The sequence below is a fragment of the Thamnophis elegans genome, chromosome 12, assembly GCF_009769535.1.
Source record: "Thamnophis elegans isolate rThaEle1 chromosome 12, rThaEle1.pri, whole genome shotgun sequence".
Taxonomy (NCBI): domain Eukaryota; kingdom Metazoa; phylum Chordata; class Lepidosauria; order Squamata; family Colubridae; genus Thamnophis; species Thamnophis elegans.
The window spans coordinates 15,866,054-16,010,232 of record NC_045552.1 but is presented as its reverse complement, the minus strand read 5'-3'; the positions used below and the strand labels follow the sequence as shown (position 1 = coordinate 16,010,232).

The 144,179-nt window shown below is 45.3% G+C and overlaps 1 protein-coding gene across 4 annotated transcripts; it reads right to left on the bottom strand.

Moving 5' to 3' along the window:
- Positions 1 to 43,501: 43,501 nt before the first annotated feature.
- On the bottom strand, positions 43,502 to 97,460 carry LOC116515657 (mitochondrial peptide methionine sulfoxide reductase-like). Of its 4 annotated transcripts, XM_032227799.1 has the most exons (8): positions 97,269 to 97,456; positions 86,740 to 86,924; positions 86,353 to 86,617; positions 80,658 to 80,726; positions 78,829 to 78,948; positions 71,128 to 71,232; positions 65,467 to 65,573; positions 43,502 to 43,943 (listed from the first exon to the last, which is right to left on the bottom strand). In XM_032227799.1, the coding sequence occupies exons 4-8, from the start codon at positions 80,674 to 80,676 to the stop codon at positions 43,785 to 43,787; spliced, it is 510 nt and encodes a 169-aa protein (XP_032083690.1). In that variant the 5' UTR covers positions 80,677 to 80,726; positions 86,353 to 86,617; positions 86,740 to 86,924; positions 97,269 to 97,456; the 3' UTR covers positions 43,502 to 43,784. The 4 variants fall into 4 exon arrangements, with proteins under 4 accessions (XP_032083690.1, XP_032083687.1, XP_032083688.1 ...); XM_032227796.1 differs by lacking the exon at positions 86,353 to 86,617 and having other exon boundaries at positions 97,269 to 97,460; XM_032227797.1 differs by lacking the exons at positions 86,353 to 86,617; positions 86,740 to 86,924 and having other exon boundaries at positions 97,269 to 97,457.
- Between the last annotated feature and the right edge of the window lie 46,719 nt (positions 97,461 to 144,179).

Genomic DNA, 144,179 nt, shown 5'->3' with positions numbered 1-144,179 from the left:
TTCCTATTGTAGGAAATTATCACCCAGCCCTCTCCCAGAAAAATGAAATATCCTAGGAAATATTGAAAAGGCAGAATATTACATTTCCCTGGATGTGAAAAGGAAGAAACATGTTTTAAAGAAAGAGTAGCTCTCTGCAGCTTCCTGCCCCCCTACTTGTCAATGGGCCATTAAGATGCCCAAGCCAGTCCCTTTACATAATAAAGAGTTCTCCCCTTCAGCTCCGGGGGATGGAATTAAGGCATGATTAGCCTTTACCCACTCCCAACATGGCATCTGAGAACTCAACCAAACCTGGATTCAAAACACAGCCTAGAGAGTTGTCCCTGCAAGGCCCCATGGAAGTCTGACAACCAATCAGAATACAAGCTCAAGATCAAAGGCCAGAGAGGGCATAAAACCAGGGACTTTCAGCATCTCAGCCCTTCCTTCTCTTCCTTCTCTTCTTCTCCACTAACATTGAAGCATGTGATCACCTTTTCTGTTCTGGACTCAAGCCATGTGGTCCTGTCCACCATTAAAACCATCTTTCCAAGCAGCCTCTATGTCTCCAGTATCTTTTTCCCCACTTGGAGTTGAACCCAGAAGGACATTTCTTTCAACACTATAATCCCCCGAGCTGCCATTCTTTGATGAAAAAGTTCATCCTTGTGCAGAACTAAAATGTTTGTATTGTGTGCCATACAGAAGTGCAATTTAATGGGAAATCTCAGTAGCACAAAATGTGAACCACAGTCAACTCTTGATCTGGGTCATCCATAACTCCTTGTCCAAATCAAGGAGAAGACCCTCAATCCCAATCAAATTAGATCCGTCCAGTGGACGGGTAGCACCGTGGAGGAGCAGCATAATAATATGTGCCTTTGACTTCTCTAACCTGCATCCCTGGGGCCACCCTTGACTGCATCACACCTGCAGTCTTCTACAGCAGAGGAAAAGGAAGATGGAGCCAAAAAAAGAATTGCAGAAGTATCTTAATCAAACCTTAAATGAGAGGCTCCCTGCTGCATAAGCCTTCAGCCAGATGTGAGCTGCTGGACAAGCTGTTGAGAAATGGTTATTATCTGCAGTGGATACTTTCAATCCTAAACCTTTTATGCCATTTTGGAGTAAAATCATTTAGAATTGTGATGAATCGTTTTAATCATTTGAGGCTGTCGATGGGGGAATTGCATGGTCCTCCCATATTTTTCTTTTACAAAGATGCCCCCACATGTAAACATCTAGCGCAGTGTTTCCCAACCTTGGCGAATGCTGGCTGGAGAATTCTGGGAGTTGAAGTCCGGACATCTTCAAGTTGCCAAGGTTGGGAAACCCTGATCTAGCGCATCAGAGAGGAAGAACCTCGTTCTTATTTGTACTCCTTTTCTAGTTGCAAGGTGTTTATATTCAAAGAACTACGGCTCGCAAACTGCATGTAACAGTGTCCAGAATCATTTCTGCAAGATAAGCAGCTATGTAAATTAGATTAATAAAGCAAAATAATAAAATAAATATGAGACGAATGAATGAAATTAATTTAACAGATTAAGAGAGTCAGAAGGGATCTTATAGGTCATCTAGTCCAACCCACCGCTCAAGCAGGAGACCCTAAGCCATTTCTGACAAATGGCAGTCCAATCTCTTCTTGAAAGTCTCCAGTGATGAAGCTCCCGCAACTTCCGAAGGCCACTTTTGTTCCATGGGTTGATTGTTCTCACTGTCAGAAAATTTCTCCTTTATTTCCAGGTTGAATCTCTCCTTGGTCAGTTTCCATCCATTATGCCTTGTTTGGCCTTCATGTGCTTTGGAAAATAGCTTGAGCCCCCCTCCCTCTCTGTGGCAGCCCCTCAAATATTGGAAGACTGCTATCAAGTCTCCCCTGGTCCTTCTCGTCTCTTTAGATTAAGAAAGACCCAATATTAAAAAAATGTGATCTGACATGAATATCTCAAAACATTTTTCATTATATAAAAAGTATAAGGAGCTGAATTTATTTTATTTCTAAGCAATTTGTATGCCGCCCTGAGTCTCTCGGGAATAGGGCGGCATACAAATTGAATAAATCCAATCTAAATCCAAATCCAAAATAATAGTTTCTATTGCTAAGCAAAACAATTAAGTCTTGCCCCATTTTACGACCCTTCTTGCCATAGTTGTTAAGTGAATGACTGCAGGTATCACAGTAGCAACACAGTTAAGTGGCTTCCCCATTGATTTTGCTTGCCAGAAGGTCCTGTTGAAAGAAATGTGCTTCTGGGTTCGGCTCCAAGTGGTGAAAAAGACACTGGAGACATGGAGGCTGCTTGGTTTTAATGGTGGACAGGACCACATGGCTTGAGTCTTGAACAGAAAAGGTGATTACATGCTTCAATGTTGGTGGAGAAGAGAAGAGAAGGGAAGGCAAGGGAGGAAGAGAAGCTGAGTCCCTGGTTTTATCCCCCTCTGGCCTTTGATCTTGATCTTGTATTCTGATTGGTTGTCAGACTCCCATGGGCCCATGCAGGGGCAACTCTCTAGGCTGCGTTTTGAATCCAGGTTTGGTTGAGTTCTCAGATGCCATGTAGTGAGTTGGGTAAAGGGCCAATATTACAATGCCTTAATCCCATCACTCTGGAGCTGAAGGGGAGAACTCTTTATTATGTAAAGTGGAGTAGCTCAAGTTTTAATGGCTCATTGACAAAGGGGGATGGGCAGGAAGCTGCAGGCAGATATTCTGTTTTTTAAAACATGTTTCTTTCTTTTCACATCCAGAGAAATATTCTGCCTTTTCAATATTTCCTAGGATATTTCATTTTTTTCTGGGAGAGGGCTGGGTGATAACTTCCTACAGTCCCATCAGAGGATCCCATGACCACTGCAACCATCAGTAACTACATGCCATTTGCCAAGCATCTTGATCATGAGGATGGTACAACCGTCATAAAGCTGAAAAATAGCCATGTCACTTTTTTCAATGCAATTATAACTTCAAATGGTCACTAAACAAATGGTTGTAAGTCAAGGATTGCCTGCATTGATATTATCATTTATTTCTTCAACTGCAAGGCCATCCAAACATATACTATTCAGGTGAAGCTTTGCATTTCCTCCAGGTAAACCTGGGGGAATTCAGAGTGGGGGGAATGAGGAGGACCGATTGTCAAGGAAGAAACTTGCTCTGCCTCTCCTCCCCCATGGGATTAGCCTCAGATGGCTAATAGACACGGAAGCAGAATGATGGGACTATGAAAAAAAACTCAATTGCTATTCTCCTTCAGTTAAGCCCAGGTGAGTTTGAAGATAAAGGAATGGCATAAGAACCTGGGATGTCAACAAAGCTGAATGAATGACATTCAACGAAGTTGGATTCCTGGCTCTGATCCCTGGGTGCCAGTTGTTGAGTGAAGCTTGAGATCAAATAGACAAAATGCAACCCAAATTGTCCATTATCAGCATTTCCTTTCCCTGCAAAAAGCACACAACACCATCCTCCTTATCTGCAAAGGATGAGGATCATCCTTAGGTGAGACTGGGATTTTTTAATGAGCTGATAAGGAGTTGAGTGCCAGCCATTTATCTTGAAGTCTAGAGGAGAGATGTTAACAAATCTTTTTCGCCATCTGGGATGGTCAGGGCTGGAGGGTTAAGGTAGACAATTGCCCATCAGTGGCCAATTTGCTCAGCCCCCAGCCTTGTTTTCCTCTTCAGCCTCAGATGCCCAGCAGGAGATGTTATAGGCCATTTAAAAACAGTTGCCCTGGTGCAAAAGATGCAGATGGAATCACAACAGGAAGGAGACATGAAACTGCTAAATGCCTTAAAGATGCAAAGCAGTGCCTTGCCCTCCCCCTTTAGTATTTTGGACATGGCCAATTGTTTTAAGACTTGCCTTTTCTCAGAGGCCGAAATGATCTTGGACAAAACAATCAGGAGTTGAGTGGGACCCCCATTGGAAATTCATCCAGCACAAATGTCCTTTTGACTCTTCCCCTTCAGTTCTTTATCAGGCCAGATGTTTAAATGGAAAGGGGAGAATTGCCCTGAACCATCCTTTTGTTCCCATCCACCTGGATACATCCTTGAGCAGGTGGAGAGACTTCAAACAAAGCAATGGTCTCCATCTGCCCACCAGTTTTATGTTCTAAGGATGCCTATCAGGCCAAGGAGGGCCCCAGAGGCATCTTGTAAATAAAGATGAGGCCAACAACTGATGCTTTCCTTTGCAACACATCCATTTCCAATTAAAACATGCTTAAAAGAATCTGAAAGTCAGATGTAGCAGGTGGCCTGGAAGGCTGCAATTTACTTCTTCATCAGCACATTTATCCTTTTCTTATTGCCGATTCTCTGGATCAGACTAAGCTAGGTGGACCAATTCCCTGGCTCGTTTTAGAATCCTATACTTCTGAAACAGGACAGTGGGAGGGAGCTACTCTGCTTTCTCCTCTCTTGGTCAGTATGGAATTGGAAAAAAAATAAAACTGGGATTCTCCCAGATGGAGGTGTGGGAAGTTATCATTGTGGGAAGTTATCATCCAGCCCTCTCCCAGAAAAATGAAATATCCTAGGAAATATTGAAAAGGCAAAATATTTCTCTGGATGTGAAAAGAAACATGTTTCAAAAGACAGAATAGTTGCCTATAGCTTTCTGCCCATCCCCAGCTAATGGGCCATTAAAATGGCCAGCCCAGCCCACTTTACATAATAAAGACTTCTCCTCACTGCAGCTGTAGGGGAAAGGGATATTACTCAACTGACCACAAGGCAACTGAGAACTCATCACAGCCTAGAGAGTAGCCCCCTGCATGGCACCATGGGAGTCTGACAACCAGTCAGAATACATTTCTTACACAGGAACAGGAAACAGAGAGGTGGGACTAAACAGGGTATAAAAAGCCTAGCAAGCCCCTTCCTCAGCCTTCTCTCTTCTTCTCCATCAACATTGAAACATGTGATCACCTTTTCTGGTCAGGGCTCAAGCCATGTGGCCCTGTCCAACAATAAACCATCTTTCCAAGCAGCCTCCATGTCTCCAGTGTCTTCTTCCCCACTTGGAGCTGAACTCAGAAGGACATTTCTTTCAACAGAGGAATGGGAGAAATCCACCCAAAAACTCTTTAACTTTGAAGAGTAAGAGATAATTCTGTAATTGTAGGGGACATGGTGACTCAGTGGTTTAGACGCTGAGCTTGCCGATCAGAAATGTCAGCAATTTGGCAGTTCGAATACCCAGCGCCGCGTAATATTCCTTGTCCCGCCTTCTTCCAACCTAGCAGTTCGAAAGCATGCAAGTAGAAAAATAGGAACCACTTTTGGTGGGAAGGTAACAGCGCTCTGTGTGCCTTCGGCATTTAGTCATGCCGGCCACATGACCACGGAGACATCTTCAGACAGCGCTGGCTCTTCCGCTTTGAAACAGAGATGAGCACTGCCCCCTAGAGTCAGGAACAACTAGCACATATATGCGAGGGGAACCTTTACCTTTTACATATATTTGCTGCAAAGAAACCAGAAGCTCCTATTTTTTTTTTTTCATTCTTTCCTTCTGTACTTTTCCCCCGCTACTTGCTTTCTTTGCTGCTTTGACTATTCGCTTGCAATCATTTTTATGTTCTTGGTAAAACTTTTCATTAAAAAAATACTTTCAAACGTTTTAACTTTGGAATTGACAATAACATTAGCAGGATTCCTCCTATCAAACAGTCAGGAAGTGGGGAAATTGGGATGCACGCTTTCCTTGCTGTCTGTGGAGATTCTGGATCATCCAGGTCATGGTTATTCCAAAGATGCTTTTTCCCCCCAAAAAGGCAACTGGATTTTCTTGGCTTTTTTATCTTTGAAAACATTTTGCTTTTCATCCAAGAAGCTTCTTCAGTTCAGTTCATGTTTTCCTTGCGGATGGAGGGGGAAAAAAGAAGAAGAATCAGATGTTAGCCAGGGCTCTCCTTGATCCTGGTACCTAAACAATTAACCCAGGCTAACACTAAGGGAAAGGAATGATAGTCTTTGTTTGACAACACTTCAAAATGATAACTTGCATTTTTGTAAAGCAGCCCAAGAAAGGTTTATTTAAGGGCAAAGGGAGTTTGAGAATGTCCACCTGGAAAAGAACAGCTTGGCTGACTCTAATGCTCTGGCATCTGCCTGACTCCAAGAAGTCTGTTCTTCCATCTGGAACCCATATTCAAGACAGCCAAAGCTACAAGGAGACCAGAGGAATGTCACTCCTCCAAGGGGGCTCTATGCAGTAGAGCAGCGGATGGACAGACGGACTGGTAGGTAGATGGAGAGAGAGAAAACTAATGGTAAAGGCTTAGGTAAGTACAGATGGATTGGATTGGATTTATTACATTTATATGCTGCCCTTTTCCCCGAAGGGGACTCAGGGTGGCTCACAATTCAGTCAGGGAAGGGGGTACAGACAGAGGGATAAAAAGACAAACATAACAATACAAAATTTAAAAACACACAACAGCCATACCATTCGAGAAGGGGGGCAAAGCTCTTTAGCCCCAGGCCTGTCGGAACAGCCAGGTTTTAAGGGCTTTGCGGAAGGCCTGGAGGGTGGTGAGGGTTTGAATCTCCACGGGGAGCTCGTTCCAGAGGGCCGGAGCGGCCACAGAGAAGGCTCTCCTCCGGGTAGTCGCCAGTCGGCATTGGCCGGCGGATGGAATTCGGAGGAGGCCTAATCTGTGGGATCTAATCGGTCTATTGGAGGTAATTGGCAGCAGGCGGTCTCTCAAGAAGATTCCGCCCCCCCCCCACTTTTGGCAATCAGCAATTTCAAATCATTAGACCTTCGTTGAATGGGTCATAATTTCAAATCGAGGCCAAAATTCTAAATGTTATTTACCTACTTTGGATGTGCAATCACCTTTTTAGCGCACCAAAACACAACATTACCATGTTTCCTTAGATCTGGCAGGGGACTTAATTTTATTTATTCATTATGTATTAAAGTTTTATCCTGTGTTTATGATTTTATAAGTAACTCAAGGCAGCGAGCGTACCTCACGCTCCTTCCTCCTTTCCTGTTTTCCCCACAACAACAACAATAACAACAACAGGCCTGTGAGATGGGTTGGGCTGAAAGAGAAGGACTGGCAGAGGCTTCATGCATATGGTGGGACTAGAACTCACAGTTTCCTGGTTTTTAGGCCAGCACTATAAGCACTGCACCAAAACCGACTCTCCCAATTCTCTGTATTTAACTATTTAATAAATTTATAGGCCGCCCAATCCCAAAGGACTCCTCTGCTAGGCAGGATATAGGCAAAAAGAAAGTGCAAGAAGCATTGGGCAAATTCAACCGATATAGCAACTTAGTAAGATGGGAAGGATAAGAAGAACTGCCCATTTTGAAACAAAAATGGGTTCAATCAAAACTTTTGGAAAACTTAAAAGCTTGATCCCTTAATTTGATTCCCTATAAATTCCCAGGTAGTGACAGATTTTATTTTCCTGGGCTCCAAGATCACCGCAGATGGGGACTGCAGCCAAGAAATTGAAAGACGTTTGCTCCTGGGAAGGAAAGCTATTGCAAATCTAGACAGCCTACTAAAAAGCAGAGACATCCCCCTGCCAACAAAAGTGCGTATAGTCAAGGCTATGGTTTCCCCAGTTGCAATGGATGGCTGTGAAGGTTGGACCATAAGAAAGACTGAGTGCCAAAGAATTGAGGCCTTTGAACTATGGTGCTGGAGAAGACTCCTACAAGGACTGGAGAAGACTCCTACAAGGACTGATCACCTTGGACTGCAAGGTGATCCAACCGGTCAGTCCCAGAGGAGATCAACCCTGACTGCTCTTTAGAAGGCCAGATCCTGAAGGGGAGACTCAAATACTTTGGCCACCTCATGAGAAGGAAAGACTCACTGGAGAATCGCCTGATGCTGGGAAAGATTGAGGGCAAAAGAAAAGGGGATGACAAGAGAATGAGGAGGTTGGATGGAGTCACTGAAGCAGCAGGCGTGAGGTTAAAAGGACTCCAGTGTATGGTAGAGTAGTGGTCTCCAACCTTGGCAACTTTAAGACTTGTCGACTTCAACTCCCAGAGTTCATTCTCTGGGAGTTGACGTCCGCAGGTCTTAAAGTTGCCAAGGTTGGAGACCACTGTGGTAGAGGACAGGAAGGCCTGGAGGAATGTTGTCCATGGGTTTGCGATGGGTGGGACACAACTTTACAACTAACAACAAAAACTTGTTTGAAAGAATATTGGAAAAACAAGAAAGTCCAGTTGCCTTTTGGGAAAGCACCTTTGGGGACAACCATGATCTGGATAATTGAGACTCTCCAGATAGACACTTAACCGTATTGGTTTCTCACTCAGAAAGCCACAGAAGAGCGAGCTTTCCAAATTCCCAATGCTTTTAATAGGGAGGCCTCTAGTGGAAAGTGGAGGATACAGGCAGGTATTGGAAGAAACGGGAAGACGCTGCAGAGGGACCTTTCCCGAAAAAGGTCATGCGGTGTCTTGAAGAGGAAGAACAAAGCTGTATTCTTCAGAAAGCACCAGCCCAAACCTGTACTGCCTGTGTGTCAGAGTCAGGCTGCAGGAAGGCTAACACAGAATTGGAAGCTGGAGGGGTGAGAGGAGAACCAGTGGGGCCTCTGCAGCAGGAGGAGCAGAGATAAGCTGTTGCTCTACAGCCTGGAATGACTTCAATTCAATGCTCTTAAAGAAATAGCAATAGCAGTTTGACTTATATACCGCTTCATAGGGCTTTCAGCCCTCTCTAAGCGGTTTACAGAGTCAGCATATTGCCCCCAATGGATGGAAGGCTAAGTCAACCCTGAGCCAGTGAGATTTGAACAGCCGAACTACAGATCTGCAGTCAGCTGAAGTAGCCTGCAGTGCTGCATTTAACCACTGCGCCACCTCGGCTCTTAAACAGCAACCCACCACCACCCACCTGCCAATTGAATTCAATTCCAACTGATCTTATGGACTAGCCATGATTGTTTCAGGGCAACCATATGAAATTAGTTTACCACTGGCTTCTTCTAGAGCAGGGAGGTTAAACTCGATTTTATTGAGGTCCGAATCAGGGTTGTGTTTGACGTAGGGGGGGGGCAAGGGAGACATGGCCAGCATGATGTCACTAATGTCAGGGGGCGCCTATGCTGGCCCAAATGCTCTGCCAGTAAAAAAACAGGCTTCCGAGATCCATTTTCAGCTGGGATGGTCTCCTGCAACCCTCTGCCAGTGAAAATGGAGCTCAGGAGGGCCGCACACGGCCCTCCCGAGCTCCATTTTCATTGGCAGAAGCAACATGGACCACTCCATTGCTATTTCCAGGGTGGCCCCAGATCTAACCACCCTGTGGTCCGGATCCGGCCCTTGGCCTTGAGTTTGACACCCCTGCTCTAGAGTATTTCTCGACCTCAGTCCCTTTTAAGACATGTGGACTTCAACTCCCAGAATTCCCCAGCCAGCCATGAAGATCTGAGCACTAGCCAACAAAAAATCTCCAATTTTTCCTTCCATAACAACATGCGGAAAGGTGTGTGTATGTGTGTACGTGTGTTTGTGTGTGTCTGTGTGTGTGTCTGAGCCATTCCTGAAATTTTATTCAGACAATGGAACCAAGTCAATCAGTTCAAAGACCTCCTTGCTGTGTTTGCATCCCAGGCTGACACCCTGATAAGACGGTCAATTATTATTATTTTTTGTGGGGCTTAGTACGTTTTTTTTCCGTTCCAAGCAACTTTATAGTTATCATCTTTCCGACTGAAGGTACTGGTTGTTTTTGACTCACGACAACTCACTTAGTTATCATTCAAACTCAACAGCACTGAAAAAGCTCTGACGTATGACCATTTTTCACACTTACAACCGTTGCAGTATCCCCATGGTCATGTGACCAGAATTCGGATGCTTGGCGAGTAACTCGTACTTATGACGGTTGCAATGTCTCGGGGGTATGGGATCACCTTTTGTGACCGTGACGAGCAAGGTCTATGGGGAATCTAGATTCACTTATCAACTACGTTACTGATCCTAACCCTAAAATATACAAGTTGATTGACTGTAATAATTATGATTAACTTCGTTAGTTTTATTTGTATTAGAATGTATGACACCCAGGTGTCACACTGTTAACACATTGATTTGATACATTTATAAAAAAAAAAAAAAAAAACTTGGGACATTGACATTGAGTCTTTATTGTTTAGCCCCTAGGCCAGTGTTTTTCAACCACTGTGCCGCGGCACACTAAGGTGTGCCATGGGAAAAACACCTTATATATAGTCAATATAGGCACAGAGTTAAATTTTTTTAACATTTTCTAATGGTGGTGTGCCTCGTGATTTTTTTCATGAAAAAAGTGTGCCTTTGCACAAAAAAGGTTGAAAAACACTGCCCTAGGCCATATCAAAGGGCAAAGTTCCAGAAACAAATTATTACTAAAATCTGATAAAAATCAATATAAAATGGAATTGGAATAAAATACAATTTAAAATGGAATTGGAATAAAATAGAGTCTAAAACAAAATTGGAATAGAATACAACAATTTAAGATATAGATAAAATATGATAAAATTATATTTCGGTGTCACTCCGGCAATCTACCCCAATCAGTCCCACGTATGCTGGTCTCAACCCAAACCATTTTGTTTAAGGACTGTGCTGTGTTCAATGTTATTTTCCGTTTCTGGTCACAAATAAGGTGTTTTGATATGGGGATCCCAATGGGTCCTTCGTTTGGTATATAAACCGAGTCTCTCACCCCTTTATACAAGCAACAATTAAACTTGGGGGGAAAAAACTATATTACTAACTTAACCACTGCAGTGATTCATTCAACCACAGCGGCAAGAAAGGTCGTAACATGGGTCAAATTTCACTTAACAACTGTCTCACTTAGCAACAGATATTTTGGGCTCAATGGTGGTCTTCAGTGGGGAACTGCCTCCAGTCTTTGCCCACTGGGAGACTCTCTGCTGCCCACAGAGGTTAACAGTCTCGGAGGCTCATCGCGGGAAGCAGGTGTGCCCAAGGAGTGTAGGTTCCTACTTCTAGCCTCAGCAGCTCTTGGCACAGCTTGTGATGCAAAATATGCCGCTCTTCCACCCACCCACTGCACCTGGTCGACTTCCTCTGCCTGTAGTGTGGAAGCTGTTGCTTCAGAGCAGGGGTGGGGTGAGGGGAGACAACCGGTTTCCTGTTGAGGTTTGTAAGAGTGGAAATCTATCCGGGTTTATAATTTCAGCAGTGGGCATGGCTAAGGTCAAAAGTGGGCGGGGTCAAAGCAGGGAAGAACTCTAGGTATGATTCAGCATGCTCTTCCTGGGGAGGGGGAGGAGAGAGGGATGACAATCCAAAGATTTCCTCCCTGCCCTGCCCTAGGAGGACAGAGGAGTTCCGGTTGATCGTACAGTAGATGTTGACGCAGGAAGGAGAACATCTGAAGGATCCTGCCTGTGGTGTCATTATTTACCTTGCTGGTTTCAGTTCCTTGCTTTGGCTTCAGGCACGTGAAGTTGACAAAGCCCCCCATGAGATGGATCTCACTACCCCCAAACTGGTTTCCTGCTGCTTCCCATCCACAGGACCAGTGGTGGGTTGCAAGCGGTACACCTTGGTACAGGCATACTGGTGCCTGCCGGGAGCACCGGGTTCCGGTACGGTCCTCTGGAGGGCCTGCTCACCTGCTCTCCTTACCTGTATTTGAGCTCTTTGGCGCTTCTGCGCATGGCGTGTACAGTGCTTGTGCGATGCTCCACCGAGCAGCTGGAGCATCGCAGGAGGTAAGGACACATGTGGGCGCGTGCTGCACGCATTCATGTGGTGGACGCCGGGCCCTGTTGCACCGGGATCCGGAACCCACCACTGCACAGGACACATGAAGACCTCTCCCCCACCTACTTCAACTCAAGAGCAGAGAGAGCATCTTTTATCAACGTCACTGAGATGTCCAGCCACTCAAGCTGATGGAGAGAAGAGCTTGGCTTCTTCGGGCATTGGGCCTTTGCTTTCTGGGTGGGTTTATTTTAGATTCAGATTATAGCAAGTTTTCTCCCCCTAGTTCAGGGGTGTCAAACACAGTTTCATCAGCGTTGTGTTTGACCTTGGGGTGTGTGGCCAGCTTTCACGTCATTCATCAAGGCTCCATTTCCGGCCATGATGGCCTCCTGAAGCCCTCTACCAGTAAAAATGGAGACCGGAAGGGCCTCCTGTGGCCCTCCCAAGCTCCATTTTCACTAGCAGAGGGTTGCAGGAGGTTGCCATCGTGGCTGGAAACGGAGGTCAGGAGATATGCGTGTGGCCCTCTCAAGCTCCATTTTTGCAGGCAGAGGCTGTTCCCAGGGCAGGCCCGCAGGCCAAATATAAACACCCTCCAGGCTGGATCCGCCCCTTGGGCCTTGAGTTTGACACCCCTTGCTCCAGTTCAGGGCTCGGCAACCTTAAAGACTCCAAGAGCCACAAAGGTCCTAACCAGAAGCCCCCTGTTCAGTTCTGGAACCAACCATTAGTCTGATTTCCCACACCACAGAGTTTCCTCCTAGCGTGACATCCTTTTTCCTGTCCTAACCGAAAGCCCTATCAATTGTGGAGCTGACCAGAAAATCCACTCCTTGCCATAGAGTCTCCTCCTGTGCTTTCCCCCCACTCTCCCAACCGGAAGCTTCTCTCAAAACTGAGCAGTGACAGGGAGCCACAGCAGAGGGATGAAAGAGCCACATGTGGCTCCAGAGCTGCAGGTTGCCGACCCCTGCTCTGCTCAATACAGCTGAAGAAATAAGACTGTACCTATGACCATTGGGAGTGATGAGACATCCCAGAAGTCCACATGTTTACCAGGATTGCCCCAAAAGAGTTTTTCCTTCCTTGAAAGCCTTTCGCTTGTCATCCAAGAAACTTCTTTTGTTCTGTTCACTTCAGTTCCAAACTGAAGAAGCTTCTTGGGTGAGAAATGAAATATTTTCGAGGGAAAAAACAACAAAGAAAGACCGATTGCTTTTTAAAAAGCACTTTTGGGACAACCATGACCTGGATTATTGAGAATCTCCATAGACATTTACCAAGCTTTTCTCTCTTCAGAAGGAAATCATGGCCAGGTTCCTGAGCTATCATACGATGTCAGGTTTATTCACATGTAGTCACATCCTACGCTCGGCTGTGATGTGGTTTGTTTGTGTTTATTCTATTTATATTCTTCTTTTCCTACACCTAACATCAAACAAGTCATCAAAAAAGCACAATGAAGAATGTTCTTTCTGCACCAACTCAGAAAGCTCAAACTGCCCAAGGAGCTGCTGATTCAGTTCTACAGAGGAATTATGGAGAATGTCATCTGCACCTCCATAACTGTCTGTTTTGGCTCTGCAACCCAACAAGACAGATACGGACTTCAACGGATAATTAGAATTGCAGAAAAAACAATGGCAACCAACCTGCCTTCCACTGAGGACCTGTACACTGCATGAGTCAAAAAGAGGGCTGTGAAAATATCTACAGACCCCTCACATCCTGGATATAAATTGTTTCAACTCCTACCCTCAAAACGATGCTATAGAACACTGCACATCAAGACAACTAGACACAAGAACATTTTTCCTCGAACACCATTGCTCTGCTAAACAAATAATTCCCTCATCACTGTCAAACTATTTATTAATTCTGCATTGCTATTAGTCTTCTCATTTTTCCTATCACCCATCTCCTCCCACTTATGATTGTATGACTGTAACTTTGTTGCTTGTATCCTTACGATTTATATTGATTGTTTCATAGTATGATTTGATTGCTTATTTGTACTCTATAACTATCATTAAGTGTTGTACCTTATGATTCTTGACGAATGTATCTTTTCTTTTATGTACATTGAGAGCATCTGCACCAAAGACAAATTCCTTGTGTGTCCAATGACACTCGGCCAAGAAAGAATTCTATTCTATTCTATTCTATTCTATTCTATTCTATTCTATTCTTTCTTTCAAGGCAACACATGGCGAAGGAGGCCTTCCCCTTCTTTTGACTCACAGCAACAAAACTTTGTTGCCATCTAATGAGCATCAATCCAGGGTGGACTTGAACGTCCCTTCACCATTGTACCACTTTTGAGCCACTAATATTGGCTTGGCCATTGGATCCTCCTGCCCTTGTGATTATGATGATGAGCCATCAGTTATGATCACTTGAATGTTCACATTCAGAAAAGTATGGTTGTCTCCATAAAATGTGGAGACTAAAACTTACGGTGAATGGTTGCAGGAACTGGCATGACTAGTCTAGCGAAGAGAAGGACCAGGGGAGACATGGTAGCAGTGTTCCAATATTTGAGGGGCTGCCACAGAGAGGGGGGGGGGTCAACCTATTTTCTAAGGCACCTGAAGGCCAGACAAGGAATAATGGATGGAAACTGAACAAGGAGAGATTCAACCTGGAAATAAGGAGGAATTTTCTGACAGTGAGAACAATCAATCAATGGAACAGAAGTTGCCTTTAGAAGTTGTGGGAGCTTCATTACTGGAAGCTTCCAAAGAAGAGACTGGACTGCCATCTGTCAGACCCTACTGGTGTAGGGTCTCCTGCTTGAGTGGGGGGTGGGTGGATTAGATGACCTAACAATGTCCCTTCCAACGCTTTTAATCTGTATATTTCATTTCTGTATACTGTAGTCTCTAGCTGGGTTTTCCCAACATGCCAAGATGTGTCCTCACTTGTTCAGTTTCGGTGATCGTAAAACATGTCCACATGCACCCAATTCCCATGTATTGATTACAGCATCGATCCCAGTCTGGCTCGGAGACAAAGCTCTGCTCCCAGGAGTAGCAATCACTTGCCCATCCCTACTTGGGATACTACAGGATGGAGTTCCCCAAAATGCCAAAGCAGCTGCTACAGTATGTGATGGAGGAGAGAAAAGGAGAAAGAGAAAACTTCCAGGTTCTGTTTCAAAATACAGGCAGCCCCCAACTTACGACAGCTCGCTTAATGACCATTTGAAGTTACAGCAGCACTGGGAAAAAAAAGAAAATTAGGGCTGTTTTTCACGCTTATTGCCGTTGTAGCATCTCCATGGTCACATGATCAAAATTTCAGATATTTGGCAACTGATTCATATTAATGATGGTTGCATGTTTGGGGATCAAGGGATCATCTTTGCAACATTCTGATGAGCAAAGGGAATAGAGAAGCCAGATTCCCTTAAGAACTGTGTTACTAATTTAGCAACTGCAGTGATTCACTTACCAGCTGTGGCAAGAAAGGTCATAAAATTGGAGCAAAACTCACTGAACAACGGCCTCACTTAGCAACAGCAACAATATTGGGCTCAACTGGTGGTCGTACGTTGAGGACTGCCCGTTCTGCCTTTCTTGGGGGCTCATGCAAAGTTTGCAAAAGATCCTGCAAGCTTTTTATGTTTTTAAGAAGACTTCACCGGACAAGATACAGGCCGTCCTTGGCTTACGGCCACAATTGAGTCCAAAACTTTGAACGTTTGCTAACTGAGTTTTGCCCCATTTTATGGCTTTTCTTGTCACATTTGTTAACTGAATCCCTGCAGCTGTTAAGTTAGTAACACGGCTGTTTAAGTGAGACTGGCTTCCCCATTGACTTTGCGTGTCAGGAGGTTGCAAAATGGGATCACATGACCCCGGGGACATTGCAACCGTCATAAATATGAACCAGTTGACAAGCATCTGAATTTTGCGCAGGTGATTCTGGGGATGCTGCGAAGGTCAGAACTGCAAAAATGGTCGTAAGCCACATTCTTCAGTGCTGTTGTAGCTTCGAGTGGTCACTAAACAAACTGTTGCAAGCCGAGGATTACCTGTGGCTAAAAAGCCAGAGCAGGATGAAGGAGGGCTCAAACTGGGTCTATGACTTGGGACGGTACAACTCACTCCATGCTGTTGTTCGCCTCTTTTGATATTTTTCCTGGCAGACGGAGCGCTTCCCCGGGGGGTATACAAGCCCAAAGGAGGAAGTGCTGTTGTGCCCGATCACACATGAAAAGCCTGGTGCAAAAGCAGGGCTGTGTTCTGCGTGCGCCCAGCGCATGTGTGCAAGGAAGAGGAAGGGGGCGTTAGATGTAATCAGCCCATTTGATTGACCTTTTTTTTCCCTCTTGCTCGGATCAGGCAAGGCGCCCGCTTCCCCTATACTTGTGAGGACAAGGCCTGGGCACAGAGTGAGCAATCCTTTCTTTGCACCTGGGCAAGTGCCTGGAAGGTGTGTCATTAAGGGAAGTATTAATTACCCTGAGAACCTTGAAAGGGAGAGTGCAGGCACAGGAAGGGAATGTGGGCTGGCTGGCTTCTCCCCCTGGGAAAGTGCTGACTTAACCATTTGCAGGTTTCAGTTCTTAGCGCTGACTTCACTGCAAACTGTGCTTTGGGTTCGGCTGCCCCCACCAGCCAGAATGAGAACCAGAATAACAGAGTTGGAAGGGACCTTGGAGGTCTTCTAGTCCAACCCCCTGCTCAAGGAGAAGACCCTACACCATTTCAGACGAATGGTGGTCCAATCTCTTCTTAAAATCCTCCAGTGTTTGGAGCGCCCAGAACGTCAGGAGAAAAATTCTCCCACTGATTAATTGTTCCAACTGTCAGGAAGTTTCTCCTTAGTTCTAGGTTGATTCTCTGGAGGAAAGGCCATGGGGCTAGGGGTGGATGGACAAGATAGCGTGCTGGGATCTCCACACCTTTCTGCTCTGGATGTTTTCATGTTTTATTCTATTTTACATATTTATGTATTAAATTATATGGTATCTTATCCTATAACTATTGTTTTTTCACTCTATTCTTACTTTAAAGAGTTTGCATAGGATTGTATTGATGATACGTGTTTGAACCTTGTGCATTAATATGGCCTATAGCAGTGATGGCAAACCTTTTTCTTACGGCATGCAAAATTGCACACATGCGTGCCCACTCAATCCCCCCGCCCACCTGTGTATGCATGTGTGACCTCCCCGCCCCATGCATGCATGTGCGACCCCTCCCCATGCTTTGGAAGCTTTCTTGAAGCCTGGGGAGGGCGGAAACAGCCTTCCCTGGCCCCCTAAGACCCTCCAGAAGCCGGAAATGAATTGTTCCTGAACTTCTGGTTTGGCAGTTGGGGCCATTTCCTCCCCCCCCCCGAAAACCATACACTTTCCTGAAGCCTGGGGAGGTGAAAAATCAGCTGGCCAGCACACGCATGCACGCCAGAGCTGATAGCTGGCGTGTCACCAAATACGGTTCCATGTGCCACAGGTTCGCCATCATAGGCCTATAGGCTAATCAATAAAGCTAATAAGAATAATAATGTTTTCTAGTTAAATCAATCAATCAATCAGAATAGAGCTGGAAGTCTATTCATGGAAGTCTTCTAGTCTAACCCCCTGCTTAGAAGCAGGAAACCCTATACTACTTCAGACAAATGTTTATCCAATCTCTTCTTAAAACTTGGAGCATTCACAACTTCTGGAGGCAAGTTGTTCCACTGATGAATTGTTCCAACTGTCAGGAAATTTCTCCTTAGTTCTACGTTGCTTCTCTCCTTGATTAGTTTCCACCCATTGCTTCTTGTCCTGCCCTCAGGGGCTTTGGAGAAGAGCTTGACTCCCTCTTCTTTGTGGCAGCCCCTCAACTACTGCTATCATCCCACCCCTACTCCCTAAATTTGCCATTCGCTAATCCTTTCATTTGCAATTTGGAAAATGACTTTGCTTGTCCACTAGTCATCCGGATGCCAAAATCAAAGTAAGGCTTTAATTTAAGGATGCCATGGGGAAAGAAGCAGATCCTTTGAAATGTCCATCCTGAAAGTGGAGAACTTTGTCCCCGACTACAATTCAGTCTCTCAATCGTCTGGAAACCCCAAGAAGTTATTGATTAGGGTGCTGAGACTCTTGGGAGGAGAGAGATCAAATTTTGCTTTCCTCTTTGGGAGGATGGGGAGTGAACAGCCCCCCCCCCCCCCCCGAGATAAAGGCAGCACCCTCTCTGCTAGAATTCTGGAATGCTTTTAAAACATGGCTTTGTCCCAAGCCCGAGGCTAATATATTATTGTATTAGCTTGTGTGTGTTTCATTTGTATTGCTTTTAAGATCATTTTAGCCTGGATGTCTATATGATTTTAGGTTTGATCTGTTTTTATGAAATATTTTCCTTTTTTACATCGCCTAGAGAAGTGTTGCTCAACTTTGACCACTTTAAGATGGGTGGACTTCAACTCCCAGAATCCAGCAAGCCTTGTTGAGAAACACTGGCCTGGGAAACCATCAAATTGGGAAGTGAGTGAATGAATGAAAATGAATTTAAAGGAGGGTGTTGTGGTTCACCAGTGGCCAGCAGAGCTGGCAGCAGATTCGGACAGTGAGGAGGTTGGGGAGGAACATGGGCCAGTTTTGGGGTCTGGGGAAGGTTCTGATGAAGGCTCTGTGTCGGGGGCCAGAGCCTTATGCCAGTTATCAGTTGCCTTCAAAGTCAAACATCAGTGAAGCAGAAGAACAGCTGGAGCCTGTTCCCAGCGTGCGCATGCACAGAGTTGCTAGATGAAGGGAACAGCTAAAGAACAGGGGACGAGTTGGGAGTAAGGCCACAGGTGGGCAATGAATGGCCCCTCCCGGAGGAAATAAAAGAGGAGCAAAAGGGAAGTGGAGTTTGCAGGAGACAATTAGTTTGCTTAATTGGTTCGTGACTCTCAGAGACTCCTTGCCAAGTTTTGCAGGTATCGGCCTGTCAGCTGTCCAAGCCAGATAAGGTCTGTGACTGTAAATCCTCCCTTGAAAGACTTTGCTGGATGTGAATGAGCAGAATTCACAGTCAATTAATAAAAGGGGTTTTTGTCGGGACAAGGAGTTTGCTTCATGCTCTTGGGAAGCCTAAGTCAGAAGAGAGGGGGATTGGACCTAGAAATGTACGCACAAACTTTCCAAATATCCTTCTGTGATCATTATCTTCACACCTGGGGGGGATGTATTGCGGTTCTGAAATACAACAATGTGTGGCTATTATTTCTACATTGTTCTCCGCTGCACATTCCTGTTGAATTTAGCAGGGCAGGAAGTTGTTCAGCTGGAGATTCCACTCGGATGGCTCATGCGTAAAGGTAGCACTTCTTAGAGTCCAATGTGCTCCCTTTTATCTCTACTTCATCCTTGAAGCCACAAGGACTAGAAACCTGACTTGGCCATTCCCAAGCTATGGAATGTACCCTCTTGCCATTTGTTTTTGGCTCCGGCTCATCTGTTTTTAAGATCTTCATCAGCAACTTTGTCCAGGACTTTTCAGTGGCATTTCTATTACATGGAATGGTTGTGCCGATATGGAATGGCTGATGTTTTATTGCAGGTGACTTGGGCTGCATTACGAAAGGCAGGTCACAGAGTGAAGCTACAAGCCTGTGCAAAAATGCGTGCAAATCGGTGACCTCTTCTGGGGCAGAACCTGAGTGACCACTGAGTATCTTTCCATAAGGCTTGAGGAGATCCACATCTGGATAGCTGCAGACAGGCACGGTCCAGCTGCTGCTGCTGCTGTTGCTGACCTTGTGTGGAAGGTCAAGAGTGGTCCATGAGAAATTTTTGGTGGTCCGCAGAAAAATTATTTGCATTTTTTATATTGCACTAAATCATGGGTCCTCAAACCCTAACCCTAAACCTGGGATGGATACGTGCAATGAACATCTGTGCTGCTGCAGAGAGTCTCCCCCTTTGGGGTCTTTTTGTGCAGGTTGGAGGGGGGGCAGAAATTCCGACTTGGGGTCTCCTTCAGCCTCCTGGTGCAGAGCTTTGGGCGAAGGCTGGAAGGAAGTGCTGCTGGTGGCGAAGAGCCGGAGGTCCTCGTTCCAGTGGGACTGCATCATGGCTTGGAACTGGCTGACCATCTTAGCCCACTGAGCCTCCAAGCGCCGGTATCTGGCCTTGCACTCCCACAGGTCTTCCCTCTGCTTGGAAAGCCTATGCTCATAGTCCTCAGTGAGATGCTTCTGTTGAGCCTCCTTCTCGGTCAGATCCAATTTGAACTGATCTGTTTTGCCAACTCTTTCTCCTGGTGGCTGCTTAGCTCCTGCAACTGCTTCCTGTTGGGGCCCTAAGGAGCCTGGGGGGGAGGCAGGCGAGGAGTGGCTAGAAGGGGAGGGGCAAGTTGAGGCTGGCAAGGCGCCCCACGATTTGAGTGACATCGTTGGCCACACCCACCCAATCACATGATCACCTGGCCACGCCCACCCACCCAGTTATTAGGCAGATCATATGAGTGGTCCGCGGGATTTAAATGATGAATTTAGGGGTGCCTGAGATCTGAAAGGTTGGAGACCCCTGTTCTAGAAAGCAAGCAGAAGATTGTAAGAAAACACTCAAGGAGGAAGTAAAACAAACCAGCAAACCCCCCTTTGGCTGTTGAATCATCAAGAGGGGCCACTTCCTATGAGTCAGTAGGCCTACCCAAGAACATCACCTCTTTGCCTGGGCCTGGTTTTGCCCACTAGCCTTTCCCAGGGATGGTGGGGGGAGGCCCAGCTCCTTCTCATCTGCATATGCTGACTTCCAAATTCCAGCTCGCAAAACGGGGACTCGAAGTAGGAGAAACTGAAACAATAAGAACATATGAAAGAGGAACAAGGAACCGAAGTTCAACGAAGTTCAGTGCCTGGGAATGGGACTGGAGGATGGATTTCAGGGCAGGCTCACAATACGTGGGTCGTGGCAGGCTGGTGGTTGCAGCATAGGGAGTCCTCGATGTAATTGAGCCCTAAATTCTGTGGCTAAGTGAGAGAGTTGTTAAGTGAGCGTTGCCGCGTGTTATGACCTTGCTTGTCCACAGTGGTTCAGTGAATCACTGCAGGTGTGACGTTAGTAACACGGTTGTTAAGTGGATCTGGCTTTGACGCTGCTTGTCAGAAGGTTGCAAAAGGTGATCACATGACCTGATAACAGTCGTTAAATGAATCATTGCAGTTGTTAACTGAATCATGGGGTCATTAAGTGAATCTGGCTTCCTCCATTGACTTTGCTTGTCAGAAGCCAGCCGGGAAGGTTACAATCCTGGGACAGTGCAAATAGGACAGTAAAGGGGTGGGTGGGTGTATAAGCGCACCAGCGGGCCTTCCGTCCCTGTCTTAATGTCCCCATTTATTTGTACTCATTTCCCCTGTTCTTGTCCATGTTTATACTTATACCGGTTATCTTGCCCATGTTTGACAAACGGAATAAATAAAAATTGTCATAAATACATGCCAGTTGCCAGGTATCTGAATTTTGATCACATGACCTGGGCAACGGTTGTAAGTATGAAAACTGGTCTTAAGTCATTTTTTTTCCAGTGCCGTTGCAACTTCGAATGGTCACTTTTGGACTGGTTGTAAGTTGAGACTATCTCTATATGCAGGCGACATGATGATGGCTCCAGGTATTGTTCTCACCTATCAGATCATCCCAAAGGTGCTTTTGCAAGAGGCAACTGGACTTCCTTAAAGTAACAGAGTTGGAAGGGACCTTGGAGATCTTCTAATCCAACCCCCTGTTTAGGCAGGAAACCCTACACCACTTCAGACAAATGGCGATCCAACATCCCCTTAAAAACTTCCAGTGTTGGAGCATTCACAACTTCTGGAGGCAAGTTGTTCCACTGATTAATGGTTCTAACTATCAGGAAATTTGTTTTTCTTTGAAGACATTTTGCTTCTCATCCAAGAAGCTTCTTCAGCTCACTTGTCAGGTCTCTTTCAGACCATGGACTGGCCCATTTGTTGCCACCTTAAAATTCTCCATAAGACAAAAAGAAAAACTTATTTGGGTCATTTTAAGGATGCACTTGGCGGTGATATTAGTCATAAGTCCTATTCAGCGATGATTTACAATGACGATACCTTTACCATTATGATACCAATTACAATAGACATGGATCTCCAGATGTTATAGATACATCCACAACTCTATGTCTGGGGAAGCAGGTTTACCTTGGAGGTTGATGCTTTCAATCAGTGGCTAGATCCGCACCAGGCACTCAGCCCCATCAGTTGCAAGGCTGGCTATGCCATTTGCATAACATGCTCAGCCTGGTTAGCATGAAATTTTCAATGGTTTCATGGCATCTGCATGTACATATCTCAGTGAGACACTAATTTTGATTGCCTTTATCTGTGACTGCACTCCAGGTAGTCCTCAACTCGCAACCACAAATGGGCCCTGGAATTTCCATTGCTAAACAAAGCGGATATTTAACTGGGCCATGCCCAATTATACAACCTTTCTGCCATGGTTGTTAAGCGAATCACAGCAGTTGCTAAGAAAACCACATGGCCGTTCAGCAAATCTTCGCTTCCCCCATTGACCTGGCTTGTCAGAAGCCAGCTGGGAAGGTGAGGGGCCACTGTCCTTATTTGTTAAATTCATATGCCGCTCTTCTCACTCTGCAAAGTGACTCCGGGAAGCTTACAATTGAAATCATAAATATTAAATATTAAAAACTCTCGAGGCAAAGAGAACGGGGGGGCGAAGCAAAACTACTGCAATGCGCTCTACATGGGGCAGCCCTTGAAGAGTATTAGGAGACTTCAACTCGTCCAGAATGCAGCCGCGCGAGCAATTGTGGGTGCACCTTGGTACACCCACGTTACACTTATCCTCCGCGAGCTACACTGGCTACCGATCGGTCTCCGGATACGCTTCAAAGTGCTAGTATTGGACCTGGGTACTTGAGAGACCGCCTGCTGCCAATTACCTCCCAAAGACCCGTTAGATCACACAGGGGCAGCCTCCTCCGGGTTCCGTCCACCAGCCAATGCCACCTGGCTACTACCCAGGGGAGGGCCTTCTCTGTGGCAGCTCCGGCCCTTTGGAACGAGCTCCCCGCGGAGATTCGGACCCTCACCTCTCTCCAGGCCTCCCGGAAAGCCATCAAAACCTGGCTGTGCCGGCAGGCCTGGGGTTGATGAGTTCCCCTCCCCTCTCGACTTGTATGGTTGTATGATTCTTGTTTATTTTAATCACATGTATTGTGTTTTATGTTCCCTTTTTCCCCCTTTGAGTTGTTCGCCGCCCTGAGTCCCTCCCGGAGAAGGGCGGCATACAAATAAACTAAATCTTAAATCTTAATCTTAACCAACGATCGGTGCAGCGATAGCATCTTCCCTGTTAGCCCACCAGCCATCTCCAGTACAGACTGCCCCCATCAGGATTCGGAGGCAACCAGCCGAGTTAGATTTTCCTACCCTTCCAGAGAGATTCTCAGTCATTCCAGCTCATGGTTGTCCCAAAGATCCCTTTTCAGGAGGCAACTGGACCAGTCAGAGCTGAAGAAGCTTCGTGGATGAGAAGTGAAACGTCTTCAAAAGATCAAACAAAAAAGGCCAGTTTCCTCTTGGAAAAAAAAGCACCTTTGGGACCAGAGGTGGGTTGCTCCCAGTTCGACCCGGATCGGGCGAACCGGCAGTGGCGGGGGCGGGAGGCTCCGCCCACCCGCCTGGATGCTTCTGCACATGCGCAGAAGCGACACGCAAGTGCACGCGCGCATGAGCCAACCAGTAATAAGTTATGGGGCTGTCCACGATAGGTGAGAATTATACCTGGAGACATCATGTCACCTGCATATACAGGTAGTCTGAACTGACAGCGAAGTTGCAAAGGCACGGGGAAAAAAGTGACTCATGTCCAGTTTTCACACTTAGGACCATTACAGCATCCCCATGGCCATGTGATCATGTACAGGCAGATGGTGTAGGGCAGTGTTTCTCAACCTTGGTGACTTTAAGTCCTGTGAACTTCAACTCCCAGAATCCCCCAGCCAGCATAGCTGGCTGGGGGATTCTGGGAGTTGAAGTTCACAGGACTTAAAGTCACCAAGGTTGAGAAACACTGGTGTAGGGTTTCCTGCTTGGGGGGAGTGGGGGTTGGACTAGATGACCTACAGTACAAGGTCCCTTCCAACTCTGTTAATCTGTTATCTGTTAACTCCAGGGAGCAAGGGCAATGGCCTCCGTCGCTGCTGGTGCTCAGCTGGGTTCAGCTGCTTTCCCTGGTGAGCTCAAAGCGGCAAAGCAGAGGGCCCGTGGGCGGGAGGAAGAGCAGCCTGGGTGTGGGTGTCAACGACGCCAGGCTGAGTGGCAGGCTGGTCCGGCACCAGGTGAGCCGAGATGGGGTGCAAGCGCAGCAAACAGGACACCGCAGAGATGCAGAGATGAGATTAGTCACCTACAGCTGTGAGGCAGCGCACAGCAGCTAATAAAAGACCCAAATGTTTCCGGTTGTTTTTTTGCATCGACACCCGCCCACCTGACCTCACGCCCCAGTTGCAGGAGGGAGAGAGAGAGACAGAGAGAGACAGAGGGAGAGAGGGAGGGAGAGAGACAGACAGACAGACAGAGAGGGAGAGACAGAGACAGCAAGAGACAGAGAGAGAGGGAGAGGGGGGGGAGAGACAGAGAGAGAGGGAGAGACAGGGAGGGAGAGAGGGAGAGAGAGAGACAGAGAGAGGGAGAGAGGGGGAAGAGAGGGAGAGGGATAGAGGGGGGAGAGACAGAGAGAGAGAGAGAGACAGACAGAGACAGAGAGAGAGGGAGAGACAGAAAGGGAGAGAGAGGGAGAGACAGAAAGGGAGGGAGAGAGAGACAGAGAGGGAGAGAGGGGGAGAGACAGAGAGAGAGAGACAGACAGACAGAGAGGGGGAGAGAGAGAGAGGGAGAGACAGAGAGAGAGGGAGAGAGGGGGGAGAGACAGAGAGAGAGACAGACAGACAGAGAGAGAGAGGGAGAGACAGAGAGAGAGGGAGAGACAGAGAGGGAGGGAGAGACAGACAGACAGAGAGAGACAGACAGAGAGGGAGAGAGGGAGAGAGAAAGAAAGATATGCGGTACCCAAAGAAGAAGATACAAGATTCTCCCTTGGCAGAGCACGCTTTCCCTGTTTATCAAATTAAGCCACGTTTCTCAGTTCGCATAGTGAGTCCTTGACTTACAACCATTTGCTTAGTGACTGTGTGAAGTTACAGCAGCTCTGAAAAAAATGGGCCGGTGACCATTTTTCACACATAACGACTGTTGCAACATCCCCTTGGTCACATGATCAAAATTCGGACACTTGGCAACTGACTCATAGGTACTGTAGGACGGTTGCAATATCTCGGGGGTCATGGGATCCCCTTTTGTGACCTTCTGACAAGCAAATTGAGTGGGGAAGCCAAGTTCAGTGAACACTGGCTAAACAGCTGCGATGTTTCACTGAACAACCTGCGGCAAGAATGCTCGTACCATGGAGCAAAACTCACGGAACAACGGTCTCTCTCAACAACAGAAATGTTGGGTATAAGGAAGATGTGCTTGATCTAATTACACATGTGTTAACTGTGGCACGTATAATTTCTGTGCAGTGTTGGGAAAAAAGAAAATGCACCATCAGAGTTAGACATATTTAGGAAGATTTTGGCCTGTGCTGAAGCAGACAGGCTCACCCTTGAACTAAAAAAATAAAGGGGATATTATGAAGTTTGGAACAGATTTTATTATTGGTATAAGACAAGGTGACAAGACTGGAACACACAGTAAATAATGTGATTGGATAGAAGGATAGATAATGTATTACGTAGGCTAATAGTTATTGGAAGAGATTATATCTGTATATAATGTGATTGTATGGTCACTACGACTTTGCGGTCCTGTTTATTGTTTTAAATGTAAAAACAATAAAAATATATTTTTAAAAAGAAACAAAGGTTCACCTGAATTGTGGTTGTAGGTGGTAGGTTACCCCTCATCTTCCATGAAAAGTGGGGTAGATGGGCTGGTTCTGCAGCAGTGGCTAAGAGGCAGGGAGATCCAGGTGAAAATGAACCTGGGCTCCCTTCTTGTGCCAAGCCAGTCCTTCTTCTTCTTTTAAATAAAGTTTTTTATTTATTTTTCAATTTAAAAAATACAAACATTCCATCTTTCCTTAAGCACTGTGTCGTCTGGGTCCAGATATCTCTGTGCAACATCCTTCCATAGAGTATAGTACATGGGACAGTTAAATATTATAAAGCTCTTCATTGCCTGCTTAGCATATCGTCTAATAAAAATACAATAATAATATTAAACACAATTATTTTCATCCTACTAATACTTACAATTGTCATTTTATTCTTATCTCTATCTTGATATATTTTCTATTCTTCTTTTTGCCTTCTTTTATTTCAAGATTCTTTTTTTTATTCTCTAGCCATTGGTATCAGTGGGAACGCGGTGGCTCAGTGGCTAAGATGCTGAGCTTGTCGATCAGAAGGTCAACAGTTCAGCGGTTCAAATCCCTAGCGCCGCAGAACAGAGTGAGCCCCCGTTACTTGTCCCAGCTTCTGCCAACCTAGCAGTTTGAAAGCATGTAAAAAATGCAAGTAGAAAAATAGGAACCACCTTTGGTGGGAAGGGAACAGCGTTCTATGCACCTTCGGCATTTAGTCATGCCGGCCACATGACCACGGAGACATCTTCAGACAGCGGCTTAGAAATGGAGATGAGCACCACGCCCTAGAGTCAGGAACGAGTAGCACATATGTACAACGGGGGCCTTAACTTTACCTTTAACCATTGGTAAAACACTTCCCACATCATATTGATGAAAGAAATGTCCTTCTGGGTTCGGCTCCAAGTGGGGAAGAAGACACTGGAGACATGGAGGCTGCTTGGAAAGATGGTTTATTGGTGGACAGGACCGCATGGCTTGAGCCCTGAACAGAAAAGGTGATCACATGCTTCAATGTTGGTGGAGAAGAAGAGAAGGGCTGAGGGAGGGGCTTGCTAGGCTTTTTATAACCTGTTCAGTCCCACCTCTCTGTTTCCTGTTCCTGTGTAAGAAATGTATTCTGATTGGTTGTCAGACTCCCATAGGGCCATGCAGGGGCAACTCTCTGGGCTGTGTTTTGAATCCAGGTTTGGTTGAGTTCTCAGATGCCATGTGGTCAGTTGAGTAAAGGGCCAATATTATCATGCCTTTACTCCCATCCCCCCTGGGGCTGCAGTGGAGAAGTCTTTATTATGTAAAAGGGACTAGCTTGGCCTTCTTAACAGCCCATTGACAAAGCAGGAAGCTACAGGCAGCTATTCTGTCTTTTAAAACATGTTTCTTTCTTTTCACCTCCAGAGAAATATTCTGCCTTTTCAATATTTCCTAGGATATTTCATTTTTCTGGGAGAGGGCTGGATGATAACTTCCCACAATATAATAATCAGTTTACCCAGGGAGGTCCAGGTGAAAAGGAACCCGGGGTATCTTCTTGTGCCAAGCCAGCCCTTCTGTTCGGTCAACACAGCCCAGAAAATAAGCACACAAGCATGATAATTGGACAACAATGGGGTGACTCCAAATCCCCAAACCTCATCCTGTGATGGAGTTGGGGCCATCATCAAAAGACTCATCTGTAAGCAGCCAAATACTCACTGTTTGTCCTAGGTAAGCCCCAGATGTTGCTGGCAGCATTTCAATAGGATTGAATGAAGTAATAATAGGATCATCTCTGATCTCCTTGAACTTTTCAAGGGCTGGGTTTTGACTCAGCCAGTTGCACAACTGAACTCCCCCCCCCCCCCGCACTCCCTTCTGATACTGTTGTTCAGGAAATCTCAACCAACAGCCATCTGATAACAGGTGAGATAAAACTGATTAGAAGAAGGGAAAAAATAATCTAAGCAGGCAATAAATATGTAAGTTTTCAAAGCAGCTGATTATTCCACACAGAGAGGAAACTGTGTGCGTGCGTGCTTTAAAAAAAATCAGATAATATAGCCGCACTGGGAATGTCCCACAATGCATAGAAACACAGAGAAAGGAGTAATTTAAAAGATGAGTTGCCAAGGTTGGAGACCCCTCCACTATATACCATCCCTGATAGGTGATTATCCAATTATCCATCACAATTAAAAATACTTCTTTGCAGAAATGAGGCTGGAAACTTCGTAAGTCCCCCTCCACCCCCACCCCTTTCCAGTGTTCTCTTTTATTCTCAACGTCCTTGAAAAATATCTGTGATAGTGTTTTGACTTGATTGGCAGAGGAAGTGCTGCAACTGATCTTGTTTTCTGTTTGTGGGGGTGTGATATTCGACTTTTGATCCAATTTGGGTAATTGACACTACTTGAACCATTGATCCAATCTGAATCGAATGGGAGAAAATCAAATCAGTTCAAAGATCGGGCTGAATTACTCTTCAAACATATTCGGCTTGAGAGAGTCACCCCTAATTTGATTTGTTGTGTGAAGAGGGATGCTTGTCAGGCCAAACAAGGTTGCTAGATCACCAAAATAGGCATTCATCAACTCATAGACTCAACAAGCTTTGCAGACCCAGTCAAAAACTCCCCTTCAAAAGTAGCTAGGACACAAAATCCGGTTTTGTGAGCCCAGGGAAGCCCAGGGAGGGGCAGATAATAAGAAATGAAAAGAGCATGTTAAACCCCTGCAAAATACATGCAGCATTTTAAATTTTTTTATTTATTCAATTTCTTTGGCTGCCCCTCTCAATCCAATCAAACTCAATTGGATCCAGTTTGACTCAGTTGAACTCAGTTGGGCCCAATTTGATTCAACTGAACTCAAATGAACAGTTTACCAATTCTAATGCCTCCCCAAAAGTTCATTGGAAAATGGGAACTGAAAAACTAATTGTGATGAAACTCTTATGGCTCCAGATTGTATATTTTGCATTAAACCAAGTTTTATGTATGAGATACCTTAAGACCACAAAAAAATCTGTTAAAAAAAGAATGTCAGCCTAAATGTACCAGCTATGATAGCTGGAGAATTCTGGGAGTTGACGTCTACCCAACTTATAGTTGCCAAAGTTGAAGAACACTGAACCAGACAAACTTTGATACCCCTTTCCAATTCTGTGATTCTTTGATTTAATGACTCATCGTTCACATATTTTCCATTCAAAGAGGTTTTGTTCCATTGATGAAGCTTGCACAGCAGCCAGAGACAGAGACCAAAATGCTTGGCTTTGAAAAAAAAATATTTCTAATTTGTTAGCCACATGGCACACGCTCATAATTCACACTTTTCTAAATATTTGCAACTGTATTTTGCACTGAACAATATAACCAGGTGCAGGGGAAACTGCAGGGTGGATGTGGTATTAAACATTTCCATGCCAAGAGGTGGAATTTGCACTGTTGGTGATCAGCAAAAGAACTAAAACAAATTGTTAGTTTAAAAGAGTCTGGGATGTGGCAAAATTATACAAGAACTTAATCCATTCTGATCAGTGGTTGGTTTCAAAAAATTTTAGAACCTCTTTTGTAGATTTGGCCTGCTTTGTGGGAGTGGCTTGCCGGCCATGTGACCAGGTGGGAGGGGCTTGCCAGCCATGTGAATGAGTGGGAGTGGCTTGGCAGTCATGTGACTGGGTGGGTGTGGCCAACTTGTAAAATGTGGTGAAACTCACTTAACAACGCTCTTGGTTAGCAACCAAAATGTTGGCTCAGAAACTCTGGCATTTGAAGCACGCAAGTCTTAAAGCTGTCAAGTTACAAGACCCTTGCACCCCTAACCCTTTAGAAAAAAAACCCCAGGGGTGTTCAAACTTGACAGCTTTAAGACTTGTGGACTTCAACTCGAGAATTCCTCCTCCAGTCATGTTGGTTCAGGAACTCTGGCATTGAAGTGTGCAAGTCTTAAAGCTTTCAAGTTACAAGACCCTTGCACCCCTAACCCTTTAGAAAAAACCCCAGGGGTGTTTAAACTTGACAGCTTTAAGACTAAGGTTTAGATAAGACTCTTAGAGGTGGGTGGGGCGATTGGTGAGACAGCCAATCAGTAAGCGGTGGGTGGGGCAAGCGTGGTGCGGACAGGTGGGGGGAGGGAGCTGGAACCGGTTCTAAATGGCAGGGTAGTTTTGTGGAACCTCTTCTATAGAAGAGCTTAGAACTGGCAGGAACCCACCCCTGATTCTGATACATAAAAAGATTGCAGATTGTAGATAGTTTAGGCCAGTGGTCTCCAACCTTGGCAACTTTAAGACTTGTGGACTTCAACTCCCAGAGTTCCTCAAGCTGGCTGAGGAACTCTGGGAGTTGAAGTCCACAGGTCTTAAAGTTGCCAAGGTTGGAGACCACTGGTTTAGGCATTGGTAAACAGGGCAAAGATACATCCAAGCCAGGATCTTACAATTGTTTAGAAAAGGAAAAGATTTCATTTCAATATTTGAACAAGTGTTCCACTTAGACACCCCCTGGGACTAAGAAGACACCTCAGACAAACAAATGGAATTTATTACAGAGGGTCTATCTCATTCCCTTAATCTACATACAATTACCATATTTCTAAGGAGATTCTCAGTCATCGAGGTCAGGGTTGTCCCCAAACTGCTTTTTTTCAAAAGGCAAGTGGACTTTGTTTCTCTTCGAAGACGTTTCACTTCTCATCCAAGAATTGAACTGAAGAAGCTTCTTGGATGAAAAGCGAAACGCCTTCAAGGGAAATCAAAGCCCCGTTGCCTTTTGAAAAAGCACCTTTGGTACAACTGCCCTATTTCACTTAGAATACATTAAATCTTTACTTTTCCTTTCTTGAGTGACCATCTTGAGTTAAGGGCTTCAACAGTGGTGGGATCCTGGCGATTTAACAACCGGCTGCGTGATCACATGCTTCGCGCGTGCACAAACTTAACTTCCACGTTGCTTCTGGGGAGTAACGCAGCTGAGGCATGGCAATCAGCTTTGCTGTCAGAATCAGCTGAGAGGATATAGGTAAGTAAGGTGCAGGGTGGGTGGGCCAACCTGGTTGTTGGAGCGAACCGGTTTGCTCCCTAGCTGATCGTCGGAGCCACAGGTTCTCCTGAACCGGTCCAAAACGGTTGAATCCCACCTCTGGGCTTCAAGCTAGTTTTAAGCTACTTCACTCTAAGCAGGTAACAAAACCCCTACAGGCACCAAGGTGGCTGCAAATATCCCACCTGGCAGCTGCGAGATTCCCTAGCCTACCTAATTTTTAAGGGCTGAACAGGGGGAATGCACCTTTTATGATTCTGTTAGATTTCTCAATACAGTGGTGGGTTTCAAATTTTTTTTGAACCTACTCTGTGGGTGTGGCCTCCTTTGTGGGAGTGGCTTGACGGCCATGTGATCTGGTGGGAGTGGCTTGCCGGCCATGTGTTTTCTTTCTTTCTTTCTCTTTCTTTCTTTCTTTCTTTCTTTCTTTCTTTCTTTCTTCTTTCTTCTTTCTTTCTTTCTTTCTTTCTTCTTTCTTTCTTTCTCTCTTTCCTTCCTTTGTCTCTCTGTCCCTTTTTCCTTTTTTTCTTTCATCTCTCTCTCACTTTTATTTTTTTTCTTTATTTCTTTCTTCCTTTCTCTCTCTCTCTCTCTCTCTCCTTCCTTTTGTCTCTCTGTCCCTTTTTCCTTTTTCCTTTCATCTCTCTCTCACTTTTATTTTTTTCTTTATTTCTTCTTTTCTTTCTCTCTCTCTCTCTCTCTCTCTGTGTGTGTGTGTGTGTGTGTGTCAGTGGTTTCAAAAAAATTTGGAACCACTTCTGTAGGTGTGGCCTGCTTTCTGGTGGAATCTCTTCTAACCGGTTCGGTAGATTTTACGAACCGGTTCTACCGAACTGGTGAGAACTGGTAGGAACCCACCTCTGTCTCAATAGCTTTTGATATCATCAAATGTGGCATTCTTTAAACCATCTGAGACTGTTGAGAATGGCAGACCCCCATCTTGCACCATCCTTAGCAGATGGTTCCATTCGTGACGGTGGAGAAGAGATCAGACTCGTATTTGCCCACTCGGAGGGGAGTCCAGATGTCAATGCTCTCTCTAAAGAGCCGAGGTGGTCCAGTGGTTAGAGTTGCAGTACTGCAGGCTACTTCAGCTGACTGCTAGCTGCAGTTCGGCAGTTCAAATCTCACCAGGCTCAAGGTTGACTCAACCTTCCATCCTTCCGAGGTGGGTAAAATGAGGACTCAGATTGTTGGGGGCAAGAGGCTGACTCTCTAAACCGCTTAGAGAAGGCTGGAAAAGCACTATGAAGCGGTATATAAGCCTAAGTGCTATTGCTATTTAAAGCTACATGAAGCTACTGGGAAAGAGGTTATCAAGTGATTTGCAGCTTGATATGATATATTGTTGTCAATACTGTCCAGACTCATCTCCATGAGTGAGATGGGTGGTCTCCAAATTGGATAAATGCATAGATGCTGATGAGATTCCGTTTTGGATTTTAATCTCAGGCTCAGCTGGTGATACCTTTGCTGTCTTGATCTGGTGCTTGGAGACTATGAGGGTCTGGATGGGACAGGCTGAAATTATAACCTAGCAAGGCAGGATTGCTGTTCATCCATCAAGGTCCTCTTACCACCCTTCTGGATGGGGAAGCATTGGTCTTAAAAAATTAGGTCCCTCCCTCCTGGACTTGTGACTCATGCTGGAACAACAGGTGGAAGCTGTCACCATGAAATCCTTCTTTGACTTCAGCTGGTGCTCCAGACGCAGTTTTCCCTTAGGTGAAAGGGCTTAGCAATAGTGACTCATGCCATTGTCACCACCTGCTTGGACAATTGCAACCTGATTTACAGTTGCAAAGTTGTGTCCAACCCATCGCGACCCCATGGACAACATTAATTCCAGGCCTTCCTGTCCTCTACCATCCTCTGGTGTCGATTTAAGCTCACACTAACTTCTTTGGATGACTCCATCCAGCCACCTCTCTCTCTGTCATCTCCTTCTTCTCTTTTGCCCTCAATCTTTCCCAGCATGAGGCTCTTCTCCAGTGAGTCCTTCCTTCTCATTAGGTGGTCAAAGTATTTGAGTTTCCTCTTCAGGATCTGGCCTTCTAAAGAGCAGTCAGGGTTGATCTCCTCTAGGGATGACTGGTTTGATCGCCTTGCAGTCCAATGGACTCGCAGGAGTCTTCTCCAGCACCATAGTTCAAAGGCCTCCATTCTTTGGGGCTCAGCCCTTCTTATGGTCTTTCACAGCCATACATTGCAACTAGGAAAACCATAGCCTGGACTATACTCACTTTTGTTGTCAGGGTGAACTATGTAGAACTATCTTTAAGACTCCTAGGAATCTACAGGTGGTTGAAAGTATGGCAGACACTCTCTTGCCATCTAGAATTCCCTTCGAGATCTGAACAATGGAGCAAATGTTTTGGATCGCTTACTCCTCAGGCGTCCTTTGTCCACGAAAGGAATCTTGGCAAGCTGTATTTTTTTTTTTTTTTTGCATCTCTAATTCTAACCTATCTTGATGGCTTCCTTCCTGTTGAGTCTCACAATTCACAGCCGGAATAATGCGTAAGTTCTCATTACTGGTGGTTTGTAAGGCTTGGGGTCTGCATGGAATTTTGATGTTGTTGTCTAAGCCTATTTTGAAAATTGTAAGGCAGACAAGGAGGGAGGAGCCACGGCTGTGTCAAAAACCACACAATCAAGACCTAAAGATGGCTTCCAGATGCTTAGGGCAGTAGTTATTGCATTGAAAGGCTACCGCATTTTCTAGGAAAAGAAGAAGGGAAATGGCACTGTGTCACTGGGGAGATTTTCCCCAAAGATCCCAGAATAAAAGGTCACCCAGAATCCTCACCCAAGAGAAGAAGCTTCTTGGATGAGAAGCGAAACGTCTTCAAAAGAAAAAGCAAGAAAGTCCAGTTGCCTCCTGAAAAAGCACCTTTGGGACAACCATGACTTGGATCGTGGCACGACGAAACCGCGGTCCACTAAAGCACGCCCGATTAAAGCGCGTACCTGATGTCATCAGCAGCGCGACAAATACGACCGCGGAGAAAAAAGGGCGCTTTAAAAAGCGCTTTTAAAGCAAGCCGATTCACGTAAAGGTAAGGGTTAGGTTTAGGGTTAGGGTTAGGTTAAGGGTTAGGGTTAGGTTAAGGGTTAGGGTTAGGTTTAGGGTTACGGTAAGCGTTAGGGTTAGGTTTAGGGTTAGGTTAAGGGTTAGCGTTAGGTTTAGCATTAGGTTAAGGGTTAGGTTTAGGGTTAGGTTAAGGGTTAGGTTTAGGGTTAGGTTTAGGGTTAGGTTTGGGGGGGTTAGGGTAAGGTTTTCGCATTAATTTTAACTTTACCGCTCACAGCGTGATGTTTTCGTCGCGCTGTGATGACGTCAGGTATGCGCTTTCGTCGACCGCGCTTTAGTCTACCGCGGTTTTGTGGTGGAACCGACTTGGATGACTGAGAATCTCTACAGACTTTTAGCTATGCAATTTGGGATGAAGACCCTTGGGATGGTGTGGGAGCAGGAATGGATTTCCAGAGAGGAAAATTGCAGATTACAGGAACCAGGAGCCCCGCTCAGGTGACTCTGGGGACACAGATAAACCTCCAAGGGCTTCAAGGACCCTCTAAAAGGATGCAAATGACCAGCTGTCTGCAAGGAGTATAAATCCTTCCATTCCCCACCATCCAATCAGAGCTGAAGAAGCTTCCTGGATGAGAAGCAAAACGTCTTCAAAAGAAAAACCCAAAATGTCCAGTTAACTTGGGAAGCCAAAAGCTGTTCGTCCCCCCCCCCCCACACACACACAATGCCTTCTTGATTCATGCCATTCCTGTGTTAGGATCTACTCTCATGTCTGCTTCCAACATATTTCCTGTTGTGAATCACCTGAAGTTATAAAGCAGGTAGTAGTTTGCTCATCCCAGTTGGACTTTGAAAGAAAGGCCATGGCTTTTGTCCAATAATGGTTGCTAGATCTGGAATGTGGGAGATTTATAATGTGATGGCCTTGATCCACCGCAATAAGCTGTTTCATACCATGGCAGCTGGAGTGGCGATGATTAATGACAGAGAAATGTTTTCCTGCATCAGCACAGAATCTGTTCTGCTTCTAAAGTTAAGCTGCTGTCAAATTACCTTAATTCCTTTTTTTTTCCCCAAATGTTTCCAGTGCAAAAAGAGGAATCCTGAATGATTTGCAGCATTCTTTATGCATCCAGAAACGGCACGTTTTGCACCCACAGATAAAAAGGAACTGGAGACTGATACAGCAGCCTCGGTTGTTACGCAGCTGCTTTCCAGTTTAGAGGGAATAAAAAGAAGCAATTTCGGAAACAGCAATTTCAGAAGCCAAAAAAGATAAGTCGAGATAATAGAAAGTCAATATTCAGGCTTTCTAACATGCTTCTTTAAAACTGGGAAGGTCGTGGCAGGCTCAAGGCTTCCAGCAACTTCCTGGATTGCTGTTGACATGATGATTCAGAGGTTTCTTAAGAATCAGGGAGGCTACAATCTTTATATCCTGTTTAAAAGAAATAATAATAATAGAAGAACTCGAGGTCCCTAATTGTTTTTCCCCCTGCCTTTCTTCCGTCACCAGCAATTTTCCCAATGGGGTGAATGAAAGTCTTCACTAGTGTTCATTCAGCTCCTTTCCATTCATAGGAACTCCAACTATTCAAGCATTGCTGGAGAAGTGGGGGTGGGTGGGTGAGGGAGAAAGAATCTTTAAACCTTCATGCTTTGGGCAAGAATTTACCCAGGTTGGCCACTTTTAAGACTTATGGACTTTTCAACTCTGGCTGGGGAATTCTGGAAGTGGAAGTCCTTATGACTTAAAGTTTAGCCAAGTTGGGAAAGCCTGCTCCAAGTCATTTTATCTTTTGCATCAGGCCTTGGCGAGATGTGTCTCTCCCTCTCTCCGTTTTTGATGGATCTTCTGCTTGCTTGTTTTCCTCTGTTCGTTCTCGTTCTCTCTCTCTCTCTTGCAAGTTGGGAAAAGCTATGATCAGGCTAGGTTTACTTTTTGTAACTTGGGCAAACAGCTCCCTCAACTGGCAGTCTATGGAATATACGCATGTCAGAAGGGACATATATCGCCTTCATCAGTGAAGACCAGTGAAATGTCTATCTTTAAAATCGTTTCGGTGTACCATTCTTCCCACTTAAAGATACTTCCCTCCCACTTAAAGATACTGTAGACAGGACAGGAAGGTAATTTATAGCAGGTCAGACTTGCTATCAAACCATGGAGTTTTACATGTTTTTCGAAGGCCTACTGGAGTGTGGTTGATATGCCAAATCTTATAAGATTGCCCTACGTCATATTCTCTTTGTACTTGCACAGGAAGCTGCATAACCATATGATTCCCTTATGATTTAGGACATCTAATATTTTTTGGGGGGGGTTGGAAAGGAGCACACATGGTGGGTCACATAACCAGCCCTTGATGAACCCTGATGAACCGAAGTTGGCCCACTCAGAAGTCCAGATAATGATGTTTGCCTGCTTGGAAAGCTGGCTGGCCAATCAGTGAGCCAAGTCAGAATACCAAGTGTTGGAAGGGACCTTGGAGGTCTTCTAATCCAACCCCTGCTCAAGCAGGAGACCCTATACCAGTGCTGGCAAACCTTTTCGGCACTGAGTGCCAAAATGGGAGCGCGCGGGCGCGTGGGGCGGGGAGCACCGGAAACTGAAAGAGCAGTTCTGAGCTTCCGGATTCCGGTGTGCACATGCGTGTCGGTCACCTGGTCTTCTGACATGCATGTACATGCGAAGACCAGCTGGGTGGCGCACATGGATGTGCTGGAAACTGGAAGCTCAGTTTCCAGGCATGCGCATGCACACCAGGGAGCTGCTCTTCCCGTTTCCGGCAGAGCAACGGGTGACGGCTGCGGTGCCCAGAGAGATAGCTGTTACATTAGGTTAGGTTTATTGGATTTATATGCTGCCCTTTTCCCAAGGACTCAGGGCGGCGTACAACATAAAAAAAACACGTATTACAAAAATTAAGTATGTAAAAAACCCCCAATTGATATTTACAATATAAATTTAAAAATTAAATTAACAACCAAATTAATCCTATATTTTATTCTATTCAGGCCAGGCTGGCTTGCTGGAAAAGCCAACATTTTAGGGCACGTCGGAAGGACCGGAGGTTGGGGATTATGCGGGGCAGCTCATTCCAGAGGGAAGGCGCTCCCACAGAGAAGGCTCTCCCCCTGGGGGTCACTAGCCGACACTGTCTGGCCGACGGCACACCCTCAGCTGTGCATGACACTTCCAGCATGCATGCCATAGGCTCACCATCATGGCCCTATACCATTGCAGACAAATGGCTGTCCAATCTCTTCTTCAAAACCTCCATTGATGGAAGCACCCACAACTTCCGAACATTGCACTGATTAATTGTTGTATCAGTCAGGAAATTTCTTCTTAGTTCTAGTTGCTTCTCTCCTTGATTAGTTTCCATCCATTGCTTCTTGTCCTGCCTAACGTGTTCTAACCTGGGACATTCTCTTCCTATTCTCTTCCTTCTACCAATAGGCACTCTAGGGTCACAATCACGCCTGTGGCCTAAACATCCTCAGGGCCCTTCCATGTAGAAGGACGATGTACAGATAGCCCTCGATTTAACAACCATTCATTTAGTGACTGCTCAAAGTTACATTGAAAAGAGCAGCTTATGACTGATCCTCAATCTTACAATCAAACAGCATACCCAGAGTCAAAATTTGGGCATCAACCCGGAAGCTGACCTGACTTAAGCCATTTTTTTTAACCACTTCAGTTTGCTACACTGGAGCGGAGGGATAGCGGGGATTTGAGATAGAAGGGACTCTGTAGCCAAAGCAAAGTATTTTCTCTTGGGAAGCAAGGACATTCTGACGCCTGGGCAGAAGGTGGTGGAGTGATGCTACCCACATAACACTCCGCACCATGATTGGACCATGTGACTGATTGTTTTGAGAAAGTAGAAAAACTTTTACTTTTAATTAGGTGGAAACTGCGGGAGACTTCGGAGTCGGTTTTCACCAGATATGTGCCAATATCTCATTCCTAAGAGGTCCGTAAAAGAGGGCGTGCATAAGCGCATCAGCATGCCTACCATCCCTGTCCTACTGTCCCCATTTATTTGTATTCATTTCTTTCGTCCATGTCCATGTTTATATTTATACCTGCTATCTTATACATGTTTGACAAACTAATAAATACAAATACAAATGTGATATATCCAATAAAGCAATTCTTTGAGGAATCTACTTGCCTTGGAGTTTTTGCTTGCTGTGGATCTATTACTTGGAAACCTGATATTGGGTGCTTGGCAACCAGTGTGCGTTTACGACAATTGAAGCATCCCGGAGTCAGGTGGCCACTGTTTGTGACCTTCTCAGCCAGCTTCTGCCAAGCAAAGTCAATAGGGAACTCCAGATTCACTTAAGGATCCTGTGATTCACTTAACAAATGCAGTGATTCACTTAACCACTATGGCAAACATGGCAGGTGCGACTCACTGAAAAACCACCTTGCTTTTAGCCACAGAAATTCTGGTCCCCGTTTGGTCATAAGGCGAGGGCTATGTGTGGCTCTTGAGGTTGATTTGCTTTGCTTTGCACAGCCCCATGAAGCTGTGCAGTTTCCGGTGAGCTTCAGGAGTTGACGCAACTCTTATGCCAGGGGAAAAGTTGAACCCAAACTTTTGCTGCATTTTTGGGGGGTGTTGTAGCAGAGTCTGTTTCCATGAGGATTCTCCTGCGATTGCCCCTCTCTTCCTGATATGCAAAGGGACTATGGTTATGGTTGCAAATCTTTCATTAGATGGCTATGCTGCATACAACGCTCCCCTCCTTCCAAGGATGCCCATAGGGGCCTCCTTTCCACCCCACATGAACCAAGAGAAGAACAACGAAGGGCCAAGGGTGCCAGCTAGGTGCCAGTTTTGGTGCTCTGCCTTGGCCAGCTGGCTGGTTCAAGGGCAGGAAGCTAAGCTGACTTGCCCGCCCATCAGACTGTACAAAAATGTGGTTTATCGTGTAAGCAGTGAGGCGAAGCCACCAGCTGTGTAGTAAAGTCCTTCCTACTCCAACATACTTTATACCTTTGCAAATATTTGTGTTTCCCCAAAGTGGATGATCCTGTCTCTTGTGGCACCGTTTTCTTTTCTGATTAAGGATTCAACTTTATTTTTTTAAAGACATCAGATTCCAGCCAACCTGGCTGCAGAAAACAGTATATTGCTACTTACGTAGATAAATAAATAAAAACAAAGATCTGAATTGGCCTTGCAAGTAATTTGATCTCTCTCTCTCCCTCCCTCCCTCCCTCCCCCCCTCTCTCTCGTAAGGGGTAAAATCCAACATTAGAAATTACATTTGGTCTCACAAAAGAAATAAAAGATAAGGAGGATAGAGGATAGGTGTAAAGCTTAAGGAAAGACTAAATGAAGAGGATACAGGAGTTAGAAATTAGCAATGGATAGGTAGAGATAAATAAGCATGTATAAATGGAAATGATACATAATGAAGGATTGTTATTTAAGGAATGTATATAAGTATCAAAGGTAAGAAATTCCAGTTAGCCTATGCTTAAGATCAGAAATGATTTAAACTGTTAAAAGTTAGTTCAGTAAGAAGAAGCTAAGTTCAATCTAGAATGTCATTAATTTCTTTATTTCTTTTTTCTCAATAGATTTTAGACTGTGTTAGTTAAAAATCCATACCGTGTACGGGTTCTGGGAAGTCGGGGGGGGGGAGGAGGAGGGGGGATGGGGGGGTGGAGGGAGGGAGGGGTACACACAACAAAAAAAATTGTATTTCAATGTCTTAATGATTGACAAATGATGACATATTTGTGTTTGTTTTTTTTCAAAGAAAAATAAAAAAGTTCTCTTAAAAAAAAAAAAAAAAAAAAAAAGTATCAAAGGTATAGATAGAGGTATTGAAATAAGGGGGAAGAAATGCATGTACAATGGATGATACCGATGTGGAAATGTTGTACAGAAGGAAATTGTAAAAAAATAATTCTTTTTAAAAAACTGTTTAATAAAAATATTTTTAAAAAAGAAAAAGAAATTACGTTTGGTCTGGACATTTTCAATAAGGTTTTGATTATTTTGAGGACAAATGTATGGCCATTATCAATAAGCTGGTATCACCTTCCTTGATGCTTCTGGGGGCACAGGGAAAACATTTGTAATTAATTTAATCGTTGCCAAAATCAGGGCTTTTCCTGTCTAATACAGGATTAGGATAAATAAATACCTGGGCAACACCAGGTTATCATCTACTAGTCATGTATACATTTTAAATTATGTGTTGAGTGTTAATATCAGAGAGATTGTGTTACAATCGTGAAATTCAGGCTTGGGAACAAGGCAATTTTAATGTTCTAACATGAAGTACAGGAATTGGATAAAACAGAGAGAGTAATTGACGGGTGTTAGGATCCCAAAACCAAAAAAACAACAACATGTTGAGGTCCTTCTAAGCATTTTCCTTTATGGTTCTTCATTTATTGGCAGAAATCTTGCCAAATTGAAGGAGCTACTTGCACCATTAAACATACTCTGAGAACACCTACAAAGGAGCTGTTTTACTCTCTTTCTCCCACACAAACTATCTAAATTTTGCTGCTCTGGAGTGCAGCCCCTCCCTCCTGGGAATTCAGGCCATGTTCCACCACACCAAGGCTCTGCATCTCTTCAAAGCAGGGGTGGACAATTAATTTTCCCATGAGGCCACATGAAAAACTGGGACTCTGTGAAGGGCTGAACTGATCAGGCTGTGAAGGTGTGTAGACATGCGTGCCCCTATGTACCAGGGATGAAATCCAGCAGGTTCTGCCAAGTTCTGAAGAATTGGTAGCGGAAATTTTGAGTAATTTGGAGAACTGGCAAATGCCACTTCTGGCTGGCCCCAGAGTGGGGTGGGAATGGATATTTTGCAGTATCCTTCCTCTGGAATGGGGAGGGAATGGAGATTTTGCAATATCCTTCCCCTGTCACACCCACGAAGCCACAGCCACAGAACCGGTAGTAAAAAAAAAATGAATTTCACCACTGCTACGTACATGACATTTGTTTTGAAGGCAATTGCTTTCAAAATAAAAGAAATCCACACAGGCTGGGTAGGGGAGAGCCAGAGGGCTGGAGGTGGCCTGAGGGCTATCAAATGACCAGGTCTGCTTTAAAAGGATGCTTCACTTCCAAATTCAACTTCCCCAGAATGGCACTGTTTCGAAGCGGTTTTGTGAAAGGATGTGGTTTCCTGCACTGAAAGGAAGGAAAGGACTTTGTGCAAAAGATGTTTCTGCCCAACAGAAGAAGTAGAACAGGTGCTTTGCATGGAGAGCATCATCTCTCTACTAGATGGTGTCCAGCTCTGGCATGATGTGAAGAGGCAAACGGCATGTTCTTTCCACCACAGTAATAATTTTGGGACACAACCTGGTATTCACACTGAAATACGCCTATTTTTTTTTTCATTTATTGGTAGCCCAACTCCAGTGGGTTCCTGTAGACATAGTTGCATCCACAGCCAATTTATTTGTTTATTTATTATTTATTATTTATTGGTCAAGTGTGATTAGACACACAAGGAATTTGTCTTTGGTGCATAAGCTCTCAGTGTACATAAAAAAATACATTCATTAAGAACAAGAACTTTGCTAATCAGAACTTCTTAGGTGTGGAATAGGTTGTATGGCTTGGTCTGCTGGCTAGAGAGAATGAGTATTCTCCAGAAATGTGGGCCAACACCCAGAATTCTTAGCATTGGCATGGTTGACTGGGAAATTCCAGACAGTTGGAGGGTACCCCAACTTTCTAAGGCACTTTAGAAGAGACATGGCATTCTGTGTAGTGGATAGGAGTGAATAGATCTTTGTCCAAAGGTTCTGCAGCTTCAATAAAACATCAGAATAAGGCTCCAAAATTTGGCGGGGGGGGGCAGTTAGTAACTTTGTGGAAATTTTGGCCAAGTGGCTCCTCATTTTACCCACCTTGAAGGATGGAAGGCTGAGTCAACCTGGAGCCTGGTGAGATTTGAACTGCTGGCAATGGGCAGAGTTAGCTTGCAATACTGCATTCTAACCACTGGGAAGGAAGGAAGGAAGGAAGGAAGGAAGGAAGGAAGGAAGGAAGGCAGCAATAGCACTTAGACTTATATACCGCTTCATAGTTCTTTACAGCCCTCTCTAAATGGTTTACAGAGTCAGCCTCTTGCTCCAAACAATCTGGGTCCTCATTTTACTGATCTCGGAAGGATGGAAGGCTGAGTTAACCTTGAGCCGGTCAGGATCGAACTCCTGGCAGTGAGTTGAATTAGCCTGCAATACTGCATTCTAACCACTGCGCCACCACAGCTCCACCGAAGGAGGGCTTTCCCTCCAGAGAATGGGCAATCCTTTACAACTGCTCGTTGTCCAAATTGCCCCTTGCAGGACACAGAACCGTCTCATTTCCTGAAAAGCAAGTGAACGCAACTAAAAAGAGAAATGACATTTGAATGCATTTGGTTGAAAAAGAAATGAAGAGAGATGGGGAAATTGTTCCATGCCAAAAGGGGTGCCTGCAGATCTCTTCAGCTCATAAACACCGTATGGAGGAATTTAGTATGAAAAGATCCATTGGGTCGAGGTAGATTCAGACTAGTGTGAAAGCTGGATTTTCATTGCAAGCACCAGACATAAAATCCTTCACAAGATCAAAAAAGCGAAATTCTTGTCAGCAGAGGTTTTTTTTCTCTAAGCCCCAAAGAGAAGGCAGGATAGGAAAGTGGGTTTGGACCCATACAGCAGTCCTTGACTTACAACCATTTGTTTAGTGACCAGTTAAAATTACAAAGGCATTGAAAAGATAACTTATAATTAATATTTACATTTAGATAATTTTTGCAGCATCCCTATGGTCACGAGATCAAAACTTGTGTGCTTGGCAACCAGCATGGATATAATAAGATGGTTGCAGTGTCCCAAGGTTGTGTGATGGGAGGCTTCATGGGAGCCTTCACTTGCGACCTTCCCATCTAGTTTTGTTGTGGCCTGCCAGCGGCCAGTGAGCAAGCAGCAGTTTCGGACAGTGAGGAGGTTGGGGAGGAACATGGGCCAGTCCTGGAGTCTGGGGAAGGCTCTGATGGGGGCTCTGGGTCAGAGGCAGAGAAGGGGCCAGAGCCATATGCCAGTTATCAGCTACCTTCAGAGTCAGACATGAGCGAGGCAGATGAACAGCTGGAGCCTGTTCCCAGTGTGCGCATGCGCAGAGTTGCCAGATAAAGGGAACAGCTAAAGAACAGGGGTCGACTTGGGAGTAAGGCCATAGGTGGATGATGAAGGGCCCCTCCCAGAGGAAATAAAAGAGGAGCGAAAGGGGAGTGGAGTTTGCAGGAGACAATTAGTTCGCTTAATCGGTTCGTGACTCTCCGAAACTCCTTGCCAGGTTTTGCAGATATTGTCCTGGCATCTCTCCAAGCCAGATAAGGTCTGTGACTGTAAATCCTCCCTTGAAAGACTTTGCTGGATGTGAATGAGCAGAAATCACAGTAAATTAATAAAAAGGGGTTTTGTTGGGACAAGGAGTTTGCTTCATGCTCTTGGGAAACCTAGGTCAAAACAAGTTTCCAACAAACTAATTTAATGGCAGAAGCTGGATTCTCTTAATGACTGCGTGATTCAGTTAATTGCAGTGATTCGCTTAACAACCATGGAAAAATTTTGTAAAACCAGGCACGATTCACTTAGTAACTGTCTTACTTAAGCAATGGATATTCTGCTCCCAAGTGCGGTTGTAAGTTGGGGACTACTCATGCTCGATAACCAAATTCACTGCAAAGATGGAGGAATCAGAATTGGCTCCATCAGCTTCCTTGGGGATGGTAGAGAAATGGGGGAAGGGACAAAGTCATAATGGGTATTTATCAGCATCTTGTTAGGCGATCCCAAACATCTGCGGTGGGATGGAAATGATATCTATCACTCTCATGCAAAGAATTTAACATTTGCAGCAAATTCGTCCAGCAGGCTGCCCATTTTTGCCCTGACCCCTAAACCTTACCGGGTACTACAAGACACAAAAGAAAGGAACAAAGGCCCCCGTTGCTAAATCACAGCTGAATCACGAAAATGCTAGGCCGCCGGTTGCCATGGTAACCGTTCAAGGGTTATGATTACCGTGGCTCCCAAGGATGCTCCCATTGGGGAATTTCTCATTTGCCTACGGGGCAGGACACACCAGTACCTTGCAGGCCGCAAAAGCCATCTGGGTTTTTGTGCAGATATTGCTGGTGGTAATCTTCGGCGTAGTAGAATTCGTCGCCCGCCCGGATCTCCGTCGTGATGGGTCCCAGTTGCTTCTTAGCCAACTCCTGCCAAAGAGGAGACAAAAATGCGTTTCAAGGAAAGAACAGTTTGAAATCTTGTCTCCCTGCAGGGTCCTGAAAGGAACAGTCGACTATGCTTAAGTTTTGTTATTTCTAGGTTGCAAATACAAGAAAATATTTGTCGCTCAGGATTGAAAGGAAGGATCCTTAGTCCTCGCTGAACTTGAGTGTTTTCTTGCAGATGTTTCATTACCGAAGTAGGTAACATCATCAGCGCTACCACGGGTGATGTGACATATTTTGGATAATGAAACATCTGCAAGAAAACAACCAAGCTCAGAGAGCCACTAAGGACCCTTGTAGCTTATCTTCACTCACCATCCCCATTCTTTGCCAAATGGGACTCCTAGATAAGAGCCTCCGTATGCTAGACACCAAGATCATTTCATTTACGTTTTATTTGAAATATTTCTATTTAAAAGGATTCTTTTATTGATCTCACAAGTGAGAGAACCTGGTAAAAATGGCTTATGTTTAGTTTTAAGAATTAGCACAACAAAGAACTTCCAAGTTTTATTATTTTATTCATAAATATTTTGAATACAGTGCATTGTCAGGGTATATCATTTACAGAAGCAATCTCTCTCTCTCTTTCTCTTTCTCTCTCTCTCTCTCTCTCTCTCTCACACACACACACACACACACACACAAAGAGAGAGAGAGGGAGGGAGGGAGAGAGAGAGAGAGTGTGTTAGCAAAATTTATCTTTGTATTGGCTTATTTATACTTCTATACTTATACAACTATGCTGGTTGATTGTATTGGCGTATTTATAATTATTAATCATCTTTATAATTAATTCATACATAGCAATGATCATCTAATTTCTACCTCTTGTCTCTAAGCACTCGTAAAATCTATTCCATATCAAGTAAATACTCTGTGTCCCCTTTATCTTTTATTTTTAAAGTCAGTCTGTCCATTTCAGCACAATTTAAGAATTTGTGAATTATATCCTCTTCTGCTGGGGTGTCCTCATTTTTCCAATATTTTGCAAATATTGGATCCTTGCTGCTGTCGGTACATGCAAAACTAGATACGTGGTCCCTTTGTCATAACACTCCCCCCTTCCAAGTTCTTCCTCCTCTTTCCCAAACCAAATTCATGTTGGCATTTCAGTGTTGGGAAAGAGAACTAATGTTTTTAAGAAGAGCCGGCACTCCTAAAGAGAAAACAAGTTTCTGGTCCTTGTGGCACTGAATATTGGCTAGGAAAATTGTGTAAGCTGCAATCAATGGTATTGTAGGGCAGGAAGGATTATTCAGTGCTGGCTCCAGAATTCTGGGAGTTGAAGTCCACAAGTCATAAAATGGCCATCGTTCCCCACCTCTGTCCTAAGGTTTTGGTATGTTTTCATAATTTTTAAGGAATCTTTTTGACTTGAAACATGGCAAAATGGCTGCCCAGAAGGATTAATACAATTGAGCAAGTCCAGAGGTATTTCACGAGAAGAGTACACCACTCCTCTGCTTACAATAGAATCCCTTATGCCACCAGGCTTGAAATTCTGGGCCTGGACAACCTGGAACTACGCCTCCTATGTCTGACCTAAGCATAGTACACAAAATTGTCTGCTACAACATCCTACATGTCAACGACTACTTCAGCTTCAACCTCAATAATACACAGGCAAACAATAGATACAAACTCATGGTAAACTGCTTCAAACTCGATTGCAGATCATAAGACTTCAGCAACAGAGTGGTCAACGCCTGGAATGCTCTACCTGACTCCGTTGTTACATCTTCTAACCCCCCCACAGCTTCAACTGTCTACTGTGGACTTCACCTCATTCCCAAGAAATCTGTAAAGGGGGCGTGCATAAGCGCACCAGGCTACTTACCATCCCTCTCCTACTGTCCCAATTTATTTGTACCCATTTCACGTGCTCATGTCCATGTTTATACTTATACCTGTTATCTCGTACATGTTCGACAAACTAAATAATTAAATAAATTTATAGGATCGCCACAACTTACAGTATGTGGCCACATGAGGGCCCCCAAGATCCCTGTCTATTTACAGAGTCCCTTCACCCAAAGCTTTCAGGTTGTTTCAGTAAGATGTATTCATTCAGAGTTCAGAAGGATAGAGAATTTTTAAAAAAAGACAAGAATGGTGTGGGTAGCATAATGGAACACTATTAATTGTTGCCGATATGATTCTGACTTCTACCAACAATGCCAACCCTTCAAAAGTCTGCAGTCCACGCATCTAGAGGTTGACATCATCTCCTTTTAATGTGACCTACCATACTCTACACTTAGTCCTTGGGTTATGACCCCAATTGAGCCCAAAGTTTCTGTTGCTAAGCGAGACAGTGGTTAAGTGAGCTTTGCCCCAAGATACGACCTTTCTTGCCCCAATTGCAGTGGTGGGTTGCAGGCTGTATGCCCCGGTATGAGTGTACCGGAGCCTGCCTGGAGCACCAGATACCCTTCCAGTATGGTGCTCCGGAGGGCCCGCCTGCCCACGCTCCTTATCTGTCTTTAAATCCTTTGGCGCTTCTGCACAAGTGCATGGTGAGTACAGCGCCTGTGCAATGCTCCGCCGAGCAGCTGGAGCGTTGCGGTGGCATCGCTAGATGGTAAGATGCATGCACGGGCTGCATGCATTCATGTGGAGGATCCGTAACCCACCCCTGTCCAGTTGTTAAGCGAATCACTGCTCTTGTTAAATCAGTAACACAGTTGTTAAGGGAATCCAGCTTCCCAATTGACTTTCTGGGTCAGAAAGTGGCAAAACTGTCATAAATGTGAACCAACGGCCAAGCAGCCAAAGTTTGATCACATGACCATGGGGAAATGCTGCGATGGTTGTAAACAGGGGTGGGTTCTGGCAGGCACGACTGCCGGTTCGCTTGTGTGCATGCTCTGTGCGCACACGCAGCCCAATAAAAATTGTTCTGTGCATGCGCAGAAGCAAAAAAAAACCAAGATGGTGGCACCTATGGTGCCACCCGGAAAACCAATTCGGGGATGTGGCAGGCCTGGGTCGCTGCCAGTTCCAGCAACTGAGGCCGCCAAGTCACTACCGGTTCAGCCGAACCAGTCCAAACTGGTAGGAACCCACCATGGTTATAAATATGAAAATGGATCATAATTCACATTCTTCAGTGCTGTTGTAACCTGTATCTAAGACAGATACTTACCAACAAGGAAGTTTATCTTGCAATTTCCAAGAATCACCTTGCAATCCCCAAGGATTTTAAGAAGGGCAGATATAACTTTCTACTGACGTGATTGCAGTATTCCAATATCTTAGGGGCTGCCACAAAGAAGAGGGAGTCAAGCTATTCTCAAAGGCACCTGAGGGTAGAACAAGAAGCAATGGGTGGAAACTAATCAAGGAGAGAAGCAACCTAGGACTAAAGGGGAATTTCCTGACAGTGAGGACAATTGATCAGTGGAACGACTTGCCTCCAGAATCTGAGGGTGCGCCAATATTGGACATTTTTAAGAAGAGATTAGACAGCCATTTGTCTGCAACGGTACAGGGTCTCCTGCCTGAGTAGAGGGGGTTAGACTAGAAGACCTCCAAGCTCCCTCTGACTCTGTTATTCTGCTTAAGGAGTTCCACACTGCTTCTTCCACCGTTTCTCTAAAGTTTCACCACCATGGCAATCTGAAGATGTATGGACTTCAATTCTCAGCATTCCCCAGCCATTTTCAGGAGAGAAATATACCAAAAACTGTCATGTAAAATAGACTTTACATCTGCTCCTTTGGGCTCTTCATACTATTCTGTATTGATGTCTTCCCATCTTCACTTGAGAACAGTTGTGTGGGGGAAGAGCCCATTACTTGGGCAACGGCAAACTATTTTTTTCATTACAGCCCATGAGCAAAATGCTAGGAGACTTAGATGAACATTGGCAGCTGGTCCCCTGTTAGCCCTTCAAGGCGGTCTTGTATGAGAAGCACAACTGGGACTGTTGGCTCTTTATTGCAAGGTAACATAAACAGACTCTTGCAAGACTGAACCTACTTCTCCCCTCCTTTCCTTGTACTCTCCAGGAAAGTAAGGAAATGTTTTCCCCAGCCTCCCTCCTTCTGTGAGTGGAGATAATCTTTTTCACACCTGTTGTCCAGTCTCTCCTGTCTCCCAAGGCCATTTCCACAGACCATTAAATCCCCCATCTTTAAAATCAGGGGTCGACAACCTTAAATACTCAAAGAGCCACAAAGATCCTAACCGGAAGCCCCCTGTTCAATTCTGGAGCCGACTGGAAGTCCGGTTTCCCCACAATAGAGTCTCCTCCTAACGCAGCGTCCTTTCACCGACTGGAAGTCCGGTTTCCCCACCATAGAGTCACTTCCTACTGCAGCGTCCTTTTATCGACTGGAAGTCCGGTTTCCCCATCATAGAGTCTCTTCCTAGCGCAGCGTCCTTTTATTGACTGGAAGTCTGGTTTCCCCACCATAGAGTCTTCTCCTAGTGCAGCATCCTTTTATCGACTGGAAGTCCAGTTTCCCCACCATAGAGTCTCCTCCTAGCGCAGCGTCCTTTTATCGACTGGAAGTCCGGTTTCCCCACCATAGAGTCACTTCCTAGCGCAGTGCCCTTTTATCGACTAGAAGTCCGGTTTCCCCACCACAGAGTCACTTCCTAGTGCAGCATCCTTTTATCGACTGGAAGTCCGGTTTCCCCACCATAGAGTCTCTTCCTAGCGCAGCGTCCTTTTATTGACTGGAAGTCTGGTTTCCCCACCATAGAGTCTTCTCCTAGTGCAGCATCCTTTTATCGACTGGAAGTCCAGTTTCCCCACCATAGAGTCTCCTCCTAGCGCAGCGTCCTTTTATCGACTGGAAGTCCGGTTTCCCCACCATAGAGTCACTTCCTAGCGCAGTGCCCTTTTATCGACTAGAAGTCCGGTTTCCCCACCACAGAGTCACTTCCTAGCGCAGCATCCTTTTATCGACTGGAAGTCCGGTTTCCCCACCATAGAGTCACTTCCTAGCGCAGCGTCCTTTTATCGACTGGAAGTCTGGTTTCCCCACCGTAGAGTCACTTCCTAGTGCAGCGTCCTTTTATCGACTGGAAGTCCAGTTTCCCCACCATAGAGTCACTTCCTAGCGCAGCGTCCTTTTATCGACTGGAAGTCCAGTTTCCCCACCATAGAGTCACTTCCTAGCGCAGCGTCCTTTTATCGACTGGAAGTCCAGTTTCCCCACCACAGAGTCACTTCCTAGTGCAGCATCCTTTTATCGACTGGAAATCCGGTTTCCCCATCGTAGAGTCACTTCCTAGCGTGGCGTCCTTTTTTCTCTACCTGTCCTAACCAAAAGCCCTATCAAATGTGGAGCTGACCAGAAAACCTGCCCCTTGCCATAGAGCCGTGATGGCGAATCTATGGCACGTGTGCTACAAATGGCATGCGGAGCCATTTGTCAGGGGCACGCAAGGCGTTACCCTGTCAGCTCCAGCATGCATGTGCACACTGGCCAGCTGACCAGCCTTCTTTTTTGGCCATTTTTCAACTTCCTGAGGCTTCGCTGAAGCCTCCAGAGGGTGAAAAACAAACCAACGTGCAAACCGGAAGTTTGGGAATGGACTTCCAGTTTGCCCATAGGGCCATTCCCTGAAACTTCTGGAGGGCGAAAAATGGACTTGCGGGCAAACCGGTCAGGGAAACCTCTGGAGGGCCTCCAGGGGGGAAGGGGAGGCTGTTTTTGCCTTCCCCAGGCTCCAATAAAGCCTCTGGAGCCTGGGGAGGGTGAAAAACGGGTCCATTGCGAGCCAAAAGCAAGGGGGAGGGCGGGGGTCATGCACGCATGCACGCAGGGTGTTGTATACATAGCATTATGGGTGTGGGCACACCCTGTGCTCCCCCCCTCCCCGTTTTTGGCATGTGATGGGAAAAAAGTTAGCCATCAGTGCCATAGAGTCTACTCCTGGCGCACCCTGCTTCTCCCCCCAACTGGACGATTCTCTCAAAATTGTGGTGCTGACTGTCAACAGGGAGCTGCAGCAGAGGGATGAAAGAGCCACATGCGGCTCCAGAGCCACGGGTTGCTAACCCTGGTCTTAAATGCATGGCTTCCCTGGTTACCCCCTGGCCTGGGACAGAAGGCTAAATATCAATTCTCTCCATCCATCCAAAGGTCTAGAACAGGGGTCCGCAACCCCTGGTCCATGTCATGCCAGAAACTGGGCCGCACAAACAAGTGAAGCCCCATCCATGGGATGCAGGCAACAAGTGAAAACAAGCCACCTCCGGTATGCAGAAAAACCTTTCTCCGTGGAACAGGTTCGCTTGGTGCACCAGTTGCGGCCCTATCTGGACCGGGAGGCACTCCAAATGGTCACTCATGCCCTCGTCACCTCAAGACTCGACTACTGTAACACGCTTTACATGGGGCTGCCCTTGAAAAGTGTTCGGAGACTACAATTGGTCCAGAATGCAGCCGCAAGAGCGATACTGGGTGTACCTAGATACACCCATGTCACACCTATCCTCCGCGAGCTGCACTGGCTCCCTATCGGTCTCCGAACGCGCTTCAAGGTGCTGGTTATCACCTTTAAAGCCCTACATGGCCTAGGACCTGGATATCTCCGTGATCGCCTCCTGCAACATACCTCCCAGTGTCCAATAAGATCGCACAGGGTGGGCCTTCTCCGGGTGCCGTCGACTACACAATGTCGTCTGGCGGCTCCTCGGGGGAGAGCCTTCTCTGCAGCTGCCCCGGCCCTATGGAACAATCTACCTCCTGAGATCCGGACCCTCCCTACTCTCTCGGCCTTCCAAAAGTCTGTTAAGACCTGGCTGTTCTGGCAGGCCTGGGGCTGCTGATCTCTGATTGAACTTCAGCCCCATTAACATTGAGTGTATGTTGTGTTCTTTTTAATCTGTTGTTCTGTATTTTTAACTTTTTTGTATTTGTTTTTAAACTTTTTTTATGTAAGCCGCCCATAGTCCTCCGGGATTGGGCGGCATACAAATCTATTTAAACTTAAACTTAAACTGATGCCCCAAAGATTGGGGGCCGCTGGTCTAGAAATGCAACCCAGTGTCTCTGCTCCCATAGGATGGGTTTAGCAGTGTCTGGTGGGGTCCTCCCACCTCCTTCTCCCTTTGTCATCTACACAAGGCCTGGAGCTGAGGGGTGTGTGTGTGTGTAGAGATAGCTGGGGTTTTGTAGCCAAAACAAAATAGTTCTCTTAGGAGCCAAGGACATCCCAACTGCTGGCTAGCCAAAGGAGGAGGAGGAGGAAAAAAGTTACCAGGCAACCAGCCAGCACTCAGATTGGACAATGTGATTTATTGTTTGGGAGAACAGGGAAGTTTCACTTTTTAATGAGATGGAAAACGCAGGGAACTCTCAGAGTTGGTTTTCCACCAGTCTGTGCCAAAATGGTAACTCCAAATAAAACTCTTCTTTGGGGGAATCAGCCTGCCCCCAGGGATCTATTTGCAAGGGGTGTACTACTTGGAATGATGACACATCCATTTAGCAGCCATTCCAAGTTAGAACAGCACTGGAAAAAAGTGATTTACGACCAGCACTTACACTTAAAACCATTGCAGCATCCCCACAGTCCATGTGATCAAAACTGGGGTGCTTGGCAACCGGCATACATTTACGACAATTGCCGCATCTCAGGGTCATGGGATCGCCATGGGCAACCTTCTCAACTGGCTTCCAACAAGCCAAGTGTCGGGGTTCCAAGCAACAGACCCAACACAGTAAAACCTCTGAAGCCTAAGTGCTCCTCAAAGTACAGATTTATTAGGCATGTCATATTGGCACATCTGGTGAAAATCCAACTCTGAAGGTCCCGCGGTTTTCCCCATCCAAATTAAAAGTCAACGTTCTCCCCGCCCCCCAATTCCCATGTCTATCACATGATCCAATCCGGCCACAGACCCAACTCCAGTTGGATTCAATCCACGCCTCCCCAACATCCTGGTGAGAACATCCTTGGTTCCCAGGAGAAAGAATTTCATTTTGGCTACAAGTCCCCAGCTATCTCTATCTCCCTCCTGCCATTCCCACAGCTCCAACCAGTGTAGCTGTGGCAGCCCTGAAGGTAGCAACAGCACTTGGACTTATATGCTGCTTCACATTGCTTTTACAGCCCTCTCTAAGCGGTTTACAGAGTCAGCCTCTTGCCCCCAACAATCTGGGTCCTCATTTTACCCACCTCGGAAGGATGAAAGGCTGAGTCAACCTTGAGCCTGGTGAGATTTGAACTGCCAAATTGCAGGCAGCCAGCAGCCAGGAGAAGTAGCCTGCAGTACTGCACTCTAACCACTGCGCCACCAGGATGCTCCAGAAGTGACTTCAGGGTTAACACAAATTCAGTGAGGAATGCTGGATTCACTGAACAATCACTGCAGTGGTTCGCTTAACCACTGCAGTGGCAAAAAAAAGGGTGAAAAAATTGGACACAACTCACTAAATGACTGCCTTGCTTAGCCGTGGAAATCCTGGTACCAACTGTGGTTAATTTGAGGACTACCTTTCAACCGTTTGGGGAAGAGGGCGGCCTTGGGAAACAGTAGAGTGGGGAGAGAGTGGAAACACAGCTCAATTTTTCAACCATGCAATTAATGGACCTGCCCACTTCAAAGGAATCGTGGATCCTTCAGGAGGCTTTTTGGCTGAGGGAAGCTGGATTGTTTATGTCAGGGGAAAGGAAGTCTGAGAAGGAAGCGTGTGGCTCTCCAGGGCTAAGTACAATGAGGCTTATCGCAGGCAGAGTTAATTCGCATGCAGGCTGGATGATGTGTGCAAGAGAGCCGATAAGACAACATGGTTAATTAACTGGAACCCAGCTGAGCCTGGCGTCAGCAGAGACGCTGCGGCAGGAAAAGAGCAGTGGAAGTCAGCTTTGCATTGGAAGAGAGGGAGAGAAAGAAGAAAGAAAGAGAAAGAAAGAACAGAAGGAAAGGATGGAAGGAAAGGAAGGAAGGAAAGGAAGAAAGATGGAAGGAAAGAAAGGAAGGAAAGAAAGAAGAGAAGAAAGAAAGGATGGAAGGAAGGAAGAAAGGAAAGAAGAGAAGGGAGGAAGTATGAAAGGAAAGAAAAGAAGGAAGGAAAGAAAGAAGGGAAGAAAGAAAGGATGGAAGGAAAGAAAGGAAGGGAAGGAAGGATGAAAGGATGAAAGGAAAGGAAGGAAGGAAGGAAGAAAGGAAAGAAAAAAAGGAAGAAAAAAAGGATGGAAGGAAAGGAAGGGGAGGAAGGAAGAAAGAATGAAAGGAAAGAAAGGAAGGAAAGAAAGAAAGGAAAGGATGGAAGGAAAGGAGGGAAAGGAGGGAAAGGAAGGAAGGATGAAAGGAAAGAAAAGAAGGAAGGAAAGAAAGAAGGGAAGAAAGAAAGGATGGAAAGAAAGGAAGGGAAGGAAGGGAAGGAAGGATGAAAGGATGAAAGGAAAGGAAGGAAGGAAGGAAGGAAGAAAGGAAAGAAAAAAAGGAAGAAAAAAAGGATGGAAGGAAAGGAAGGGGAGGAAGGAAGAAAGAATGAAAGGAAAGAAAGGAAGGAAAGAAAGAAAGGAAGGAAAGGATGGAAGGAAAGGAAGGAAAGGAGGGAAAGGAGGGAAAGGAAGGAAGGATGGAAGGAAAGAAAGGAAGGAGGAAAGGAAGAAAAGAAAAAGGAAGGAGGGAAAGAAGGACAGAAAGAGAGGGAGGATGGGAGGGAGTGATGGGTTTCTACTGGTTTTACCACCAGTTTGCTTGTGTGCATGCGCTCTTGCCCGTGCATGCACAGAAGCTTCTGGACATGCGCAGAAGCATCCAGGTGGGTGGGTGGAGCCTGCCACCACTACCACTACTGGTTTGGACGAACTGGGCCAAACCGGGAGCAACCAACCTCTGGAGGGAAGGGACTTGCTGGGGCTTCTAATGGAGAGTGAACGCCTGCATTCACACAACATCCTTCTCCTGCTTCTTAAAAACTCTGAGAAATTTTGCAATGATCGAAGCGGCACTCCTGGGAATGTTCACTGATTCTAAGAGGAACGGCCAATACCTAAATCATGGTCAGAAGGTATCAGGGTTGGGTCTCACAAACATTTTCTCCAAATTAAGTCAAGCAAGAGATCTGACACTTTCATATCTTCAGGTCAACTGAGTGTTTTTAGGTGGCTCTGAGTTAGCCTTTCTTGTGTTTTAATCAAGGTTTTGTTACTCAATTCCTATTCCCTTTCTTGCTTTTGAAAATATAGGATTCCAAGCGTGTTTGAAGGAAAATACTGTATTTCTCCTTATTTAAGTAAGCACACACCTTAATTTCAAATACTGGATATTGGACATTAATAGTATATACATGATCCCCCCCCCAAAAAAAATAACAAATAAACAAGTGATATTATAATTAGCCAATTTTGGCAGATTATGTGAAGGCACTTTCTAGTTTTGTAAGTGACTTTGTTTGGCTTGTTACGAGAACATCACGAGAATACACACATTCTTTATACAGTGATACTTCCAGTACTCAACATTGATTGGTTCTGGGAGATGTGATGACTACTAAAAACGATGAGTACCAAACAACTTTTTCCCATAAGGAATAATGCAGTGAGTCACAAGGCAGTCAACATCGACACATCCTAGCTTGTGCGTTGAGGACCAAACAAATAATGAGTACCAGCACAAAATTTTCAGGTCAAAATGCACTGAGGACTAAATCTGATGAGTTTCAAAGCAGCTGAGAACCAAGGTACCACTGCATTGATAAAGTGGCTCTAAAGGTTGCTTTCTAATAGAGCTCTCTAGGGTTAGAGCTCTCAACATCTCTTCTCAGCCCACTCAAGCTGAGAAGGAGGTGGGAGGGCTCAGCCAGTCTCAGCGAAGTCCATCCTAAGGAAGAAAAGTGGCAGGGGATGATGGGTGAGGAAAGGCATCCCAAGCAAGTCTTTCCTTGACTTACTTCCAGGCTATAGAGTTTGCCTACTCAGCACTGATGCTCAAAAACCATCCAAGTTCTCCTCAAATGTTCTCCAGTAGCAGGAAAGAATTGGGTAAGGCTGAGGTGGCGCAGTGGTTAGAGTGCAGTACTGCAGGCCACTTCAGCTGACTGCTAGCTGCAGTTCAGCAGTTCAAATCTCACCGGCTCAAGGTTGACTCAGCTTCCCATCCTTCCGAGGTGGGTAAAATGAGGACCCAGATTGTTGGGGGCAACAGGCTGACTCTCTGAACCGCTTAGAGAGGACTGTAAAAGCACTATGAAGCGGTATATAAGTCTAAGGGCTAAATACTAAGTGCTAAGGCTCAGAGAGAAAGCAAATGTCTCCACCACCTTGAACCCTTCAACCTGAAGCTCTAAGGAATCTTCTCTCCATTGTCCCTGCTCGAAAGATATAGCTCAGTAGATCAATGGAGCATATACACAATTCCAATTTGCCACTTTTGGAATGGGATGGGTGGATGGATGGATGAATCCCATAGTAAAGCATCCACCACTAAATTCATCCCCTGACATTTTTTATAGAAGATGAACTCAAACTGCAGGACCAGGAAAGATCCTTGACCGGAGAGCATGGACAGAAGGAGCAAGAAACCACTATACCTCCTCCTGTTGAAGAGCCTGAATAAACAGGTTAGGCAAACATGAGCACAGCTGTCCTTCGGATATCTAGCTGATTCTGCAGGGGCCAGGAAGAAGAAAGAGACAGAATTGGAAACCTACTTTCCTAACAGATTCAGAATTTCAACTCAAAGGTGGCTTCAAACTTCAGATCCCAGGAATGCAAACTGGAAATAACGTGGCACGACAAAACCACGCTCCACTAAAGCGCGCCCGATTAAACCGCGTTGCTGACGTCATCAGCAGGGCGACAACAGCGACCGCGGAGAAAAAAGGGCGCTTTAAATAGCGCTTTGAAAGCAAGCCGATTCAACTTAAGGTAAGGGTTAGGTTTAGGGTTAGGTTAAGGGTTAGGGTTAGGTTTAGGGTTAGGTTAAGGGTTAGGATTAGGTTTAGCGTTAGGTTAAGGGTTAGGTTTAGGGTTAGGTTTAGGGTTAGGTTAAGGGTTAGGTTAAGGGTTAGGTTTAGGGTTAGGTTAAGGGTTAGGTTAAGGGTTAGGTTTAGGATTAGGTTTAGGGGGGTTAGGTTTAGGTTTAGGGGTTAATTTTAGCTTTAGCATTTACAGCGTGCTTTTTTGTCACGCTGTGATGATGTCAGCTACGCGGTTTCATTGAGCACGCTTTAGTCGAACGCAGTTTTGTGGTGGAACCGGAAATAAAGGCCCCTGGCTTAACAGTTGAATGCCAAATGCAATGGTTTGAAAATAATGCTTTGTTTTTAGTCTTCTTCCAATCCAGTCTTGCAAAATTCCCAGCAAGTAAGAGAGGGAAACACCTCCTTGGAGGAAAACCTCCCTATTTCTGAACTTCAGAAACAGGATCCCAGATGGATCTGGACAAACAGGAGGTCTGACTCCCTTGGAGTGATCAATAACTGCTAAGATATTTCTTTCTGCCGCATCCCGAAGATGGGATGAGCAAAGCTCTAGGGGTCTCTGCAGGGAGCAAGGAGCAGAGACCAAGTGCTTGGTATTTAAGCCATATCGAGGAACAGAATATATAAATAACAGATTGCTCCTAGAGGCAGCATGCTGTCTTCCTGTCCTTTGGGATGTGGAGGGGAGCTATCGATTTTCCCCCTCCCTGGTGGGGAATATCTTAGCATGTTTAATGGCCACTAGAAGGAGACCTGTCAGAGAAGAATGATGTGATCTGTCTGTCAAAGTCTCCCAAACAGCCAGAGTTTGATCTCAGTTATGATGCTGCACAATGAAAACCCCTTCTCTTTCTCTTTCCCCCTCCCCTAATGGACAGCAATATTCTGGGTCGCAGGTACATTCCTCCCATGCAGTTCATCTACCATTCAGATGATTAATTTCATTGGCAGAAGCAACAGGGGAACTCTGCATGAACAGCTACGATTCTTGCGAGGCTTATAGCAATAGCAATAGCACTTAGACTTATATACCGCTTTACAGTGCTTTACAGCCCTCTCTAAGCCGTTTTACAGAGTCAGCCTATTGTTCCCAATGATTTGGGTCCTCATTTTACCCAACTTGGAATGATGGAAGGCTGAGTCAACCTGGAGCCTGGTAAGATTTGAACTGCCAAATTGCAAGCAGCTGGCAGCCAGCAGAAGTAGCCTGCAGTACTGCACTCTGACTATTGTGCCACAGTGGCTTATTATAACTTATTTTCATTGAGGGCTGATAACCCACCTAGGATCTTGAGAGCATTTTGTTAGAAATGGCTACTATGCTGAAGGACTTGAATATCTATCTATCTATCTATCTATCTATCTATCTATCTATCTATCTATCTATCTATCTATCATCTATCTATCTATCATCTATCTGTCTCTGTCTGTCTGTCTGCCTATCTATCTGTATATCTATCTGTCTGTCTATCTATCTATCATCTATCTGTCTGTCTGTCTGTCTGTCTGTCATCTAGCTATCTAGCTAGCTATCTGTCTATCTATCATCTGTCTGTCTGTCTGTCTATCTATCTATCTATCTATCCATCTATCCATCTATCTATATCTATCATCTATCTATCTATCATCTATCTATCATCTATCTATCTATCTATCTATCTATCTATCTATCTATCTATCTATCTATCTATCTATCTATCTATCTATCTATCTATCATCTATCTAAGCCGATTAAGTGGTTCCGCCCCAGGTGCCTGATGGACCCATTGGGATTTCAGACGGAGCTTGGGGAGATACCAGACTCCCTTGCCCACAATCCGACTGAGTCCTTGGTCGCTGCCTGGAATACAGCAGTGGCTAGGGCATTAGATCGGATTGCGCCTTTGCGGCCTCTCCACGGCAGTGGATCCAGGAGGGCACCTTGGTTTACCGAGGAATTCTGGGAGATGAAGTGCCAAAAGAGATGCCTAGAGTGACGCTGGAGGGCTAGTAACTCCAAATCCAACCGAACACTACTAAGATCCTCTATTAGGACTTATCTAGTGGCGATACGGCGGCAAAATGTGCTCATTTTTCCGCCCTTATTGTGTCCACAGAATCTCGCCCGGCCGCCCTGTTTAGGATAACCCACTCCCTCCTGAAAGGGAGGGATGCGAATGAACCCTTACAAGGAAGAGCTGAGGAATTTATTCAGTTTCTGTCGGACAAAGTCACTCCGATTCGGATGGACCTAGACTCCACTTGGACAGTGCCAGCAGAAATGCCGAGGGAGAGCCTTGATCAAACTTTATGGAATGAGTTCCAGCTTGCCACTCCTGAGGAGTGGACAAGGCCATAGGAGCGATGAGTGCCGCCAACTGCCTACTGGACCCGTGCCCCTCCTGGTTGGTTTCAACCAGCATGGGGGTGACACGTGGCTGGATCCAGAGGATTATAAACACCTCTCTTCGGGAGGGGTCTTTCCCGCAACCTTTGAAGGAAGCGGTGGTGAGACCCCTCCTCAAGAAGCCTGCTCTGGACCCAGCTGTCCTTAAAAACTACCATCCAGTTTCCAACCTCCCATTTTTAGGGAAGGTTGTTGAGAAGGTGGTGGCCTGCCAACTCCAGCGGACCTTGGATGAAGCGGATTATCTAGATCCCTTTCAGTCTGGTTTCAGGCCTGGTTACTGCACCGAAACCGCTTTGGTCGCACTGACCAATGATCTCTGGCGAGCCAGGGATAGAGGTCATTCCTCTATCCTGGTGCTTCTTGACCTCTCAGCGGCCTTCGATACCATCGACCAGGGTATCCTTCTGCGACGGCTGGAAGAGGTAGGAGTGGGAGGCACCGTTCTATGATGGTTCTCCTCTTACCTCTCTGGCAGATCGCAGTTGGTGTTGGTCGGAGGACAGAGGTCGACCCCTAGGCCCCTTGAATTCTGGGTGCTGCAGGGCTCGGTCCTGTCCCCCCTCCTATTTAACATCTACATGAAGTTGCTGGGTGAGATCATTCGTCAGTACGGGATTAAATACCATCAGTATGCGGATGATTTGTCCGCCCCGTGCCAACTCAGTGAAGCGGTGGAAGTAATGTGCCAGTGCCTGGAAGCTGTTAGGGTCTGGATGGGAATGAACAAGCTTGTGCTCAACCCTGCAAGACTGAGTGGCTTTGGATGTTGCCCCCCAAAGATAGTCCAGATATTCCACCTTTAAACCTGGGGGTGAAATCTTACACCCCTCAGAGAGGGCTCGCAACTTGGGTGTTCTCCTGGATTCGCAGCTGACTCTAGAACACCATCTGTCAGCTGTGACCAGGGGAGCTTTTGCCCAGGTTCGCCTGGTGCACCAGTTGCATCCCTATCTGGACCGGGAGGCACTCCAAATGGTCACTCAGGCCCTCGTCACCTCAAGGCTTGACTACTGTAACACGCTCTACATGGGGCTGCCCTTGAAAAGTGTTTGGAGACTACAATTGGTCCAGAATGCAGCCGCGCGAGCGATACTGGGTGTACCTAGATACACCCATGTCACACCTATCCTCTGCGAGCTGCACTGGCTCCCTATTGGTCTCCGAACGCGCTTCAAGGTGCTGGTTATCACCTTTAAAGCCCTACATGGCCTAGGACCTGGATATCTGCGAGACCGCCTCCTGCCACATACCTCCCAACGGCCGATAAGATCTCATAGGATGGGCCTTCTCTGGGTGCCATCGACTGCACAATGTTGTCTGGCAGCTCCTCAGAGGAGAGCCTTCTCTGTAGCTGCCCCGGCCCTCTGGAATGACCTACCCCCTGAAATCCGGACCCTCCCCACTCTCTCGGCCTTCCGAAAGTCTGTTAAGACCTGTCTGTTCCGGCAGGCCTGGGGCTGCTGATCTTGATTGACCTTCAGCCCCACTAAGATCGAGTGCTTGTTGTGTCCTTTTTTAATTTGTTCTGTCTTATATTTTAAATTTTTAGTATCTTCTTTTTAAAACTGTTTTTATGTAAGCTGCCCGGAGTCCCCCGGGATTGGGCGGCATACAAATCCATTAAAATTGAAATTGAATTGAATATCTGTCTCTGTCTGCCTATCTATCTGTATCTATCTCTATCATTTTTCTGTTTGTCTATCTATCTATTATCTATCTATCTATCTATCTATCTATCTATCTATCTATCTATCTATCTATCTATCTATCTATCTATCCTATAATCCATCCATCCATCCATCTATCTAATATATCATCTATCATCTTTCTATCATCTATCTAATCTATCATCTATGACTTATCCTCTGTGTCTATCCATCTAATCTGTCTGATTTATATGCTCACCCATCTCACAATTCAAGGCAACTATGATCAGTTTACAGTGTGAATATTAATAAGAATAGTTGAATGGTTGAAGAATAATAAGATGGTTGCCATATTGGGTTAAGGTTCACTGCCAACACTATTTTTTCAAAAGACAAACTGGTACCCTACATAAAGAGATGGGCCAAAGCATTCAACATCCATAATCTTCAGTTGATTGGGCTACACAACCCATCATTCACTATCATCAAGGAATTTGGCTGTGGAGTCACTCTCAAGGATATTAGCTTAGGAAAGGCTGCTGAGGGACAGGAAATGGGGGAGGTGAGAGAGAGGGTGTTAATTTGGTACTTAGCTAGACAATACAACCAATGTACAAATCAAATAATAAGATAGCCCAAAGCAGTGCAAGCAGGAGCATTGCTGAACACCTGGTGAATCTCACATTCTGACATTGCAAAATAAAAAAATTGATTTGTGCATTACCTGATTTTCCAAACAGATATTAAAATCTCAGGCTTATGTGATGCAGCTGAAGAAATGGGGCCCTACTCCACAACTTCAGAAATACACAAAAACATTCTCTCTCTTCCTCCAAAGGCAAACTCTGTACCCCCCAAAAGCATCCTAAAGGAACAGGGCACTAAAGTGGGACTAAAATTGGAGGTGTTGCCATCAAATGAGGAGCATTCACCAAAAGTTAGCCTAGCTATACAAATTTGATTTAGCTTAGATCTGTGTCCGGAATGAAACTAAGTTTTTTATCCTCCTAGAAATAACTCTGCCACATCTCTACTTTAATAAGCCTTATTCTGGTTTTAATTCTGCCCTAGCTTGGCTTGATTGAGAACTTCAAGAAAACTTGCTTAAGGACAAATGCTATGAGAGACAAAGCTGGGCTGTTCACAGCTACAGTGCTGTAAGCATTTTCAGGACCATGGATAGCTCAGGGCAGATAATCAAGATTGGACTGATTCTAAGAATTGTTGTACCAGTACCTGTCCAAGCTCAACCAGTATCATCATCATCTTTTAATGACCCCATAATCCCTTGCAGGGTGCAGTCTGGGCAATTGAATGGAGCTGAGTGTTTACTGGCCAGATGCCCTTCCTGTCCCCACTCCGGAGCTATATTCAACAGATATAATCTCATTGTGTCCAGAAAGAGAAATATCTGCCTCTACCTAGGGTTGAACTCACAGCCTCCTGATTGTGAGGCAAGAGCTACACTTCCAGGCCACCGCACCACTCAAGCTCAACCAGTTATGTTAAGACTAAAAAGCCAGCAGTTATTCAATACCATCACATCTTGCTAGTGTGTTGATTTAAATATCTTTTAGGAGCCGAGGTGTTGCAGTGGTTAGAGTGCAGTACTGCAGGCTACTTCAGCTGACTGCTAACTGCAGTTTGGCAGATCGAATCTCACTGGCTCAAGGTTCACTCAGCCTTCCATCCTTCCAAGGTGGGTAAAATGAGGACCCAGATTGTTGGGGGCAACAGGCTGACTCTATAAACCGCTTAGAGAGGGTTACCAACCAAATAGCAATTTTCAGCTGCCTGTTTTACTTAGCTCTAGTTAAAAACCACAACAAGCAACCCAATCAGAGTGGTAAAAGCCTCTGGCAGTCTAAAGGTGCCCCCAACTTTGGAATTGTTGAGAAAACTCTCCAAAGGTGTTTCAACCCTGCTCCTTATGAAAATCCCTGCTCCAAGAAACAATAAAGGAAACCCCAACCCCTAGCTGGGGGAAAAAGGCTGTTCTGCTAGCCCTCCCCAACCCCACCCTACCCCCATCATAAAAACTCAGCAATGTTGGCATCTTTGGAATGACTCTGCCCTAGCAATAGCAATAGCAGTTAGACTTATATACCATTTCATAGAGCTTTCAGCCTCTCTAAGCGGTTTGCAGAGTCAGCATATTGCCCCCAACAACAATACGGGTCCTCATTTTACTCACCTCGGAAGGATGGAAGGCTGAGTCAACCCTGAGCCGGTGAGATTTGAACAGCCAAACTGCAGAACTGCAGTCAGCTGAAGTAGCCTGCAGTGCTGCATTTAACCACTGCGCCACCTCGGCCCTTACCTGAGGCACTTCCAAAACTGCCCCAGTTCCCTTGATCTCAGCCTCATTAAAGGTAAAGTTTCCCCTCACAAATAGGTGCTAGTCGATCCTGACTCTGGGGGGGCGGTGCTCATCTCCATTTCAAAGCTGAAGAGCCAGCGCTGTACGAAGATGTCTTTGTGGTCATGTGGCCGGCGTGACTAAATGCCGAAGGCACATGGAATGCTGTTACCTTCCCACCAAAGGTGGTTCCTATTTTTCTACTTGCATTTTTTACGTGCTTTCGAACTGCTAGGTTGGCAGAAGCTGGGACAAGTAACAGGAGCTCACTTGATTACGCGGCGCTAGGGATTTGAACCGCCAAACTGCCGACCTTTCTGATCGACAAGCTCAGCGTCTTAGCCACTGAGCTTGGAAATACACAACACACACTCCCCACCCACAGATTGCCAGCTCCCAAGAAATAGCCTCCTCCCCTCCCACCTCCCCCCCCACTGATGTCCAGCCAGCACGTGCCAATTTTAAGCTGGGGTTGCCCTTAATTGTCCTACTTGGGGGGAGGGGCAACTGCTTATGGCAATGAATCATTTCCAAATGGGCCCAGGCGGAGGGGAGATATTGCACCTGCCTCTCCCGTGACCTTTGCTCTCTAGCTGCCAATCAACCTCATGGCAAGTTGCCAGGGAAACTGAGACATCTCTCCCTCCCCCCTCCTGTTTTTTTCTTCTTCTCTCCATCCAGAGTGCATGAATGGCCTTGGCGGAGCAATTATCTATACTCTCGCTTCTCTGTCTTTGTTATGGGGCAAGGCGTTGGGGGCAGGTTCTATTCACTGGAGAGGACCGAAACAAAAAACAGCCACTTCAGAGTCCCTGAGGGTGTGTGTGTGTGTGTGTGTGTGTGTGAGAGAGAGAGAGAGAGAGAGAGAGAGAGAGAGAAGTGTGTCTGTGGGTGGGTGGGAAGGACAGAGTACAGAGTATGTGCGCATGAGGGAGAAAGAAAAACAGATTCCCTACCAGCTCCACCATGAACCCGTTGCTGGAAAGGCCCAGCGTCCTCCTGATGATGGCTTATTTAAGTGATACCTCAAGGGTCTCTCTAAACATGTTTCCAAAACAGACTGTACCCATAAAAGAACCACATTGTGGAAAAAAAGAACACAGTGTGAAGCCACAAGATGGTGGAGGGGGCACAGTTTTTCAGGAAGCTGCTGAAAGGGGCCGAGCTGCCACGGCTGGGGACCAGCAGACATCTTGACAGAGGACATTCTGTATACAATTGTGGAAAAACAGCTGTACTGGATCCATCCAGACATCTGTCAGCATAACATAGAAAATTGTGGATCCATATACGTAACTCCCAGCTGGAAGGCTTTAGAAATTGTCACCAATATTATATGGGTGTCAAACTCAAGACCTGGGAGCTAGATCTGGCCCACGAGGTGCTTAGATCTGTCCTACAGGACCACCCTGGAAACAGTGAAGGAGCGGCCCGCGGTGCCTCTGCCGGTGAAAACAGAGCTCCATTTTTGCTGGAAGAGGTTTGCAAGAGGCCTTTGCAGCCGGAAACGGAGCTCAGGAGCACATATTCAATGGTAGCGCACTCGGGCCACCACAGGCACCCCTGACATGAGTGACCTCAAGCTGGCCACGCCCACCCTAGCCACACATACCAGCCCCTGATGCGGCCCTCAATGAAATCGAGTTTGACACCCCTGCTCTAAACGAATAATTGTAAAACAAGAACTGTGTGTGTGTGTGTGTGTGTGTGTGTATACACACACACACACACACACTATTGCTGAACCAGCATCTGCGTATTAGGAGAATTACAGTCCTAGACAGCTTGGCAGACAAGATTGGCCGAGAGTCCAGAGCACTTTAGGGCATTAGAGATTAAGAGCTATACTATTTTCTTTAAGCATAAGTAGCAGCTTCTATAAAAATGGAGCTTGTCTGAAAACATGGCGTGCAAAGAACAATACCTTCCTGGCATAATTAGATTGTCACTTCAAACCTCTGTTGGTTAATGAGCCTCTAACAAGAAAAAGCTGAAGGCATTAAGATATGTTTAGCCTTAAAAAGAGATTATTAAGAGGCAACATGTTAGTGAAAATATCTGAAGTATTGTCCTCCTCTAACAAGACTCCAGAGCATTGAATTCAAATCCCATGGGAAATGAAGAGGAAAGGGGTTTCGACTTAGCTCTTACAAAATCTTCTTCACATCCAAACAATTCAGCAGTGAACCAGTTTGGTGCCTTGGTTAAAGGCACTTGGCTAGAAACTGGGAGACCGTGAATTCTAGTTCTCCCTTAGGCACCCAAACTGGCTGGATGGCTTTGAACCAGTCCCTCTTCTCACAGTGGTGGGATTCAAATAATTTAACAAACGGTTCTCTGCCTAATGATTTCTTCCAACAACCAGTTCACCAAACTGCTCAGAAAGTTAACAACCGGTTCTCCCGAAGTGGTGCCAACTGGCTGAATCCCACCACTGCCTAGGGCCATGATGGGAAACTATGGCACACATGCCACAGGTGGCACGTGGATCCATTTGTCAAGGCGTTGCCCTATCAGCTGGATTTTGGCCTTCTTTTGAGGCCATTTTTCGCCCTCTGGGGGCTTCCTTGAATCCTCCGGAGCATGAAAAACCGGCCCTATGGGCAAACCAGAACTTCAGGAACGTACTTCTGGTACCAATGTGAGTAGATAAATAGGTACCACTTTGGTGGGAAGGTAACAGTGTGCTGTGCAACTTGGTGTATAGTTGTGCTGGCCACATGACCACAGAAGTGCCTTTGGACAACCCTGGCTCCCTCGGCTAAGAAATGGTGATGAGCACCACTCTCTAAAGTCGGACACGACTGGACATGGGAAACCTTTATCTTTACCTTTAGATAGCAATAGCATTTGCACTTATATATCACTTCATAGTGCCTTTAATGCCCTCTCCAAGAGGTTTTACAGTGTCAGCCTATTGTCCCCAACAATTAGAGTCCTCGTTTTACCCATCTTGGAAGCATGGAAGGCTGAGCCAACCTTGAGCTGGTGAGATGTGAACGGCCAAACTGCAGCTAGCAGTCAGCTGAAGTAGCCTGTAGTACCGCACTCTAACCACTGCGCCACCTCGGCTATTCATGGGAATCCATAGCTAGGAACCTAAACATTAGCAAGCTAATGCCAACAAGAGTCAACCTTAATAATATAAATAGCAGCACCATAGGCCAAGACCTCAATCTCCTGTCCCCATCTGTCCATAATTCTCCTATACCTGTTCATACATTGCCTTGGATCTTAAAGCAGATTCCAGTTGTTCTGCTCCGATAGTGTAGATGGCCGAGCGATACTGGGTGCCAATGTCTTCGTACTGCTTCATTCCTGGGAAGGGAAACCAAGACCACAACAGTGCATGTTATCAGACAGAAGATGACCGTACTGATTCATATCATTGAGCCTTCTTCATCCCACTTCAACCTTAGTAATAAACAGTTGCGGGGTGGGGGAAGTGTTATCCTTGGGTATTTCCATTTTATCCATTTCTTTAATGGAAACAGACAGAAAATGTATTGCTAGAAGACAGATCTATGACTTCATAGAAAGTAACTTTTTTTTCACCCCCCCCCCAAATTTAGAGACTAGGATTTCAAAGATCATCTAATTTTGATTTTTGGTATCCATAGTCAATTATTTCTTTCCCGGGAAAATATCTGTGGTCACTAAACTCAGAATGGCAATTTCCAAAGTGGCAACATACCTAGTTCATATATCTGCTAGATAAGTATGACTTCAGCAAAAAATCCCACATTTTGTCCAAGAATTAAATATGAAAGGCAAAAGATATCCTATGACATTTATAGATGAAACCCTTCTGGATCAATAAACGCCTGAATTTGCTGAACCCTGATCCAGAAAATGTTCCCTGATAATAAGATACCGCAGGACTTCACTGCTTTGTTCCCCTGCAAAAGGTGAACATTGCACAAGGAATCTGTACCTTACAACAACATGCAAAAGCTTTTCCTTCAAGGGGAAAGTGGGATGGTGTAAAGTTCCTGTCTTGAGCAAGGGGTTGGACTAGAAGACCTCTGAGGTCCCTTGCAGCCTTATGATTCTATATTCTATAGAGGTCCTTTGAAATGAACTCAATTGCTCCACTTATGAGTCTATGAGTTAAGGCTGCGTAACTTTGGACCTTAAAAAGCTACACAAGGTTGAATATGAATGAGAGAGCATTGTAACTGGGAGAACAATACGAAGTCCCAGAATTGTATTCTAGAATGGTCCCTAATCCCTGGTCCATGGACAGGCACTCGCCCGCGGTATGCCAACATCCGGTCCCCGCAAACAAGTGAAGCTTGATCCATGGGATGCAGGCAGAACACAAAACCACACCCCTTCTAGTGTGGGGAACAACAACCTTTCTCCATGGGACCAATCCCAGTGCCCAAAAAGTTGGGTGCCACTGGACCACAGAGTCCAAATGCAAAACACAGAGCTCAGGGAGAAGGCAGTGGTGACCCATATCCTTGTTATTACAAGAAAAAGGTTGCACAGATGTGGCCGTGTAAGTCACCAGGGGTCAAGCTTGACTTCAAGGAAATGTGATCGCATTGTTTTGTGCCTGACCATGTCACTAGGAGAGAGCAGTCAGCAATGTACCTTAGCTATAAGGCATATCTCCAGAGGTGGGTTCCTACCAGTTCGGATCGGTTCGGCTGAGTAGGTAGTAACTTGGCTGGCCACGCCCCTGAACCTGTTCTATCAACAGCGCCATAGGCGCCAGCATCTGGGTTTTTTTTTAGCAGATTGTTTTTATTATTTTTTCCCTTCTACAACACCTTACAGTCATTACATCAACACTGTTATGTCATCATACCTGTACATGTATATAATATTTCACTTCTATATTTACACACTTAATACACAGTTCTATATATATTTATATATATTGGTTTTTGGCTTAATTAATTTTATTCTTGTTTTGCAGCCATTTGTACCAATTGTTCCAAATTTCATAATATTCTGACTCTTCTTTATCTTTTAATTTCAGTGTTAATTTGTCCATCTCTGCACAATCCAAAGTTTTTTTAATCACTAATTCGTCTGAGGGGGTATTATTTGTTTCCAGCATTGGGCAAATGCTATTCTAGCTATAGTTAGCAGATGTGTTAATATGTACTTAATTTTCTTCGTATATTTCCCTTTGATTATTCCCAGTAGAAAGATTTCGGGTTTGTATTTTATCTGTTCTCCTGTAATTTCTTGCACCCATTTCCAAATTTTTGTCCAATATTTTTGTGTTTCCGGGCAGGTCCACCATATGTGATAATAAGTCCCGTGTACTTTTTTACACTTCCAGCTGGTCAGCTTCATGTTTGGGTACATTTTAGCCAATCTTGTTGGTGATAAATGCCAACAATAAAACATTTTGTATATATTTTCTTTAAGTGCTGCTGATCGTGTTAGTTTATAATTTGTGTTCCAAATTCTTTCCCAATCCACTAGATCTATGTTGTAACCAAAGTTTTTGGCCCACGCTATCATGCAACCTTTAACTGTTTCTTCTTCTAATGTTACTTCTAATAAATATTTGTAAATTTTCATTATGCTGGCGCCTATGGCCATATTTTTACTACTGTGCAAGTGTGCGTAGCGCACATCAAACGCTTCCCTGAGCGAACCGGCAGCAACAGAAGCCAAACCCCACCTCTGCATTTCTCCTTTTGAAATCTAGCACACAATGACTGTGGAGAGGCCGACTTCTTCTCTCCCCACGTGCTCACTCCCTAATACGCCATCTACACTGGCGACGTTACTCATTAAAACACAAACACACCATTACACACCCAGAGGAGGGCCCAGCCGGCAACACACAGAGCATGCTAATTTCCTCATTAAAATTACACTTCATTACAAAAATGCTCGGCCTTCCTAAGGCCTTCGACCCTCCCCCCGCTGTTGCTCAGTGTTGACGTGAGGTGGGTTACAAACAGCCCCTCCACTTCCTCTGGTTATTAAAAAAAAAGGGGGGGAGAGAAACATTAGAAATCCCCAGTCCGCCCCCCTGCTTCTTTACAACTGAATCTCTCCTGCCTCAGCAGAGATTCCACTAAGAGCTTCCTCAGCTTTTGTGGCCTTGGTGGGCAGGTGGGAGAAGCCACGGAAAGGAGTTACTAAAAGAGAGACAGGAGCCTGAACAAAAATGAGGTTGGCTTATAAAATCGAGAGGAGGGTGTGATTCCTGAGGGGGAAAACCTCTGCCTCAGCAGTCGGGAGTGAGTCAGGCTGGAGAAATTAGGTATTCTTTGGCTGGAACCATCAAATGACTCAGCAAATAAACCGGGGGGTGGGGGGGAATGGTACGAAGAAGAAGGTTAACGCAACTCAATAAGCTGCACAGGGAGTCCTCGGCTTTGAATCATCCGTTTAGTGGCATAATACTGTAATGGCGTTGAGAAAAAGTGACTTATGACCATTTTTCACACTTAACAACCAGGCGGGCACTCCCATGGTCACGTGATTTGGCTGCTTGGGGAAGTGGCATGTGTTTTTTTGACGGTTGCAGTATCCCAGGGTCATGCAATACAATACAATACAATAGGAGAGTTGGAAGGGACCTTGGAGGTCTTCTAGTCCAACCCCCTGCCTAGGCAGGAAACCCTATACCGTTTCAGACAAATGGTTATCCAACATCTTCTTAAAGACTTCCAGTGTTGGAGCATTCACAGCTTCTGGAGGCAAGTCCTTCCACTGATGAATTGTTCTCACTGTCGGGAAATTTCTCCTCAGTTCGAAGTTGCTTCTCTCCTTGATTAGTTTCCAAAACAATGCCAATTATATTGAGTGGCCGGACAGGAAACTAACACAGAGAGTAAAGTGCCTGGAAGAGTTTGTGTTCATGAATCACTTTGCCTGAATATGATCTTTTTTCCCCTCTGAGGAGAAAGGTGAAAACGCTAATAGGAAAACTTTATAACAGAATATTTGTTTATAACGATAGTTGTGATGTATATAGAATAACAGAGTTGAAAGGGTCATGCAATCACCTTTTGCACAAGGTGAGGGTGTGATTCCTGAGGAGAAAAACCTCTGCCTCAGGAGTCAGGAGTGAGTCAGGCTGGAGAAATTAGGTATTAGATTCCTAACCTGTTTACTACCGATTCCCTGAGAGAGGGCGTTTTGTGCACGGACAAAAATCTTGCACGCACGCTGCTTGCTTGACTCGCACCCACACTGGCCACATGTTGCTGCGCAATCGCAGTTTACTGAAAACTGTTCTGCGCATGCACAGAAACATGCCGGTGACGGGAGAAGAGACCGGGAACCGGTTCGGGACCGTGGCAGGCCTGGGTGGCTGCCGCTTCCAGCGACCCAGGCTAGAAAACCACTACCGCTTCGTCTGAACCGGTCTGACTGGTAGGAACCCACCTCTGCCCCCCCCCCAACAAGCAAAGTCAACGGGGAAGCTGGATTCATTTAACAACCATGTTACTAACTTAACAACCGCAGTGATTGACTTAACATCTGGGGCAATAAAAGTTCGTAAAGGGGGGCAAAACTCACTTAAAATGTTGGGCTGAATTGCAGTCGTAAGCCGAGGATTACCTGTATTCAAAATACCCCAAGCAGCTTTGGATTCAGGTATGGCATCTCTGTAGAACTGTGTCTCTGCTGAATTACAGATGTTCAGGCTAACCAGAGGCAAGCAATCTTTAATCTCTAAAACAGGGGTGTCAAACACAAGGCCTGCGGGCTGGATGAGGCCCACAATGTGGTTGGATCCGGCCTGCAGGGCCATCCTAGAAAGTGTAAGGGGCCAGCCAACATTGCTTTGGCCCAGCCTACCCAATGCGAAAAGGAAACATGCCTGCAGTTTGGAGAGTGGCGTCAAGCTGGCCACGCCCACCCAGCTGGCCACACCCAGTGAGTGGCATCAACCTGGCCATACCCACCCCATCGGCCATACCTCCCCCTCCCAAGGTCAACCACAGCTATGATGCAGCCCTCTATGTAATTGAGTTGGACACCCCTGCTCTAAAGCTTCCCATTCTTAGCCCGTCTAGCTCAATTTAGCATACTCTGCATGGAAGTGGAACAAGAAATCTCTTTTTATCAGGAGCACAGTCTTGATTATTAGGATTGAATCTGGTTTTTACAACGGCAGTTCGATGCTTTGGGGTGTATGGTACAGATTCACATGTCTACCTTTTCAAAACGTTGGGAAGTCATTACACTGATTTTCAGCAACTGAAATCTTACTGGTGAAATTGGAGGGAACTTCACCACAAGAGAATTCTTTTCAGAATGCGAATATAGACCCATAAATTGCCCAAGCTTAAATTAAACAAACCTTTGATCGGTCCGGGTATAAGAATGTTTATCACTCCTTAAGCATCGAAAAATATAATATTAGGATCCTATTAATATAAAATCAGAACTAAGAAGGGCAAAACTCCATCAGTAGGTTCAAAAAACACAAGAAGGTTGAGAGTCAAATATGAAAAGACAGCAAGCAAGAATGTACTATTGTGCGCAAAGAGATGCATAGGGTCATCACATACTAAATTATGTTCTTCCTTCTTCAGTGCATTGTTATAGTAACGATTGATGACTTAGATTCTTATAAAATCAGCCCAGTCTTGTTTCCTATAAACTACAATTCTCTTTCTTCTCAACCACCATGGTTGTTGATAATCCAAGCTTCTATAAATTGCAGTCTTCCATAATTGCCAATGGTGGTTGAAGAATGATGGGGGCTGTAGTCCAAGATGCTGCAGGGTACCTAAAGCAGCAAAGCTGCTTTAGGATCACTTGCAAACATAATTCCTCTTGATTTTCTAGAGTATTGCTTATACTGCTTATAATAAATCCACGTAAACAGTTGCAAAAGATTGGCTTCCCACACGGCACTTTTCCTGACCCTAGATTTTACCTTGGGTTGGATCGTGGTTCTCCCAGAAGAATTGGAGGAGCTTTTCATAGCTGATCTTCTGTGGGTCAAATACTACACGGACCACCTCTGCATGTCCTGTCATCCCTGGAAACAGAATGGAGAGAATCACCCAATTAGAGGTGGGTTTTTTTTTTTAGCTTTGCGGTTGTTACAACCAATGGAAATTCACCCTGTTGTGGGGCCAAATTGGTACTGCTGAGCCTTCTGTCAAATTGCAAATTATATTCTATGCTACAAAAGCAGAGATAATTCTTGACCTATGAACATTCATTTACCAACCATCCGAATTTACAGCAACACTGGAAAAAGTGACTTATAGTCAGTTCTTGCACTCATAACCAGGAGTGGTATCCTATCGGTTCGGACCGGTTCAGGCGAACCAGTAGCTGTCACTTGAAAGCCTAAATGAACCCCAAGTCTTAATAGAGTTGGAAGGGACCTTGGAGGTCTTTTAGCCCAACAGAGTCCAGAAAAGAGTCTAGAGATATTCCACGAGAAGAGTCCTCCACTCTTTTGTTCCAAACAGAATACCTGCTGCCACCAGGCTTGAAATTTTGGGCTTAATCAACTTACAACTATGCTGCCTTTGATCTGACCTAAGCTTAGTACACAAAATTGTCTGCTACAATGTCCTACCTGTGAATGACTACTTCGGCTTCAACCGCAACAACACACAAAGCACACAATAGATACAAACTTACGGTAAACTGCTCCAAACTCAATTGCAGCAAATACGACTTCAGCAACAGAGTGGTCAACGCCTGGAATACACTACCTGACTCTGATTTCTTCCTCAACCCCCCCAAAGCTTCAATCTTAGACTGTCTACTGTTGACCTCGCCCCATTCCTAAGAGGTCCGTAAGGGGCGTGCATAAGTGCACCAAAGTTCCTACCGTCCCTGTCTTAATATTCCCTTATATTTGTATTCATTTCATGTATTCATAATCATGTTTATACTTATATCTATTATCTTATACATGCTTGACAATTAAACAAACAAACAAAGAGTTGGAAGGGACCTTGGAGGTCTCCCTGCTCAAGCAGGAGATCCTTTACCATTTCAGACAAATGACTGCTCAGTCCCTTCTTAAAAGCCTTCAGTGGTGGAATAACATCCATAACTTCTGAAGGCAAGACGTTCCATTGCTTAATTGTTCTCACTGTCGGGAAATTTCTCATCAGTTCTAGGTTGGATTTGTCCTTGATGAGTTTCCATCTACTCTATTGCTTCTTGTTCTGCCTTCAGGTGCTTTGGAGAATAGAATAACAGGATAACAAATTTGGAAGGGACAAATTTGGAGGTCCTCTAATTCAACTCCCCACTCAGGCAGGAAAAACTATACCATTTCAGGCAAATGATTATCCAATCCCTTCTTTAAAACCTCCAGTGATGGAGCACTTACAACCTCTGAATTGGTTGTTCTCACTGTCAGGAAATTTCTCCTTTAGTTCTAGGTTGCTTCTCTCCTTTGATTAGTTTCCATCCATTCCTTCTGGTGCCTTGGAAAATAGGTTGACACCCCGCCCTCCCTCTTCTTTGAGGCAGCCCCTCAACTATTGGAACACTGCTATCATGTCATCAAGTAGGCCACAAGCTACCTCTTGGCATGCTTCCTGAAGCAGATAATATTCATACTGCAATTTAAGAGCAGCACTGCAGGGGTTAATCCAGAGCCTTCATCCCACTTGGAAACACTTGACACATTCCCATTAGATTAATATCTCCTGTCTAAAGGAGGAATTTCTCCTTTCACTGCTGTACCCTCATTCCCCCGTGGAGTTTGAAATTCTCATCAGAGATGCATTTCCCTGGAGCGGTTTCTAGTTAATTTTGCTCAAGCAAGCCTGCTGACCCTCCTATGGTAATTAGGAAGGGGGAAAAGGGAGGTGGGGAGGGAGGGGAGATGTTCAATTCCACCAGCAACCAGGTAAGAAGCTGGTGAGCATGCCATGCCTACTGTGCTGGGCCCTGCTGCAGTCAAATGAGAATAGGGCAGAGAGGGGGGGGGGGGTGAACAGACAATATAAAGAAGAGACTGGCAAGTTTGTACTCACTGGCTTTCCTGCTTACGACAAGCAAAGGGAACAGGTTTTTTTAACAGATTAACAGAATTGGAAGGGACCTTATAGGTCATCTAGTCCAACCCCCCCAAGCAGGAGACCCTACACCAGTGGTTCTCAACCTGTGGGTTGGGAGCCCTTTGGGGGTCGAACGACTCTTTCACAAGGGTTGCCTAAGACCATCAGAAAACACAATTTTTTTCGATGGTCTTAGGAACCGAGACAACGCTCCTCTATGGTTGGGGGTCACCACAGCAAGAGGAACTGTATTAAAGGGTTGCGGCATTGGGAAGGTTGAGAACCAGTGCCCTACACCATTTCTGACAAATGGCAGTCCGGTCTCTTCTTGAAAGCCTCCAGTGATGAACCTCCCACAACTTCCAAAGGAACTTCTGTTCCATGAGTTGATTGTTTTCACAGTCAAAAAGTTCCTCCTTATTTATAGGTTGATTCTCTCCTTGATCAGCTTCCATCCATTTTTCCTTGTCTGGCTGGCGTTCAGGTGCATTGGAAAATAGCTTGACCCCCTCCTCTCTGTGGCAGCCCCTCAAATATTGAAAGACTGCTATCGTGTCTCCCCTGGTCCTTCTCACTAGACTAGCCATGTCCAGTTTCCGCAACCGTTCTTCATATGCTTTAGTCTCCAGTCCCCTAATCATCCTGGTTGCTCTTCTCTGCACTTTATCTAGAGTCTCGACATCTTTTTTATAGTGTGGTGATCAAAACTGGATGCAGTACTTTAGGTGTGGTCTTAGTAGGGCTTTATAGAGTGGTATTAGTACCTCACTTGATCTTGATTGTATCCTCTGTTAATGCAATTTAGGATTGCATTGGCTTTTTTGGCTGCTGCTGCACACTGCTGGCTCATATTTAGTGGGTTGTCCACTAAGACTCCAAGATCCCTCTCACAGTCACTACTATTAAGCCTGGTTTCACCCAGTTTAAAAACACTTAGGTTTTTCTTATCTAAGTGTAGGACTTTACTTTTCTCTACATTGAATTTCATTTTGTTAGATAGGTGACCTGGAACTATTTGATTCTCCCAACCACAACGTAGAGAAAGCAAGTAAGGTAACGTAGCTCTTGTCTCCCCACCCCACCTCAAATTCTATTGGGGATGTCTTCCCAGGTAGTTCTTTCCAAATGGGCTTGAGTACCAAGCCCATAACACTCAGAACTTGGTAGTTGGATATGACCTTGGCCTGATAGTCCAGGCACCTCCTGTAGTCCAGAAAAGCTGAAGAACATTCAGAATAAATAACAGAATAACGGAGTTGGAAGGGACCTTGGAGGTCTTCTAATTCAACCTTCTGCTCAAGCAGGGAAGTCTATGTCAATTGTGGACAAATGGTTGTTCTTAAAAATCTCCAGTGATCTTCAGGACGGCATAGGAAAACAAACCCATGCGGACTGGATTCAGCAGTCCATCTGCATTTAAAAAACTCAGGCCACTCTTTGGAAGACAGCAAAGTCCATATTTTGGACCAAGAGGATCGCTGGTATGAAAGTGGGTTTAAAGAGGCCGTCTATGTCAAAATCTCAACAGAAGGGGGAGGGGTACGACATCATCTATCTCCAATCTACAACACAATCCTTTCAACAGTTCCAAGAAGGCTCCACACCCATTTGCACCACTCCAGGTGACCTTAATGACTCTCTAAAAGAATGCAAATGACCAGCTGTCTGCAAGGAGTATAAATCCTTCCGTTCCCCACCATCCAGTCAGAGCTGAAGAAGCTTCTTGGATGAGAAGCAAAACGTCTTCAAAGAAAAACCAGAAAATCCAGTTGCCTTTTGATAAAAAGCACCTTGGGGACAACTATGACCTGGAGGCTGAAAATCTCCATAGACCTCCGGTGTTGGAGCACCCACAACTTCCGGAAGCAAGCTGTTCCACTGGCTACTTGTTTTTATTGTCGGTCAATTTGTCCTTAGTTCTAGGTTGATTCTCTCCTTGATTAATTTCCATTTATCCTCTACTAGGGCAGACATTTGCCACAATACCAGTAGAGGGGAATATCTGTAGCTCAGGATTGAACTGTAGAGTTTTTGGTGCTCTCTGAGCTTGGCTGCTCTCTCAGCTCAGTTCTCCAAGTAAGAAATCAACCAACCTCTGGCAGCACCAAGGACTCCACATCTGCAACAATAGCAGTCCCCAAGGCAGCCTGCTACAATCAGGTTCAACCGTCCTAACCTGCGCAGCTACATTATCTCTGCCCTCTGCTGCACCCAAGAGGGAATTGCATACCTGCGTAACAACTATCCTGTTACACTACTTCGAAAAGTAACTCCCAAGTGGCAGAAGAATCTGAAAGCAGGATGGATGAGGGTCAAAAGGTAAGTAGGTCCCAAATTGAGTATCTGCATCCCAAAACTGTTTGAACTAGATCGCCTCCAGGTCCATTCATGCAGAAAATGAGAGGGCCTGACAGTTAAATTTCCATGGTATGATGCCAACCAAGATAGGAGACATACCGATTGCTTTTTCAAGAGGCAACTGGACTTTCTGGTTTTTCTTTGAAGACATTTTGCTTCTCATCCAAGAATCCCGCCAATTTGGCAAGTATTCCATCGCTCAGGCTGGGGGGTCAAACATTACGGCTGGGGGGAGCCAAGGTGGCGCAGTGGTTAAATGCAGCACTGCAGGCTACTGCTAGATCAGCAGTTCAGCGGTTCAAATCTCACCGGCTCAGGGTTGACTCAGCCTTCCATCCTTCCGAGGTGGGTAAAATGAGGACCCAGATTGTTGGGGGCAATATGCTGACTCTCTGTAAACCGCTTAGAGAGGGCTGAAAGCCCTATGAAGCGGTATATAAGTCTACTGCTATTGCTATTGCTATTGCTATTACACCCCTCAGACAGGGTCCGCAACTTGGGAGTGCTCCTGGACCCACAGCTGACTTTCGAACACCATTTGTCAGCTGTGACCAGGGGGGCATTTGCCCAGGTTCGCCTGGTGCACCAGTTGCGCCCCTACCTGAACCGGGAGGCTCTCACAACAGTCACTCGTGCCCTTGTGACCTCTAGGCTGGAGTACTGCAACGTGCTCTACATGGGGCTGCCCTTGAGGAGTATTCGGCGACTTCAGCTAGTCCAGAATGCAGCCGCGCGAGCGATTGTGGGTGCACCTCGCTTCACCCACGTAACACCTATCCTCCGCGAGCTGCACTGGCTACCTGTCGATCTCCGGATATGCTTCAAGGTGCTACTTGCCACCCATAAAGCCCTCCATGGTAGTGGATCTGGGTACTTGAAAGTCCGCCTACTGCCAATCACCTCCACACGACCTATTAGATCTCATCGATTAGGCCTCCTCCGAGTTCCATCCGCTGGTCAATGCCGACTGGCAACCACGCGGAGGAGAGCCTTCTCGGTGGTAGCTCCGACCCAATGGAACAATCTCCCCATGGAAATTCGTACCCTCACCACCCTCCAGACCTTCCGCACAGCCCTCAGAATCTGGCTATCCCGTCAGGCCTGGGGCTAAAGATTGTAACCCGCCCGAATGGTATGAATGTTGTGTTTTAATCATGTATTGTCTTATATGTAAAAGTCTGTTTACCCCCCTTCCTTTGGATTGTGAGCCGCCCTGAGTCCCCCCAGGGAAAAGGGCGGCATATAAATAAACCTTCTAATCTAATCTAATTCTAAGCTTCTTCAGTTCTACACTGGATGGTGGGGAATGGAAGGATTTATATTCCTTGCAGACAGCTGGTCATTTGCACCTTTTAGAGGGTGATTAACATCACCTGGAGGTCATCTCAAGGTGAACTTAACAACCCGCTAAAAGAATGAAAATCTACTTTGATAGAGGGGTAGGAAGAGCAGGGGTGGGTTTCAACCGGTTCGCGGCGGTCCCCGCGAACCGGTTGGTTGGCGAACCCGGAAGTAAGTAACTTCCGGGAACAGCAAAGGTCCCACCCGCCCGCCCGCGCTCCTTACCGGTCTTTGAAGGCTTTTGCGCTTCCACGCAGGCGCATGGCACATACAGCGCCTGTGCGATTCTCCGTGAGCAGCTGGATGGCACATACAGCGCCTGCGCGAGTCTCCGCGAGCAGCTGGAGAATTGCGCAGGCGCTAAGACGCATGCGTGAACTGCGCGCGTGCACGAGGATGCCGCTGGCCCCGTTCCAACCGAACCAGTTGGAACGGGATTAGCAACCCACCCCTGGGGAAGAGGCAATTTAACAACCGGTTTGCCTGAACCAGTGCTAACCGGCTGAATACTACCACTGCTTGGGGACACCTGGTTTATAAGATTGAGTGTGAAAATATCTGGCTCCCTGCTCTGTTACTTCCAGCACCCCAATCAGTTGTATCCCTGATTTATCTCAAAATGAGACAAAGATTGGGAGATATAAATGCAATTTGCAGATTTGTCAGATTGTTTTGGAGAGGTGTGTGTGTGTGTGTGTGTGTGTGTATTTGTGTGTCAGCAAACAAAGAGATTGTTTCCCCCCCCCCCCCCCCCGCCTTCCTTAATATTGTCTTAATACCCAGAATGTAGATGACAGATGTGGACAACGTTTCTTTCAGACAGATAATCTTCCACACCCACATTTAAAATGCTTTTGCAGTTAAGCTGCAAACTGTTTGCTCCGATTTCTGCGGGATCCAGACTGGGGAGGGAGGATTAACTCTGCCAATAGACGCATTCATCTGAGGAAGGCCAGAGAAGACACAAGTGTTCCTCTCTGAGGTTCATAAAAGGCAACGCTGCCTCTAAGGAGGTACAAAACTCGCTGATCCAGGAACTGCACCGTCCATTATGGTCCAAAGGGGAAGGGAACATTCTAACATTTTCCAGATCATTCTGGAATTCCCCAGAATAAAGATCTGACCTTAAATGTTGAATGAACCTATAGTACCGAAGGTTAAACTATATACAAACATAAAACCCGACCAGAATTAAAACTAACCATGCTTAGCATAACACACTAAGAATGGTTAGTGTTGTGTGGACGAACTCAATATGAGGTAATCAAACGATGCAGCTGCTTTAAGAAGTAGCAATAGCAATAGCAGTTAGACTTATATACCGCTTCATAGGGTTTTCAGCCCTCTCTAAGTGGTTTACAGAGTCAGCATATTGCCCCCAACAATCCAGGTCCTCATTTTACCCACCTCGGAAGGATGGAAGGCTGAGTCAACCCTGAGCCAATGAGATTTGAACAGCCGAACTGCAGAACTGCAGTCAGCTGAAGTAGCCTGCAGTGCTGCATTTAACCACTGCGCCACCTCGGCTCTTTTTAGACTTATATACCGCTTCACAGTGCTTTACTGCTGTCGCTAAGCAGTTTACAGAGTCAGCATATTGCCCCCCAACAACCTGGGTAGTAGGTGATGCCCTCCTACAAGCTCAGCAGCATATTTTTTTTGCAACTGAATCCAAGGTTCTGCGCGAGCCTGGTTTGAAACTGACTGGGTGAAGCATGCAGCGTCACACAACCACACCAGCGTAAAGATGACAACCAGAAAATCAAGGCAAGTGAGTGTCAACTTATTGTCTTTGTTTCAGTTGGGGAGAAAGTAAAGACCATGAGTCTCGTATGTACAAGCCCCTCTGATCTCTTTCATGGAGAAAAGAGATTCCAATCAGAATTCTGCTCAAGACTTACCGCTGCAGATTTCTTTGTAGGTAGGATTGGGGGTGAAGCCTCCTGAGAATCCCACCTGTGTGGAGAAGACCCCCGATAGTTTCCAAAACATTCTTTCTGCTCCCCAGAAACATCCCATGCCTGGGAAGGAAGCAAAGAAAAAGAAAAGCCATCTTAATAAGTGAATCGTGAAGACATTCTATGTTCAGAGGTGTCTAACCTCAGCAACTTTAAAACTTGTGGGCTTCAACTCCCAGAATTCCCCAGCCAGCTAGCCAGCCAGCCATACAAGTAACAGCAAAGCATCCATTACATTATTTCTCTGTTACTGGTTCCAGAAATGTTACTTCTCTTTTAAAATTAGAAGCCAGGTTATTGAGATTGAATTTGGAAAATGAACATGTAAAAACATTGTACGATTCAGTGGGCAAGGAATTTTGGATACAATGTGATGCTTGAACTATGGGAAAAGAGGCGGACGAAGGGTTTAAAATTTGCATTAAATTATAACCTAAAAGGAAATTTCTATACGATGATGTATCGTTGGTATTTAACACCAGATAAGTAATCTAAGATGTATAAAGGTGTGTCAAATGAATGTTGGAAGTGTAAAAGTAAAGAAGGGATTTTAAAAAAAAAATCTACGGTGCACTTCCGATAAAGCAAAAAAATTTTTTTTGAGTATGGTTTATATTTTAATACAGACTATTTTGAAAATGGAGATAAAAATGAAACCATTTTCCCCCCCTTTTGGGCCTAATGGAAAAAGAACTGGAGAAAAAAAATTGGAACTGTGTTACTGCATATCCATGATATACCTATGCCACGTGTGCCCAAAGGGGTACATGAAATATGTCGCCCGGCACACGCGGCCTTGCCTGTTTGTCTTCTGGGTTTCTGGCACGCATGCGTGCACAACTATCAACTGTCCTTTGTGCATGTGGCAGTGGTAAAAACCAGCCTGCGCATAGATTATGGCCAGCTGATTGTGAGGTGCGCATGCGTGCCAGAACCCAAAAGTTCAACTTTTCCACTTCTGGACTTCGTGTTTGAAGTGGAAAAAAATGAAACTTTGATTTAGGGCAGTGTTTCTCAACCTTGGCGATTTTAAGTCCTGTGGACTTCAACTCCCAGAATCCCCCAGCCAGCTATGCTATGCAGGCTGGGGGATTCTGGGAGTTGAAGTCCACAGGACTTAAAGTCGCCAAGGTTGAGAAACACTGATTTAGGGTTTTAACGAGTAGATTGATAAATCTTTATAGAAATGGCTTGTTCATATTATTATGAAAAAAAGAAGTGATTTGATGTTAATGCCTCATTTTACTGCAACAGAGAGAGTGGGCAGTCAATGCTTCCCCCCCCCCCCCTTATCCTTCCTCACTTCTCTTCCCCTTCTTCCTCCCCACTGCTTTCCTATTTACTTTTGTATTTTGTATCTTATAGGAATAAGGAATAGGAATAAGTTTATTTATAGGCCGCCCTTTTCCCCGAGGGGACTCAGGGCGGCTAACAACTTATATGGGAAGGGGATACATACAGTAACATATAACATAACACGTAATTAAAAGAATAAACAACATTCATTCAGCATTCGGGTGGGGGCGAATCAAATCTTTACCCCCCGGCCTGACGGGATAGCCAGTTCTTGAGGGCTGCGCGGAAGGTCTGAAGGGTGGTGAGGGTACGAATCTCCACGGGGAGATCGTTCCAAGGGTCGGAGCTGCTACAGAAAATATTTTATAACTCAATAAAAATGTTAAACTATAAAAAAAATAGAACCTAGGATTAGAGCCCCAAGTGGTGGGGGAAGCGGTGTAATTAAATCTGGTCATGGGAAAATCATCACTTACCAAATATTGCCATTTGCATTCCTTCGGGAAATGGGGGATATGTTGGATTGTTATTGACGGCATGGACAGCTGCAAAAAAAAGGGGGAGGGAAGAGAAGTCATCAGAGGTACTCTCAGTTAATGACCATTCATTCAGTGACGGTAGAAACGGCATTGAACAAGAAGCGTACGCCCATCCTCCAAACTGCATCCTTTACAAGGTCCCTGCAGTCTTGTGACTGCGATTTGGGTGCCTAGCAACCAGCTCATCATTCTGACACTTGCAGCATCCCGTAGTCACATGACATGATCTTGATTGCCCGTTTCCCACAAGCAAAGTCAATGGGGAAGCGGGCAGGAAGTCACAAGTTGTAATCATGTGAGGTCCTCACTTAATGATAGCAACCAAGTAAACCACGGGGACCTGCCCAGACAGTCACCAGAAGTCCACACAGATAGGAAAGCATCAAAAACAAAGCAGTCGCCTCAATAAATTAGCATTCCTGGAATTCTTATGGTATCTGTTTCCTGATTTGGCCTAGTTAAGAGAGTTGACATCAATCTTGAAAGACTGCCCCCTTTAAAGTCAAGGTTGGGTCACTACGAATGTCTCTTTACGTTTCCCAAGCCTGAATTCTCCTTCTTCTTCTTGACAGCTCACTCATCTTTTCACCAAGGTTATTTCCTCATTCTCTTACAGCATCCCATCCAACATCTGGAGAGCCCTCTAACTAAACTGTTTAAGTAGTGCAATATAGATTATCCATGCATCTATCTGTCTGTCTGTGCCTCACACAAACACTGCATTATCAGCGTGTGAGAGGATCTATTGATTGCAATAGTAAAGGTGATTTTGTATCAAACGTTGCAAGAATATCCATCTGTATCAGTGGTGGGTTTCAAAAAATTTTCGAACCTACTCTGTGGGTGTGGCCTCCTTTGTGGGAGTGGCTTGCTGGCCATGTGACCTGGTGGGAGTGGCTTGCCAGCCATGTGTCCCCCCCTCTCCTTTCTTTTGTCTCTCTGTGCCTTTTTCCTTTTTTCTTTCAACTCTCTCACTTTTTCTTTCTTTTTTCTTTTTTCTTTTTTTCTTTCTTCCTTTCTTTCTCTTTCTTTCTCTGTGTGAGTCTCTCTCTCTCTCTCTCTCTCTCTCTCTCTCTCTCTCTCTCTCTCTGTGTGTGTGTGTGTGTGTGTGTGTCAGTGGTGGGTTTCAAAAATTTTTGGAACCTCTTCTGTAGGTGTGGCCTGCTTTCCGGGTCCACTGGTGGAACCTCTTCTAACCGGTTCGGTAGATTTGACGAACCGGTTCTACCGAACTGGTGCAAACTGGTAGGAACCCACCTCTGATCTGTATTTACCAGAAATGTATTTTATTCCTGTATTTTCTTGTATTGTTGAAACTGAAACTCCAAATCAAACTTCACATTATCCCAGTGCAGTGTTTCTCAACCTTCAGCCATTTTAAGATGGGTGGACTTCAGCTCCCAGAATTCCTCTGCCACCTGGGGTCAGAGAATGACAGTTAGAAGGATCAATCATTGATGAATTGAACCAGAGGGAAAACATACCAAGAGAGTGGGAAGATATGTTTGAAATAGAGTCAGGGGCCTCAGTAATAATTTTAGAAAATAGGCAGTGGGAGAGGATAGAGGTGGAATGCTTAGATGGGACATCCAAGAAATAGATATAGATGAGAGGAATGGGGGAGACAAGTAAAAAAAAAAGCATAGCAATTGAAGTATTGAAGCGGGCAAGAGACAATGGGTAGATGAGCCCTTTTTTATTGTTGTTTTGACTTGCTTTTTCTTCTTCTCCTCTCTATTTAAAGTATAGCAATTAAAGTATAAACCAGGCAAGAGACTATGGATGGATGGTTCCTGTTCTCGGTTGCTGTTTTGAATTGTATTTTTCTATCTCTCCCTCTTTATTCTTTTTCTCTCTTTCTCTTTGTAGGCAGGTGACATGACTAGAAGTTAGACAGGAAAGAAAGAAAAAAGTTTTTTTTAAAAAGTAGGACGATATGATTAAAAGCTAGAGTAAGAGGTAGAAATAAAGAGGATATTAATGTGTTACATTTTCATTTGATAAAAGGAAAGTAATGATGAGAAATAGGTGGGATAATTGATTAATGATAGATTGTAAACTAATATAGATGTCTATTGTTATGGGAATTTCATGTTGATTGAATGTAACAGTAATGTTTAATCTGATCAGTTTTGTTTGCAATGGGATGTAGGGAGCCTGTTCTGACCCCCCCCTTCTCCATCCAGGAATGAAAGCCAAAAGCCACGTAACTAAAAAGGTTTCTTTTCATCAGTCCAAGCTCTTGTTGGCTGCAAGCCCAAATAAACAAAGATAATTAGCTCTGGCAGAAAGTCCTATAACTCACACCAAAATGCAAACCCGGCTTCTCTTATCAAGCCACTTATCCAAATTGGCTTCTCTCGGTTTGTAAACGTGAACAAGAACAATCACTAGAAGGGGAACGGAACGTTGACTTCTGCCACCAGGGCGTGGCACCAGCAGTCTCTTTATACTCAGGAGAGGATCCCAATGAGCAACAGCTGCTCGCAATCATCTCCTGTAAGTACTCAGTTGTTCCTTCCGTCGAGTAACCCTTCGACGGGATGCATCCTGCAACAACTCCCAAGTGTTTCCCTGAACACTCCCTCTGATCCAATGCTCTGCTGCCACCTGGTGGCCAATGGCTCCTGCCGGGCCACAACAGGCACCCATGTACCACACTGTTCACGCATCGATTTGATATTTTTATAAGAAATAAAAAACTTTTTTTAAAAAAAGAAAGATCAATCAAGTCTACCAGCTAACCTACTTGGGCATAAAATTGGTTCTAGAAGGAAAACAATTAAATTATTTTAACGCCACAATTTTCTCCTCAATAAACCTTGCTCAAAAGAACTCTGTGAGAATACCGTGTTTCCCCAAAAACAAGACAACTTCAAAATGGAGTGTGCCGGCTACAGTGTCAAATGTTGCTTCCTGCATCCTGAAACATTTTCTCATTTCTATTCTGATTTTTTTTAAAAGCAAAAAACCTTCACTTCACCCAATGAATTAATTTTCAGATATATTTGAATATATATATTCTTGTCTTACAATTATTCATTTAGAGCAGGGGGGGTGTCAAACTCGATTTCACTGAGGGCCGCATCAGGGGCCCTGGTTTGTGTGGACAGGGTGGGCGTGGCCAGCTTGAGGTTACTCATGTCAGGGGTCCTTGTGGTGGCCCGAGTGCTCTACCATTAAATATGTGCTCCACCGTTTCCAGCTGCAATGGCCTCTTGCAAACCTCTTCCAGCAAAAATGGAGCTCTGTTTTCACCGGCAGAGGCACCGCGGGCCGCTCCTTCACTGTTTCCAGGGTGGTCCTGTGGGATAGATCTAAGCCCCTTGTGGGCCAGATCTGGCTCCCAGGTCTTGAGTTTGACACCCCTGGTTTAGAGACTGTTCAAAATCACAATAGCATTGAAAAAAGTGACTTTCGACTAGTACACACACACCCACACCCACATACACACACACACACACACACACAATATAGTAGAATATTCTACTATGACCAAAACATCAGAGACATCAACTGGGGGCACCCCAGGAAAGAAAGCAGCACCCAAGCATAAGCCTGGCTCATTTTCTTCCAATCCTTATTTAAGTTCAACGAGACTGTAATTTCTTTGTCTCCCTGGATGTCTCACACCTACAAAGGCAGCTGAGCACACCAGCAGCTCTATGGAAGAGGCTTCGAAGTGAGCAGCGTGGCAAAAATCCTAGCAGGAATTCCTTCTTTCCCCAGGTCCATCTTAGAGCATTCTCTCCAAGCTTCCTTCATGCAGGAGCTCCTTGCCAGCTATAACCCGTCTTCCGCGCCACACCCACCAAAGGCAGTTAGAAAAGCTGGCAATCCTGAACCAGCAATTGCTTCAGTTCTGCCTCACCTCCTGAAAGCCTCTGAATGCCAGGACCAAAGACCCAGATGCCGAAGGATGTCTGCAAGGTAGAGGCATCCCTACGGTGGGCCAAAGAGCCATCTCAAGAGGATAGAAAGACGCACGGCTACATCCAACATGCCATACGCCGATTTGAGAAAGGAGACACAACAAAGCAGGCATCGACTCTTGACTATTTTCCCCCCAAACCGAGGCTAACCTACCCCGAAAAACACCCATGCCCACCCGACACCCCGTGCCAGCCCCATTCTCATGGGCTTCGGATGCAAAAGTTTCCAGCTTTGGCATCCTTTTAAAAAAACTAAACCAGACAAAGGAGGCACAGCTGGCCTGGAGGTTTTCCTTACCTGTTCTGGGCTACCTGCCTCGGAGGGTGGAAGGGTCCCTGTGAAAAAGTCACATGGGGAATCCAGGACCCCCCCCCCCAAACCAATATTGAAGAGAAGTCCAAAGGCGCCACCGGAGGCCCGTATGGATCCAGTCGGCAATTCCCTGCCAAGGTGGCGAGGCAGCTTGGCAGCTGGCAGCCAATTCCTGCTACCCCTCTCCCTCCTTCCCCCCTTCTTCCAGGCAAGATAGCAGTCCACATTATTTCCTTGGCCCAGATTCAAATCAATCAGCACAGGAACTGCTGCGCTCCCTCAATGCAACTCTCTGCATTGGGTATCCATGTGCTAACATAATGAACATCCAATAACCGTAAGAAAAGGAGAAGTGGGGGGGGGGGAAATCAAAGGAAAAGATGGAAGCAATTTGCCATATTAAAATAAAAAACAAACAGGTGCCCAGATCAAGGATCTGCGATTCATTTTGTTCCCCTAAACATCCGTCCCCCATCCCCGCTTTTCAGCATTTCTCTTCCGAAATATACATTACCATGTGCGTGTTCGCCCAGCTTTCTATGGCATCTCTGCCAAGCAGCCTTGGCAAACCTCCAGCCTGTGCCAGTTTTATTCGCTTCCCTCCCTCTCTCCCTCTGTCTCACGGCTTCCCTGCCAACCTTCATCCCAACCGCCGTGTTCCTCTCTCTCTCTCTCTCTCTCTCTCTCGCCTTTTCCCTTTGCTGCTTGTTGGAAAGCCAAAAACGAGAGAGAAAATGTTGAACAATATAAACGTTTATAGACATTACTATACTTTTACTTTTCTCCCCCCACAAAAAAGGATGAATAAGGGGGAAGAGGGAAGAAGAGGAGAAAGAACAGAGCCCGAATAAAAGCTTACCCCCTTGGGTAGGCGGTTCTTGGTTCCCTTCGGTATTAGGACCCGCTCGAGTTTTTTTGGATGCCCGCCTTGTGCCCTCTGACTGCAGGAGGCTCAGGGATACCAGGAAGGGGTTGGAGTAGGTCAGACAATACATGCCCAGGAGGCTACTGTCAGCAGGCTGGAGTTTTTCCTCTCCAAATGGTGCCAGGTTCTTCCCACCCTTCTGCCATCAAAAGAATGGGCAGCATAACAACCTGTTTTTTTTTATATGGCATCAGCTTGCCGAGGTACAATGCATCATGGGACAGGGAGGAAGAAGGGAGGAGGGAGAAGGAGGCAGAAGGGAACAAATTTACCTTGAGAGATGCCAATTTCCTTCCATTGTGTTTTTTTTCTTAAACCAACACTGGTGTTCAAAATTAGAAAATGAGCAGGAGAAACCTTATTCTCCAAATAGCTCAGAGAGAAAATGGAGCTCTTCAAATCTTTGCATGCTATTTCTCAATCATTTCCCCCCAAGGTGAGAGAACTTGAGCCCTTGGTTACCGTTGTTCAGCAAATCACCAGGAGTCACTAAGCGAGGATCTCACATGGTCACAACTCCTTGACTTTGCTTGTCGGAGGCCAGCAGAGAAGGTCACAAATGGTGATCATGTGATATGGCAATGGTCAGTTACTGAGCACCTGGATGGCGATCACATGACCATGGGGGCTGCGATGGCCAGAATTCTGAGGACTGGTTGTAAGTGCCACTTATTCAGAATGGTTGCAGGCTCAGTCGCTCAAAATGGGGCCATTATCTGAGGACCATCTGTAATGTAAAACCTGAAATAAGCGTGGGTGTTTCAAAAACCCCAAAGGTCAAAATTTTCGCCAACTACAGTTGAATGCAGACTTTTTCTCCCCCCAAAAAACATTTAAGTCTTGGCTTACAGTCCGGAGTGGGATTCAGCCGGTTCGCACTGGTCCAGGAGAACTGGACGTGAATTTTGCATCCGGTTCGCCGAATCGGTTGTTGTAAGGACTGGCTGGCCATGCCCCTTCCACTCTGCCCCTCCCAGGAGTCTCCACACAACCTGTTCACCATGCCAGGTAAGTGCAGGGCCTGCACAGAGGCTCTGGGAGGGAGAAAAACAGGCCTATCAGAAGTACTGGAAGTCCAAAAATGAGCCTGTTTCTGGCCTCCGGAGCCCAGGGGAGCTGTTTTCACCCTCCTGGAGGCTCAGGGAAAGCCTCCGGAACATGGGGAGGGTGAAAACGCCCTCCCCCAGGTGCAGGAGGCCACATCGGTCACACCCACCACGTCCACGCCCACTCAGCAACTGGGCAGAGAACCTGTTGCCAACATTTTTCAATCCCACCGTTGCTTACAGCCAACAATTTGTACTCTCCTGCACAAAAACATTGTCGCATTATGCATTCCAGAGAGTAGCTGCTCGCCAATTACATTGTAGAATAAAAAAAAAACATTCCTTCTAATAAAACGTATATTTCAAGATGTCCACTCCTCTGAAAGATTAAAAAGTGAACCTCCATTCATAAACTAGGAGTGAGCCTCTGCTCATGCTTGCAGCTTTTGGGGTTTTTTTCTTTCATATGAACTAGGAAATTTTCTATTAACTTTCATATTCCAATGCATTCAAGCCAGGACATTATATCCAAGGAACGGTCTTGGTTTATTAACCCAACATTAAACTCGCTTTAAAAGTCCAAATCACTCAGGAAATATTGTGATTTCTTGGCTCAGATGAAATTGAAATTCATTGCTATTACTGCTAATGACATTATCCCCAATTCTCGGTGAAGTTCCTTCCAACACTGTACTGAAAGGAGTAAACTACAAGTAAACAGGAATAAACTAGGAACGAGTTTTACAAAATGGAAGACCGCCAGGCTGAACAGAATCAACCAAGGATGCTCATCTGCGAAGGACTTGATAAATTGCCTATTTCACTGCATGCACAGGGACTACATTTCCCACACAAATATTAAATGCCTAGCAGACAATAACACACCACAAATAGAAAGTAGTATGTTTGGAATGTTTGGAATGTTTATTATAATTTATAGGCCGCCCTTTTCCCTGAGGGGACTCAGGGCGGCTTACAAAACACGGGGAAGGGGGTACAAAGACAAAAGACATAAGACAATACATAATATTAAAAATAGAGCACAACATTCATTCATCATTCGGGAGGGGACAAACTCAGATTTTTCATCCCCAGGCCTGACGGGATAGCCAGATCTTAAGGGCCGTGCGGAAGGCCTGGGCGGTGGCGAGGGTGCGAATCTCCACGGGGAGATTGTTCCATAGCGTCGGAGCTGCAACTGAGAAGGCTCTCCTCCGCGTAGTCGCCAGTCGGCACTGACTGGCGGATGGGATTCGGAGGAGGCCTACCCTGTGCGATCTGATGGGACGCAGGGAGGTAATTGGCAGAAGGCGGTCTCTCAAATAGCCAGATCCACTACCATGGAGCGCTTTGTGAGTGGTAAGTAGGACCTTGAAGTGCACCCGGAGATCAACAGGTAGCCAGCGCAGCTCACGGAGGATCGGTGTTATGTGGGCGAACCGTGGTGCGCCCACGATCACTCGCGCGGCCGCATTCTGGACTAGCTGAAGTCTCCGGGTGCTCTTCAAGGGCAGCCCCATGTAGAGCACGTTGCAGTATTCCAGCCTAGAGGTCACAAGGGCTCGAGTGACTGTTGTGAGAGCCTCCCGGTTCAGGTAGGGCCGCAACTGGCGCATCAGGCGAACCTGAGCAAATGCCCCCCTGGTCACAGCTGACAAATGATGGTCGAAACTCAGCTGTGGGTCCAGGAGGACTCCCAAGTTGCGGACCCTGTCTGAGGGGTATAAATTTTGTCCCCCCAGCCTGATTGATGGAACATTAACCAAATTTTTGGGAGGAAAACACAACAGCCACTCGGTCTTTTCCGGGTTGAGCACCAGTTTGTTAGCTCTCATCCAGTCTTTAACAGCCTCAAGGCCCCGGTTCATCACTTCCACCGCTTCATTGAGTTGGCACGGGGCGGACAGATACAACTGTGTATCGTCCGCATATTGGTGGTATTTTATCCCGTGCCTCCGAATGATCTCGCCCAGCGGTTTCATGTATATGTTAAATAGTAGGGGGGATAAGACCGAACCCTGCGGCACCCCACAAGTAAGGGGCCTCGGGGACGATCTCTGCCCCCCCACCAACACCGACTGCGACCTGTCCGAGAGGTAGGAGGAGAACCACTGCAGAACAGTGCCTCCCACTCCCACCTCCCGCAGTCGTTGCAGAAGGATACCATGGTCGATGGTATCGAAAGCCGCTGAGAGGTCAAGGAGAACCAGGATGGACGCATGGCCTCCATCTCTGGCTCTCCAGAGATCATCGGTCAATGCGACCAAAGCGGTTTCTGTGCTGTAACCGGGCCTGAAGCCAGACTGGAAGGGGTCAAGATAGTTAGCTTCCTCCAAGGTACGCTGAAGCTGGAAGGCCACCACCTTCTCAACAACCTTCCCCACAAAGGGGAGGTTGGAGACTGGACGGTAGTTGTTAAGAATTGCTGGATCCAAGGACGGTTTCTTCAGGAGGGGTCTCACCACCGCCGCCTTCAGCGCGGTGGGGAGGTGTCCCTCCCGAAGAGAGGTGGTAACAACCGCCTGGATCCAGTATGTGGAAAAAAAACAGTATGTGTTTTTGTCTGCTGACAGCTAGATCAACTAATCAGTGGAACGACTTGCCTCCGGAAGTTGTGGGTGCTGCAACACTCACCCTTTTTAGAATGAGATTGGACAATCATTTGTCTGAAATGGTATAGGGCAGGGGTGTCAAACTCAAAGCCCAGGGGCCAGATCTGGCCCACAGGGCCGCCCTGGATTCAGCAAAGGACTGGCCCACGGTGCCTCTGCCAGTTAAAAATGGAACTTGGGAAGTCTGGTGCAGCTTTCTCAAGCTCCATTTTTGCTGGTAGAGAGTTGCAGGAGGCCATTGCAGCCAAAAAGGGAGCGCGGGCACCCATTTTGGCTGCCAGAGCACTCGGGCCACCACAGGCACCCGTGACACGAGTGACTTCAAGCTGGCCATGCCCACCCTGGCGACGTCCACCCCGGCTCCCTGAGGTCAAACACAACCCTGATGCGGCCCTTGATTAAATTGGATTTGACACCCCTGGTATAGGGTTTCCTGCCTGAGTAGGGGGTTGGACTAGAAGACCTCCAAGGTCCCTTCCAACTCTGTTATTCTGTAACTGCCTAAAACGAATTGCATTGAAGTAATCCTCGACTTAACAACCCTTTCATTTAGTTACCATTCTAAGTTAGAATGGCTTTGAAAAAAGTGACTTCTGTTTTTCACACTTATGAGGCATTGAAGCATTCCCCATGATCAAAATTCGGACTCTTGCCAACTGACTCATGTTTATGACGATCGCAGACTGTCCCAGCGACATGTAATCACCTCTTGCGACCTGACAAGCAAAGTCAATGGGGAAGCCAGATTCACTTAACAGCCGCGTGACTAACTTAACAACTGCAGCGATTCACTCAACCCCTGGAGAAAGAAAGGTCATAAAACGGGGCAAAACTCACTGAACAAGTGTCTTGCTTGGCAACAGAAATGCGAGGCTCCATTGGGGTCGTAAGTCAAGGATTCAATTGCCTACCGACCACAGGACCTGCCTCTGCAGACCTCTGAGGATCCGGTGGCAGGACAAAGCACCAGACACAGAAGTCTTCTCCAGAGCAGCCCTGCCATCCGTTCACACCCTGCTGATGAAAGCCCGGAGACGCTGGGCAGGCCATGTTGCAAGGATGCCAGACCATCGCAGCCCCAAACTGCTCCTGTATGGTGAGCTGTCTCAAGGAAAGCCATCGCACGGGGGACAAAGAAAATGAAGCAAAGACACGTTGAAAGCCTCCTTTGAGTCCCCGGATATCGACACCACCTCCTGGGAAAACTGGCACAAGACTGATCGAGATGGACAGGGAAATGATAAGAGTAATATGTTTGGAAACTCATAATTTACTTGATTTAAAAATCCACCAGGCCTCCAAACCATGAATGAAAGGTGGCGATTCTTCCAGGCGAAGCCCCTTGTTGTTTCTCACCTATGGAAAGAATCTTGCCAGACTAAACACTCCACCTTCTGCATCTACCAAATATCGGGGGAACTATTAGGGAGGGACTGTTCCAGTGGTGGGATTCAGCCGGCTTGCACCTATCCGGGAGAACCGGTTGTTAACTTTCTAAGCAGTTTGGAGAACCGGTTGTTGGAAGAAATCTCATTTTGTGTTTTTTCCACATCACAGGGCTAATCCTGTAAGGAAGGCAGGAAGGAAACATTCTGGCGTTGTTTCTAGCCTAATCTTTATTGCTCTGATTACAGAAACTGCCTCTCCGGTTAACCCTTATTACATTGTCACAGCTAAGGCGCAATACCCATTGACCTGAGTGATATTGAGTTGGCCATGCCCACCCAGATACATGACCACCGGGCCACACCTACCCAGCTGGTCATTAGGGCAGAGAACTGGTTGTTAAATTATTTGAATCCCACCAATGGACTGTCCTCACTCTCTTCTGATCTGATCCAGCAAGATTCTTATTTTTAGAGTCCATTATGGCCATATCCATGCCTAGCATCTTCCTTTAGATTAAAACCACGACCAAGATACCATCCCCTCCAATTGATGAGCGTGTGCCATTGCTTCAAATAAACTCCGCATAAAACAGTTGGTCCCTCACACAGCCAAGAAATGCCCCCCCCCAATGCCCAGCCTCCCATTGTCCCCAACTCCTCCATGTCCTGGTTCTCCTGCCTCGTGGTCATAACTGTGCTTGCCATGTTTCAGGAATCATCTTGTTCCAAATGGGGAGACAGCAGAAGACAAGGAGGAGGAGGGGGGGAGGAAGGCTGCCAGGCATCCCTCCAAGTCTTTTATTCCTCCGTCTCCTAGCAACAGTATCCGTTGCCATGGAAAGCACCGTGTGCCCCCATCCCAATCAGCACATGGGGAGCAGCTAGGGTATCATTCCAGAGCATTGGCTCTTGGCACATGCTCAGAATGTAAACAGAGATGACTCGGGGTCAGGAAGAACAGCTGGGAAATCAGCAAACCACAGACATTCACACACACCATATTGTACACCCAGCTTTCATTCCTAAGCAGGGGACTGCCAACTGCAGAGGGAATGCAGAGGCAGGAACAGCCCTGTCCAAGATTCAGTGGCTGCAAAACGCAGGCTGTACTCTCTGAGGGTCAATCTCTAACCTTTCAGATGGGGCGGGAGGAGGAGGAGGAGAGCAAATAACTCAATTTGGCTTCCAAAGTCCAGGGGTGAGACAGCCTTTTCCAGAGTCAGCATCTTCACTTCTCCCAGGCATACCTGCATGCACTTAAGGCCAGAAGTAATGGCATTTTATTTTTATTTATGTCACCATATTTATACAGGTTCTCAGTCCCTGGCTTAGGATCACAACTGAACCCGGGATTTCTGCTGTTAAGTGAGGCAGTTGTTAATGCCACCCGCCAGGGAAATCAAGAGATTCAGGCAGTTCATATGAGTGTACAGATTTATTGCAAGCTTAAGCTCTCTGCAACTGGGGTTCCCAACTCCTGGTCCATGGACCGGCAGAAACTGGGCTGCGGAAACAAATGACGCTCCATCCATGGGATGCAGGCAGCACATGAAACCATGTCCCCACTGGCCCATCGAAAAACCTCTCTCCGAAGAACACGTCCCTAGTGCCCAAAAGGTTGGGGAATGCTGCTCTACAAGAATCTGAACTACTAATAGGCAAGGGACATTAGTGGGAGATAAGAGTAGAAGGAATTTGAGGTGGACTGGACTGAAGATCTCTTGTGGGCACAAAGGGACTCAGGATTGATGGTGCTTTCGACCCCTCCCTTGGGCTCAGCTTGGCCATCTCCTACAGTTAAGTAGGTCACATCCAATCTTATGACCCGTTTTCCCATGGTTGTTAAGTGAACCATGAAGTCTTTAAATGAATCCAGTTTTCCCCATTGACATGGCTTGCTGGAAGCCAGCTTGGATGGTTATAAGTGGTGACCTGCTGACCTACACCCTGGTACACAGATGCCTTACTCTCTGGAAAAAATACTGTGGGGGTAAGACACCCCTAAAACCCCTCAGTGTGTGTGTGCATGCATCCATGTGTGTACAGAATGTTCCAGCATAACTCCAGAACGCCTGGTCCTCTGAAATGAAAAGGACTGAATTATATCTATAGTGTTACGTCACAGTACTTTAGACAGTGATAGGGTGCATTTTGGATGCAAATTCTGTTAAGATACAGCCTGTTGTGCCTTACAATGGCTTCTACTGTACAGCACAGTGGAGTTACCATGATAATGGCTTCTCAGTACTCCACAAGGGTATTCCCTATAATACAGGGTTGGAATAAATACAATTACCCAGGCTATTCCGGGTTATCAGCTAGTATGCAATAAAAATCACAGTTTGGACCAGCAAGGATAAATCTTATTTTTCTGGTTAAGTATCACGTTAAGTATGTTTTTGGGGGGGTTTGGGGGTGAGCTCTTTGCAGCTCTCTTCATTCTCCTTAATCCACTGAGAGCTTCTCTTGCAAAGTTTTGATTTTATGAGTATATTTGGCAGTGTTATTCAGTTTTTCCTGGAGACTGAGAGAGGGGGATCTCAGAGCCACTTAAAAAAAAGATTACCATATTTTTCAGAGTATAAGATGCACCTTCCCCACCCCTAAAAGAGGGTGAAAATTTGGGTGCATCTTATACACTGAACGTAGTCCCACCCATCCACCGGCCCCCACTCTTTGGCCCCTGCCTCCCAGCAATTTACCTCCCTGTAGCAAACAGGGAAAATGGGGCTTGCGGAGGCTACAACAGGCTATAGCAATCCCTGCAGCCTAAAACAGCTGATGATCCGGAGGCCAGCTGAAATTGAAAGTGAAACTTGCTGTTTGCTCCAGGCAAATTGCTGGGAGGCAGAGGCGGATTTTTTTTTTCTTGTGCTAATCAGGCTGTTTGCTGCAAGGAGATAAGTCAATAACAATAAATGCCTATAGGCGAACCTATGGCACGCATGCCACAGGTGGCACGTGAAGCCATTTGTCAGGGCATGCAAGGCGTTGCCCTGTCAGCTGGCCAGAGTGCATGTGCGCACTGGCCAGCTGGCTTAAGCCTTTTTTTTTAGGCCATTTTTCTCCCTCCCCAGGCTCCAGAGGCTTTGTAGGAGCCTGGGGAAGGTGAAAACAGCTTCCCCCGCCTGCCCCCCAGAGGCTTCAGGAGCTTCCCTGAAGCCTCTGGAGCGCAAAAAAAACAGCCCTATGGGCAAACCTGAAGAACAGACTTCCGGTTTGCTCGTAGATCCGGTTTAAGCTCTCCAGAGCCTTCAGGAAAGCTTCCTGAAGGTCCCTGAAGACTCCAGAGGATAAAAACATTCCCGAACTTCCGGTTTGCCCAAAGTGCTGGTTTTTGCACTCCAGAGGCTTCAGGGAAGCTCCTGAAGCCTCCAAAGGGCCTCCGGGGGGACAGGGAGGCTGTTTTCGCCCTCCCCAAGCTCCTATAAAGCCTCTGGAGCCTGGAGAGGGTGAAAAAAGCATGCAAAAAATGGGGGGGGGGAGCACCTGTCATGCGCATTGCATTATGGGTGTAGCACACCTACGCATGCCCCCCCTGCGCTCCTCCCGCTTTGGGCATGCGAGCCAAAAAAGGTTTGCCATCGCTGGCCTATAGAATGGTCAAATTATTAGACTTATTTTTTAAAGACTGTTTTATTATTGTTGTTAACAAAATGAAGAAGCTTTTTAAAACAAACGCTTGATCTGAAGAGGCCCAGTGCTATTGTATTTTCTTTTAAATAGCAGAGAATAACGTATACTTCCAGAAAGCCACATCAATTTTAACAGCATCTGCACAAGTATAGCCTGAAATGTAACACTACAAACAGTGTGTATTGTCTGTACTGTTTGCTGTTTGTTGCGAGGAGGCAAATTGCTGGGAGGCAGATATTTTTCCCTTGTTTTCCGCCCCAAAAGTTAGGTGTGTCTTATACTTTGGAGCGTCTTATACTCCGAAAAATGTCTGGACCAGGAGTGGGATTCAGCCTATTCGGTCTAGTTTGGGCAAGCTGGTTGCTCCGATGATCAGCTGAGAGCGAACCGGTTTGCTCCAACTCTCACCTGGGCCCACCCCTGTACTGTAACTACCTATATTTCGTTAGTTTGAAGCCCAGCTGAGCGGCCGAGCGGTTTGCTGCGCCTCAGCTGTTTCACTCACCAAGGCTAGTGGAAGGTAACTCTTAAAGGTGTTTTGGAACAGACTGTGTGTGCAGTGTGCAGAAAGCAAACCAGTTGTTGCACCGCTTGAATCCCACCACTGGTCTGGACCCACGCCTGAGGTTGTGTATTGTTGAGCCCTGTCTTGTAGGCTTGGCTGAGCAAGGTAGAGCTACCACTAAAATGGGGTAACTTCTCCAACCTGCACAGAACAAGATAAATTTCCCAGACTTACAAAAGTATAAAATCTTTGCCTTAGTACATATAGTCCTCGACTTATGACCGTTTGTTTAGTGACAGTTCAAAATTACAATGGCCCTGAAAGAGGTGACCTTTGACTATTTATCCCATGGACGACGACTGCAGCATCCCCATGGTCACATGATCAAAATTTGGATGCTTGGCAACTGGTTCCTATTGATCACCTTTGGGGGGGTCCCCGTACAAGAGATCAGCTTTTGTAACCCTTTGACAAGCAAAGTCGATGGGAAAGGCCGATTCACTTAACGGCAAGTGTTGGTAACTTTGCTACAGTGATTCACTTAACCACTGTGACAAGAAAGATGGCAAAACGGGGCAAAATTCACTTAACAAGTGTCTCACTTAGCAACAGAAATGTTGGGCTCGGTTGTGGTTGTAAGTTGAGGACTAGCTGAATGTCACAACTTACGACCAACCTATGACCAAAATTGAGCCCAATCACTGTAGTTAAATTAGCAGCACGGTCCTTAAGTACATCTCACTTCCCCATTGACTTTGCTTGTCGAAGGGTTACAAAATATGCTATGGGTATAATAAAATAGGGACCCAGTGGCTCAGGGGCTAAGACACTGAGCTTGTGGATCAGAAAGGTCGACAGTTTGGCGGTTTGAATCCCTAGCGCCGTATAATAGAGTGAGCTCCCATTACTTGTCCCAGCTTCTGCCAACCTAGCAATTCGAAAGCACGTACAAAATGCAAGTAGAAAAATAGAGACCACCTTTGGTGGGAAGGGAACAGCGTTCCGTGTGCCTTCGGCGTTGAGTCATGCCGGCCACATGACCACGGAGATGTCTCCGGACAGTGCTGGCTCTTCGGCTTTGAAACGAAGATAAGCCCCGCCCCCTAGATTCAGGAACAACTTGCACATATGTGCAAGGAGAACCTTTACCTTTACCTATAATAAAATGCAGTTTGTAAAGGAATGAATGGATTTTAGTGGGGCTAAAGCTGTTCTTTGGGAAGAGGAAGGAGAATTCCCCCCCCCCCCTACTTAGCACCTCCTACTAGGTCTTTCAAAGTCATCCTTGTTCTCTGGAACATACAAGAGAGCTCTGCTTGGCAGGCATGAGCCGAAAAAATCATGCCTGCCAATGGAGAGGTCAAAGTACCAAGATCGGGTGGTCAACATGTTTTGCATAATCGTGTAAAGGTCTTAGGATCGTGAACCCTGAAGCTATCGACACTCTTGAAGTCAACTGGGAGCTGCCCGTTGCTTTTTCAAGACGGGCAACACATGGAAGTGAAAGTTAGACACTCCGCCAACGTCCGTTTTGAGGGCGTGTGTATTTATTGGGGTTGGTGGTGGGTGGCTTCCCCGTTCCGTTCATTATGAGAGGAGGGAGTTTTCCAGGAAACCAGGGAAGGTTAAAAAAAAGAGGCTGACGATCACAGCTACCATTTGGCGGAGCAAAACAAAAACGGGGAACAACAACCCCCCCACCGGAAATCGCTTCGCCTTTGCTGCCAAGTGCTGGGTCCTCCGCGTTGGTGGGAGTTTGTAAGTTTCGGTTCCTTCTACGCCAAGCTTGGAAAAGCAACGGACGGTTCCAAGTTGACTTCAGGCTTGACGATCGTTAAGACCTTTACACGCTTATGCAAAACACCTTGACGGTCCGATCTTGGGGACTTCGATCTCTCGGTTCGCAGTTACGACCGGGGGCTGCTCAAAGGGCGGCAGGCGAGGCAAACTGCGCGTCTTTGCAGGCTCCCTAAGTCCCGCGCACCGCTCTAAGTGCCCGCATTTTACTCTACGTATCCCCAGCTCCGCCTCGGTTTTGCAACTCTGCCGAAGTTCAGTTCCCATCCTTCCCTGTCTCAGCAAAGGACGATGGGAGTTGAAGTCCAACAGAGCTCTCAAGCACCAGCCCGGGAGGCGCCAAACTCCTCCACGCGCGGACCCTGCCACGCGTAGCCCATCTCCGCGGGGGTACCTTGCACTACGATGGCTTCCGATCTGCCCGGCGGAGCTTCGCCCCGGTTCGGCATCTCCATTTTCCCCGGCATCGCGGCGCGACCCCTGAAGAAGCCGCCCACCGTCCACGGGTGACCCTTTCGCCACTTTGCAAAGCCAGGGTGCTGCGCGGGGCAGCTGGGGGTGGGCGGGGACGAGGGGAGGGCGTGACGTAGCTCTTGGGGGGGCGGGGCTGTTGGCAAGGCGGGAGGTGGGTGGGGGGATGCCAGGAATAGGGAAGCTTGCGCAGTGTTGGCATCCAGGTGGCGTTCCGACGCACGGAGTTCGCTTCCCCCCACGCAGCTCCTTGTAAACCTGCGTAAGACTGGGGGGGGGGGTGCGCCTAGTAACTTGGCTACGGGCAAAGCTCAGTGGCGCCGCTTGAGGCAAGGAGAGGCTTCCTGTTGCAAACTTATCTAGGTCACCTCAGTATGAAGTCCCAGTTAATTCAGAGGAGTTTTTGCAGGATCCAATCTGAGTTGGTCTCTGGGACCAGAGGTTTAGTCTTCTGAGCTTTCAGACGGAGCCCACCCTCGAGGAACGTTTTTTAACAGATTAACAAAGTTGGAAGGGATCTTGTAGGCCATCTAGTCCAACCCACCACCCCTCTCAAGCAGGAGACTTTACATCATTTCTGACAAATGGCAGTCCAGTCTCTTCTTGAAAGCCTCCAGTGATGAAGCTCCCACAACTTCTGAAGGCAACTCCTGTTCCATGGGTTGATAGTTCTCACTGTCAGAAAACGTCTCCTCATTTCCAGGTTGAATCTCTCCTTGGTCAGTTTCCATCCATTATTCCTTGTCTGGCCTTCAGGGACTTTGGAGAATAGCTTGGCTCCCCTTCTCTCTGTGGCAGCCCTTCTCTCTTAACAGAATGTGCCATTCACACATTCTGGTGAGAAAAAGAGAGATGTTTCCTGAGGATGGGCTCCAGCATGAGTCTGAAAGCTGGGAAGACCTGGGGAGGGACCCAGATTGGATCCTGCAATATTATCCCTGGATACCTACTGTATGTTTTACCTTCTTCATTCATGCTGTCAGAGCGGTTTTTCTCCCAAGTGAAAGCAAAGAATGTGTCCTTTTGTCGGGGATGAAATAGTAAGGATGGGAAGAAGCTTATTCTATTCCTCTGTATTGAAACTTCTTGTGTCTTAAGTCCAGTTAGATTAGTCCCAAAGGTGCTTTTTCAAGAGGCTACTGGACTTTCAGGTTTTTTCTTTAAAGACTGGCTTTAACAACTCAATATAAAATGCAAATGACCAGCAGTCTGCAAGGAGTATAAATCCTTCCATTCCTCACCACCTAGTCAAGAGCTGAAGAAGCTTCTTGGATGAGGTGCAATGTCTTCAAAGAAAAACCAGAAAGTCCAGTTGCCTCTTGAAAAAAGCACCTTTGGGACAACATTATTATTATTATTATTATTATTATTATTATTATTATTATTATTATTATTTATTTGTCTTGTATGCCGCCCACTCCCAGAGGATTCCGGGCGGCTCACAAAAGACAAGGGACAAGGGAAACCTTGACCTGGATGACTGAGAATCTCCACGGACAGAGGAGTGTTTCTCAACTTTAGCCATTTTAAGAGGTTCTGGACTTCAACTCCCAGAATTCCCCAGCCACCTCAGCTCAACTGGTTAGGGAACTGGTCAGCTAGTCCAGAATGCGGCCGCGCGAGCGATTGTGGGTGCACCTCGCTTCACCCACGTAACACCTATCCTCCGCGAGCTGCACTGGCTACCTGTTGATCTCCGGGTGCGCTTCAAGGTGCTACTTATCACCTATAAAGCCCTTCATGGTAGTGGGCCTGGGTACTTGAGAGACTGCCTACTGCCAATTACCTCCACTAGACCGATACGATTGCATCGATTAGGCCTCCTCCGAATTCCATCTTCTAGCCAGTGCAGACTGGCAACTACCCAGAGGAGAGCCTTCTCGGTGGCTGCTCCGACCCTTTGGAACGAACTCCCCGTGGAGATTCGGACCCTCACCACCCTCCAGTCCTTCCGCGCCGCTTTAAAGATCTGGCTATCCTGGCTGGCCTGGGGTTAAGATTGTAGCCCCACCCGAACTGTGTGACTGTTGTGCTCTTTTTTTTAACATGTTGTATTGTCTACTGTTTGTCTCCCCTCCCCTTTTTGAATTGTGAGCCGCCCTGAGTCCCCCCAGGGAAAAGGGCGGCATACAAATAAAGGAAACAAAAACAAAAAAAAACAAAAATTCTGGGTATTGAAGTCCAGGCATGTTAAAGTTGCCGAATTTTAAACAATATTGCTGTACACCCATCTGCTCTCCACACTCTAGTCAACTGAAGGTCATTAGTTGGAGGCCAGCTCTTCAACCAGAAGATTCCCTTTTCAGAGTTCTTTAGATCCAATAAGTCCTAGTGAAGAACAGATGTCTTCTTAAAAGATCTAAGACTGAGATCTTTGAAGAAGAAATCTGTTCTTCACTAGGACTTAAATTTCCATCCTGGCTGCAGGAGGGATGGGATGGGGTAAAGGAAGTGGACTAATCTAACCAGGAACCAGAAAAGGTACCTAATGTTCTGACCCAGGTTTCCTTAAAAAGCAAGAAACAGAGTCTTGATCCTGGCAAAACCCCTTTTAATTACACAACTGTGAATTCCTTTCATTCACAGTCAGCAAGGCTTAGCAAACAGTCTTTCTCAGGAATATGTATCAACACGAACCTTATCTCATTTGGAGAGCTGCCAAATAACTAGTTTCCAAGCGCAGGGCAAGGCAAAACTTGGCACAGAGTCTCTCATAGTCACAAACAGAACTTTCCACTCTTGAAATGACTGAATGAATGAATTGTTCCCTGCAAAAGCCCCCTTCCCATTCGCTCCTCTTTTGTTTCCTATGGGAAGGGCCAATCACCTCCAAGGTGTGTGACTTTATTCCTAAGTTGATCCTGCTTTCTTAGTTCTTCTTGTCTTCTGGCAGTTCTGCACATGCACACACTGGGAACAGGCTCCAGCTGTTCCTCTGCCTCACTGCTGTCTAGTTCCCTCTCTGCCTCCGAATGCAGAGCCCTCGTCTGAGCTTTCCTCAGCCCCCAGGACTGGCCCATGTTCCTCTCCAACCTCCTCACTGTCCGACTCTGCTGTCAGCTTTGCTGGCCACCAGCGGGCCACAACATCTAAGAGGAAACCCTTGCCCCAGGAGGATAGGTCTCAAATTTTGCACATCACATGATTCAGTAAGGAATCAACCATTTTTAATTATTTTTAGGTTTTGTATAAGCTTGATACTAGTTTTGTGTTTTCCCTTTCTCGTTTGTTTGCATTTTCTCAAGGATCCTTGATATCCCATAGTTCACAGATGGAACTCCTGGAATCAATTTGTTTTCCAACGTTTCTCAAATTCAACAGAATAAAATCAACAAAAGCTGGTGCAGAACCCCTAAAACAACTACTGTCCCAATTCTCTCTCCAGTCAGCCCTCTTTCCTGGTTAGCTGGGCTGGTTGAATTTGTCCAACACAGTACATAAAACTGAATGAAAGTCTTCCAATATTTGGGGGGGCTGCAATAGAGAGGAAGGGGTCAAGCTATTTTCCAGAGCACCCGAAGGCCAGACAAGGAATAATGGATGGAAACTGAACAAGGAGAGATTCAACCTGGAAATAAGGAGAAATTTTCTGACAGTGAGAGCAATCAACCGTTTGAACAGAAGTTGCATTCGGAAGTTATGAGAGCTTCATCACTGGAGGCTTTCAAGAAGAGACTGGACTGCCATCTCTCAGAACTGGTGTAGGGTCTCCTGCTTGGTGGTGTGGGGGTTGGACTAGATGACCTAGAAATATGGCTGTTAAACTCCCTGCCCTCAGGCCGGATGCATCACGTGCTGGCCATGCTGATGCCCAGTTTAGCAGAAGGGTGGGGAAAGTTCCAATAAGTCATGTGATGCCACCGTGACAAAATGAGTTTGACACCTCCTGACTTACAAGGTCCCTTCCAACTCTGTTAATCTGTATCTGGTTTTAGTTGTTGATGGTTCAGTGGGTTATGGAGACCAAGCCAGAGTCTGATCATGTGGTGTGAAACCAGGCCATGAGACTTCAATCCCTAATTATTATTATTTTTTATAACGTGGAGACCAGAACTGGAGGCGGAATTTTTTTTCTTTTTCTTTTTTTTTATTGAAAATTTTAAAAGCTTTTACAAATATTTACCTCCCCGCCCCCACCCTCCCCCCCCAAACCCATCTCCCACCCAGGCCCTCCTCACCCCCGACTTCCCAGAGCAAATACAGGGTATACATCTTTAACAATCATATTCTAAGGTAAACTAAAAAGACTTTAGCATCATCCTTCACTTGTACTTTAACTCTTCTTTTGTTTAGCTAACTCTAAACAAATTATATCATTCCTTTCTTTTTCAATCATAGGCTATCTGGAATTTCTTAGTCCCATATTTATTTTGAATATAATCGATCCATCTTCTCCACTCCAGTTTATATTTCTCGTCTGAATGGTCCTTGGGTTATGGAGACCAAGCCAGGGTCTGATCATGTGGTGTGAAACCAGGCAATGAGACTTCAATCCTTAATGTGGTTGCTTCATCCAAGTGTGTTAAGCAACGGCAGCAGTTGTGCTCTGTTAATCCAGATTTAGGGTTTTGAATGCCCTGGGATACACTGTGGAGGATATATGTCAGGTGAACTAATTGGAGGTTCTCAATCTAATCTTGAATGACATTCATCCTCATTTCTCGACCACTTGACAGACTTTCCAAAGCCCACTGCAAGGGGATTGCTTCCCATTTCCCACAAAGGATTTGTTCCTTTGCCAACAGATCCCTGGGCAGAAAACCTTGACCTGCCCTGACCTTTCCCAAGATCGTTTGAGCAATGCACCACCAGCCATAGAAGTAATCCTGAAGAAAATGCAATGTGAGGCCTGCAGTCATCTTTTCTTTTGGGTCTTTGGCCTGCCACACTTTCTATTATTCTGCTATGCATTTTCTATTGTGGGAAAATGGGAGGGGGGATTGTACGTAGTTAGATGCTATGTAGCCATAACAACATTCTTTCTAGAAAGCCAAGGTCATCCTTTGTCTCTGCACCTCTGCACCTGACTGGAACTGGATGTGTGGAACTGCCAGCATGACAGTGGAAGATTGGACCATGTGATGGACTGGTGGGTGTGGGACAAGATCTTGAACTTTCAACTTGGTGGGGAAAACTGGGAAGCTTTCAGATTCGGGTTTTCCCAAATGTGCCAACGTGGCTCTCTTAATAAATTGGAACTTCGAGCAATACTTTGCCTTGGACTCTGATTTACTTTTGGATGCTATTTGGAACCCTGACATTCAATCTTTGTCAGGAAGAAAAATGTCCAGTCCGAGTTTTACAAACAAAATTAAGAGGTTGGAGGCTGACTCTTGGAACACAAGATAAAAACTCCCTCCTCGCCTATGATTTAAACACAAGAATGACATTTGCAAATCATCATAAGTCAACGTCTTAACCATGGCTTGTGGAACAAGCCACAGTGGGGTTATTAGAATGAAGTAGATCATGATTTTTGAACTTCAACTCCCAGAATTTCTCAGCCAGCTCATCCTAAAGTTGACTGAGGAATTCTGGGAGTTGAAGTCCACCCAACTTAAAGTTGTCAGCTGGAAAAACATTGCATTACATAAGTCCTAAATCAATCAAACTGTTCTACGCATAGAGTAAGCATGGGAATCCAGAATGCTAAGAAAGTCTCTGAGTCAAGGGAGCCCTGAAATGAGTGTGACTTGCCAAAATACAAGAATGAGTCGTACCATTACTCATTTGGTTGCAATGCTTTATGGCAAGAGCCACCTGCACTGGATTGTACCCAGGATCAAAGCTTAGGTCTGTAGGAATGGAGTGATAGGTTTTTCCATTGTAATAGGGCAGCGGTCTCCAGACATGACAACTTTAAGACGTGTGGACTACAACGCCCAGAATTCCCCAGCCAACATTTGAACCCCTATTGCAAGAGTCTCCGAATGTGGCAACTTTAAGACTTGTGGACTTCAACATCCAGAATTCCCCAAGCGATTTTGGCTGGGGAATTCTGGGAGTTGAAGTCCACAAGTGTTAATGTTGCCACGTTTTGAGACTCCTGCAATAGGGGTTCAAATTCATAGTGTTGCCTGATGGGGAAAAATAATTGGCAATGCTTTGAATTTAGAACACTCACTTTGCATGGACTCTTCCACCAGGTCATGGGAATACAGACACCATGGTCCCAGCTGTGGTATGGACTGATTTTTGTATCTGCAGTGTATTGCTGGAGGCCAATATATCCAACTTATTAAGGTTGATCCAACTTGGCAATGATTCGAATCCTTAGGTGTTACTTGCATTAATATTGTGCAAAACGACAGGTATGTTGTGGCCCTCTAGCAGTAGATTCGGACAGTGAAGAGGTTGGGGAGGAACATGGGCCAGACCTGGAGTCTGGGGAAGGCTCTGATGAGGACTCTGCGTTGGAGGCAGAGTGGAGGCCAGGGCCGTCTGACAGTTATCAGCTGCCTTCGGACTCGGAGTCAGACATCAGTGAGGCAGATGAACAGCTGGAGCCTGTTCCCAGTGTGCACATGTGCAGAGTGTCCAGACGAAGGGAAGAGCTAAAGAACAGTGGTTGACTTGGAAGTAAGGCCACAGGTGGACAATAAATGCCCCCTCTCAGAGGAAATAAAAGAGGAGCTAAAGGGGAGTGGAGTTTGCAGGAGACAATTAGTTCGCTTAATTGGTTCGTGACTCTCTGAGACTCCTTGCCAAGTTTTGCAGATATCAGCCTCTCAGTTCTCCAAGCCAGATAAGGTCGGTGACTGCAAATCCTCCCTTGAAAGACTTTACCGGATGTGAATGAGCAGAATTCACAGTAAATTAATAAAAAGGGGTTTTGTCAGGACAAAGAGTTTGCTTCACGCTCTTGGGAAGTCTAGCTCAGAACAAGGTGATCCACTGTTGGGTTGAACATAAATTAGTCTGTCCAGGAAGATTGTGAGAAAAGATCCACTGCTGAATAAAAATGTTTAGCATTCTCCTCCCCCCCTCCCCCAAAAAGGAAAGTGACATGGAATCAGCTCTGCTTTGTGGCCCATACAGCAGTCAGCTAAAGCTAGAGGGCTCCCCGTTTATAATATTTGACACATCATTGAAATGTATAAAGAAAACTCCATGGGGGTGGAAGAGCAGCTTTGTAGCAGGAACAACTGTGTCATTAAAAGGATCCCTCAGTAGGGAAATGACTTTGTAGATTAAATTGCCAGGGAAACTATACGTGTGGGAGGGGAGTAGAAGAGAAGCTTAAATTCAAATGATTACGGCTGCTGAGAATGAATTAAAATCCCAGTGCAAGCAATTTAGGTCACAAGCAACATGTCCTCAAAATGATAATAGGAACTTGGGGGGGGGGGGGGGACCAAGTGGAAGAAAGAATGCACCAAACTCAAAGCAGATATATTGTCCCTTGGTAGGTGGAAAATTGGGGTAGCAAAGTTGATTTAAACTGTTCATTGAGATGCCTCCTTTGCTCCTTCAGTGTCCGTATTTCTCCTTCCACATCTTCAGTTCTCAAAGCATGAGATTTGTCTTTGCACAAAATGGTCCACAGGGTTGACCGAAATTAGTTTGGATGGAGGGATGCAGTGGTGGGATTCAATTTTTTTTACTACTGGTTCTGTGGGCGTGGCTTGGTAGCAGTGATGGGATTCAAATAATTTAACAACCGGTTCTCTGCCCTAATGACCAGCTGGGTAGGTGGGGCTCGGTGGGCATGGACCGTGTGGGCGTGGCCAACTCAAGGTCATTCAGGTTGATGGGCGCTTCTCCTTAGCTGTTACAATGTAATAAGGGTTAACCAGAGAGGCAGTTTCTGTAAGCAGGGCAATAAAGATTAGGCTAGAAACAACACCAGAATGTTTCCTTCCTGCCTTCCTTACAGGATTAGCCCTGTAAAGTGGGGAAAAAAGGAGATTTCTTACAACAGTCGGTTCTCTGAACTACTTAGAAAGTTACCAACCGGTTCTCCCAAATAGGTACGAACTGGCTGAATCCCACCACTGCTTGGTGGGTATGGTGGGGCTTGGTGGGCATGACAGGGGAAGGTTACTGCAAAATTCCCATTCCCTCCCTACCCCACTAACCTGCTTTCCAGCTCTGGTGCAGGGCAACAAAAGAAGACCCAGCCAATCAACTGGGACTTGGGAGGCAGCGAAAAGATGGGGGCGGGGCTAGCCAGAGGTGGTATTTGCTGTTCTTCGCACTACTCAAAATTTCTGCTCCGATTTTTCCAGAACTGGTCAGAACCTCTGGAGAGATGGTTAGAAAGCCCCTGTAACAGAAATTTCCTGACAGTAAGAACAATTCATCAGTGGAACGACTTGCCTCCAGAAGTTGTGGCTTGCTCCAACACTACAGTTTTTTTTAAAAAACAAGATATTAGACAAGCATTTGTCTGATACGAGACAGGGTTTCCTGCTTGAGCAGGGCAGGTTGGACTAGAAGACCTCCAAGGTCCCTCCCAACTCTGTTATTCATTGCTTTTGTCAGAAGGAAATGGACTCAAACCAGCTTCAAGGTTTGCGTGATTGGATCTTCTCTTTAAGTTGGACCTCTGTCTCCACCCTTGGAAGACTCGAAATATCTAGTCCAGAGGTCTTCAAACCTGGCAACTTTAAGACTTGTGGACTTCAACTCCCAGCTATGCTGGCTGGAGAATTCTGGGACTGGAAGTCCACAAGTTTTAAAGTTGCCAAGTTTGGGGAGCCTTGATCTAGTCACTTCCAAGATGCTTTTTTCAAAAACTCTACGAGTGTGGTCTAAACTGATCTATTTTTTTTAAAAAAAGGATGTTTTGTATTTATTACACCAAAATCATCCATCGGTCCAGAAGAAGGTATGACTCAGGCCTGATTGTTTTTAGAAGCAGAGTTAACTTCCCCACAGATTTCCCCCCCCCCCCAATATCCAACGTTGTTACATAAATTTAACACACACACCCCTTCAACAGTTTGGGTCCTAAACTAATGGCTCAAACCGATACATTTTAAGAAGACGGTGTCTTCTCTTTCACCGTTCATTCTGTCTTGTTCTCTCTCACACATACCAGCCTACACAGAGACCCACACATCTGAAAAAGGGTGGCTTAAAAATAGGAGATATTTTTTTTACATTGAAAACATCTTGAATGTCAGCCCATCTTCTCATACCACCTTCTTCCCAAACCTGATCTGGGTGCCAATTTCAATCCCTAATCCGTTAAAAACAAATGTTTTTTTTTTAAATGCCCTGCTTTTTAAATCCATCTTCCTATTGTCTTTTTCTTTCAGCGCTGTATGGAACTGGGTAGATGATTGGACATCGGTGAAGGCCTTGACTTGTTTACCTGTAGCAGAGCTAGGACAAAAAGAACCCACAACGCTGACAACAGTCCTTGAAGGATACTGATAATATTGCGAGAGTCGGTTAAGAAAAGCAGGATTCACAATAGCTAGGTCATAAGGTAAAGGAAGGCAATGCAGATGACTTCTCCATATCCGTGCACCGCCTCTCCCTAAGCCCAGAGATACCTTGGAGAGGAACCCCATTCCCCAAAGCCAACCTGGGACAAGCGGAGACCCTTCCTTGCTTACAAGGTGGGGAGAGCTGGATTTGAATCCCAGGCGTATCTTGAGGGGTGGTCCTTGACTCCATCTTTGGTTGCCACTCTGAAATCTCAGGTCTATTTTCTGCTCCATCCTGTCTTGGTATGAGCCGGCCGAAGACACTTTCCATGTCTATATCACAAAGGGGTTAAATTTACACACAGGCAGACCTCATGAGTTGGTATGGGGGGGGCACACCTTACAGGAGCAATGGCCTCATTCCGGTTGGAAAGGCGACATTGACACCTTGGGTGTCACCCATCAGCTCACTTCACTGCTAAGATCATCTCTCACTTGGGTTTTATTTGTCTGTGCGCCAGCCTCCTCCCTCCCTCCCTTCCTCTCTCTCTCTCTCTCTCTTTCTCTCTTTCTCTCTCTGTATCTTTCTCCCCTCTCCACCAAGAAGGAACAGCTTGGAATTTTCTGCAGTTCAAACATTAAGGTAATTATGATTCAGCGGGTGTTGGGGGGGTGGAAGAAGGGGGAGAGGGAGTCCAGAGATATGGGGTGAAGGGAAGGCAGGAGAGAGAGGGAGGGAGAGAAATGGCTAAACACTGTCCTGTAATGAATACACTATTGTTTCATCTCTTAAATAGGGAATTTGGAAAGGGGAATTGGGAGAGGGATGAGCAAGCCTTCTTGATAGCCCTAGAAGCGAGGGAGTGTACCTGTGCATGTGTGACTGCGTGTGTGTGTGTGTGTGTGTCTGTCTGTCTGTCTGTGTGTGTGTGTGTGTGAGAGAGAGAGAGAGAGAGAGAGAAACTGTGAGTGCACACATGCATATGCTGCAGGCTCAGCACTAGCTGTGTTCCTTGCTATGTTCCAACCCAGCCTGGCCATAGATGGTGTTCGGTGTGTCACCCAGGAATAACTGCATGCCTCTGGAAAGCTTTGGCATCCCCCAAATAGATCAGTAATGAAAGCAATTGTTTTATCCCCATGACGGATACCCAACCCCCTCAAACCCTGCATGTATTGTCATACAGCTAAGCTCCCCCCCCTCTCCCCTCGCCATCTATACTGAGATCAGTTTCCATCTAGCTAGAATTAACCAGTCAGCTTGCAAAAGGCACAAGGAAGCCAGTTCTGGCTCCCATACAGCTTTTCTTCCTAGGGCTCCTCCTCTGAATCTTGCTGTCCTATTGCATCCTTTCTCTTCCCAGGTCCCTCTGCTTTCTTATCTGTGTGAACACCCTGCCTCCTCTTTCCCCCCCTCCCCCACCCGCAGTTTTGTGTATGCCTTCTGCACTCTAGCATTAGCACACCCCTGGGATGCCAGGATAAATTTTTCCATTGTCCTTCCTGTCCTTATAAGCAAAGCGCAGAATCTCTGCGCCACCGGCAAGCAAGGGCAGCGTTCCGTACCCCCTTGGCGCATTGTGCCGGCAATGCCACTCGCCCTCCAACCTCATCCCAGCAGCCGCCCCATTGTTCCCTAGAAGGGCGGGCAGGCTTCAGGATGGGACTTTGTGCTGGACTCTGAAATTGTACCAAAGTCAAGGGCAGACGGACGTTGCAAATAGGAAAGGAGGAATAAGGGAGCATGGATGCTCAGCCGAGGAAACGGTTTATAAGTCTCCAAATTCAAACTCGAACCCCGGTTACGACCAGCATTTGATTGTTTGACTCAATCAGAGAGAAAAAAAAAACACATCCACTTTGGTGTGGCTAATAAATGATGGGGAGGCAGGAAACCCCAGCTGCTCTTAAGCATTAATTAACGGATTCCTATTTGTGCTCTTTCATGTAGACGTTCAATGTATGTCCCATCTTTTTACTCCAGATGCGGGCAACAACTGACATAACTACCTTGGATTGGATTGTCCTATTTTTCCAAAGGCTGCCTTTAAAACAATCTCTTAAGAGGGACAAAAGAGCCATTTCCCCATCTCATCACCCACTTCTGAATCATGCCTCCTCTTTCAGGTGCCACCCTACTTCAAAAATAAATAAAATAAAAATGACCTTGAAAGAAAATGATGAACAAAACCTGGGTGGGGTGGAATTTCTATAGAAGAAGCACGCACTCACTCGGTCACCAAGGAAGTTGAGCGCGGCTGCAACCAAACCCCCCGAAACGTGGACGCTTTTCTCTCTCTCTCTGCAAATGAGAGTCAGATGCAACCCACATCTTTTTCCTTTCCTTTGTTGGGCTCCTCCTGGTCTACTTCAAAAGGCTGGTGGGAAGATGAAATTGAACCAGGAGTACAGCGGCACCGCTGATGCATCTGAATTTTGTCCCAAGGTTTCTCACCTGATTAGATTGGGGAAAAGGGAAATGATTTCCCAGAGGGTGGTGGGAGATGATCAGAATAGGGGAGAACAGCTTTGTCGGCCTGGTTATGCCAAGGCTGACTGGGCCAAGGAGAGCTCACTAACGCACCCTTCCCACTGGCTTCCTCTCAGCATCTGGCTAGCCGTGTTCACTGTCGCAGACGCAAGCCTCATGTTTATTCCTGTCATTAAATGGACAGCATCACGTAAGCATTTTTTTTTTGCAATGTGAAATTCTTGCCCCTATTTCTCTTGAGCACAAGTGATACAGTCTGGTTCGAAGCACAGAACGGGAAGTGGAGGAGGGAGGAAGAGGAGGAGGCGGAGAAGAACAGGTACAGGCAGATTATGGCTTAAAAGGAATGAGTAAAGAGAGGGGGGGGAAGCAGGAGAAAAAATGCTTTGTCCCTTTCTGGCCTTGCCCATTGCTGGCTTCAACTTGCTCATTTTCTCAAGGGTATCTGAGTCAAGAATTTTCAGTCAAAAAAATAAAGTCAAAATGGCAGCTGCAATGGAATGCTTGAAACTCAGCCTGGTTTTCTGTCCGTATGTGATGCATGTTTTTTTCAAAAAAACTTGCGTTTAGCTGCAGAGGTGGGGGATATAAATTCAATCCTTTCCTAAAGCTTGATGGAACTAAGTCCGGGCAATCACGTCATTCTTGCGTCCGGTCTGTCTCATGTTTTCTCATCAAATCATGCATATATAGGCAGAGGAAACATTAGAAATACAAATGAAGTGGTAAATTAATTTGTAAGACCTCAGCTTCCCCACGGTGGAAGCTTACAGAGCCCATTGTCCTCTCACTGGCATGCTCAAAATGATAGCAGTTGTAGTCTTAACTATATTTCTTTTTTTCTTTTCTTTTTCCTCCTTTTTATTTATTACTTATTCACTCCTCACTTTACTTGCTATTCTTTTTTTCCTTGAAATTTGTTTTTACTCTGCAAAAATCTCCTTAATAAATGTTAACCATAATAAAAATAAACTGCTTTATAGCTTAGCCTATGATGTAAACAATGACGTGGTGGCTCAGTGGCTAAGACACTGAGCTTGTGGATCAGAAAGGTCGGCAGTTTGGCAGTTCGAATCCCTAGTGCCGCGTAACGGAGTGAGCTCCCATTACTTGTCCCAACTTCTGCCAACCTAGCAGTTAGAAAGCATGTAAAAGTGCAAGTAGGAAAATAGGAACCACCTTTGGTGGGAAAGCAACAGTGTTCCATGCGCCTTTGGCATTTAGTCATGCCGGCCACATGACCATGGAGAAGTCTTCGGACAGCGCTGGCTCTTTGGCTTTGAAACGGAGATGAGCACCGCCCCCTACCGTCGGGAACAACCAGCATGTATGTGCGAAGGGAACCTTTACCTTTTTATGATGTAAACAGACCTGATTTATTATTAAGTGTGGGTGAAACTCAAGCAGGGCTTAAAACAGTCTTTGAACAGAAACAGGAAGACCGAAAACGTTCTTGTCCTTTCTCCGGCGCAACAGGAAACATGATGAATAGCACCACTTCTTCAGTACCATGGAGAGTTCCCAGGCATTACATTGACAAAGTGCTTCCCCCCTTTGCATTGGGAGTTTTTCACAGTCATCAAGACATGAGTTTATATTGCTTTCCAGATGTGTCATCCACTCCTACACAAGGCACACACCTTGCAGGCAGGCAGTACAGTCAGTTTTTTTTCCTCCCACCTTGAGAAAAAAGGTTTGAGAAGTTTGATGCTTCTCAAGTTTGAGAAGGTGCATGCCTGTAAGATAGGCACTCATGGGATGTGATTCATACTTTGACCAGGGTCGATTAAAACCTGTTTAACACTTGCTGTTCCTCAATGCAGGGGGAATAAAACTGTTGCCAAAATGAACAACTATCTTTCTTATCGAGGTACAAGATGACGAGCTTTTAAGACCATCCCTTCCCCTAAACCCACACCCACCACCAAAAGGAGTTTTATAGAAATGTCTCCAATAAATTATACAGAGGAGAAATACATTAGAAATATGTTTTACTCCAACCCTTATAATGTTACAACTGATTCAATACAGCCCAGTGATTAGTGAGCAGGACAATGCATACTCTATAGCCATGATGACAAACCTATGGCATGTGTGCCACAGGTTGCAGGCAGAGCCCTCTCCGTGGGCACACCAGCCATCACCCCAGCCCAGCTCCACCATGCATGCACGCATGACTCCTGGTGGCCAGCTGGTCTTTGGGTCTTTGCCGCGCATGCATGGGGGGTTGGGTACATGCGGGGGATGCACATGCATGGGAGTGCTCACATTGCATTTTGGGGGCTCATGCAGTGCCCCCAAGCCTAATTTTGGCTTTCAGGTTGGTGCAGGGGGGCTTCCAGGCTCAAAATGGGGCACAGAGGGGAGCAGGCGGCCTCCCCACGCCCCATTTTGTGCCTGGAAAGCCTCCTGCACCAATCTGGAAGCCAAAATGGGGTGCGTGGATACCATGTAAAGCCCCCCTGTGCCCTGTTTTGGACCTGGAAAGCCTAATGCACCATCCTAAAAGCCAAAAATGGCCAAGTGGGGGGTGGGGCACATACACGGGGATGGGGGAGCACAGAGCTGGGTCGCATGCACATAGCATTATGGATGCTTTCAGCACATGATGAGCCATCACTGATCTATAGTGTTCACCATCGGTTCCACCACAAATCCGCGAAGCCCTTCTGCCCGGAGACATAAGCGCGAAGACTAATTCGCGCCGTTCTAAGCGCTAAGGAAAAACGCGACCCTACCGCGATGACATAATCGTGGAGGGCAAAATCGCGCATTCCCAAGCTCTTAGTACCCTAAACCTAACCCTAAACCTAACCCTAAAACAAACCATAAAACAAACCCCTAAACCTAATCCTAACACTTACCTTAAATGAAGTCGGCTTTCTGCCGCGGCACCGTTTTAAAGCGCCCTTCTGTTGCCGCACTGTTGTCGTGGCGGTGATGATGCGCGATGATGACGTCGCGGCTTTATCGCCGCGATTTTATCGCCGCGATTTTGACCAGCGCGGTTTTGTCGTGCCACGTTCACCATCAAAGCACTATGGCCATACAAGAGAGTGACTTTATAAGGGTGGGTGGGTGGTATGCCTGTTTCTATTGAACCTGCAGTCTCCTTTTTCTCGTTTTTCAACTTGTCTAGTGACAGAGAAAATGCTTGATGAAGCTCCATGCTTCTCTTAGCTGGCATAGATGAGGAACGCATGGACAAAAACATGTCTTACCCAAAGGACATCAATCAAACAGTTCTAGCTCTAATCCTGACCTGGTAGCTATCTGAAAGGATCTCGGCATATTGGAGAGCAAACCATCACTAGTCTTTTCTTTGCCTCTTTCCATGGGATTCCAGATTTACCATTAACAGAGTGACCTCTGCGTTTAGGACATGGCGCGACCCAACCATCTTTTTAATGTATTTATTTATTTTTCTCCAAGGACTCCAGGGGGCATGGCAGGGACATAGAAATGTGACAGGGGCCACAAGTAAAGGGAGAGAAGGCTGGGTGGGTGGGATTGGCTGTGCAAATGCAGAGAGCTCTGGATGACTCTCTGAATTGAAGCGTGAGATGATTTCAATATCCAAGTCTATTGAGGGATGTCGTAGGGAAGCTAGTCGGGAAGCAATCGAGGATTAGGCATTGGTGGGTGCAAGTTGCAGCTACTTGAATCATGCTTCAATATAAGAAATGATGTCCTGGTGGTAAAATCTATTCAACTGGGAAAGAGTCTAACATGGAGATTAAAAACCCCAGAGACCAGACAGTCAACTATCCTGGAGATGGCTTAATTGTGTGGGTTTTTTTGGCACCGTGCAGAGAGGTGGACTCAATCTTTCCCAGTTCCACCATTCTATGATTCTGTTGCCTTTTCATTTCAATTGCAGGCCAGGATATAGTATTGAGATCCCATTGGTTGCTCTTGTGAATAACCTGTGGCAGAACCCAGGTAGGGCCATGCAATCCTCCTGGTCTTGCTTGACCTCTAGTAGTTTTCACTAGGTTAGAAACTAGTTATACTATTCTACAATGGTTCTCCTTTCTTCTTTTTCCACAGACAGTTCTAGTATCAGGGTTCCAAATAGCATCCAAAAATACATCAGAGTCCAAGGCAAAGTATTGCTCAAAGTTCCAATTTATCAAGAGAGCCATGTTGGCACATCTGGGAAAACCCAAATCTGAAAGCTTCCCGGTTTTCCCCACCCAGTTGAAAGTTCAAGACCTTGCCCCCACACCCACACGTCCATCACATGGTCCAATCTCCCACTGCCATGCTGGCAATCCCACCCATACAGTTCCGGTCAGGTGCAGAGGTGCAGCGACAAAGGATGACCTTGGCTTTCTGGAAAGAATTTTGTTTTGGCTACATAGCATCTAACTACGTACAATCCCGCCTCCCATTTTCCCACAATAGAAAATGCATAGCAGAATAATAGAAAGTGTGGCAGGCCAAAGACCCAAAAGAAAAGATGGCTGCAGGCCTGGCATCTAGTCTGGATCAGAGTCTAAGACCCTCTAATGGTTCAAGGTTCAACTCTTTCTCCACTCCTATTTAACACTTACATGAAACTACGCTGTCGATACTCAACTGTGTATCTGATGCCTGGGATATGGGATCAAGGTTTCAATCCAGTGCCTGTGGGATATGGCTCTGAATGGGGAGGAACAGAGTTAGGCTTACTCCTAGCAAGATGGAATGGGATCTCAGTGGATTGGAAACCAGCTGAAGTGGCAGATATATCATTTTTGGTCCGTTGCCCTCTACTAAATAGAATGTGGTAACTTGGGATCCTCAAATAGCAAATAGTGACTAGGACGAGGATCATTTTAGCACAATTCTATCTACCAATTATAGGTATCTAATGTACCAATTATAACTATTTTTAAGTAAGAAGGCCCTGCTCAAGCTCACTTATGCTTTAGTTAGCTTTTGGTTTGACTATTGTAATGTCTTCTATACAGATTTTCCTTTGAAGGCCACCTGAATGTTGAAAGATCAAGGTTGCGGTGGCTCAAGATGGCATGAGGGTATCTTAAGGTAAAGGTAAAGGTCCCCCCGCATATGTGTGCTAGTTGTTTCCGGCTCTAGGGGGCAGTGCTTATCTCCATTTCTAAGCCAAAGAGCCAGCGATGTCCTCGAAGACATCTCCAAGGTCATATGGCCGGCATGACTAAATGCCAAAGGCACATGGAGCACTGTTGTCCTCCCACCAAAGGTGGTTCCTTGCATTTTTACATGGTTTCGAACTGCTAGGTTGGCAGATGTTGGGACAAGTAACAGGAGCTCACTCAGTTATGCGGCGCTAGGGATTCGAACCGCTGAACTGCCGATCTTCTGATCGACAAGCTTAGCAGCCACTGAGCCACCATGTCCCATGTATCTTACTTGCCTCAATAAGTAAGGTATAAAAAGGTACCCATATTATGGTAACTGCATTGGTTACCAGTTAGTTTCTGTGTGCAATTCAAGGTGTGACTGTCATTCGTAAAAACTGACTTTGATGAGTTTTGTCAGTAGCTACACATCCAGCAAGATCTGGAAGAGAGTCTCCCTTCAGGCTCCCTGTCCATAAAAATGGCACCAACAAGGGCCATGAAGTGTTGCTCACCCCTTCTGTGAAATAACATCCCCTTCAGAACCAGGAGAGTATCAATTCTAGTGGTCCTTAGTTAACTTTTAGCACCTGTTTCCCACCACCCCAGTCTTTGGCATCTGATTTGAAAGTTGACATTCCCCCATGTAGCAAATGAGGGTTAGTTGTTTTTAGTTGCAAAGTCATGTCCAACCCATTGCCAACCCCATGGACAATGTTCCTCCAGGCCTTCCTGTCCTCTACCATCTGGAGTTCATTTAAGCTCACACATACTGCTTCGGGGACTCCATCCAGCCACCTCATTCTCTGTTGTCCCCCTTCTTCTTTTGCCCTCAATCTTTCCCATATATATAAATCTGAATAATATTTTTGCTTTACCTTTAATTTAAAACAAGGTTAATTCTGCTAGAGGCTTAGTGCATCCATCTTACTTATTTTGTTGAGTTTTCCCAAGCAGAAAATGGTGCAGTTAATTTTCCTTTCTGGCAATCCACTGGTAAATTTCAGTAACTGGTATTTGGTAAGAGGCCTCAGGATCTACAGCCACCCTGGATTATATGGAAGGACATGAGGAGGAAACTAGTAGATCCCCACCCCACCCCTTCAGTACTGTCTAATCTAGCAATCTAGATTCTCATTAGTCAGGTTTATTTAAAGGAAAAGAGGTAACTTGAGCTCTTTATCTAATTATAAGTACATTAAGGCAGAACTTCCATGTTATATCTCCTCTATCTAATTGTTTCTTGACACAGGAGAGATAGCACTACCTGTTCACCTGATAGGAAGGAATGCACAAATATGCCTATTCCGCAATTATTATTATTTTTAGTTGTGATTCTCAATCCCAGGACAAGAGAATTCCATTACAGCTACCATCCTTCCAAAAAGGCCGTCTGTCCTTGAGAAATGATGAAATAATGTATTCTTCCCCTGAAGAAATTCCACACTTAGAGAAGAAACCTTGGGAGTCACTTCTGACCAATTTTGGTTTCTATTAAACAAACTTTGAATAGGGGCGTTTTCTGAAATGGCTTTGTTTTTATTTTTTACTATCTGAGAACCTGGCAGTATTTATTTATCCCAACCCTCCTTCCATGAACAATTCCTAATGTTGGATTTTCCCCCCTTACCAGAAGAAGCCCCCTTGTGGAGTACTGTGAAGTCGTTAACATGGCAACTCCACAGCACCGTACAGTAGAAGCCATTTTTCCCCAAATATACTTTTTTATTTTCATTTTCATAACATACAATCACATGTATACTATTACATAGCCAGTATCCTATTGTATTAAATAGCAATTACATCAGTTCCTCTTGTCATCAACACGCAAAAATATAAAAACCCATTATTAGCTCTTCTGCTCTCCATACACCTCTTTCTTCTACCTCTCCTACCTCCTTTCTTCCCTCCAGCATCCTTTCCTACTCTACTTCTCCTTCCTTTCTCCTTCTCCTCTCTCTACATTCCACTCCTCCTTATCCTCCATTTTAGCCATTTTAAGGCAGTACGGCAGAAGCCATTTTAAGGCACAACAGGCTGTATCCTGTTGGCACAACAGGCTGGATACAGCCTGCTGTTACACAACAGGCTGTATCCAGAACACACACACCAAAGGGTGTTAGGAGTATCTTACCCTCACAGTATTTGTTTCCAGAGAGTAAGTGTGTATCAAGTTTGTTGAAATTGCTTGAGGCGTTGTAGAGTTATGCTGGAACATACACACACAGAGCGCTATATAGATAGATGGATGGATGGATGGATGGATGGATGGATGGATGGATGGATGGATATGGATTTTCCTCATGAAATTCCATTCAAACAACTTGACTGGTAGATTTATCCACATTCCAGTATTTCTCAGGATCAAATACTTAGACCAGATGTGTATATTTCAGTAATCCATGATACATTTAGAATCGGCTTAGTGTATTGTGTAAACCTAGATATTGTGATTGGGAAGGTACGGCTGATGGCTTACTGTTTTATACAAAGATCTTTTTCCCCCCTGTTTAGCAATCTATACTTTTAATCAACTGGGATTTAGCATTTTGAGTGAGTGAACCTCAATATTTTGGATCATTTGGATTCAATTCAGTATTGAAAAACTGTTATGTGCATTGATTTTAGTTCCCTCATTATTATATATATATAAAGTGGTACTATTTAGGAAAAAAACAGCCTTTGAAACCAAATCCCCCCAAAAGGAAGATAAATTCAGGCTAGGTGGAGAGAAACATGGGGAGAGCTCTTGGTTAAGCTTTCCAGATACAAATGAGCACGAGGAAATTAATACTCTTGAAATAGTGGTTTGCCCTTTACAGATTCACAGTCCTGCCTTGGGTGGTGTAATGCATTATAGGGGGATGGAAGCCATTTGGGACTGTAATGGGATGCTTGTATAGGAAGGGGGAAGATTTTCTGTTGATTTTAGGTCATGAGATCACAGCCCTATACAGGTAGTCCTTGATTTACAACCACAATTGAGACCGGATTTTCTGTTCCTGAGCAAGGCAGTTGTTAACTGAGTCACACCCATTTTTACATCTTCGGCCAAGGTTCTTAAGCAAATCACTGCAGTTGGTAAGCGAATCAAGTTGGTCTTTAAGCAAAGCTTGCTTGCTTCTGTTGACTTCACTTGTCGGAAGCCAGCTGGGAAGGAACTGCATGACCCCCGGGATGCTGTAACCGTCTTAAATAGATGCCAGTTGCCAAGGGCCTGAATTTTTTTTATTATATGACTGTGAGGATGCTGCAATGGTGGTAAGTGTGGCTTTTTTCAGTGCTGTTGTCATTTCAAAAAGTCATTAAATGAGTGGTTATAAGTCAAGAACTACCTAAAGAGTACCAGGCTGGAGAAATGTGACTTAACCAAGAGATTTCATTTATTGAGCTGTGGTGGCACAGTGGCTAGAGTGCAGTACTGCAGGCTACTTCTGCTGGCTGCAGGCTGCCTGCAATTCGGCAGTTCAAATCTCACCAAGCTCTCTGCCTTCCCTCCTTCCGAGTTGGGTAAAATGAGAACCCAAATTGTTGGGGGCAAGAGGCTGACTCTGTAAACTGTGTAGAGGGGGGCTGTAAAAGCACTGTGAAATGGTGTATGAGTCTAAGTGCTATTGCTATTGCTAAACAATAGCAAGAAGTGTGTGAACCAAATCACAAAAAGACTGACCAACAAAAAAAGCTAATAATAGCAATAGCAATAGCAGTAGACTTATATACCGCTTCATAGGCCTTTCAGGCCTCTCTAAGCGGTTTACAGAGAGTCAGCATATTGCCCCCAACAATCTGGGTCCTCATTTTACCCACCTCGGAAGGATGGAAGGCTGAGTCAACCCTGAGCCGGTGGGTTGCCTCTGATAATGTTTCAACACACTTGAAAATTGAGTTTTGTAGCAACTGGGTTGCTACAGCTGGATCTTGCTAATGTGTGGTTGAATAGCTTGCATTTCAGCATGTTGTAAGAACTTGCTGTCTTAACTATGTTGGCGCAGTGGTTAGAATGCAGTATTGCAGGCTAATTCTGCCAACTGCCAGCAGTTCGATCCTGACCAGCTCAAGGTTGACTCAGCCTTCCATCCTTCCGAGGTGGGTAAAATGAGGACCCAGATTCTTGGGGGCAATAGGCTGACTCTGTAAACTGCTTAGAGAGGGCTATAAAAGCACTGCGAAGCGGTATATAAGTCTGTTTCTACTCAATACTGGAGAGTTTAAAAAAAACCAGACTCAAAAGGTTTGTATTCCTCCCTCCTTGTCTAAATCCTAGAAATGGGAGACTTGAGAAACAGGAGGCCAGATTTCCAAGCAAAGCGTGGTTTCTCCTCTTGTCCGATGCTTGCTGCACATCTAAGGGGAAGAAGGCAGATGCTGCAGTGGAAACCCTGAATGCAATCTAAGTAGCAGCTCGGCCACAGACCGCCCAGAGAATGTGGGCAGGGCGATGACATCACTGGCAGCCAATCAAGAGCCTCCCTTCCAGTTCAGCATCCTGAAGCATCTTTCTCCTCCAACTGCTCATCAGGCCTGTGGGCCAAAGGCAATACTAGAGCGTAAAGTCCAGAGGAGACAGTGATTAAAAAAAAAAATCAGGGTGGAAAGTACTACAGCGGGTGCTTGAAGAAGATGTCTTTGAAACGGTCCCTCTTTTCTAATATATATCGTGTTTTCTAGAATATCCCCCTTCTAGGGTCTAGGATGCACACATTTTGCTGCAGGGTTGATCCATTGAGGGTAGGGTGGAAGAAATGATGCCTCCTAATTCATAAGCAGGTTGCAGGTTGAATGACTGTTCGGTCTTTGGTGGAAGAACAATTGAGTATCTCTGTGCATTTAAGACTAAAAGCTTTTCTTGAACCAGGCAAGGTCATCTCATCCGCTATCCAAGATTATCAGCAAAGATCAGTTAAGCAAGTGACAATGACGTAGCCCAACACCCAGTCCCTTGCAACAGGAGGAAGATTGGGCACATCCAAGTCATTCTGGGTTGGGAATTAGGACATTTAAAGGGTGCAAAAGTATTTCTGTTTTAAGGAACTCAGCAGTTGGTAGGCACAGGCTCGAGTCCTGCTGCTGCACCCAGGGAAATCTGCAGCGAGATGATAACGACAGGAACATCGCAACAAATGTCCTAGGATTTTCAAATTGTGGTCACCTCGGGAGAGACAATTCAAAATTGCGACTTCTAAACAAGGCTTAAAAAAAAAAAACTTCTTAGAGCAGGATGATGGCTGGAGAACTTGTTGTCCTTTGTAAACAGCATCCATCTAATTTGTTTTTCTCCGCTGCTCTTCCAACAGGAATGTGGGTGGAAACACTCCAGATGCTGGCACTTTATGATTATTATATTGTTTGTTTGTTTTTTAAAGTGTGGTCCCTTGGAGTTGGCTGGCAATTGTCTAGACGTCCCTGCAGGTTGACCCAATTTGAGAAGTGCTGCCTGGGCCTCCTTCTTAGAGTGGAGAGAATTGGGTGACCTTGGCCTAAGGTCACCCAATTCGTTTGTACCAGTGGTGGGATTCAACCGGTGTAACAACTGGTTTGCGGAGCACACACTGAGTGCGATCGGTGCATGCGCAATGTGTTTGAAAACTTACCGTATTTTTCAGAGTATAAGACGCACCCTTTTCCCTCAAAAAAGAGGGTGAAAATCTGGGTGCATCTTATACACTGAATACAGCATTTTTTCGCCTCCTGAACCACCACCCCTTACTAAAATGGCCATGCATTGCCTTTAGGAGGCTTTCAGAGAGCTCCTGGGGGCTGGGGAGGGCAGAAATGAGCAAAAAGCTGAGGTGGCGCAGTGGTTAAATGCAGCACTGCAGGCTACTTCAGCTGACTGCAGTTCTGCAGTTCAGCTGTTCAAATCTCACTGGCTCAGGGTTGACTCAGCCTTCCATCCTTCCGAGGTGGGTAAAATGAGGACCCGGATTGTTGTTGGGGGCAATATGCTGACTCTGTAAACCGCTTAGAGAGGGCTGAAAGACCTATGAAGTGGTATATAAGTCTAACTGCTATTGCTATTGCTATTAAAAAAATGGCCATTTTTCGCTCAATTTTGGCCCCACAGCCCCCAGAAGCTCTCTAAAAGCTTCCTAATGCCCTTTTTTGACAAAAAATGGGCCTGTTTTCGCTAAAAATGGGCTGTTTCTGCCCCCTACCCCCTCAGGAACACTCTACAAGCCTCCTAAGGGATATTCATGCCCCTTTTTAAAAAACATGGGCCTGTTTTTGTGAAAAATGGGCCATTTTGGGGAGGTTTGTAAGGTGCAAAAACTTTTTTTTTAATTTATCCCTTCAAAACCTTGGTGCGTCTTATACTCTGGTGCATCTTATACTCTGAAAAATATGGTACCTTCCATTGCAACCCCGGTAGAAAACAGCTGAGGCGCGGCAATCTACTCTCTCGCGCCTATTAACTGGGCTTCAGAAAAGGGAATATATGTTTGTATAGTGTGTGGGCAGGTGGGCACAGCTGAAAGTCACAGTGAACTGGTTCGCTCCCAGCTGATAATCAGAGCTACCGGTTCACCTGAACTGGTAGAATCCCACCCCTGGTTTGTGCCTAAGGCAGGACTAGAACTCCTGGTCTCCCAGTTTCTAGCTTCCTTCCTTAAGCACTGGACTAGATCGACTTACGTTAACCCCCTGCAATGAAACCAATTGGGCGATTCAAATGCTAAAGCTGCATTTAGCTGGATCTCCTCCTCAAAGGGTAGATCAAGAGCAATGCCTCCTAAAAATTAGGCCTAGACTGAGATCTTCTTAAAGGAACAAACCAGGTCTGCAGCTGCCTTGTTCTTCCTGTCCTTCCTCAATTGTATTCCTCGTATTCTAAGTAAGACCACACCTAGAGTACTGCATCCAGTTTTGATCACCACACTATCAAAAAGATGGTGGGACTCTAGAAAAGGTGCAGAGAAGAGCAACAAAGTTGATTAGGAGACTGGAGACTAAAGCATATGAAGAACAGTTGCAGGAACTGGGCATGGCTAATCTAGTGATGAGAAGGACCAGGGGAGGTATGATAGCAGTTTTTACAATATTTGAGGGGCTGCCACAGAGAGGAGGGGGGGTCAAGCTATTTCCCAAAGCCCCCGAAGGCCAGACAAGGAATAATGGAAACTGAACAATGCAACCTCGAAATAAGGAGAAATGTTCTGACAGTGAGAGCGATCAATCAATTGAACAGAAGTTGCCTTTGGAAGTTGTGGGAGCTTCATCCCTGGAGGCTTTCGAGAAGAGACTGGACTGCCCTCTGTCAGAAATGGTGTAGGGTCTCCTGCGTGAGCAGTGTGGGGGGGATGGGTTGGACTAGATGTAACAGAGTTGGAAGGGGCCTTGTGGGTCATCTAGTCCTGTGGCACGATAAAACCGCGCTAGTCAAAATCGCGGTGATAACGTCGCGGCTTTAGTGCCGCGATTTTATCACTGCGATTTTGACTAGCGCGGTTTTGTCGTGCCACGGGACTAGATGACCCACAAGGCCCCTTCCAACTCTGTTCATCTGTTACTCCTATCTGCTACTCCATTGGAGAAGGCACAGAATCTCTTGGGTTGCAAGGCAAACCACACCAGATGTGGGCTCATGGGGGTTGATGGGGAACAGCAGAGCTGGAGAAATTGTGGAATAATCCCTTTGCACTGCAGCTTATTTAATTGAAACGCTTTGAGAGCAGATTTGCTTTCACATCAAATGCACAAGCCTGACCCAAATTTGGAAGCCTGGGGAAGCTTCTTAAAGTGACAGTTGCTTCACTCTGCCCCCGTTCTTCCTTTTAAAAAAAATGAAATAAAATAAAGGAGGCGTTAAGTTCCCTCTCTCTTTTGGCCGTGGCTTAGAGCATCCTTCTCTTCCTGGCGGATTCCAGCCTAGCAATCATCCCCATTGTTTATAGTTTTCCTTTTAGGCAGGCAGGGAGCTCAAGAGAGATGAGGAGGAGGAGGAAAGCCTTGGGTGCAGGAGGGGGGGGGGAAGGATTTAACACTCCTTCTTCCTGCCCCCCCCCGGCCGTGCAGATTTGGGTGGAGAGTGTCAGAAACATGGATCCTTTTTCATGATTATAAGAGCTGCTGTTTCCATGGGCCATGTTTTAGGATGTTTGAGGTCTGATCTGTTCAGATTTGATGGTTATCAGATGGGGGGTAAATTGCCCCAGCCTGCTCTGTTGGGGAATATTGTGGCAAAAGTAAACTTTATTGCTTTCTTTCACTAAATGTACCTTGTGATGTAAGGGTGCGCGGTGGCTTGGTGGCTAAGACACTGAACTTGTCGATTATAAAGGTCAGCAGTTCGGCGGTTCGAATCCCTAGTGCTGCATAACGGACTGAGCTCCCATTACTTGTCCCAGCTTCTGCCAACCTAGCAGTTCGAAAGCACATAAAAATGCAAGTAGAAAAATAAGGCCACGTTTGGTGGGAAGGTAACAGCATTCCGTGCACCTTCGACGTTTAGTCAAGTTGGCCACATGACCATGGAGACGTCTTCGGACAGCGCTCTCTCTTTGGCTTTGAAACAGAGATGAGCAACACCCCCTAAAGTTGGGAGTGACTAGCACACATGCACAAGGGGAACCTTTACCTTTTACCTTGTGATAGACTGAATACCTTTGCAAGCTGCGTCTTCAACATCTTGTCTCCGAAATTGTTCCTGCTGTCTCTTTGGCCTTTGATATTATTCAACACAAAGATGCCTGATATCCTCGTAAAAATCACATGGAACAATGGACATATTTGCAGATACATATACAGATTAACAGAGTTGGAAGGGACCTTGTAGGCCATCTAATCCAACCCACCCCCCAAGGGTCCAAACAAATAGACCCTTGCATTTTGGGGGGAAAATATTATGTAGTTGGCTTGATCTTTGTCATAAAAGCTCTTTCTCTTCCAAAAATCACAAGGGACAAGAATAACTGCTAGCTCTTCTGTCTCCACCTGACTCCCAAAGAGGAATTCTTGATACCAAATGGGGAGGGGAGCCTATTGCACAGCTGATTACCTGGTCTTGCATGGAAGAATTAGTCAACAACAATCAACAACAACAACTAGACATAACCCTTCATGAATGCAGTTCTTCGCTAGAGAGATGGTATCAATAGAGGAAGGCATAATCTGGTTCCTTACAACCACCAAGTTGGGCTACTAAATTTCTGCCCATCTTTATGGAGAGCATCTCACAGTCAAGCGTGACCAGGCTTAGTAGATGCTTGCCACATGGGCTTCATGGTTTCATCATCTATTCCTAAGCCATACAATGCCCTTTTGGTTTCACACAATATGTGACTAGGTGGTTAACGCCTGAAAAAAGAAATTTTTCAAGATGGAAGGCAGAACTTGGTCTTTAAGAGCCAAAAATTGTGGGTGCTCCATCACTGGAGGCTTTTAAGAAGAGACTAGATTAGAGGTGGGTTGCTACCAGTTCGCACCGGCTCGGGTGAATCGGTAGTGGAAATGTGACTGGGTCGCCAAACCAGTAGGAACAGCAGGCTTGCCATGCCCCCGAACTGGTTCTCTGGTCGCTGTGGCATGTTTTTTTTTGGGGGGGGTATTTTTAATGTTCTGAATATGCACAGACCTATTTACAGGGAAGTGTGCACACGCGCGTGCACCGAATCGGCAGTAACACTCGCAGCAACCCACCCCTGAACTGGAGAGTCGCTTGTGTGAGATGGTATAGGTGCTTGAGCAGAGGGCTGGACCAGACTTCCAAGGTCCCTTCCAGATTCCATTCCATTCCATTCCATTCTATTCTATTCTATTCTATTCTATTCTATTCTATTCTATTCTATTCTATTATTTAGCTATGCCAACATCCAAAGACAACAAAATAGGAAACAGGAGACAAATAAAGATTTCATTTTCTCTTCTCTCTAATTAAAATTAAATATAGTTACCATAATAAGATCCTATTCCAATCATACATTTAATCATGTTTGCCTTTCAGACACTATTAAAATTATAATTAGCAGAATTTGGGACTTTCTAGAGATACATCCAAGGTTTTCAGGAGCTCCAGACTTCTAGCTAGAGTGTTGTTTGAACCAGATCACTACAGCTTGTTCAACAAGTCATGGTTTTAAAAATCTGTGCCCTAGTCGTGTGTTTGAACCCAGCTACCCAGTGTAAGACAGCTATGTCTATATTTGAATGGATCTGGTTCTCCCAGATCCAATAATATCTGAGTCACTCACCACATGATGTGCCTTTGAGATAACCAAGAACCTAATTGGTGCGCATGCCCACCTGTGCGGGACTTGGTGCCATTTTCTCCTGCAAAATCATAGTGTGCAAAGCTAAGGATTTGATTGCCTTCTTCCAATAACCAAAAAGCTTCTAGCAATGGCATTTGATTAAAATTTAGAATCAAGCATTCTCTGTGCTTTGTGGCAGAGGCTATTGATGGAGACTAAAGTAGGAGATGACCAGGCTGAGTTAAAAGGTGGGGTCAAACCCGTCATCAGTTTGGAATCGCTATGCTCCCACAAGAGATCCCAATTCCAACTCACCCGTCCCTGTTGAATTCCATCAACTCTTATCTAGCGCCAATTTAGCTTGACCATTAATTAACACACCGGGTTCTTGTGTGTAGGTTGCATGGAATGAACTTATAGTGCTTTGAACTCAACTCCTGTTCCCAGTTACTTGGACCTGGCAACTGGAAGCTAAAGATTGGGTGATTATGAAATTCCAACCAAGCTATTCCATTAAGAGCCTGGTAATGACTTTGGAAGAGAACCTGGGGTGAGCCTGTTCTGCAGGAGGGAAACCTTGGAACAGACTTGATAGAAAGGGAACCGTCTCTCCTTCCAGATGGGCTCTTTGAGATTTGGCTGGAGAACCTCTACCATGAAGAAGAAATCCCAGCACACGAGTCCGAGTGCCCTGGGCCATGTAGTCAACTCAATAATTCACTGGTTGATTATTAGGACAAAGCCCTGTGCTTGAATACACCAAAGGCCTCCAAAATCTGCTTTAGAATTAAAATGCAAATGGCCATAATTGACCATTAAACAAACAAACACACACACACACACACACACACACTTTCTAAAAATGAAGCTCTCTGTAAAATATTTGGTTTAAAGCAAGCAAACGTGTCCCATCTGATCACATACTTCTGTCCCTGCTTCCCCACCCCCCATTCATCCTTTCTCTATGGGAAGGAGAAACAGCCTGGGGTTTGTGCATTAAACATCATATTGGCTGACCTATATAGAGGCAGCTAAGCATCGCCCTGGTGAAACGGAATCTTTCCACCATCCCCCACAAAAGGAATTTGCCTGCATACTGCAGGGCTAAAGCCAGATATGTGTTGGCACCGAAAGAATTGCAGATGAAGCCAGTGGAAAAGCATGGCTCACTCGTTCTCTTTCATGCAGGAGCATCCCTTCCTTTTTTTTTGCAAACTGGAATTGCCCTTGGAATTGTTCACTCAGATGCCCAAGCAGACAACGAGGGGGTGGGATGGAGGGGGTCTGATAAAATAGAGAGCAAAGGAGGGGGAAAGCAATAGAAAGAAGGAAGAGAATTGGTCTTCCGCATTCTGCTTTCTCTGTTTTTTTTTTATTCAAGAAAAGTTAAAATACAGAACCTCAAGATATTTAAATAAAAGGGACAAGAAAAGAAGAAATGCAATGAACAAGGCATTAAAAAAGAAATGGTGCCTTATTAAAATAAAAGACGAACACTTACACTCATAATGCCCTTCGTAGTTGGATGCAGATTAATATAATATAACACTGTTAGTTTCCCACCCCTTGCGAAACAAGTCAGAATAATGTTAAACTACTAAACTATTAAATCTATTCATAAATTGTTAGCCTGTCACCTATATACTATATCAATAACAAAATACTAAACAGGAAGGACAATAATAAGAATACTATATGAAAGTAGAAAAATAATAAAATTATTAATAACAAAGGAAAGGCAAAATTGAAATTCCAAAACCCTGTCTTAACAAGCTAATATTGTAGTCAGCTTGTAAATTTTTTACCATGGCTCCATATTCCGCTCTCTTGAATTTGCTTCCAATCACTTAAAATGATATTAACCTTAACTGAATATATATATATATATTCATTCAGCATTCCTAGCTTTGCCCTTAGGCTGCTGTTTGAACATAAAAGGATTAGGCTTCACAGATTGATGTTTAATATTATGGTATCAAAATTATTGACAAGCATTATAGAACAGAGATGCTGAAGAACAAAGTAACAATTTAAAACCTAAATCTTCAAAATTTTGCCCATCAGATTAGAAATGCATGGCTCCATTTCGTGCAATGCACCATCTTGTTGTATTTTACATGTGTTAGCGTATTTGTTCTCTGAGAAAATGTGATGCTCGTTTTCCATTGTGGCCGTAACATCCAAAAAATGCATTAAAAAATATATGTTTAAAATTTCATATATCTTTTTATGAAAAGCGTGCTCTTCAAAGGACAGATTAAGAAAATAGTATTAGAAGATCTGCAGTGGTGGAGCCCTTTGGAGTCAGCTCTCTAAGGTTGCTTCAGAGAAATATGAATATATAGCTTCCCCCCCCCCCCCCCGCTCTGCCTGTGCTTTTTTAAACTAGCCACATGCTTTCCCGAGATCCTATGGCAACTGGGAATTGTTTTCACTGCAAATTTCTCTCCATTTTGAGAAGTCTGGTATCTAAAAATATTCTACTATTTTGTGGATTTGTAATTGTTCTTTGTGCTGAAGATTTTGGCTTTTTCTATTTTATTTACATTTTTTTTGCTGATGTCCCCTGTTGGTAAAGCAGTATTTCTTACCAACACATGAACAATGCAGCTTAGCTCCTAGAATCAACCTCTGATTCCAATCTTTTTGTTCAATTTTATTATGATCAAAGGTCCATCTTAAAAAAGAAAAGAAAAAGCCATTTATACCAAGCAGGGAAAAAGATGATAGTGATTTAAAAGAGAAACTATTAATACACAACAATGAGTCATACAAGAATAGATTTTTCAGAGTTTTGCAACAATTCTTCCCATTTATAAATGGAGATTGAACAAAGTTTTGCCACCTCCTTTGATATATTCTAAAATTTATGAAGAACAGTTGCAGGAATTGGATATTTCTAGTTTAATGGGGCGGGAGAGACTTAGGGATGAAATGATAGCATTATTCCAATATTTGATGGGCTGCCACAAAGAAGAGGGGGTTGGCCTATTCTCTAAAGCACCTGAAGGGAGGACAAGAAGAGGATTAAAATGGAAACTAATCAAGGAGAGAAGCAACCTAGAACTAAGGAGAAATTTCCTGACAGCTAGAACAATTAATCAGTGGAACAACTTGCCTTCAGAAGTTGTGGGTGCTCCAACACTGGATGTTTTTTAAGAAGAGATTAGACAATCATTTGCCTGAAATGGTATAATGTCACCTGCTTGAACAGGAGGCTGGACTAGAAGACCTCCAAAGTCCCTTCCAACTATGCTATTCTGATAAATATGGGAACTAATCACCCAGTAAGAAATTCACATATCTTGCCCCCAACATTCCTGGATATGTAGTGATGGGTGGTTGCATAAAACATTTGAAGCTTTGTATGCAGTAGATATTGAAGTTGTATTCCATTGTGTGCTTTTTTTGAATCCACATAAGGCACAGTTTGTTTGCTCTTGGAATTTTATGCTATTGTCCTTTCAATAACATATGGGACAACATAGTTCGCCTAGCTAAGAAGATGTTTCTTCAATGCCCTTGTACATTTGCAGGGATAAAGGACCTCTTACTAATTCCCTATAAAAAACCCAAAGATGATCAGTGGTTGGGATGAAGCCCATCCTGGTTATCTTGTCGGAAATTTTTTTTTCCAGGACCAAGAACGGAGCGGTAAGGGCTAGTTTAAGCCAAAAATTCAAATTAATCGAAGGCCCCAATCTTATTTTAAATAAAGACACTCCAGACTCCAAGCCCTGTTAAACATCTTCAACACAAACAGTAACATGAAAAGCTTTTGTAAGAGATTTTGACTGAACAATTGGGGTGTCAGGGTTCCAAGTAACAGACCCAATGCAATCAAAACTCCCAGGCTTAGATGCTCCTCAAAGTACAGGTTTATTAAGCTAGGCGTTTTGGCACACCTGGTGAAGATCCAACTGTGGAAGTCCCACAGTTTTCCCTATCCAAATTAAAAGTCAAAGCTCCTTTCCCCCAGCCCACATGTCCATCACATGGTCCAATCCGGTCACAGTCCAAACTTCAGTTGGTTTCAGTCTATGCCTCTCCACCACCTGGTGAGAATGGCCTTGGTTCCCAGGAGAAAGAATTTTATTTTGGCTATAGGTCCCCAGCGATCTCCATCTCCCCTCTCCTGTTCCCACGGCTCTAGCCAATCCTGCTGTGGCGGCTTTGAAGGTGCTCCGAAATGGCTTAAGGGTTGACATGGTTGTTTTTTTACTCCTATAAATACAGATGTGTGAACAGTGCAGCACCTGCAAATGATATTTTAAACAATTCTAATAACAGCTGGTAAATTGTTGCTACTTCTAGATTCATTCATTTAATCATTCATTCATTTTATTTTTTAATTTATTTTTTTATTAAAAACATGTAAAATACACACACACAAAACTTAGACGTACACCACATTTACACAATACAATATGAACAGGGGCTTCCTGTTCTTTCTAATAGCAATTATCAATCGATACCTCTCACCTTATATTATTTCCCCTTCTATTGTATTTCATTTGAATTTCATCATTCTTAACCCTCTTATTTTACTCATAACTATTATTTTTTGAGTTTTGTTATAATCCTTCATTGATTTTTGTTTCTTTCCTCCATCCACCTATACCATTTATCCCACATCTAGTAGAATTCTGATTCTTCTTTTCATTTTAATTTGTTAACAAGTACAAGGAAACAAGTAGGAAAAACACATGAAAAAATGGCACAAATAAATGGCTATAAATAAGCAGAACATAGCCATAAACACACAAAAAGAGTAGATATCAGTGATGGGATTCAGCCAGTTCGCACCTATTCGGGAGAATCGGTTGTTAACTTTCTAAGCAGTTTGGAGAACCAGTTGTTGGAATAAAACTCCTTTTGTTTTTTTTCCCCACTTCACAGGGCTAATCCTGTAAGGAAGGCAGGAAGGAGACATTCTGGTGTTGTTTCTAGCCTAATCTTTATTGCTCTGCTTACAGAAACTGCCTCTCTGGTTAACCCTTATTACATTGTCACAGCTAAGGTGAAGTGCCCATCGACCTGACTGACGTTGAGTTGGCCACACCCACACAGTCACATGACCACCAAGCCACAGCTACCCAGCCAGTCATTAGGGCAGAGAACCGGTTGTTAAATTATTTGAATCCCACCACTGATAGATATAAATGGGACAGTAGGATAGGAACGGTAGGCACGCTGGTGCGCTTATGCACGCCCCCTTAGGGACCTCTTAGGAAACGCGCAAGGTCCACAATAGACAGCTTAAGGTAAAAGGGATGGAGGTTAGAGGAACTAACAACACGATCGGGTAGGGGTGTTCCACACATTTACTAATCTATTGCTGAAATTGTTTTTCCTGCAATCAAGATTTAGCTTGGATGTGTCCATGAATATTATCTGCAATGTGATAAATATGTGATATTTGCATCTAAAAGTTCAAACGTCCTGTCTACAGCTGAATCTCAGTGATGTCTTTTGTGGAGGAAAAAACAACTATAATGTTGGGTCGGCTTATAATTTATATTTAGAATGTGTCCTCTAGCACAGTGTTGGTGAACATTTTCGGCAACGAGTGCCGAAACAGGAGTGTGCATGCATGTGCGCACTGGGAAGATGGTTTTCCCGCTTCCGGCGCACACATGCACCCCAACCAGCTGGCCTTCGCACATGCATGCATGCCAGAAACTGGAAGAGAGGATGGCTGGTGCACATGCGCATGCTGGAAACTCGTGACCCGTCAAAATCGCGCTCGACTAAACCGTGCCCGATTAAACCCCGTCGCTGACGTCATCAACAGGGCGACAACAGCCAGCGCGGAGAAAGAAGGGCGCTTTAAATAGCGCTTTGAAAGCAAGCCGATTCAACTTAAGGTAAGGGTTAGGTTTAGGTTTAGGTTTAGGGTTAGGTTAAGGGTTAGGTTTAGGTTTAGGGTTAGGTTAAGGGTTAGGGTTAGGGTTAGGGTTAGGGTTAGGGTTAGGGTTAGGGTTAGGGTTAGGTTTAGGGTTAGGTTTAGGGTTAGGGTTAGGATTAGGTTTAGGGGGGGGTTAGGTTTAGGGTTAGGGGTTAATTTTAGGTTTAGGGTTTACAGCGTGCTTCTGTCTCCGTGCTGTTGTCGCCCTGTTGATGACATCAGCGACGCGGTTTAGTCGGGCGCGGTTCAGTCGAACGTGGTTTTGTGGGTGAACCCTGGAAACTAGAAGATCATCTTCCCAGTGTGCATATGCTCACCGGGCAGCTGCTCTTCCAGTTTCCGGCGCTCCTATGCACGTGAAGTCCATCTGTGCTGGAACCCGAAAGAGCAATGGGTAGCAGCTTGCATGCCCAGAGGGATGGTTCTGCATGTCACTTCCAGCACGTGCGCCATAGGTTTACCATCGCGGTCCTAGCAATCAGAGGTGGGTTGCTCCTGGTTCGGCCCGGTTCAGCTGAACCAGTAATGGAACCGGCAGTGACCCAGGCCTGCCACACCCCCAAACCTGTTCCCTTGCTGCTGCTGGGCCACTGCCATTTTGGATTTTAGTGACTGCGCATGCACGAAGAACAATTTACATTGAACAGTGCCCACATGCGCAGTGCGCATCAGGCACATGTGCATGACATGCATGGGTTGCAAACCGGTAGTAAAATTGGCAACAACCCACCCCTACTAGCAACGTAATAGAAGAACCCAGTACTGCTTCTTGTACAAATCTGAGCTGTGGCTAAAACTGCAACAGTCTCCCTGTGCAGTAACACAGCTAGTGGTCATTCTGCCAGCTTTTGAGGACTGAATCCAGTCCAGTTCTCATTCAGCAGCTCCAAACCCTGATTTCTACTTTTCTTGCAAAAACGTGATGTCCTTATTCTCCTCTCCTAGGACATCAGGAGAACAAAACATTCTTTTGCTGCTAGCTAAATGGTGTCATTTGGAAATGCCTGTGATATGCCTGTTTCGCCAACGATCTTGAGGTTAACTGCTTGTGACTATCATAAACAGAAAGTAGAAAGGCATTGTAAGCAGGAGAACACCAAGCGTTGTCATTTGTCCTAATCCACGATGATGGCTAGGGAACGCAGTGGCTCAGTGGCTAAGATGCTGAGCTGGTCGATTAGAAAGGTCTGCAGTTCGGCAGTTCGAATCCCTAGCATCGCATAATGGAGTGAGCTCCCATGACTTAGCTCACCTTCTGCCAACCGGTAGTTTGAAGCACGTAGAAAAAATTGGGACCACCTTTGGTGGGAAGTTAACAGAGTTCTGTGCCCCTTCGACGTTTAGTCATGCCGGCCATATGACCACGGAGACGTCTTCGGACAGCGCTGGTTCTTCAGCTTTGAAACGGAGATGAGCACTGCCCTCTAGAGTCAGGAAACAACTAGCACATATGTTTGAGGGGAACCTTTACCTTTACGATGATGGCAGATTTTCCAAAAGCTTGCAGTCTTGACATGCAGGCATGGTTCCCAGAGGTAAGTCTGTATTTTCCAGACTCCTGACTTTTCTAGTGATCTTGTTAATTTTCAGGTCTATGTAGCAGTCGACTACGTAACATGGGAATTGCTCCCTTGTTCTAAGGACTGTACAATCAAAGCCCGCTCCTAATTCCAGGTAATTCTCAAACCTAATTTCAAAACATTTCTGCAAGAGGTCATCTCAGATCTCTTACAAGAATGTCTCTCTCTCTCTCTTTTTTTTGGACATTTAAGAGAAAGAAGAGAGATAATCAAGGAAAAGTGAGAACAAGTGTTTCCACCTACCTTTTGACTGGCCCCATCTATCTCTTTCTTCAACTTCTGTCATCATGTGGTCCTCAAGAGGAAAGAAAAACCTGTGAGACTTTCTGACAGTTGTTTTTCCCTCTCAAGGATCATTTCTCATCTACAAACTCCAAATCTAAAGAAGTTTGTCCTCAGGAACAAGATCCAGGATGGAGCTATAGCAATTCCAGCTGTTGGCTCCATTCTGTTGTTTTTTTTGCAATTTGTTTTTATTTTTAAACATAAAAAACCAATTAAAAAAGTTATCATCTATTACATACAGCATGTCGTTTGGTTACAAGTGTTTTTGCATCCATATTCTCAATTACATATACAATCACAGATTTTCCATCTAATATAACTAAATACCTCACTTTCGTTGTACAACTTATATTCAATTACAATTAATATTTTTTTCTTTTCAATAAACCTAATTCCCTTACATTAATAATAACAATATACCTTTAGATAATCACTTATCCCATTCTGAATATTTTTACAATATTAAAAAAGTTTACCAACTATTTGTATTTGCATATCACTATTTTCAATTATGTATAAGCTCACCAATCATCTATTGAGTATGCTTATGTTCATTATTGTCCTTGTACATCATGCATTCAAACAAAGATGTCATTCCTTCATTTTTCCACAAGGTATTCTAAATACTCACTTCATATATATACCAATTTTTGTTTACTTCCTTATTAAAATTATTTAATTATTTAAGTATATATTATAAAGATATCCTGCTGTTGGCTCCATCCTTATGTCTATTGAGGTAGCACTCAAATGGGCCAGCTCCATCAGCATCATTCACCCATATCCTGCAATGTAATATATGGCATCACCTGCCAGCTGTGCTTTTAGCTGTCTGTGTAGGATAACAGGTCAGTCTCAGATGAGAAATATTTTTTTTTCAAAAAAGCCTGAACATTAAAAATGGGAACATTATGAAACCAGCAGGATAATATTACTTTTCCTTGGCCGATGCTCTTTCTGACCTCAAGGTCGCTATTGCTTTACACCATCAGCATCAAAGGACCTTTCACGGAAATGCTGTTGTTCAGTTTCTGGACTTGACTATTTCAGTCCATGCGATAATAGTCAGCGCGCAGGTAGTCCTCAACGTACGGCCAAAATTTCTGTTGCTAAGCGAGATGCTTGTTAAGTGAGTTTTGTCTCATTTTACGACCTTTCTTGCCGTAGTTGTTAAGTGAATCCCTGCAGTTGTCAAGTCGATAGCCCGGCTGTTAAGTGAAATTGGCTTCCCCATTGACTTTGCTTGTCAGAAGGTCGCAAAAGGGAACCACATGAAACCCGGGACGCTGCCTCCGTCATAAATAGGAGTCATGTTGCCAAGCATCTGAATGTTGATCACGTGACCACGGGGATGCTGCAAGAGTCGTTAAGTCTTAAAAAAAAGTCATCAATCACTTTTTTCAGTGCCGTAACTTCAAAAAGTCACTAAACAAACAGTTGTAAGTCGAGGGTGGACTGTAAATCTGACCTTCTCTCCTGCTCTGTGTAGCAAATTGATTGAGCAAAATCAGATCATCGCCCCCTGTGGCTTCTTCATTTCCTCATAGGACTATCACCGGCTATTTCTCTCCATTTTAGAGTTTTTGAATTCCGTTCTTATGGGAAAATATGTCTGCTTAATGCATGTGTTGATCGGTGTAGGTCGAGGTTGATAGGATTGAAAGAGTTGTTTCTTCAATTTGATAGTATCCACATGATCAGAGCATCATGTGGCGCAGTGGTTAAATGCAGCACTGCAGGCTACTGCTAGATCAGCAGGTCAGCGGTTCAAATCTCACCGGCTCAGGGTTGACTCAGCCTTCCATCCTTCCGAGGTGGGTAAAATGAGGACCCAGATTGTTGGGGGCAATATGCTGACTCTCTGTAAACCGCTTAGAGAGGCCTGAAAGGCCTATGAAGCGGTATATAAGTCTACTGCTATTGCTATTGCTATCTGTGCGTGCATGTCAGGGGTGGGTTCCTGCCAGTTCTAACCTCTTCTACAGAAGAGGTTCCACAAATCTACAGTGCCGTTTAGAACCGGTTCCAGCTCCCTCCCCCCGCCCACCCGCACATCATCAAGATGAAGAGCGAGAGGAGGAATTCTGGGAGTTGAAGTCCACAAGTCTTAAAGCTGTCAAGTTTGAACACCCCTGGGTTTTTTTGTCTAAAAAGTTAGGTGTGCAAGGGTCTTGTAACTTGACAGCTTTAAGACTTACGTGCTTCAAATGCCAGAGTTTCTGAGCCAACATTTTGGTTGCTAAGCAAGAGCGTTGTTAAGTGAGTTTCACCACATTTTACAAGTTGGCCATGCCCACCAGTCGCATGGCTGGCAAGCCACTCCCACCCGGTCACATGGCTGGAAAGCCACTCCCACAAAGCAGGCCACACCTACAGAAGAGGCTCTAAAAAATTTTGAAACCCACCACTGGTGCATGTGCATAAAATGAGCACAGCATGTAAAGGCTGAGTCCTTTAATTGGTGCTCTTAATTAAGCATTTTCCAACCAGGGTATTACTAATAGATTTATAGGTAAGATGCTCTTTGTGATGATCTTCGACCAGCAAATTAAACAGTCAGCTTCTTACAAGAGTAAGAAGGCAAAGGCTGGCCTTCCAGAAGAAAAACCAAATATCCATATTAGAAATACATAAATTATTATTATTATTTCTTTTATTCATTAAACATGAAACTCAGTCAACTGAACATTTAAAGATGTGTCACAAATACTATTGACTGGTGCTAATGGCCGATACAAGTTGCTGCCCGCATCCTAGCTATCGGTCAAGTACCTTAAGATGTACGATGTTCCGAGTAGCGCGGGTTTTTTTTTTTTTTTTGCAGTTCCGCTGATGTTATTGTAGGAAGTGGCAATTTCTTGATGTGTTTTGTAAAATTCTTGGACAAGTGGTACCAAGTGTCCCGATGACAATGGGTATCACTGTTATATGTTTCATCCATAATCGCTTGGTTTTGATGGCCACGTCGTGATATTATGTGATTTTTTCCCCCAGTTATTTTTCTTCAACCCTGAGCCGAGGTGGCGCAATGGTTAAATGCAGCACTGCAGGCTACTTCAGCTGACAGCAGTTCTGCAGTTCGGCTGTTCAAATCTCACCGGCTCAGGGTTGACTCAGCCTTCCATCCTTCCGAGGTGGGTAAAATGAGGACCCGGATTGTTGTTGGGGGCAATATGCTGACTCTGTAAACCGCTTAGAGAGGGCTGAAAGCCCTATGAAGCGGTATATAAGTCTAACTGCTATTGCTATTGCTATTCTTCGACTCTGGCATCTCCTGGTTCAGCGATATCAATTATTATTATTATTAATAATAATAACATATATATATATTATAGTAATCAATAATTATTATTATTATAATCAATGATGATGATTAACAACAGCAATGTCAAACATCCAGATTTGCCTATCCCAGGTACTTGGTAAGGACTCAACAGTTAGACAAATCTGAGTATCTGGCTCAATGTGCGGTGATCAATACATAATACATTTAATTTTAACTGGATTTTAAATTTAAGGCCTCTATTTTTTAAAGTTTTATATGGCATTTTTACTGAACGATTGTAAGCTGCCTTGAGTAGTTTTTGTTGAGATAGATGGCATATAAGTTTAATAAACAATACAATCAAATCACGGAGTGTTACAGAGATGACGGTGTGCCTTCAAGATCTGGGAAATAGGAGACTTTTGCTAAGGATACAACTTGGATTTCAATCCTTGATCTGGCGGGTGAGCGAGGTGAAAACAAGGCTTTCCACTTCCATCGCGTCTTGCTAGCCATGCGCAGAGGACTGTGAAATAAGAATATGCGAATACTTTCCTTTTTAAAATTTAAAATCAGTATACATGTGAGTGTATGAAAATGAAAATGAAAAAATAAAAAATATTACTCAAAAAAATATAAATAAATAAAATATCTTTGATGAGGTTGACCTCAGGCTCTCGGTACTTGGCAAATTGGACGGCTCCGCAAATTAAAGACTAAACATGGCACTATGTCCGACTGGCAATATTTTGTGCAAGCTCAGCTTCACTGGACATTTATGCTTTGTTAGAAATCAGCTGCCTCTCTGGTCAGGGTGCTGGCTTCAAGAAGAGTCCCTCCCCATGAACTCAGCTAGTGAGATTGTTAGTGGCAGCTTGTTTTGATGCCTGTGTTTGGGTATTGAAGGCATAGGAAGGGAGGGAGAAAGGAGGGGAGGGGAGGGGAGAGGAAAGTAGAGGAAGGGAAGAGAAGAGACAGGACGAGACAGGAGAGAAAAGGAAAGGAAGAGAAAGGAGAGGAGGAGAGGAAAGGAGAGGAGGAGACAGGAGAGGAAAGGAAAGGAAGAAAAAGAAGAGGAGAGGGAAGGAAAGGAGGAAAGGAGAGGAGAGAAAAGGAAAGGAAGAGAAAGGAGAGGAGGAGAGGAAAGGAAAGGAGAAGACAGGAGAGGAAAGGAAAGAAGGAAGGGACAGGAGAGTAAAGGAAAGGAAGAGAAAGGAGAGGAGAAGAGGAGTGGAAAGGAAAGGAGAAGACAGGAGAGGAAAGGAAAGGAAGAAAAAGGAGAGGGAAGGAAAGGAGGAAAGGAGAGGAGAGAAAAGGAAAGGAAGAGAAAGGAGAGGAGGAGAGGAAAGGAAAGGAGAAGACAGGAGAGGAAAGGAAAGAAGGAAGGGACAGGAGAGTAAAGGAAAGGAAGAGAAAGGAGAGGAGAAGAGGAGTGGAAAGGAAAGGAGAAGACAGGAGAGGAAAGGAAAGGAAGAAAAAGGAGAGGGAAGGAAAGGAGGAAAGGAGAGGAGAGAAAAGGAAAGGAAGAGAAAGGAGAGGAGGAGAGGAAAGGAGAGGAGGAGACAGGAGAGGAAAGGAAAGGAAGAAAAAGAAGAGGAGAGGGAAGGAAAGGAGGAAAGGAGAGAAGAGAAAAGGAAAGGAAGAGAAAGGAGAGGAGGAGAGGAAAGGAAAGGAGAAGACAGGAGAGGAAAGGAAAGAAGGAAGGGACAGGAGAGTAAAGGAAAGGACGAGAAAGGAGAGGAGAAGAGGAGTGGAAAGGAAAGGAGAAGACAGGAGAGGAAAGGAAAGGAAGAAAAAGGAGAGGGAAGGAAAGGAGGAAAGGAGAGGAGAGAAAAGGAAAGGAAGAGAAAGAGAAAGGAGAGGAGGAGAGGAAAGGAAAGGAGAAGACAGGAGAGGAAAGGAAAGAAGGAAGGGACAGGAGAGTAAAGGAAAGGACGAGAAAGGAGAGGAGAAGAGGAGTGGAAAGGAAAGGAGAAGACAGGAGAGGAAAGGAAAGGAAGAAAAAGGAGAGGGAAGGAAAGGAGGAAAGGAGAGGAGAGAAAAGGAAAGGAAGAGAAAGAGAAAGGAGAGGAGGAGAGGAAAGGAAAGGAGAAGACAGGAGAGGAAAGGAAAGGAAGAAAAAGAAGAGGAGAGGAAAGGAAAGAAGGAAAGGAAGAGAAAGAGAATGGAGAGGAGGAGGAGAGAGGAAAGAAGGAAAAGAAAGGAAAGGAGGAAAGGAAAGAAGGAAAGGTGTACAGATCAGACTGTGAATCATTCACTCCTTCTCCATCCAGCCTACTTAACGGGTTTGTGACTGTGTTGATAACATGAGAGGAGAAATCGGTGCGCAAACCATCTGGACCTCCTAGAGGAAAAGCTGGATATTCATTTAAGATCAAAACCGAGAGAGGATTTGGAAGGCCTGTCAGTGGGAGGCGATGGGGAGAATGCCAGCTCCCCCTCTGCTCTTGATCTAGAACCCAGACGCAGCTAGCACCCCTCTTCCTTCAGCAGGCAAGCAAAACCTCTCTTCAAGGCCCAATGCACAAGCACAAAAACAAACCCTTGTGGCCTTAGCAGGGCTGCTCAGGGAGGCTGTGGGCAAAAAGGCACTTTCATTTCCATTCATTAGGCAGGAGTAAGCATGGGGCCTGGTGCAGCTGTGCCTCAGCTGACCTCTCTGAGTTATGGATGACCCCAAAGGAGGTGAAATCAAGGGACATATTTATTACCTATCTTTCCCCTACGAGTCCCCAGCAGCCTCCTCTGCATAATGAAAGCGGGTCCTTTAATGAAGCTGCCACCGAAATGATCTTGGCCATCTGTCCCAACCCCTTTGGAAGGGTTAGGCAGCCTCTTCCATCACCTCCACCAGGTAGGAGAGTTTCTTGGTGATGGGAACTGTAATCTAAAACATTTGAAGCAGCTGATTGAAGGTAGAAGCATTTCTTGGGGATGATGGGAACTGTAATCCAAACATTTGGAGCAGCTGCTTGAAGGTAGGGACATTTCTTGGGGATGATGGGAACTGTAATCCAAAACATTTGGAGCAGCTGCTTGAAGGTAGAGACGTTTCTTGGGGATGATGGGAACTGTAATCCAAAATATTTGGAGCAGCGGATTCCATCTGCTTCAGGCTTTTCCGGTCCAGAGTGAGCTAATATTGTCTCTACTTGAATTCTAGTTTGTCTAGTGGAAACAGATGAACATGAATTTACAAAATCTGAGCACAAAAAGTTTGCCCCAATTTCTTGTTGCTGGAACTCCATGGCAGACAAAATGATGGGATGTAGTTCCAGGGTGGTTTTTATTTTCAAAATCATCATGTATTTCAAAATGGATTTTCTGAAGGCAGGAGAGAGCCAAGTATCCTAAACATGATCGATTATGTGATTGTCAGATAGGAAGTGAGAGAAAGAGAAAGAAAAAGAAAAAGAAAGGGCAGACTGTATTCTATATTCCACAAATAATAGCTGGGAGTCGATCACTAGTGCACGACCAATTAGAGGTAGTCCTCGCTTAACGTCCTCGCTTAACAACCATTCAAAGTTACAACTTTTGAAAAGAGAATTGCAATCTATTTCAAAGGGACAACTGCACACATGGAGAGAGAGAGAGTGAGAGAGAGAGAGGGAGAGAGGGAGAGAGAGAGTCACGGGATCTCATTTTGGGTCTTGGCGACTGGCTTACAATTATAACTGGCAGCACCTTGGCAACATGAAACAGCAAAGAACACCCAGTGAATGTGCAGGATTCATTTAACAACCTTGCAATTTGCTTAATGACTATACAATTCACTTAGCAACTGCAATGACTCCCATCTTAGCCACATTTTACTCCTGCTTCTTTATAGCTCAATTGTAGACTGGTTCACTCAAAAGCAACTTCCCCTACAATCATTCTATGCTTCCAGGTAAATATGTAGGTAAAGGTAAAGGTTTCCAGTCATGTCTGACTCTAGGGGATAGTGGTCACCTCCATTTCTTAGCCAAGGAAGTCAGTGTTATCTAAAGACTTTTCTGTGGTCATGTGTCCAGCATGGCTTTATGAAAAATGCTTTACTTTAAAAAATGCTTTATTTTATTGTCATTGTATGTATATACACAGTATACACATACAACGAAATTCACATAACACCCAGAGACCAGGCCCAACACACATAACAATCCCCCCCTCCACACACACACACCAAAAAGTTCCCTGCCCTTAAACCCCCCCCCCCAAACAACAGACCAAGTAATGCTGTCCAATAGCTCATTGATGGTGGCCCTTTAGTTCATGGTTGAGTGCAATTATAGCTGTGGGATAAAAGCTATTCAGAAGACAGTGTGGTCCTAGTTGTAATTGTTCTGTATCTTCTGCCAGAAGGCAACAGTCTAAAAAGATTGTTAGCGGGATGGGAAGAGTCTCTGAGAATGTTATGCAACTTCCTCAGACAGCGAGATGAGAAGATGTCATTCAGGGCTGGTAGCTGGAGCTGGTGATATTCTGGGCAGTTTTAATGATTCTCTGTAGAGCTTTTTTGTCCTCTGCAGCTGCTCCCATATCATGCCGTATGTCAGGACACTCTCAATAGTGCTGTAATAGTAGGACAGAAGTAGATGCTGAGATAGATTTTATCTTCCTTAGCATTCTCAGGAAGTACAGCCTCTTCTGTGCCTTTATGTTAGGGTGCACGAAATGCTGTTACCTTCCCACCAAAGTGGCACCTATTAATCTATTCAGAGTTGCATGCTTTCGAACTGTTAGGTGGACAGCAGCTGGAGCAAGAAATGGGAGCTCACCCATTGCACAGCACTCGAGTCTCGAACCCAAGCGGTCAGCTCTCCATCCAACAAGCTCAGCGTCTTTAGCCACTGAGCTTTCACACCCCCTGGTAAATATGAAGGATTCAATTGTGGCTCCTGATTCCACTAAGTTGACTCAGGAATTCGGGGAGTTGAAGTCTACCAATTGTAAAGTTGCCATAGTAGCCCACTTCTGGCTTAGGGTGAGTTGGGACCAGCCAAAACAACTGAAACAGGAGAATCAGTTTGGTCTAGTGGTGAAGGCACCAGGCTAGAAAGCAGGAGACCCTGAGTTCAAGTTCTACCTTAGCCAGGAAAGCCAGCTGGGTGATCTTGGGCCAGTCCTTCCCTCTCTCTCAGCCCAACCCACCTCACAAAGTTGTTGTGGTGGGGAAAATGGAAGGAGGGAGGTGTGTTGATATGTTCACCGGCTTGAATTATTAGTAAAAATAATAAAGGTGGGATACAAATAAATTAATAATAAAACAAAGAACAAGAGGAAAAGAAAATCTATATATATAAAAGGGAAGTACCACTCATGCATCATCATGAAATCTCCAGAACTGTAAAGTCTACAAACTTGAAATTCAGCACTTATGTTCCTCTTGGCTTCTAGGTGCTCATTAACAAAGGGTTTTTCTAAATGGCCATCAGATCATCAATATTTCTTATACAGTATTATATTAACACATGTTGACACTAAGGAGTTAGACGTTCTACTCCCCCTCCCCATCTGAAAGGAACTCTGTTCCAACTGCCAGTTGCCTTAAATGGGCGTGACCAGTGCATGACTCATCTGGCTTGTGAGCTGGCCTGATCACATGGTTTCATAGTGAAGCATGGGTATCCAGCTAGTGTCTGGATAATTCCATTGGGACATCCGGAAGCTAGCAAAAATTTAACTTCCTGGGACACTTTGCTACTAACCTAATGGATGTCAAAATTTCTGCATCCCACAATTAGGCATCCACACAGCCTTCTGCTCTCGTGGGGTTGCAGCAGTCGGAGCCCCAAGTCAATCCATTGTTCCCCTGCTGAGTGAGCCCCATTATTATTATTATTTTCCCTCTTTTCCACTGGGCTGGAGAAGGTGGTTCCTACAGTCAGGACAGAATGATTGATGGCTTTGCACTCCAAAGGAATGAATTACAAATATTGATTAGATTCTCATCTGCTTGGGCCAGGATGGGGTGCGTTGAGGCCAGTCCAAGGTGATGGGGGAGGATAGAGGAAAGAAGAAAGGAGGCGACTGGCAGGAGAGGAAGGGAGGCAGTTAATTCAAAAAATTAATTGCTGTCAAGTGGATTTGGATCCCAATCAATCAAGGTCAGGACAGTTGTGATTCCCCGTCAATAGAAGCATGGACTGGTGCACTGCAGTGGCCCAGCTTCTGTGCTAATTGGCTGGGGAGGGGGGGGTGTTAGAGGCCCTGCCTCTCGCCTATACATCCCAAAACAGGCTGCGGCTGATGCAGAACAAAGCAGGAGTAAGGGTTTTGCCGTTTCCTTCTGGGGAAGCCGTGAACTCCTGCAAGCCGCTACCCTTTGCCGTGGCGTGTAGCACATTCTCCGTGTTACTCCTTTACACACCGGCAGTGTTTATATGACATGCTTAGCTGAGCAGAGGGTGTTAGCATGTTGTGCAAACACAATTGTAGAATGGACTGGCGTGGATCATGTAGGATGGACTGGAAGGTCTCCAGAAAGGTGATTTGCAGGAGAATCCCGCAGGTGGAGTTCAGTAACGTAACAAATGGAGAGATCAAAAAAAAGAAGGAATCAGTATTGCCTACCATTCTTCTGGCTGTGGATTTATCTTTGGTAAATGTTGCTCTTTCACCGAGAGACCTCTGCACAGATTTAGAATCAAAGCTGGAGGTTTAGTCTATATTGCATTAATTTGTGATATGGGTAAAGAGGGTTAAATATTGGTCAGATGTATGCCTGTAGAGAGACGCGGTGGCGCAGTGGCTAAAACGCTGAGCTTGTCGATCAGGAAGGTCAGCAGTTCGGTGGTTCGAATCCCTAGCGCTGTGTAATGGAGTGAGGTCCCGTTACTTGTTCCAGCTTCTGCCAATCTAACAGTTCTAAAGCATGTAGAAATGCAAGTAGAAAAATAGGAACCTTTGGTGGGAAGGGAACAGCGCTCTGTGAGCCTGCCATTTAGTCATGCCAGCCACATGACTACAGAGAAGTCTTCAGACAGCGTTGGCTCTTCGACTTTGAAACGGAGATGAGCACCGCCCCCTAGAGTCGGGAACGACTAGCACATATGTTCAAGGGGAACCTTTACCTTTAATTATCAAAAGGCCAGATTAAGATGGCAGCTCCAATGCCTGCACAAGTGTGAAGATCACTTGGAAATGTTGGGATAAGAGGAGTTTGTTTGTTGCAGATGTTTCATTATCCAACTAGATAACTTCATTACTTTATTTCCTAGTTAGATGATGAAACATCTGCGAGCAAATCTCTAAAGCTCAGACACCACCAAGAACGCCACAGTTCAGCTTTACCTACAGAAATCCCAAAGGTGCTTTTGATCAAGAGGTAATGAATTTTCTTTATTTTCCCTTGAAGGTGTTTTGCTTCTCACGCAAGAAGCTTCTTCCCTTCTAACCAAATGGTTGGGAATGGAAGGATTTATATTCCTTGCAGTCATCTGGTCATTCGCGCCCTTTCTGGGAGTTGTTTAGGGGAATTGGAACTACTCAGAAAGAGTGTGAATAACCAGATCACTGCAAGGAATGTAAATCCTTCCATTCCCAACCGTTCAGTTAGAATGGAAGAAGCTTCTTGGATGAAAAGCAAAACGTCTTAAAGAAAAACTAAGAAAGTCCAGTTGCCTCTTTGAGACAACCATGACCTGGAGGACTGAGAATCTCCATAGACATTTAGCTACAGATATTCTCGCCCATGGGAATGTTAGGATGGTGCTTATTCCTTGCCCTACCTACTTCACAGAGTTGACGTAAAGGAGCAATGTATCCGGGAGTGTGAAGAATGGTGTATATTGTTTTTAGTTCCTTGAAAGAAAGGAGAGAGATGAGCAAATGTTTTTGCTGTGGAATGATCGACCACTTCGAATGGAATCCTTAATGTGAGAAGAATAGGATAGCTGCAAAAACAGCTAAAATGAATTTGTATTTAAAAGTATACATTTTTTAAAATGATTTTTTTTTGACAGAGCATTGATAGGGAAGTCACGTCTCTCCAGATATTGCAGAAGTATTATTTTTAACATTTCTGGCCTCTGGCTGTGTTCATTAGCTCTGCAAAGATTTCTGTTCTTCCAGTTCCCCGCCACAATCCATCCATCACATGACCTGTTTCTCTCTCCTTTCTTTGTCTTTCTCTTCTCTTTCTTTCTCTCTCTATCCTTTCTTTATCTCTCATCACTCGCTCTTTTTTCTCTCTATTACACTCTTTTCTCTCTCTCCCTCCATTCTCTCTCCCCTCTCTCCTTTCTCCCTCTCTCTCTCTCTCTTTCTCTCTCTCTCTCTCTCTCTCTCCCTGACCTTCATTCATTCTTCTTTAGTTGTCTTTGTCCCTGAGGCCACTTATCCAACAGCAATGCTTTTTCCCCCCTTGGATGGCATGGAAACATGTACAGTATATGCAAAAGGATTAACCTTCTTACTGGACCACCAATTTCAGGATTTGTACAATACATTGAAACATAAAAGTAATCAGACTGCCTGGGTTTCTACAATATCCTAAATTATTGGGCAAGGGGAGGTTAAAATCACTGGATAGCACTGAATTTGGGCCCTTTGTGGCTGCAACATCCCAGTCTGTTATGTCACCTCTGATCAGGTCACCATTGGAAACATAGCTCCATACCAGTTGAAAGACCATGATTTCCTCTTCTCCTCTTGCAAAAGTCAAAGGG

Excerpts from the sequence above, each read along its gene's own strand:
- LOC116515657 (XM_032227796.1), bottom strand. The coding sequence starts at position 86,893 with ATGGTGAACAGGTTGTGTGGAGACTCCTGGGAGGGGCAGAGTGGAAGG. Across the intron at positions 71,233-78,828 it reads CTACAAAGAAATCTGCAGCG|GGATGACAGGACATGCAGAG; the intron begins GTAAGTCTTGAG and ends TTCTGTTTCCAG. Across the intron at positions 65,574-71,127 it reads GAACCACGATCCAACCCAAG|GAATGAAGCAGTACGAAGAC; the intron begins GTAAAATCTAGG and ends TTCCCTTCCCAG.